This window comes from Diabrotica virgifera, chromosome 8, assembly GCF_917563875.1.
Source record: "Diabrotica virgifera virgifera chromosome 8, PGI_DIABVI_V3a".
NCBI lineage: Eukaryota > Metazoa > Arthropoda > Insecta > Coleoptera > Chrysomelidae > Diabrotica > Diabrotica virgifera.
Genome location: NC_065450.1, coordinates 79,773,503 through 79,917,681, shown reverse-complemented (window position 1 = coordinate 79,917,681; position 144,179 = coordinate 79,773,503). Strand labels below are relative to the sequence as shown.

Below are 144,179 nucleotides of genomic sequence, written 5' to 3'. Positions count from 1 at the left end.
CGATTTTAAGGGCCACATTTTTAAGCTTTGTGGACGATTTCCTTGAAAGGAAATCTTTTGTATACTTGGTACTTTAAAACTTTGAAGTATGTTCTTTCAAATACGGCTAATTTGATTTCTTAATTGTTATAAACAAAGCTGCTGTGAATTAAAAAAAGAAGGGGGCTAACTTCGTCCCTAATTATCTTAGGACAATTGTTTTTCTTTCGAAATATGTATAAGAATTCAGTCTCTCTAAATATGAAAAAATAATTTTTTACGGGTAACGGTTAAAAAGTTATTCAAATTGTTTATAGGCAAAAAATCGACATGTTTTGCAAAATAATTTTACACTATTTAAAATTATTTTTTGTAATTTTTTTTAAATCAAGTTTATAGCATAAATCTTTTTCTTTCATAAACTGTCCGAAGTATTACTGTAACCTCATCGTTTTCTGACTTATAGTGTTGCAAAAAAAAATTAATTTGGGATAAACAAATTAAATAACTTTTAAACTATTTGACCAATTATTTTGACATTTAGAATATAATTTAAGCACTAGAAGTCTCAGCATTTCGTGTAATAAGAAAGTTCTAACTTAATTTTTGCATAAGTTATGAACATTTATAAAATCTCAAAATTTATGATTTATTTTGCAATTTTTTAAGCAACAAATAAGGATAGACATATGCAGCGAAAGCCGTACTGAATTTTTTTATATGATTTATCAGTTTCTTACTCTCAAATTTGTTTAAAATGCTTCACTTTTTAGTAATAGACGAAAAAAGCGAAAATTTAGCGTTTTTTCATCTTCATTTGTTTATAACTATGTATATCATCAAAATCGGCTGCAGGAAACATATAGGTTATTAATATAGATGTCCATACTACTCAAAAAATTTGGTTTCGGCCTGGAGGGGGATGTGTCACGAGAAAAATCTTATTTCTCTGGACTATAACTTTTAAACTAATTGATAGATCGATCTGAAATTTTGAGGATTGGTAAGGACCATAATACTAACTTTGGGTAACTAACGAATACCTGGGTTGATTTTTACAATAGTAGATTTTGCCTTATTTTTCAGTTTTCGAAGTAACCAAGAAATTTTTCAACTTTTAACAATGGCGAGTGTAAAGAGTTTTTACAATAACAAATAATTATTTTTTCTGTTTTTGCATGTTGTTTTTCTAAAACAATATAAATGTAAATTGGGAAAATGCGCTATTATCCTACACAAAAGCTTTTGATACTCTCGAGTTAAATACTGTTTTCACGTATTTAAACGGTTTTAGGAAAATAGAAAATATTTCAAATAATTTAAAAAGTATTTTATGAAAAAATCAGAAGTATACAAAAACATATCGATATCCATGAATTATTCAGTGCTGTGTTGCATTGTTTAAAGTAGTACTGATTGAAACATTTCAATGTTGTGATGTGCATTATCACATGAATAGTAATGAATATATACATTAATTTCAGATAGTGAATAAATTTCGATGAAATGGCGGAGTAGCAGTATAAACAGATTCGGCAAAAATTTAACCCGTGATTGGCAGTTAATAGTGCGAAACAAAGGAGATAGAATTATACAACCTTCTCAGTGTTCTATTAAATAACCTAGAGGTCGAATTCCCTATACCTAATAATATTTAGACAAAATTAAAGCCGGCTAAAGGGTGCTATTTTTTGGCGGGAAAAAATGATAGCTCAAGAATCTTAAACTTAAACTTGACTGGATACAAGAGTAATTTAATAAATATATACACTCACACACGCAGACACATGGAGAGATGTTTCTTCTTTTCTGTCTTTAGATTTGAATGAAGAAAGTGGAACATATTATAACGTATTACTGCTGAAAAACCGGTTCTGTGGTATTATATACATTGAAAATTACACTCCCAAAGCGGGTTATGCTAATTTTTCGAAAAAAAAAATTCGTTTTATAAACATAGTTCCTTAATTTTTGGTGATAAAAAGTTTTCTCAAAAATTATTTTGTAGGGTTTTTGAAGAGAGAGTAAATAAAAAACTAAGAGAGTGTAAATTAAATTCCGTAAGATCCCCCAGTTTTTAAGTGGGGTGAGTTTATAGGGCTCGAATAAGAGGGTGTTTGCTCGTAAAAAAAGTTTTTAAATAGCTTTACCTCGCTAAATATTCACTGTAAATAAATATATGTACATGGAAATTTTAGTTACTAAAAAAGCTACCATTTAGTATTATTTAACTTTTTTGGTATCTTCAGTATTTTCGAAGATATTTTGAGCAAAATGGTGAAAAATACGAGTTTGCAAAAAATCAATTTACCTTTAAACTCCAATTTTGCTAAATTTAAGCATTTTGAATAAGTTAAACTTCTCAAATGTATTGACAATACATATATAAAAAGAATTAATTACAGAACGGTGAAGATCAATTTTAATTGGGAGGGTAGTTAAGGAGTTGTTATCACTGATTTTTTCGTAGAAAAAAGCAGGTACCGACTTGATTTTAATCATAAGTCGCTCAATTTTTATGCCAAAAACTTTTTATTTATTTTTTTTAAAGGACTAATTGTGTACTTAAAAAAGATTGGATATTGGTTATTTAGCTTTGAAAATTTCAAATTATGCATTTGACGAAAAAAGCTAACTTTTAACATGCCTTATCTTGTTTATATTGGTCGAAGTAAAATTATAAAAAATAATTTTATTTGTGTTTCTAAAATATAAAATTTTGTTATCTACAGTTTTTTTGATTAAATGCATATTTTTCGAGTTATTCTTAAAAACCCTCTAAAGAAGTAGATATTTTCGTCGAAAAACGTCAACCGCAAATAACTCACAAAATATTAGTTTTACGAAGAAAACGTAAAGAATATTTTTTTTTAGAATTACTTTAAACTATAATGAAAAATCTCCACCCCCGAGATGGGATGGCCATCACCTCCAAGGTTTTAGCGTATAGCGGTCTGATATAGAAAAATGATAATTGAAAATTTCGCACATTATGTGAAAATTTTAAGTAAATACATTAGTGCAGTCACTGAAGGTGGATATGAGCTATTACCTCTGATTTCGTTGAACTTCTATCGATTTTCATGAAAATTGGTGAGTGGTTAGATGATGTCTCAAGGAACAAAGATGACATGGTGTCAACTTGCGCTTTTACCCTGAGGGTGGATGCCACCCCGTCTCGTGGGTGAAAATTATTTTCTTAAAAATAACTCCATATTTCGACTGAGGGACAAATTAGCAAGATTTGTTACATAAAGTTATTAAAATAAATCAAAACTTCTTTAGTTAGTAAAGATAAAAATTTTAATTTTTCGTTAGAAAAATGCATGTTTTTAGCCGATTTTTTATAACTAACTCAAAAACTATAAAATTTTAGAAATAAAATAAAAATTTTATTTTTTTTTTAATTCAGTTGCAATGCGAAGGCAAAACAATCTTACTTTTCAATTAGAATACGGAGCGCAGTCCAGTCCCTTGAATCGCGATTTTCGGCTCTTATTGGAGCCTCATCGGAAAGAACGTAGGCTTGTTCTCCATAACGGAGAACAGTTGCAATAATTCAGTTGCAATGCGAAGGCAAAATAATCTTACTTTTCAATTAGAATACGGAGCGCAGTCCAGTCCCTTGAATCGCGATTTTCGGCTCTTATTGGAGCCTCATCGGAAAGAACGTAGGCTTGTTCTCCATAACGGAGAACAACAATAAGAGCCGAAAATCGCGATTCAAGGGACTGGACTGCTCTCCGTATTCTAATTGAAAAGTAAGATTGTTTTGCCTTCGCAATGCAACTGAATTAAAAATAAAAATAAAATTTTTATTTTATTTTTATATTGGTCTTTACTCCTTCGAGTAACTAGGTCCATTTTCTGTTGGAATTTACCAGCTGAACAGACGGGGTCGTGAATTGTAAGTTTTTTGAATTCCCTATTTTCTTCTTCGCTTCAGCATCCATTTGGCTTGCAAATTTTAGAAGCCTTGGAGGTGTTACCAAGGAAATGGACCAATAAGTTTTCGATTTATAAATCTTTTAGTAATATTTTAATATTTTCTAAATATTATTATTGTCCGTTCTTTAACGGTAAAATATTGCAAAACCTCTAAATTTTAAAGAACCGTTTGGATTGACATGAAATTTGGCATACACATAGCTAACAAGTCAAAGAAAAAAAGTGATATTGTGCCGATATATGCTTTTGTCCTGGGGGTGGTTTTTTAAAAATATTCTTCCAAAGTAAGTCGGGAAATGGATAAACTGGCTAATTTTAAGTAACTTTTGTTCTATAGAGTTTTTCAGTAAGTCAATACTTTTGGAGTTATTTGGGAGTGAAAATGTTCATTTTTCAACAAAATAACCACGCTTTTAGACGGTTTTTCGCAAATAACTCAAATAGTAAGCATTTTGTCGAAAAACATTCTTAGCAAAAATATAGCCTGTAAAAAATTTAAAAAAATGGTGTACATATCACGTCTCTATACGTAGTAGAAGCAGAGTTATAGCTAATGAAAAATAGGTTTATATTCGTCAAATTCCAAATGGAATACTTTAACGTGAAATAACCAAAAATGAAGCACATTTGGGGGAAAACTCATTAAAACTTATTTAAAGTGTTTAAAAAAAGTTTCATTTTTGTTTTATACAAAAAATTTCTAGCATCAAAAGTAAACAAGTTACGCTCAAAATAAAGTTAGTCCCTTTTGGTTTTGGTAAAAAAATCGAGAAAATCGCCCCCTAATTAGTATCTTAAATGAACTTAATCGTTACGACTTCACAAGTTTCTTGACGCGTGTATGTATTGTTTATATGATCTGTATGTTTCATCGGTTCAAAGTCCTTATTTTTGAAAGGGATGTAGTTTTAAAGGGGTTTAACGAGTCACTGATCACGAATGTATGCAAATTTGGAAACACCAAATCTTAATCAATTTTTGTCTAACAGAAAAACAAAAAAATACATGATATTCAGAAAAGCAATGCTGACTTTTTTTGTTTTTCGAGATTTTTTGTATCTCTAACAAAAGTTATTTTGAAAAAAAGCATATTTTTCAAAATTAAAATTTTTAAAAATTTTACTTTGAAACCAAATTTTTTCAAAAATAAGCACTTTGAATCGATAAAACTTACAGATCATATAAACACAACATAAAAGTAAAATAATTTGTGGAGCGGTAATTATTAATTTCATTTAAGTTGCTAATTAGGGGGTGGTTTTCCCGATTTCTTTTTGCCAAAACAAAAGGGACCAACTTTATTTTGAGCGTAACTCACTTAAATTGAATGCTAGAAACTTTTTGTAAAAACATACATAAAGCTTTTTTTAAACACTTTAAAAAAGTTTTAATGGGTTTTCCCCAAAAAGCGCTTAATATTTTGGATATTTCACGTCGAAATATTCTATTTGAAATTTGGTGAATATGAATCTATTTTTCATTGGCTACGAGATCCAGAGACCTAGCTCTTACACCATTTTTGTAGTTTTATATAGGCTATATTTTTGGTATGAACGTTTATTTCGACAAAATACTTACTTTTTGAGTTATTTGCGAAAAACCGTCTAAAAATGTGGTTATTTTGTTGAAAAATGAACATATTCACTAGCAAATAACTCGAAAAGTGTTGACTTGGCGAAAAAGCTCTATAGAACAAAAGTTACTTAAAATTAGTCAATTTACCCATTTCCGGACTTAATTAGGACATATATTTTTTCATCCCCAAGAGGGGGTGAAAGTCAGCCCCAGGGCAAAAGCACACATCGGCACAATATCACTTTTTTTCTTTGACATGCTGGCTACACTTATGCCAAATTTCATGTCAATCCAAGCGGTTCTTTAAAATTTAGAGCAAATACCGTGAAAGAATGGACTATTATTAATGCTATTAGGATCGAAAACTTCATCTTATAAAATTTTACAAAAAAGTTATTATTAACAAAATTGAAGCTAATGAAAAATGAAACGAACTCCTTACTAGAAAAACCTTCTAATGTTAACTAAAAGTGAGTTATTATAAATAAAATGTAAATTTTTTCGGCGTGTACCCAAATCTATGTATTCAAGCTTAAATAACGCGAAAACGATGCATTTTATAACATAAACTTATTAAACGTTTGTCAAAGTTCTTAAAAATATCTATCAAATAAGTCCCCGAACAAGATGATAGCATTAAAATATATGTTCCAAAATTTTGTCAAATTTATCTTTTAAAAATTGTTCTAAAAAATGTTATAGTTTTTGAAGTTATACTTCTTTTACGATCGAGGGTGAAATTTTATAATTTCCTGGCGCATGCGCAGACAGACAGTATGTAGTTCGTTGCTAATCTTTCAAATTATGTATGGATCAGCGCAAATAAGTCATTAAAAGGATATATTAGTGTTATTAGTAAATGTAATATTTATTATAATGTTTGTATCTTTGGATTTGTCTTCCTCTAAGATAATAAAATATCTATTTTTATACTTCACTTTGATCTATTTGCCACCGTGATGTATAATTATACCCGACACGTCAATAGCACGGGGCTTGATAGCTCGGTTGGTATAGCATTGGACCAGAGATCGAGAGATCGCGGGTTCAAATCCCGGATTATTCATATTCATTTTTTTTATTCTTGGTATTGTTAAGTTTTGGTTAATTTTTGGTATTGTAACTGTTAAGTATATTTACTTCGTTGAAATTATATAATAGAAGTGTAACTTCTTACGTGCGTACAAAATACACACACATTATTTTTTTATATATAACTCCGTTAATTTTTAAAATATCAGAATTGCCTAACAACCGTTTGAATGCTAAAATTCTAAGGGCTATTAAACCCCGTTAAAAATCTTTAAAACCCCTTACTTTTTTAAAAACAAAAGGTTAAATAGCCCCAGTTACATGGTTCTCGCAGCAAAATTTAAGCTTTAGACGTTTCTATCTCGGTTATTTTTTACCCTACAGAAATAGTAAAACAGGTAGAATATTTAATAAAGAAAAAAATAAAATTTGGTTATTTGTGATTTTTTACGTACTTTTATTAAATATTTTTGGAGTTATTATCACTTTCTTTCTTTCTCCCCTTCCTTATACCCTTTCAGGTGTCCGATTTGGGTTTAGTTTAACTACATATTCACCCATCTCTTCCATTATTTTCTGTCTTGTGCTATTAGTTTCATTTCTCCTAGCGTTTCCTGTTTAATTTTTCCTGCTTTCACTATTTGCTGTATCTATTTTTTCCTCGGTCTGCCTTTTTTCTTTTTTGTAATATTCCTTGTTTCGTGAATTTTCCTTGTTATTCTACTAGGTTTCATTCTCATCAGATGTCTATACCAGTTTAATTGTCTCTTTATTATTTTATTCATTATTGGTTCCTGTTTAGTTATCCCTCTTATTACCTCATTTCTTATTCTATCCCATTTGGTCTTTCCGGCTATAGCTTGTAGATGTCTCATCTCAATTGCATTTATCCTACTATTATGCTTTTTCTGTAAAGTGTAATTTTCGCTCGTATACAGTATCGTCGGTAACAAAATCGTATTGTATATTTTAATTTTTGTTTCGTGGGACAATTCTCTTTTCCTCAGAACTGGCGCTAGTGCGTAGTACAGTTTGTTTGATTTTTTAGTTCAGTTTGTTATTTCGAGGTCTATTTTCCCATCATTGATAATTATACTTCCAAGATAATCATATGCGGTAACTATTTCCAGTTGAGTATTTTTGCATTTTATATTTACTTCATTTTCTTCCTTTTCGCCGATGACCATTACTTTACTTTTCTCGATGTTTATTTCCATTTTTAATTTCCCTATTTCTTCTGTCCATATGTTTATAAGCTTTTGCATTTTTGTCACGGAATCTGCTATAAGGACTATGTCATCCGCATACAATAAGGCTTCTCTTTTAGAGTTATTATCACAAGAAAATTAAAATTACGCTAATTTTAAAAATTCTGATTTTTTTAAATCATATCTTTTTTTTTCAAAAATATGCATTCTAAACCGGTCAAAATTGTTGAAATCATTACTTATACTAATATAAAGAAATTCTTGTAAGGATTACTATAAATGTAAATTTTTTTAGAAGTGGCGTATGTTTAATTTTTCACTTCTTTCTAAAAAATTCGAAAGGTTTCTCTTATTTTGATCATAACTTGCTTAATTTTATTGCTATTAACTTTTGTAGCTCATTTGATAGGTATTTCGAAGTACTTTGACCAGCGCTTAGAAGGTATATTTTATAAAATGCATCATTTTCTCATTATTTAAGCTTGAATACTTAGATTTGAGTACTCATCGAATTAAATATACATTCAATCACCCATAAACCATAACTCACTTTGAATTAACATTTAGTTTAGTTCTTTAAGTGAGGAGTGTATTCAATTTTTTATTTTCTTCAATTTTATAGTTTTTGAATTATTCGTGAAAAACAACATTAAAACGTGCTTTTTTACTAAAAAAAAATCTTTGATCTTTAATAACTCAAAAATAATTATTGATTTATATTAATAACTTTATATAACAAATTTTGCTTAGAATTTGTCCGTCTATCGATTTATAAAATAATTTTGAATAAAATAATTTTCATCCCAGAGAAGGGGTGGCATTCACCTTTGTTTCTTGATATATCCTCTAACTACTCAACAATTTTCGTGAAAATCGATGGAGGTTCAACGAAATCGGAGGTGAAAACCTTCAGTGACTGCACTATATGCTGGACGAAAAAATTGCGAGCCAAAATGCTGGCCGTCATTGATGGCCTATAAGGCCTTTTACGTTAAAATGTCTAGTACATCAGAATTTGTTTAATGTGTACATAAATGAACAATTCTAAGAAATTGATTAGAGTGTGAGTGTTTTGATGACTGATAATTTGATCTAATTTGTTAAATACAGGTGAAACTAACAACAATGGAGAAAGATGGCGTATTTCGTTTGGCTAAAGAAATTTTGTTATTATGTGCGAATGAGAATGAGACGAAAACCATTTGATGACACAGAGAACCCAACAGACTCAACTTCAAACTGCCTGAAAATAAATGGATGAAAAAGGAAGAAGGGTGGAGGATCAGGGTGGTAGAATGTGGGGAACGTAGAAGATATAATGGATTTTTTAAGGTTGAAAGATATCCCTTGAAACAATATGTGTATATTTTGTACGATACTAAGTTTTTGATTAAGAGGGAGGAGTAAAATATTTACCGAGAGAAGGTGGATGACAAAGTACCTATATTGTGATGATGGACCATGAATTATGGACAGTATGTTCTGTTGTGATTTTTATGATTGAAAAGTTGTTTAATCGATAAGCTATGAGATGGATTAAAGAAGAAAAGCCAGATGGACTTAAGGAAGATCTATTCTTAGAAATGTGGTGGTATGTCTAAAGTACTGTAGAAGTGAAATAATAAGAATGCGGAAAGATGGAATCTGAATGAGATATGTTATGAGTGTGAAGTAGGATGTTGCTTATCGAAAATGTGTATTGAAATAAATACTGCCCTGTATATATAATTTAGTTCTTCGGTATAAAAAATATTGAAATAAAAATTTATGTTTGTCAATAAAGGTAAGTAATTAAGTAAATCACCCGAGCAAATGACCCAATAGAACATTTTGCTCCATGCACATCACATTCCTTTTCAACAATCGCACTCTATTCCTCCCAAATACACCTTGTTATTCATTACACATCTGACCTTTATAAATCCATCCAACAGTCAGCTTGCGAACAATTATGCAACCGCCATCGTTTAACATCATACTCGTACGAAACTAATACACTTTAGGAACCAGATCGTTATTCAAAAGCATACGGCGTATAAATTTTGATAAAGCATTTGATTGAAGTTTCATTACTGGGCTGTCAGCATACACTTCTTGTTAAAAGCTCAAAATTTGGTTTGAATTTTAATATAGAGATTTAAGGTTCATCGTTCCCCGCAAGAGATTATATTGGAAAACATCATTATATTAATCGTTTGGATATACACAATGACACATTAGTGAGATGTGGTAGAAGCAGGAGATTTTCAATTGGACCCCGTTATGCAACAGAGGACCAAAATTGACATTAATTTATTTTTGAGAAAATCAAGATAAATATTTTGTTTGTTAGAATAAATTATTTTAATACAAAAATAATAATAAACGACACAAAAATGTACACTTTTCTGATAACTTATGGGTATTAATGCTATACTAAAACAAAACAAAAAAATTAACTGCTAAGTTAGAAAAAATCACTTGTAGGCCTGGATATCACGTACCAAAAAAAAGTTGATTCATAGCAAGCTGAAAATTTGTTAATAGCTTAACGGTGTCTAGTCGGACTAACGTTGATATAGGGAACAATGGAACAGGGGAAGTTTTAATTGTATAACGTGATTTTAATTGTGGAACGTGTCATCCTGACCAGTTTATGATTGTGAAAACTAGCAGGTTGTGTTGAAGTTTATTCAATAGCAAACTTTATAATATAATAATATATGAAAAAATATTTTTCCGACAAATATTGTGGGCATTTTAATAAGTCCGACAAGTAGAACATATCAAATGACAAGAATTATATTGGTGGTAAATAGCAGTCTGATTTTTGCATGAAAGTTTAATGAAAGATTAAAAACCAATTGGAAGCAGGGGCGGCCCGTCGGGGTAGGCAAGGTAGGCGCTGCCTAACCTCTTCAAATATACAATAGAATAATAAATTATTTATTAATATAAATTACTTATTTCAAAATTGTAATTTATAAATTTTGACACAATACGTAGATATCTATTTAGATAAAAAAGCTACTTTCTAATTTCTCTTCGAAGTTGTAATTATTGTACGCTCCTCGTAGTAGTACTCACTTCTATTATCGCACTACCCTATGGTCAGGCACTTTAAAATCCGACTAACCTAAAGAACCGAACAGAATGATATGCGTCTCTCACTCTTACGCTAAGCACAGCATTGTAACTGTGGCTTGTCTAGCCGTAGTGGACGAGAATTTCCGAGAACTGTTTGGGGCTAGGTTAGGCTACATTTTTTTGCGCCTTCGGCAATGGTTGTCCCGAGCTGCATCTCGGGATAGCCAATTATATGTTTTAGGATCCTGACTACAAATACTGAAAAAACTAAAAGTCCGAATTTTGTCATGAAATTTGGTACGTGGGGTTAGAATAATATTTGGAACAACTTTTCCAAATAACTTTTTCCGATATCTCTAACGCGAAGCAAAATATCTAAAATTCGCCCTGTTTGTAGATTCGCAGTAGATAACGTTTAAAATTTAAATTTGAGTTGACTATGACTATCTTAAAAAATTAAACCATCACACTTGCTTGACTGCAAAATTTTAAATCTGTATTTATTTTGATAGCCGCAATATAGGGGTGTCTTCATTTTAAATGCGACACACTGTGTGTATAGGTATACGAGTATATAATATGTAGAGTATAGTAGAGTATAGAGTATAAATAAATGTATATGTGTCGCCTACCCGCATACTGAGGTCACGAGCCGCCACTGAATTGGAAGTCCTGTCATACAAAATACATGGGACATTTTCGTATTCTGACGTTCGAAACCTGTAACATGTTCCTCAACTAAAACTTCCCCTGTTCCAGTGTTCCCGTACATCAAAGTTTGTCAGACTAGACACCTTTAAAGTATTAACAAATTTTCAGCTTGTTATGAATCAATTTTTTTGGTGCGCGGGATCCAGGCCTATTGATTCTTTGTTATTTCATGGAATATTAACAATCCACATCTTGTATAAAATCCGTATTTCCGATAAATCCGTATATAATATTATGCTTGATTACATTATTATCTGATAAAATATTTGTATCAAAACCTGAGGCCCTTGAATGCAGATAACTTTGTATATCTAAGTTTTCTTTCAGAAACTGGCTTTCCTTTAGGTCACAAGGTTCTAAGCAAGTGACAAAGTATGACCCAGTTGACTATTTTCTTTCCACTCCCCTTTTTATGTTTACTTCTTTAAACTCGTCATTATCTCGGTATAGTTCATATCAAGATATTTAATCGACCTTGATCTTAAGACAAAAATTTGACGTACTTCATCATTCATCAATATTGTTAGGTTCACTTGTATTTTCTAAGTATCAGTTTCAATCAAAAGCCTGCTCCCATAAATTTAATAGCTTACACTAAACCAAAAAAGTACGTAAATATAATGAAAAAAACAGTGATTCAAAAAAGGGGAGCATTAATTTTCGTCCAAAGATCAGTATCATTGGTCCAATGTAAGCAGATAAATTAACTTATGCTCAAAAACATTAATTTTTATGAATTAGTACGTTCATTCAATGTACTTTCTAGTTAAGAATCAATGTATCGGTACATTGAATCAATGTATCGGTACATTGAATCAATGTATCGGTACATTGAATCAATGGAACGGTACATTGAATCAATGTATCGGTACATTAATTCTCAACTAGAAAATACATTGAATGAGCGTACTAATTCATAGAAGTTAATGTTTTTGAGCATTAGTTAATGTATCTACTTACATTGGACCAACGATACTGATCTTTGGACGAAAATTAATGCTCCCCGTTTTTGAATCAATGTTTTTTTCATTATATTTACGTACTTTTTTGGTTCAGTGAATGTCATCTTCATGTATATTTGTATATAACATACAAATACTTAATAATTAAACAAAATGACGACTTAATATAAGGCGATTTAATATGACGACTTAAGATGACGATAAATATTACAAATATAGTTTGAAGCAACGATTTTTTGCCGATTCTCAAACTAATGTTCAGTATCTATAAGTTTAAAGATAAGAAAAACATATATTTTTAATTAACACAAACAACTTTTTATAATGTAATTTGGAAAAAACTGAATAACTAAATATAACAGAAATTGATTCGTCTTATAAAATATATAAAAATATATAAATATATATATTTATATTATATAAAAAATGTATATCTATACATACAAAAAACAAATGGTTGAATGGCATTTTTCTTTGATTTCAAAAATCTAATAAATGATCTTTGACTTCTTGCTGGGTCTTCCCGATGTAAGAATGATTACTGGAAATCTCTGATGGTATATTTTATTATATATTTGGTTGTCCATTAAGATCTTTTTTTAACCATTTTATTAGTTCGTACAAAATATCGATGTAGAACTCAAAGAAGAACTGCATGTTAGCCATCTAAAATTTATATTAATAATTATTATAAAAAATAAATCTAAATAGTGAACATAGTTCTATTTTTGGGTATCACTTTTTTTATAGAAATATTTTAATTTATCCTGAAAAAAACTGCTAGATGTTGAGATGTTTATTTTTACTTTGATAGATACTACCGACTGCAAGAGTTAATAATATTTTTCAATTATTTACGGTTTAATCACCTAAAGATTTAATTTACTAATCTTTTATAAGATTATTCCATTTAGAAATATTTTCAAATGGTTCCTATTTTCTTTTACGTGTCTTTTATGTGTCTTTTACGTGTCTTTTACGTTTCTTTTATGTGTCGAATTACCTTTTGAAAAAAATTACAGAGAACAAAAATTAATTAATGCTAGATATGCAGGATTGAATAATGAAATAGGTACTTACATTCCATAATGACTTCATTGGTAATCTTTTCAAATAAAAATGTATTTGTTTTATCCTTGATATGACTTTCACACCGAAGAAAGGGTATAATTCTTTCGAAATTGCTGTCCCATCCATCAACAAGTTCATTTCCAAATGCCACTCCAAAGTCCATATCAATCTGCAAATGTGGAAATAGAAGTACAACTTTTTTTTATAGAAAACTTTAAAGCATTTTTTATTAAAATAATTTATAAATAGTTAAAAATATATGTAAATACATACCTTAGAAAAATCAACCAAATCACTAGTGCCAAACAGCGCTCCTCAGAGTCTGCAGGGTGACTGTCTGCTAGGAGGCTCCAACTGTTGTCACGTGATTTTTTACACCAATAAAAGCACTTATGGACTTTTAAGAAATGTATCGGTTTATGTACAAGATTATTGCTACAATGTATTCATCATTGATTCAGGTATATTACATTAATACAATGATAGCGTTACATCAAAACAATGTATCGAGTTGTTAATCAAAGTCGAAAACATTGATTTAATGTTACGAAAACATTAAATCTATCCCGTAAAATGGATATAAAAAGCGAAAGCGGCGAAACCCCATATGGGGTGTTAAGCCATATACTATACTATACCCTTACGTTATTTACCTTTCAATTATTGTATATCTTCCATCTTATATTATAATTTTGGGTAAAAATTACAACCCTAATTTGTTGAGGTTTGTTACTGCTGCTATACACTCACGGAACAAAATATTGCATATCTTGAAATTAACGTGTGAAATGAAATTTCAAAAAATTCACACGCATAGCTGATGCTTTTACAAAACATGTCTATTTTTATAGACCCGTAGGTTGAGAGTATACAGGTTGTTTCATTGGGAAAGTAACATACGTTAACTGTAAACCTGCTTTATGTGGGGCAAACTCATCTGTACCTGAATAGCAATCATTCAAAATAGTATTTTGGAACTGTCAAGGATTTGTCAATCTGGATGAATTTGTTAGAGTTTACGATGATTTTTCAGTTTTATGTCTTACTGAAACATGGGTACTTAATGAATGTAATAATTCGTCAATTGTTTTGTCAACCTATAATGTTATAAGTAGTCCTGCTTCAAAGGAGAAATCCGTGGGCAGAGCAAGCGGTGGCATCTGCATATTTTATAAAAATGTATACAACTGTGTAATTTTAGAAAAACACGTTTCTCCTTCGGAAGAGTCTATTATTATTTGCACAGTATATTTTAAACCGTCCTTAGATATTGTGTATATTCTAGAACTTTTTTAAGTATCTCTGTCGGAAATTCTAGAAAACAATTTCGATGTTCTGCTTCTAATCGGCGGTGACTTTAAAAGTAGAATATCAGATATTGGAGAAGTTCCGCCAGAGATGCTGGAGGGCACAAATCTATCGGGGTATCGTCTAAGCAATGACATGGTTCTAAATGCTAAGGGGCGCCATATTATTGACTTCATGAACTCCAACTGTTTCTGTCTACTTAATGGGAGGACTGAGTCTGATACACCGGCACAATTTACTCACATTAGCAAAGCTGGAAATAGTGTAATTGACTTAGCATAAAACTTAGCAGAAGAGTGGAATACCTATTATCCAAGATTTATGTGTAATGAACCATAACAGTCCTTCTGACCACTTTGGTATACTGGTAACTTGCGTTTCCGACTTTTTTCGAGAAAGTCGTTTAAAAAAGCACTTCCTACACATAAAAACTATATATCAATGGAATACTGACCTTGGCTTATTCTATAAAGTTTCTATGCAACATTCGAATAAATCGTCTCTTTCTATAAATATTGATGCGCGGGAATTATACAATAATCTATTGTCAGCAATTAAAGAGACTGCTTCGCAATTACAACTTTGTAAAGAAAAATCTTTCCCGTCGTGTATCAGGCAAAGTTCTCCATGGTTTGATCATGAATGTACCTCAGCTAAAAACAACATGAAACAAAGCCTCAAAACAGCTAAAGCAAATAACTTCCGCCACCCCTATAAAACAAATTTTTTGACATCAAAAAAGCCTGTAGACAAATAATTAAAAGGAAAAAACATATATATCTTCATAACCTGTATTCTCATCTTGCAAACAGCAGGAACTCCAAAACATTCTGTCAGTAATTAAGAAATTTCGGAAAAATCACAATACTTCTTTTATCGATGTAGACGTATGGGAACAATTTTATTCTAATATATATCCCCCAAAACTATATCATAATGCCCGTTTTCTTGATGCAAGACATCCCATTTTTGACGCTATTATAACCAGTGACGAAATATATAGAGTAATAAATAACTGTCCCGATCGTAAAGCACCTGAAACTGACCATATTTCTTATGAATTTTTTAAAAATCTTCCAAATAATTGGATACTGTATTTAACGGGCATGTTTAATAGAATACTGGAAACAACCATTACGCCGCATAACTGGAGTGAAGTCATTTTTACTAATATTTAAAAAGGGCAACAGAGATGATCCAGCAAACTATAGAGGTATTGCCTTACTTAATTGTGTTGAAAAAAATATTTACTAATATTTTATTAAAGAGACTTAGAGATTGGGTTGAAGTAAATAATGTTCTTCCCGAATGTCAGTCGGGTTTCAGGGGATCAAGGGGTTGCATTGATAATGTATTCACCCTCGCTTCTGCTGTACAACTGCAACAACGACTGAAAAAACGCAAAGTGTATGCTGCCTTTGTAGATTATAAGCGGGCTTTTGACTCCATTATCCATTATTTGCTGTGGCAAAAGCTATTTGGCCTTGGGGTGAGTTCTAAAATAATAGCCATTTTGAAAAACATTTATAGTCCAGGAACCGAAGCATTTCACCTCGCAATTTTTACAGAATGGATCGATTTCCTTGAAAATTTGAGAATAAGTAGTGGATAGTTCAAGGATCAAAATCTATATGATGCCGAAAGGCGCTTTTACCATGGGGTCGGTTGCCACCCCATCTTAGGGGTGGAAATTTTTTATTATATTTTGACTGCGAAAGTTGATAAAAACATTCATTCTAAGCAAAAAATGTTCTATACATTTTTTTGATAAAATTAATACTTTTCTATTTATTCGCTATCGAAATTGTTAGTTTTATATAGAAAAAATCAATGTTTTTCGATATATACTCATTTACCATTCACTCAATTTTTGCCGTAGAAAAAATTTTTTCAAACCAAGTTCTTGGGAATTAAATAACCAACAATTTCATATAAAAACATATTTTCTTATATCTGATGCTAATCTTTCTATTTCTTGCTAAAAAACTATATAGTTTGTTAAAAACTAATCATTCTAAACCAGTCAAACTTTTAAAATCTATTAATAATACATAAATAAAGAAGAATTAATAAGGCCAATGACTAAAAGCAAAGCTACCTTACATTATTATGCTTCCAATTGGATTTCTTTTTTTTTTTTTGAAAAAAATATATTGATTTTTTAACCGTAACCTTTTTAATTTTTATCTTAGAAAGTTTGTTAAAAAATAATTTGGTAGGTTTTTACAAGATCTATACGACTATTAATACCAAATCCTTTTAAAATACTCAGTCGCAAAAAGTGGTGACTTTGAAAGGGTTGGTAAAGGTGATTTTTGCATGTTATTACAAGTTTTAATTGTCAATAGCTCATTCAATTTTTACCGTAGAGAAAATTTTTGCAAACCATTTTCTTGAAAATTAGATAAGCTACAATTTTATATTTAAATATTTTTTTGTATCTCTGATTATAATCTTTCTATTCTGAAGAAAAGGGAATTTTTTACCAAACTTCAAAAATTCGATATTTGCTTTTGACTCCATTTTTTTTTAACTAATCATTATAAACCAGTTAAACTTCTAGAACCTATTAATAATACATAAGTGAAGAAGACGCAATAAGGTCAATGACTAATTTTAATCAGGATGGTGATTAGGGGTTTGCTTTCGATCACTTTTCCGCTGAAAAATATAGGGTCTGACATTCTTTTCATTATAAGCAACCAAATTTTTGAGCTAAAGACTTTTTTTATTTCTGAAGATAGATATTTTTAAATACTTCAAATTAGTTTAAACAACTGATCCTCGAAAAATGCATAGTTTTCTCGTCTTTTGACTTTGAAACTACAATATTTAGCATTTGCCGAAGAAGACCTAACATATAATAAAGTATAGCTCGATTACTATTGGTCTTAAAGAAAATTTAAAAAAACGGTTTTGTTGATTTTTTTAAAAAGTACATTTTTGTTAAGCAAAGTTGTTTTGATAAAACAAAAACTTTTTGAGTTATTTGCAGAAAACTGATTAAAAACATTAATTTTTTAATATAAAACTAACACTTTCGATAGCGAATAAATAGAAAACTATTCATTTTATCAAAAAAATGTATAGAACATTTTTTGCTTAGAATGAATGTTTTTACCAACTTTTGCTGTTAAAATATAATAAAAAATGTTCACCCCCGACATGGGGTGGCAACCACCCCCATGGTAAAAACGCCTTTTGGCATCATATAGATTTTGATCCTTGGACTATCCACTACTTATTCTCAAATTTTCAAGCAAATCGATCCATTCTGTAAAAATTGCGAGGTTTCGTCCTATTTTAAGCTTCATTACTTGGACTATTATGATAATGCTAGGATGTACATCAAAACTCCAAACGGCTAAACAAGACCATTTGATATTTCAACAGGAGTCTTACAGGGTGAACCTTTGAGTCCACTATTATTTAGTTTATTTATTGCGGAAATAGAACAGTTTTTTATTAGTCAAGGATCAAAAGGTATCTCCATTGATAGCCAAAATCAAATAATAATGCTACTGTATGCTGCTGATTTGGTCATTCGTTGTGACTCGGAAAATGAACTCGGTAAAAATCTAAGTTATCTAGAAAAATATAGTGACAAAAACCAGCTAACTCTAAATGTTGGCAAAACCAAAATTCTTCCATTTGCCCGAAGCGGTCAAATTGGCAATAAAGGCGTTAAGTTCCTATATAAGAACGAAAAAATAGACGTTGTTAACAAATTTGTATATCTTGGAGTCACCCTAACCACAACATCACTTTTTAAAGCAATGGCCGATACAACAGTGGAAAGAGCAAAACACGCAATTGGTAACGTGATAGGTTTAATGGCTAAAACCAAAATGAATTCTTGGACATCTCGTGTGCAACTTTTCGATTCGATAGTTCAAAGCCTTGTTATGAACTGTGTGCCCGTTTGGGGAATGAGATATGCTGACCAGTTAGAAAGAATACAAATAACTTTCTTTAAAAAACTTTTACATCTCAGTATCAATACACCTGATTATGCTGTTAGGTTGGAGACAGGAAGAGTGAAAATGTCTTTTACTATTTTCAAGCTAACTTTAAATTGGCTCATCAAGCTATCGCAAATGTATGATTTAAGACTTCCTCTTATTTGTTTTCTGCGTCAGCTTCAAAGTTCTTTAGCAAATAATTCGATAAATACGAACAGATACAACTGGGTTTCACAGCTTAAGCAATATTTTCAAATATAAGATTATGAATTTTCTTGGGATAAAAATATCTCTAATTGGCTATTAAAAAACAAGAAAAGCATGTTAAAAAAGTATATGGATATGCTTCATCAAGAAGACATTCAAGCAGTTTCCATGTCAACATTCTCAACTATTTACAAACATTTATCCGTAGATACTTCAGTACCGAAATATCTGGAATTTCAAATTCCCATAAAATACATTCGTGCCATGGCGCAACTTCGAACATCTAATCGCCATGTGTTAAAATTTACCTATAATGGTATAACATATCATATACGACCATCTGAAATCTGTACTATTTGTAATGCAAACAAGTTGGAAACTCTTGAACATTTACTGTTTGAATGTCCCATTTACAGTTTGATGAAACCAGTTAATATGGCCCCCCTTAATAATTGCACCGACCTTATTGGTTGTCTTAATAATATAACTATAATATATGTGAAAGCAATTTCAATATATACAGGGTGGGGCATTAATGTGACAAAGTCCAATTACTCGTTTCTCGTAAGAGATACGAAAAAAAGTTATTTAGGTAAAAGTTGGGGCACACATAGTACCATAATTTAAAAATATTTTCAAATATACAGGGTCGTCCGTATTGACAGGGTGACACAAAATTATGTTTTTTTTAATGGAACACCCTGTATATTTTTACATTTTTGGATTCTCCTCGATGTTTCCTTTCTTAAAATATATGGTTTTGTAATATTGTACGAGGTAGTTTAAAAGATAATTACGTTTTTTTGTTAATTTCGTATCTATCTATCTATCTATCTATCTATCTATCTATCTATCTATCTATCTATCTATCTATCTATCTATCTATCTATCTATCTATCTATCTATCTATCTATCTATCTATCTATCTATCTATCTATCTATCTATCTATCTATCTATCTATCTATCTATCTATCTATCTATCTATCTATCTATCTATCTATCTATCTATCTATCTATCTATCTATCTATCTATCTATCTATCTATCTATCTATCTATCTATCTATCTATCTATCTATCTATCTATCTATCTATCTATCTATCTATCTATCTATCTATCTATCTATCTGTCTATCTATCTATCTATCTATCTATCTATCTATCTATCTATCTATCTATCTATCTATCTATCTATCTATCTATCTATCTATATATCTATCTATATATATATCTATCTATCTATCTATCTATCTATCTATCTATCTATCTATCTATCTATCTATCTATCTATCTATCTATCTATGTATCTATCTATCTATCTATCTATCTATCTATCTATCTATCTATCTATCTATCTATCTATCTATCTATCTATCTATCTATCTATCTATCTATCTATCTATCTATCTATCTATCTATCTATCTATCTATCTATCTATCTATCTATCTATCTATCTATCTATCTATCTATCTATCTATCTATCTATCTATCTATCTATCTATCTATCTATCTATCTATCTATCTATCTATCTATCTATCTATCTATCTATCTATCTATCTATCTATCTATCTATCTATCTATCTATCTATCTATCTATCTATCTATCTATCTATCTATCTATCTATCTATCTATCTATCTATCTATCTATCTATCTATCTATCTATCTATCTATCTATCTATCTATCTATCTATCTATCTATCTATCTATCTATCTATCTATCTATCTATCTATCTATCTATCTATCTATCTATCTATCTATCTATCTATCTATCTATCTATCTATCTATCTATCTATCTATCTATCTATCTATCTATCTATCTATCTATCTATCTATCTATCTATCTATCTATCTATCTATCTATCTATCTATCTATCTATCTATCTATCTATCTATCTATCTATCTATCTATCTATCTATCTATCTATCTATCTATCTATCTATCTATCTATCTATCTATCTATCTATCTATCTATCTATCTATCTATCTATCTATCTATCTATCTATCTATCTATCTATCTATCTATCTATCTATCTATCTATCTATCTATCTATCTATCTATCTATCTATCTATCTATCTATCTATCTATCTATCTATCTATCTATCTATCTATCTATCTATCTATCTATCTATCTATCTATCTATCTATCTATCTATCTATCTATCTATCTATCTATCTATCTATCTATCTATCTATCTATCTATCTATCTATCTATCTATCTATCTATCTATCTATCTATCTACGTTAACTGTAGAAATAGGACACTTAGGCGGTCTCAAAAATACCATACTTAATGGGTCTAACTTCATTAATAACAAAGATACTTTTTTTTTTTTTTTGGACTGAGGTGGAACGCTCTTAGCAGACTAGGGAAGGTGTCCCTAGTACTGTTGGACTCGGACAGGAAAGGAGAACACGCTAGGGCGCGCCAGCCACAATATGGCCCGTGCGTCCCGCATGCCCCCCATGACCAGCCGCCTACCAACTAAAACCACCCCCTCTTCCGACCCGGAATATCCCTGGACGTGCTCCTTAGGGAGCGATGCATGGGGATATCCCGAGCTGTCTGAAAGAAAGTAACCAGAAGCATTGGTTCATTTAAGGGTCTATTTTCCAGCCTAGAAACGGTAGGACTAAATAGAGAAAAGTCTGATTCCTACACGGAGGAAGGTGGGCCAACCCCTGCCTGAAGACGGCAGGGCTTGGGTGACTGTTCTGTAGTATGGCGGATAGAATGAGCCCTAGAAGAATTAGGGTCATATTTTTCTGACGCGGATTATTTTTTTTATTATTTCTTATTTTGCTTTTTTTTATTTTTTTTTATTTTTTATATTTATTTTTTTATTTTACAACTATTGTGTTGACCCGCCTTACCCATTCTGCTCCAGTCGTTCCAACTCGGATTTTCTCTTACTATACCGGTGATAATGTCAATTATGGCCTCGAAATCCGCCTTGTTTCCGACCGCAAAATTAACAATATTGTTAGGGCCGATGTCGCCAAACCTACTACGTAGCCTGACCCGCTCGTGAGCAAAGACGCTGCACTGGAAAACGCAGTGTTCTGCGTCTTCCCTCACGCGACAGGTCCGGCACAGGTCGTCGTCCGACTTCCCGATCCTGTGGGTGAATGCCCTGAATGATCCATGACCGGTCAAAAATTGTGTAAAGTAAAAATTTACTCTCTTGAACTCGCAGGCGTACCACGACTCTACGTTCGGGATCAGCCTTTTGGTCCACTGGGCTTTGGTAGATTCCGCCTCCCATTCCAGCTGCCAGTCCGCCAGGAGTTGTTGTCGTGCGGCCGATCTTACCTCGGGTAAGTGGCCGTGGCGGTGCTCATATAGGAACTGGCGTTCCTTAGCTAGCAGATGTATGGGAGGGGCGCCCGCGATCACCTGTAGAGCCACGGTTGATGCAGTCTTGTATGAGCTTACTACATTCAACAGAGGCTTTCTTTGTGCCTTGTTTATCATATCTCTGTATTTCTTGTGACGTAGAACCTCAACCCAGACCGGAACCCCATAGAGAAGGGTAGACTGTACGACGTGTAGGTACAGTCTTCTCCGGGCACTACTTGGCCCTCCGATATTTGGTGTTATTTTCCGGAGAGCTGCAGTTTGTGCCTCGGCCTTCCTCACCACCCTTGCGAGGTGTTTGGTGAATCCCAGCCCTTTGTCGAGGTCCACGCCAAGATATTTGGCACAGAGGCTCGACTTGACCTCGCTGTTTCCAAAATGGAACAACAGGTCCGGTCTATCCCTAGGTCCCTTTAGGATAACCACCTCTGTCTTACCGCCTGCGAGTTCAAGGTCGTTCTCGTTCATCCAGGCATTCACCCGCCTGAAACACATCTCGGCCGTACTAACCACCTCCCAGTACATATCGCTGGTTACGAGAATGGCCAGGTCATCAGCGTATGCAACCGCGATGCAGTCCCGACCGTATTGTATATTTAAGACGTCGTCGTAGAGGATGTTCCAGAATAACAAAGATACTGGGTGTTTTATCTATTTTGCCATTTTTTTATTTGTTTCATAACTTTTTAACCACACTGTATATTTATTTTATATTTGGCACGCAAATATTATTTATGGTGTACAATCAATTAATTTATTTAAAATTGTAAAAAATCCAGGTACAGATTAAAAAATATTGGAAAAATATTCCGACCCAAAAACAACACCCTGTACATTGAATTTTTTTAAAATAGATTTTGCATTTAAAAAGAGGATGAAAAACTAAATTTAGTGGTATACTTTGAATTTTCGGCAACATGATTTTTCTGGCCAAATTTTGAATTTGAATTCTGAAATTATGTGAATTGCGAAAGCTTGAAGTAGAAAAAAAATTGAAACACGTTTTACAACTTGCTAACCATACTTTATTTTTATTTTATATTTATCACTGAATATTCTTTAAGGTGTCCAATTATTTAATTTATTTACAATTATAAAAAAATCCAGAACCGGTTTAAAAAATATTGGAAAAATGTTCCGACCCAAAAACAACACCCTGTACATTAAATTTTTTTCAAATAGACCTTTCACTTGAAAAGAGAATGAAAAACTAAATTTAGTGGTATACTTTTAATTTTCGGCAAAATGATTTTTCCGGCAAAATTTTGAATTTGAACTCTGAATTTATGTGACTTGCGAGAGCTCGAAGTAAAAAATTAAAATGTGACTTAATTTTAATTAATACCATTATTTAATGTAAATTGTTAAAATGTTAACATTTTAGTATTTTTTTTATTACGGCGACAAATAATTCATAACAAATATTCACCTTTAATTAATAAATAAATAATACAAAGTCCACAAAAAATACATAACCTTAATCAAAGTACTCTCTTAAACTAAAAAAAAACAGAAAAATATTGCTAAAAAATAACTTTTGGATATCTAAAATCCAAAGTTTATAACGGGGAAATAAATAATAAAGAGGAACTTCTTGAGCGGATTCGAGAAGCTTTCCAATAAATGAAGAATAACTCTGACGATATTAGGGAGTAAGTCAGACAATTAACAAAAAAACAAGACTTTGTCTTCGACAAGGTGGTTGCCATTTTGAACAATTACTATAGTTTTGATAAGTTATTTTTTTAGGAATTTTTTTTTAATTTGTAAGATAGTTCGTTGATTAAAGTTATGCATTTTTTGTGAACTCTTTATTATTTATTCATTAATTAAAGGTGAATATTTGTTATGAATTATTTGTCGCCATAATAAAAAAAAACACTAAAATGTAAAACATTTAACCAATTTAGATTAAATAATTGGTATCAATTAAAATTAAGTCACATTCTAATGTTCTTTACTTTCAGCTCTCGCAACTCACACAATTTCAGAATTCAAATTCAAAATTTTACCAGAAAAATCCATTTGCCGAACATTCAAAATTTACCACTAAATTTATTTTTTCGTCCTCTTTTTAAGTGCAAAATCCATTTAAAAAAAATTAATGTAGAGGGTGTTTTTTTGGGTCGGAATATTTTTCCAATATTTTTTAATCCGGCCCTGGATTTATTATAATTGTAAATAAATTAATTTATTGGGCACCTTAAATAATATTCTGTGTTAAATATAAAATAAATATACAGTGTGTTTAACAAGTTTTAAGTCTTACTTAAATTTTTTTCTACTTCCAGCTCTCGCAATTCGCATAATTTCAGAATTCAAATTCAAAATTTTACCAGAAAAATCAATTTGCCAAAAATTCAAAGGATACCAATAAATTTAGTTTTCATCCTCTTTTCAAATTCAAAATCTATTTTAAAAAAAGAATGTGTGTGTACTTTGTACGCACGTAAGAAGATATTCTTCTATTATATAATAGGTAATTTAAACGAAGACAATATACTTGACAGGTTATTTGTATTTTATTTAAAAATCAAACTAACTTTCTTTTCTACAACTTTCAAAAAATTTTTATTAAAACAACCAAAAATAACAAAAAAATATGAACCGCCCAGGATTTGAACCCGCGTCATTCCAATTTTAGAGCTAACGCATTACCAACTACTCCAGCGAGGTCCTTGTAATTGACATGTAAGTTTCGGATATAATTACACAACACGGCGACATATAGTGTAAAAATGTTATGCTTAGATAATATTTTATTAAAAAGACTAAGTTTTCACTCTAATGGCATATAAAACAAAATAATGCTATTCCACATCCCACCAGAATGAAAACAATGGGAACCTTCTCTGGTTACACCTCCGAGGCTTCTACAATTTGCAAGCCATACGGACGCTGAGACTAAGGAAGATGAGGGAATTCTACAATTTACAATTCACGTCCCATCTGCTCAGCGCGGTAAACTTCCAACGAGAATGGTTCCCTTCATACTCCACACAGAGTAAATTTAAATAAAAAATAAATAACCATTTTCAATTTAGTTGCAAAACGAAAATACAGCCGAACCATATTCCAGTCCAATCAGAGAGTGCTGCAAGCACCTCTACCGGTTTCGAAACTTATTAGTCTCTCATCAGGAGGCACATATGCTGCTCTCCCTGATCCAACCAAAACAAACCCCAGCGTGCAGTCCCGGATTGCAACGAACGAAATGGCATAGATGCCCTAGCGGCAACTGCTAGCAAAAAGACTAAGTTTTCACTCTAATGGCATATAAAACAACATAATGCTATTCCACATCCCACCAGAATGAAAACAATGGGAACCTTCTCTGGTTACACCTCCGAGGCTTCTACAATTTGCAAGCCATACGGATGCTGAGACTAAGGAAGATGAGGGAATTCTACAATTTACAATTCACGTCCCATCTGCTCAGCGCGGGAAAGTTCCAACGAGAATGGTTCCCTTCATACTCCACACGGAGTAAATGTAAATAAAAAATAAATAACCATTTTCCATTTCGTTGCAAAACGAAAATACAGCCGAACCATATTCCAGTCCAATCAGAGAGTGCTGCACGCACCTCTACCGGTTTCGAAACTTATTAGTCTCTCATCAGGAGGCACATATGCTGCTCTCCCTGATCCAACCAAAACAAACCCCAGCGTGCAGTCCCGGATTGCAACGAACGAAATGGCATAGATGCCCTAGCGGCAACTGCTAGCAAAAAGACTAAGTTTTCACTCTAATGGCATATAAAACAACATAATGCTATTCCACACCCCACCAGAATGAAAACAATGGGAACCCTCTCTGGTTACACCTCCGAGGCTTCTACAATTTGCAAGACATACGGATGCTGAGACTAAGGAAGATGAGGGAATTCTACAATTTACAATTCACGTCCCATCTGCTCAGCGCGGTAAAGTTCCAACGAGAATGGTTCCCTTCATACTCCACACAGAGTAAATGTAAATAAAAAATAAATAACCATTTTCAATTTCGTTGCAAAACGAAAATACAGCCGACACATATTCCAGTCCAATCAGAGAGTGCTGCAAGCACTTCTACCGGTTTCGAAACTTATTAGTCTCTCATCAGGAGGCACATATGCTGCTCTCCCTGATCCAACCAAAACAAACCCCAGTGCTTGCAGCACTCTCTGATTGGACTAGAATATGGTTCGGCTGTACTTTCGTTTTGCAACGAAATTGTAAATGGTTATTCATTTTTGATTTACATTTACTCTGATTGGAGTACGAAGGGAACCATTCTCGTTGGAACTTTACCGCGCTGAGCAGATGGGACGTGAATTGTAAACTGTAGAATTCCCTCATCTTCCTTAGTCTCAGCATCCGTATGGCTTGCAAATTGTAGAAGCCTCGGAGGTGTAACCAGAGAAGGTTCCCATTGTTTTCATTCTGGTGGGATGTGGAATAGCATTATGTTGTTTTATATGCCATTAGAATGAAAACATAGTCTTTTTGCTAGCAGTTACCGCTAGGGTATCTATGCCATTTCGTTCGTTGCAATCCGGGACTGCACGCTGGGGTTTGTTTTGGTTGGATCAGGGAGAGCAGCATATGTGCCTCTTGATGAGAGACTAATAAGTTTCGAAACCGGTAGAGGTGCTTGCAGCACTCTGATTGGACTGGAATATAGTTCGGCTGTATTTTCGTTTTGCAACGAAATTGAAAATGGTTATTTATTTTTTATTTACATTTACTCTGTATGGAGTATGAAGGGAACCTCTCGTTGGAACTTTACCGCGCTGAGCAGGTGGGACGTGAATTGTAAATTGTAGAATTTCCTTAGCTTCCTTAGTCTCAGCATCCGTATGGCTTGCAAATTGTAGAAGCCTCGGAGGTGTAACCAGAGAAGGTTCCCATTGTTTTCATTCTGGTGGGATGTGGATTAGCATTATGTTGTTTTATATGCCAAAAGAGTGAAAACTTAGTCTTTTTGTTAGCAGTTGCCGCTAGGGCATCTATGCCATTTCGTTCGTTGCAATCCGGGACTGCACGCTGGGGTTTGTTTTGGTTGGATCAGGGAGAGCAGCATATGTGCCTCCTGATCAGAGACTAATAAGTTTCGAAACCGGTAGAGGTGCTTGCAGCACTCTCTGATTGGACTGGAATATGGTTCGGCTGTATTTTTATTTTGCAACGAAATTGAAAATGGGTATTTATTTTTTTAATATTTTATTATTTTACTACAGAGAAACACAAATCCAAAAACACAAGAGTTATAATAAATAATACATTTCCTAAAAACACTAATATATTCTTTTAATGACTTATTTGCACGGTTACAGATACATACTTACCTATCTTGAAAGATTAGCAATGAACTACATACTTTCTGTGTACATACTGTCTGCGCAGGCGTGCAGATTTATGTAGAATTTTACCCTCAATCGAATCGCGCTTATCTTCGAAGAAGAATGTCTTCAAAAAATTTAATGTACAGGGTGTTTTTGGGTCGGAATATTTTTCCAATATTTTTTAATCCAGAACTGGATTTTTTACAATTTTAAATAAATTAATTGATTGTACACCTTAAATAATATTTCCGTACCAAATATAAAATAAATATGCAGTGTGGTTAAAAAGTTATGAACCAAATAAGAAAATGGCAAAATAGATAAAACACCCAGTGTCTTTGTTATTAATGAAGTAATACCCATTAAGTATGGTACTTTTGAAATTGCCTACAGTTAACGTATGTTACTTTCCCAATGAAACACCCTGTATAACCGCAAAAATTTTTTTTTTTTGAAAAAAGCGTATAACTTTTTTATTCAGGATGACTGCAACTCTATTTTTTTAATCTTATGTACTTTATCAAACAATGTACATGTTTCTAATTTTTTTTCAGATTTTTTCGTAAGGTTTGCCACGTTTAAAAATCCGAAAAACTGTTTTTTAGCAGGTTCTTACGATTTTCCCTACTTTATTGACTTCAAAATAGATCAAATCAATGTTTTTATATGCTATATGTAAATTGAAGTAACTGACTCCTATGGAACATTTAAAAATGGGAGAAATATGTTCAAACCCCCAAAAATCCCACAAAAAAAACAGTTTTCTGGTTTTTTAAAGGTTGCGAGAATTACGAAAAAACCGAAAAAAAATTAGAAATATTGAGTTTAAAAGTTTTGAAGTAAAATTACGCTGAGTCTTATTGTCTAATTACATAGAACTTAAAAAGATGAAAAAATTGAATTCTGATAGTAAGGGAGGGTACCTTTTAATTTATTTATCCCGTCCATAAGTGGACAATTTGATGCGCCACTGTCGACGCATGTGCCACTAAAAAGTGATGGCACAGTATTCATACGTTTTCTACTAGGTTTTACTATTTAAGTTATAGGCTTTTATCGTGCCTAAAATGATTAGTAAATTTCATCTATACCGGCCAAAAATAAACCTACAAAGATTTTCCTAAGCTCAAAACCTTTCTTTTGAGTTCGTCTATCATTACTGTTGATTAAAGTATAAATGTGTATTGCTCAAAGCTTAAAACACTTATAACAATATAATTTACAAATTGTTTAAGAAAATTAAAACCTCAACTGGCATAATTGTAATACAAAAAAATTTAAAGTATTTTTTTTTATTGACATCCAAGATTTTTTACAATCCGTTTTACAATGAAAACAATAAGTAAAATTGGTTTTCTTTACAATGACAGAGAGATGTAAGGTCCAGTGACCAAAGTATCATGACACACACATTAGCTTGTTTACCGGTGAGATGCGCACATAGACTGATACGCGAGCACGAAAACTAAAACTGACACAGACCACAATGGCTGGACGCTGTTGAAGGCGTAGCTTCCTCTGCTGTAGGGTCTGTCAGGATCAGTTAGGTAGGTCCAAGGGATCATATATCGCTTCAATCTCTTCGCTTGTTGGTTGTTGAGAAGATTGTGTGCCAGGGTGTTAGGATGTACCCGCAGCCTATTTTGATATTGTTCAGAAGATTTCTTGTACTCTTCAGAAACTGTTAGCACCAGAAGATCTCTATGTATTGCGTCATTCTGGATATATCAAGGGGCATCAGCCATTTTTCTTAAAGTTTTAGATTGAAATATTTGTATTTTCATAATATTAGATTTGCTAGCTGATCCGCAGAGCTGCGAACCATATGTCCAAATGGGTTTTATTATTGTTTTATATATCAGCAGCTTGTTGTTAATCGATAGGTAAGAGTTTTTTTCAACATCCAGTAAAGTTTTCTGTATAAAATTCCCAGTTGTAGTCTTTTCGTCCATATATGTTTGGTCCAAGCTAGTCGTTTGTCAAGGTGAATACCTAGATATTTTACGTCATCCTTTTGAGGCAAAGTATGTCCATCGTGGTTAACTTGTGGATATGTACCGCTTCTTATAGTAAATGTAATGTTTGTGAATTTTGAGGGGTTTACTCTAATTCTCCAGAGTTTAAGCCATTCATTTGTTTTGTTCAGATGTAGTTGCAGTCTCTCTGATGCTATTATTGGATTACCATGAGAGCCCAGGAAAGCAGTATCATCTGCAAATGTTGCAAGTGTTAGGTTGTTGCTTGTTGGCAAGTCAGCCGTATATATCAGGTATAGGATCGGTCCGAGCACACTACCCTGAGGTACACCAGATAGGATGGGGTAGAGTTTTGTATAGGCTTCACTATATCTTACCAGATATCTCCTTTCTGTAAGGTATGATTGAAGCAGTTTGAAGTAAAGGTAAGATAGGTTTTTCTTTAATGTGTACACAAGTCCTGTGTGCCACACCTTGTCAAAAGTTTGAGAGGCGTCTAAAAAGGCTGCAGTGCAATATTGCTTGTTTTCGAGACTAGTTCTAATTGTTTTGTATAGTCTGTGAACTTGTTCTATTGTACTATGTTGATTACTAAATCCAAATTGATGGTCAGGTATGAGACTCTTTTCTACTAATATTGGTTTTATTTTTCCTTAACAAAAGTTTTTAAACGCCCAAGAGATGATTGGAAGTAGACTTATCTGTCGGTATGAGTTGACATCTTTTGAATCTTTTTCAGGTTTTTGAATGAGTATAATCTGTGCAACTTTCCATTACAACGGGAAGTAGTACAGACTTAATATAGCATTAAAGGTCATAGTGCTTATTCTGTAACAATCATCAGTTAGTTCCTGAAGGACCTTACCCGTTATGAGGTCGAATCCCGGCGCCTTATTAGGTTGTATCTCATTATTTTTATCTGTTTTACTTCTTTAATTTTAAACTTGGAGATTAACAGTTCCATTTTATATGGAGCCTCAAGAAAAGAATGAAATGGTTCTTCTTGTTATAATGGTACTACTCTAGTAAATGGACTAAATACTGACGAAAGCTGTTCTGCGAATGTCTCGGATTTCTCTGTGTCTGTTCTTGCCCATTGACCTTTGGCATTTTTTAAAGGAGGTATGACGTCTTTTGACCCTTTTACTTTTCTCGTCGCCTTCCATAGCGAATATTTAGTGTCTTTGAATGTAGTTCAGATTTTCTAAATAAGTTTGAATCCCCCTGTTTTTTTTCTTCTTTTAATGTTTTTTGCACTCAAAAAACAATTTATGCTTTCATTCCATAATGTTTGTTCAGATGTAGCACTCCATCCCGCCTTTTGTATGAAGGTAGTAAGTGGTTGTACTGCATTTTCAATTTATATTTCTGTTTTAAGTGGCAAATTCGTTATTATTATTGTTCTGTTAATGCACTTCGGAATATGTTCCAATTTATTTGGTTATTGGTTAGGACTGGAGGCTTATTTCTGAGTATGACTTTGGAGTCTAGGTCAATTAAAATGGGAGAATGGTCTGACAAGAGGTCCCAGCATGATTGTATTGATAAGTAGTTAAGAGAGATAACTTTTAATCACACATAAGTCTAAGAGATCTGGTGTTTTATTTGGATCTGTAGGCCAATAAGTTGGTTCTCCTGTAGATATATGTTGTAGATTGTTTCCTGTTATCGACTTTAGCGGTTGTTTACACCTTGTTGTGATTACTCTAGAGCCCCAGTGATGATGTTTACAGTTGAAGTCTCCTCCTGCTATGAATTTGTGTCCAAGTCAACTAAAATAGGTATTAAAGTTATTTTCGTTGATGGATTTGCAGGAAGGACAGTAGATAGCAGATAAGGTAAGGTTGCCTAACCAGTCATCAATGACAATGCTAGTTGACTCATGGTGTTTTACATTAGATTTGATAATTATAGCTGTGCCACCGTGTGCTTTGTCACATAAAGTAATTGAACAAATTATATTAGGCTATTGATTACGTATTTTAGAAAGGAACTACAACGTTAACGGGGTTTTATTGTTTCATATAGTCAATGGACCTCTAATCATGAAAAAACCGTGGAGTGCTACCATTTAAAGGGGTGCGTTTTTGAGAAAGGGGTGAATTAGTCCCTAGGCACAGGGCGAATTAGGCCGAGTTCTATGCACGTTTGGTACAAACACGTCTACAGGTAAAATTTTCTAGGTTAAATTTACTATCAAAATATCATATTTTAAAGTCAAAAATTTGTTTTTTTACAAAAATATATTCAAAGGAAAAGCAAGAAAAAAAACACGAAAGGTAGCATTATTGTTTCTTACCCCATAACTTTTTTTCACGGCGATAAAGGTATAGGCATTGCTTCACAGAAAAAAAGCTACCATCCTTCTTCTTTAAAATGGCGTTTGGTATAAGTCTCTATGATTTATAGTTTCCAAAACATGATTTTTCAAATTTCGCCACTCACAGCGATTTTGGGCCATTTTCCTTGTTACTTCGCAAACATTGTTCTGTAACTTTTTTACGCAGCTTTAGGTATATGCAATGTTACATTTAGTACGAAGAAAAGTCAATTACCTTTAAAATGGTCTATCGCAGAAGGCTGTGTGACTATTTTTAAGAAAGATATGGTTTTTCAAAATTTTATACTTTTAATGATTTTTGATATATTTTACGTTTGTTTTTAAATTTCTTATTATAACTTTTTTTATTGTATATTTAGGTATATACATTGTCCAATAAAAAAGAAAGCTTATTTTCTTTAATTTAAAATGGTGTATTGAAAAAATTCTAGGTCTAATTTTAAACAAGATATGCTTTTTCCAAATTTGACATATACACATGCAATAGATCCCACTAAGTTGGAACCACATGGAAAACTTTTTATTATTAACTTTATGAAAAAAAGTATTATTTATAAAATGCTCTGCATAGTCTAAAACCTAAGATGTAATCATCAGATATGAAATTGTATTAATAATATACGAGGTATGTTAAAAAATATGAATTTCGCCCAAGAGTAAAGTACCTTTATATTTCACAATATCGAAAAGTGTAATTAAGAAAAGTTATTTCGAATTAAAAATTATGTTACAATATGCAATTATATTCTTCTAATTGAAAAAATAAAAATATTTAAAATTTTTCTCAAATTACGGATATCCTCGGATATCCTACGGATATCTTGTTTAAAAATAGTCCTAGAGGTATTTGCGATACCGTATTTTAAAGTAAAGAAAATCAGCTTTTTTTATTCCACAATGTATATACCTAAATGTACAAGAAAAAAGTCATAATGAGAAATTTAAAAAATAATCCTAAAAAATATCAAAAATCATTAGAAGTATAAAACCTTGAAAAAGCATAACTTGTTTAAAAATAGTCGTACAACCTTACACAACAGACCATGTTAAAGGCAATTGAGTTCTATTTCTACTAAATGTACCATTGCATATACCTAGAAATACGTAGAAAAAAGTAAAGTTTATACTAACAAAATAAATGGAATTGAAATCAAAACAAAATAAGTATCAAGATTAATATGATGCAGTTAAGAACACATAGGAACTCCGATAAAAGTGATGTCTTTTGTCCCAATAAAGCTAATTAGTTGTACCTACATTGAATTGAGAGAATAAAAATACGCGGATATTAATGAGCTACATAGTAATACTGATTTGGAGACATTCGTAAATAAACTTTAAGAGCTAACTTTAAAAAATCCAAAAATAAATTAAATTAAAAAAAAAATCACTAAAAAGGGGGGTCATGAGATGCAATTGCGACGTCGGTATAAGGGGGGTGTCAACTGTAAACGATGCTTTACGACGGAAAGGGGGGAGAGTATTAAAAACTCCAAAATTGTTACAACGTAATTTATGGATGTTCCCTAGGAGAATACGAGTTCATATCCCAGCCATCCTAATAATTTTTTTTTCAATATAAATCTTTGTGTCCATCGAATATACACTAGATTTTTGTGTACAATAGAAAAAAAAATATTGGAATGGCGGGCAAATGAACTCAGATTGCCCTATCAAATTTAGCGCCATATCCACTACAACTACATAAACCATTTCGGCGATAATGGTTAAAGGTATTATACTTTTGGAGCTCGATAATTTCTAAACGGCTTAACCGATTTTGATCACTAAACATGGGTTTGAAACGTACTGACAATTACTATCGGATGCATCCAAGTTTAAATATGGTAACTGAAGGTATTACAGGAATTAACGAGCTTGAAAAACCATTTTTCCCATAGGAAATAGATTTGATCATACATAATATGAAGCCTATAACTTAAAAAGTTGAATTTTCCCAGATATGAGGTATACACTGTTAGACGCGTCTAGAGTTCTCCTACAAACACTCAGTTATTGGCGCAATTCGTAGGTTGAAATTTTGAATAATTTTCGAAATCCCAAAATTTTCAAAGTTTAGTTTTTCAGTTTTTCGGCTCTACTAAGCCGTGTGTATGTCTGATCCTGACAGCTTGGATACCATTTGAAAGCTTAACTCAACGCTATTGATTTGGTGTATTTGCGGTTTCCCTGTCTCTCTTTGAACCTAAGATATTCATACCTATTCTGTAACTCATTTCGATGATAGAAGTCAGTAAAATCGAATAGAAGTGACCAAGTCGAATAGAAATAGTCCAAATCCGTATTCCGTAACTACTTCGGAATCTCTACAATCGTAATGTGAATAGAAATCACTTCGACAGCATTTACCCTGTCGAGATGAGATTCCGATTATCGGAATTGTGGTTGACGCAAGCGCATTTTGTTTTGTTTTGACGTTTATATTTTATATATAAAAATAATTAATTACATACTACTTATTTATAATTATTTATAGTATTTGTACCTTTTTTTAGCTGCTTAATTTTTAGTCTGTGGTGTTATTTGTTTAGAGAACTATATATATTTCATTTAGACATGTTGTACGAGTATGAATAATTGGACCTAACCTTATTTATTTGCTACTTGGCGTCTGAATGTTTCCCATTCACATTGTTGCCATATTTTGTTCGTATATTTCTTGTACAATTGCAATCAATGGTATAATGCACAAGAATAGCTTGATAAATAAATATTATACCAGTATACTTGTATATTTATCAGTCAACGCTCATAGCCTGAACAAATTATAGAAAAGATGCCATTTTTGGGAAAAGTTGTTTAGCAGTTATTTCAACTGAAATCGAATCTTAAAGATTGCATATTATTAGTAATATCAATTTTAAATAATTTATTAATAATAATGAATTAATAACATCAATTTAAATATCTTTGATTTAAAAGCATTTATACTTCTTATCTTCACTTATCTTTTTTATTTATCAGTTTATCTTCTTTTTTATATCAATTTTAATTAACTTTAATTTAAAACCATTTATCCTCTTTTAAGCTTTTTGCATCCAGTATTTACACGAATATTTTATTTACTTCTCAAAACTTTGAGGATAGTATGAAGAAAGTATGAAAACATTGAGGAAATGGCAACGGTGTCATATCTCAAGTAACAAAATAGGTCACAGAACACAATTTCGCTGGTTACTGCGCGGCTGCCACCTCCTCAGAACCGCGTGAAATAGAAGTCAGAGATTCCGATTACGATATGAGTTACAGAGAATACCGATCCAAACACAAAAATGACGCGATAGATATCAAACATTCCGATTTTGGGTAATTACGATTCGACTTGGTCATTTCTATTCGATTTGTTAAAAGTTACAGAATAGGGCTGATTCATACCTATTCTGTAACTCATTTCGATGATAGAAGTCAGTAAAATCGAATAGAAGTGACCAAGTCGAATAGAAATAGTCCAAATCCGTATTCCATAACTACTTCGGAATCTCTACAATCGTAATGTGAATAGAAATCACTTCGACAGCATTTACCCTGTCGAGATGAGATTCCGATTATCGGAATTGTGGTTGACGCAAGCGCATTTTGTTTTGTTTTGACGTTTATATTTTATATATAAAAATAATTAATTACATACTACTTATTTATAATTATTTATAGTATTTGTACCTTTTTTTAGCTGCTTAATTTTTAGTCTGTGGTGTTATTTGTTTAGAGAACTATATATATTTCATTTAGACATGTTGTACGAATATGAATAATTGGACCTAACCTTATTTATTTGCTACTTGGCGTCTGAATGTTTCCCATTCACATTGTTGCCATATTTTGTTCGTATATTTCTTGTACAATTGCAATCAATGGTATAATGCACAAGAATAGCTTGATAAATAAATATTATACCAGTATACTTGTATATTTATCAGTCAACGCTCATAGCCTGAACAAATTATAGAAAAGATGCCATTTTTGGGAAAAGTTGTTTAGCAGTTATTTCAACTGAAATCGAATCTTAAAGATTGCATATTATTAGTAATATCAATTTTAAATAATTTATTAATAATAATGAATTAATAACATCAATTTAAATATCTTTGATTTAAAAGCATTTATACTTCTTATCTTCACTTATCTTTTTTATTTATCAGTTTATCTTCTTTTTTATATCAATTTTAATTAACTTTAATTTAAAACCATTTATCCTCTTTTAAGCTTTTTGCATCCAGTATTTACACGAATATTTTATTTACTTCTCAAAACTTTGAGGATAGTATGAAGAAAATATGAAAACATTGAGGAAATGGCAACGGTGTCATATCTCAAGTAACAAAATAGGTCACAGAACACAATTTCGCTGGTTACTGCGCGGCTGCCACCTCCTCAGAACCGCGTGAAATAGAAGTCAGAGATTCCGATTACGATATGAGTTACAGAATACCGATCCAAACACAAAAATGACGCGATAGATATCAAACATTCCGATTTTGGGTAATTACGATTCGACTTGGTCATTTCTATTCGATTTGTTAAAAGTTACAGAATAGGGCTGATTATATACCCCCAAAACATATGCCGATTTGTACTTACCCAGTCCTATAGCTGGCTTATGGTTGGTCAGACTGCACCAGTTCTGAATCAGCCCTGACCCCCTCTTTAAACGCAGAAAAAAATCAGATCGGTGTAACTTTTTCACACACATAAATATACCCACAAACATTTTCCCTTTTTTAAATAGAAATTGAGTCATATTTCTGAGCTCAATAACTTTTGAATCGTATAATCGATTTTCAAACATGCGTTGGAAAGGTAATGATTAGTACTATAAGAACCCGCAAAGGTCGGAATTACATTTTCGAAATTTTTGGAAGTTTAGGGGAAAAGAACGAAAAACATACCCTAAATGGGAAGGACCATAAAATCCACACCCTGAGACCAAAATGGATGGTTGACATACGTATGGGCGAGTTTTTTCTTGAACCTTAAGATGGAATTTGGCCCAATTTTAAATTCAGTCAGATTTAGAAAATCGAAAATTTCGTTATAGTGTCGCATGTAGAGGGGTCTCGCCACTGGCGAGAACTGCCGTTTTCTGGGATAAAACATCAACTACCTAATTATTTACTATAAATAAATAAATATCGCTAATAAGTAGAGTAGTTAATGCAGTTATAATTTGAAAATATCGTCATCTTTAGTAGTAAACATATTTATATTTATTTCTGTCTTTTTTGCGTGTACAAGACGTCCATTTATAAAAAAAACTGACTTTCATGTCTATGTCCAACAAAGAACATAATTAACTAACCCACTGTCAAGTCTCTCGAGACTTTAATTATTTGACGACATTAACTAGAAAAGTAAATATTTTATATGGTCTTTTTATGCCTTGAATTAAGTTTTACAACCCAATAAAGCTGAATTAGAAAAATTACTTTGCCTCAGTTATTTGGATACGTCCCTTTTGAAGAAGTATTATATAGATGTTGGTTCATAGAATGTAGTATGTACAATAAATATTTTAACGGTTTTATTAGATAAGTATCTATACAAGATGGCGTTTCAGACTTTCTTTAATTCCTAATGTACATTTCCTACGCCAACACTGTTTCTGGTAAGAAATGACATGACAGAAGTTAACAAAATTCACAAACTATACGTATTTTATGTCTAATTACACATTAACCTTCCGATGACCAACCTTTTTTTGTTACACGGATGACCAAGGGGGGGGGGGGAAATGACCCCAGGTCAAAAATGTCAAAAATGACAATTAACTAAAAAATGAAGTTTTTTTTTCTTTTTTTTATGGCATGGACTTTATGTCATTCAGCCAGTCAAAACATGAGTATTCGTGTCATGTGTAGTGTGTATGTTGAGTAAGTGTCTTGTTACTTTGCAACGTCGACGTCATTCGCGTAAAACTACTTGGAATTACACATAAGAGACGGTATTTTACTAAACATCAACTTCAGAATATATTTTTTATTCGTAAAATATAGGGAATTTTTTTATTTCAAAATTTGAGGTTATCTAGAATGATATTAAAGTCAAATAAAAAGATAATGAGTTAAAAATTGAAAATACTTTTGAATTTATTAAAGAAAAACATACGCTGGGGTCACAATTTCCACCGCTTGGTCATCCGAAGGGTAACAAAAATAAGAAATTTTAAGAAAAATCTACACGGAAGACTTAAAATCACTAGGTAACAGATCTAAGGCGGTGGTCTCCAATACACCCTGTACGCAGCCTACAGCGTCTATTGGAGACCACCAGCTAAGTCAGAAGAATAGAAATATATTCATTATAGCATAAGGATATATTTCTTCTTATTATTTTCACTATTTTATTGTGAGATATTTATAATAATGGTAGGGGAGCAAAGTATGCTAAATGTGCAGTCACTCGAGCGTTATGGGGACCTATTGGGTTGTGAAGAGTGGATTCTAAAACCAAAAAAAGTTAAGAAATGTTTTCCATTTTAGTGGGGACTTTACATTTTTAATTAAATTTTCCTTTTCGAGTAATCGTCTTTTTAGATTATAGCGCCATCTATCTATAATTCGAAAAAATGTCTCGAATAAAAGTTACTTATATTTACGTAGGGAAATCAAATCTGCAATAAAAAATGGGGGCTCCTATTTAAGATTTTAAAATAACCCCCCCACCCCTCCTCCGTGCGGGGTCGTGTTTGGTGCCATTCGATAGATTTTTCAAAAATGTTGAATAAGCCGACACCCCCATCGAACAAGGTTGCAACTCATTTTTAGCGATTTTACGGGAGAGGCAAAAAACGAAAACATGAATTTTTAAAAATTTCCAGCGAAATGATTGGACTCTTTTACACTAATGTGATATGATATTTATAACATAATAAGGGATTACTGTGAGATGTATGCTTTGTAATTGTATTAGCCATTGAAGAGTTTAATTGAGATACAACCTTGAGATCAAAAGGTTGTAACTCGCCTAACAACCATTTTACACTGTCCGTGTTAATCATTTTCCCGTTTAACTATTAAAAGGTTGTATGTTTTGAATTATTTGCAATATAGCTAGGAGAAAATTAGTTTTTATGGTATATTTAAACAAAATATCAACTCACAGTTTACACAATTGTAATTGGAAATTATAAATTTTACAATAACAATAATATTATATCACTATGAAAAAAAAATGGTATAAAATATCTTAAATTTTTCACATTCTTATTGCGGATCTGTAAATATTTACTTTTAAACCATTTTACTTTATTACTTTACTCTTTTACTATTAATATCTATTTCAAAATTAACATGTGTGTCCTTAAATAGGTTAAAATTTAGAATCTGCTTCTGATTTATTTCAGTTGCGGATTTAGGCTTGCCTGATGCTTTGGCATATCGTATCATGGTTATCCATAGGTGTGGAGCATATACGACTTAATATTTTTCGGTTTTTCTATAATGCATACATTGAATCAACCTCGTTTTGTGAATGTGCTATTTCAAAAAAATACATGTGTAATATTAATACTAAACTTTTCTAATACATAGAAGTACGTAGCAAACACTATTCTATACTTATTTTGACCACCGCAACTATCAAAAAGGAAAAAAAGTCCGTAGATCCTTTTTGACTTTTATTTCGATAAATTGACTTATGAGATGCACCGCCATATGTTTGAATATTTTATAAATTAAACATACGTGCAACAAAGTTGTAACTCATTTAAAAACCTTGTTAATCGTCAACTACAAAGAAAGTAAATATTTACCATAGGGAGTATCCAGTGCTACTGCCTTTTTCACGCTAGAATGGCACACGTAAGTTAAAATACAACTTTTTTTAATGGAGTATTAGCCAAACTATTGAGAATTAAACTATGTCGTTTATATTGACGTGTGCGCCATTTTTTGCTGAATTCGCCTGTGTTGAAATCTGAAAAAAGATGTAACTTGAGTTACAACCTAGTTCGATGGGAGTGTCGAAGTGTATTTTTCAGTTTTTCGATCTGATGTTCATTTCGCGAAATATCGCGGGATTCGTATTTAAAATTTTAAATTTGCCTCCCCCTCACCGTGGGAAGTCGTGTTTAGTAATATTCGATAGATTTTTGAAAAATATTGAGAAAAATATTAATATTTCAATATTTTTTAGTTTTTCGATCTGTCATTCATTTCGTGAAATATTCGCTTTTTTCTTGTGAAACTTTGGGACTCACCCATTTCCTTACTCAAATCGTCAGATTTTTTAAATATACACTGTTTTGCATGTACTTAACTTACCTTATTTTAATCTGACGATTTCGAGTTTTTGTAAAGATCGATTTGTTTTCGGTCTCCCCTTAACAAGCTTCCCTGTGTTAAGAGCCAATTAATTTATTTATTTATTTATTTATTTAACCTCCTTTAATACACAAAATAATTGTTATTACATTAAAAGAGTGCTTACTACTGCTAAAAACTAATTCCTATATTAAGTACTAAACCTAAACAGAATAGAACAAGTAAAAAGAAGAAAAAAAACACTACAAATAAATCTAAACAAATAAATACAACTAAATAAAATTTTACGACAACAACTTTTGTAGACTAGAAATTTGTTTCAGAAGCAACTTTTATTTGTTTCACAGAAGAATTTAAAAAGTCTATATCACAGTTAATTATCATATGGTTACATTCTTCTAACATCTTATTTATGGGTGAACAATCAGTCTTATTAGTTGAGAACAGTCGTTTGTTATTAATTCTTAAATGTGTTTTTGGAACATGAAATTTAATATTATTTATAAAAAAGCATTCTTTATATTTAATGTGATTTACAACATAGTATATAAAAAGGGCTGAATGAAAATGTCTTCTATTATCCAGTCGCTGAACTTTAAAACAAGTTAGCATAGCATTATAGGAAATCATGTAGGGATAGATACCAAACTTTCTGACATAAAGATATAATATATAATGGTAGAGGTACATTTTCAGGGTACAAGGTTTCTCCCCATGTAATAATCTGACGCGCTCGAGTAACTGCAAAAATCCCCGCTTGGGCTTCCCTACCATAAACTCTGTAGTCTCCTTTGTTTTGATGCTAAATTATTTGTTCAACCAGATGATGTTCACCTATCTATGCATTCCTATGTTGTAGTTTAAATATAAATTATCTATCTTCTCTGCTATCCTTGTAAATTACTCGGTTTTTGAAAATCAAATCTTAACAGCAGCTGTAGTACGTTTTTTTTTGTAGAATTGATAACATTTGCTATATACACTGATTCAAGAAAGAGGGGGAAACTTTAAAACTGTCTATAGAGTAAGAAGAATTTGCACAGTCAAGCGGTCTTAAGGGCTTTAAAGAACCCAAGGATAATCTCAAGGCTTGTATGGGAATGCCCATAGCTGAAGCACAATAAGCTGAAAAGCTGCAGTGCAACCGGGGTACATGCACGAACGGCTTCCAGGAAAAAAAAAGAATTTGCAAGACTAAATACATTCTTCAAACTACCACCAAGACGGAACTGCCTGGAAATGTAACCTGAGTCTCTCCGCAAAATCAACGACGAAAAGTAATACAGAATTAAATTGATTACATAATGGTTAACAAGAGATTCCTTAATAGATGCCTATCAGAAAAAGTGGAGCTGGAAAAATACCCTAGTGCTTACATATCGTCAGATCCCGTTGTTCCCGTTGTTGGTAAATTTAGGTTTAGATTTAAAAAGGTTACAAAAAAAGTATAGTGAAAAAAAGTAATAGTAACGAAAAATGCCATACGAGAAGACTAAAAGGTAAGAAAGCAAAAGAGATACATAGTGTAATATGGAGCAAACACATAATAGAGAAGAACCGCTCCAGAATATGAGAAACCTTTAACGACATCAGAAAACTTGTAATAAAAAAGAAAGAAATGAGGAAATGTTGGATGACTAACAATTTACCTACAACTCATGAAAGAAAGAAGGAAATCAGAGATCAACAAAAGAATGTGCAGCAATATTCAGAGACAAGTAAGAACCGAATACGAAAGACCAAATTATATTGGTTAAAATTAGTATGTGAAAAGTGGTTGAAACAAAAATACCATATGTTTAATAGGCACAAAAGGATTAAACAAGCTGGTCTTTTGAAATCTAACACAACTAGCAAACTGCGAGATCAACCAGGAATAACATTACAAATAAAATTAAGAGATTTGAATATTATGGACCAGACACATACAAGAACTGTCTGATGATAATAGGTCCGAAAAACCTATATCCTACATATATGTAATAACCACTTACCAGCCTTATCATATGAAGTTAAAAAACCAATGCATATGCTAAACCCGTAAAACTCTTTAACACCGACAGTACTCATTCCCTAAAAGATATTTTAATGAATACAGTGATAAGCGCGCTAATAACCGGCAAAATAGCTCAAAAGATGGAAAACATAATACATTGCGAAACAAAAAGAGATGAAATTAATGGAGGTGGAAATTATCGTTATAAACGTATAGATGAAGTCTTAATATATACGTTTATAACGATAATTTCCACCTCCACTAGTCTAATCTCTTTTTGTTTCGCAATGTATTACATTAGGTACATAATGTGGCCAGCAATTCTGAAATTTGAAGTTATAAATGCAATTAATAAACTAAAAACAAATAAAAGCCCAGGTCCAGATGAAATATACCCAGAAACGTTAAAATGAATCAGCGAAGAAAATATCGAAATATTTGTCCTTTTATTCAATCGCATTTATAATACAGGTAAAATACCCAAGGACTGGCTAGAGTCAATATTCATCCCACGTGCCACTACCGAAAAAGCCAAACCCACAACACTGCAATGAGTTCCGTCTGATAAGCCTTATGAGTCATGCAGTAAAAGTCCTATTATAAATCGTACATAATCGTATCTAGAGAAAGTGCGAAACCAATCAGAATTATGAGAATTGTCACTGTCTTCAAATGAAGTGAACTGTTCAAAGACTGACAGGTATGTTTCGTCCTAAAAGACAGATACCTCGAGAGTAAGAATATAAGGTATGTTCAGTAGGACGATTTATACGTTAGAAGGAAAGAGAGATAGGAAATAGAGGATAACAAAAGGGAGTGCCAAACAAGTTTTTAACGGGGAAAACAGGTAAAACAAAAACAGAAGATTATTATGCATGAAATATTAAAAAAATACAATAAAATAAATATTTAAAAATGACCTAGCACAAATATGACGTTTGTAACGTTACAGACTCCTTCCACCCATCAGGTCTTCTTACGATTAGTAATTATAATAGATTGAAAAATGTTGTTAATAAAGGATCCCCTTGTTTTAAAGCTTTGATCACAAAGTATGCTAGGAGAGCAAAGTATGCTAAATTTGCAGTCACTCGAGCGTTATGGGGACCTATTGGGTTGTGAAGAGTAGGTCCTAAATCCAAAAAAAGTTAAGTAAAGCTTTCCATTTTAGTGGGGACTTTCCATTTTTAATTTTTTTTCGAAAATTTAATTTTTTTAATTTGAAAAAAGGTCTTGAATAAAAGTTACTTATTTTTACGTAGGGAATCCAAATCTGCAAAAAAATAGGGGCTTTCATTTAAGATTTGAAAGAAACCCCCACCCCACCTCTGTGGGGGGTCGTGTTTGTTGCCATTCGATAGATTTTTCAAAAATATTGAATAAGTGTATTTTCCATTTTTTCGGGGATTCGTATTTAAAATTTTACATTTACCCCCCACCCCTCTCCGTAGGGAGTCGTGTTTGGTACATTCGATAGATTTTTGAAAAACATTGAGCACGTATTTTTTAGTTTTTCGATCTGTCATTCATTTCGCCAAATATTCAATTTTTTCTTGTGTAACTTTGGGACTCACCCATTTCCTTACGCCCCGCTCAAATTGTTAGATTTTTGAAATATACACTGTGTTGCATGTACTTAACTTACCTTATCTTAATCTGACGATTTCGAGTTTTCCTAAGGATAGATTTTTTTCGGAACCCCTTAACGAACTCCTCTGCATTAAGAGCCAATATGTGGTAGAGGTACATTTTCATGGTACAAGGTTTCTCCCCATGTAATAATCTGACGCGATCGTGTAACTGCACAAATCCCCGCTTGGGATCCCCTACCACTATGAGCTGATATCAAAATATTTCTTCCACTCTTACCCTATTTCCGTTATTCCTCAACGTCATTATCACAAGCCTTATAATAAGTTTGTCTAGTATTTTTAATGTTCTCATGACTCCATATATTATCATCTTATGGTGGATAATGTTATGCCTGTTTAAAATCGATAAATAACATATTATATGGTTCTTTTCATGAGCATTTTTCAGTGCGTCACAAATGATAGAAAAAAAAGGTTAGTCCGTGATAAATACACATTTATGACATTTATTCTAATATTACATTTTAGTTAAATCTGACAGTTGTCACATTTTATTTGCAATTTGGTATAAAAACCAATCGATTTTGTTTATTGCTTTTATAAAATGGTATTTTCTTTGATTTGTATAGTCTTATATATTCTACAGATTAAATTTTTTTTATTTAGAATAATATAATATTACTTAATATTATAATATTAGCGCCATCTATTGACAACTAGATTAAATGTTATAAATGTCACCGACGCGACGAAATGTAATCAGAGACGTGCGTTTTTCTGTCACATACAATTTAAGGCATTAGAGAGAAATCGAAAATCTGTGACGCACTGAAAAATGCTCATGAAAATAACCATATTTATATACATAATATTATGTTGTAATCCTAAGTTTTATTCAAAGCTATTATATTAAATTAATTTCAACATATTTAGTTGATAGTATGGTATAACTAGATCCAAACCCAGACATCCAAAATGAAAGTTATCCTCCAACACCAAATTGTTCTATATGGTCCACATAATGTCCAGAGAAAAGTCACACCATTTTAAGCGTCGGATTTGGGGGGAGAGGGGGGAGAAATAGGTAAATTCGTAGTTTTTTACGTTTTTCGTCAATATTTCTAAAGCTATGCGGTTTAGCATTAAGAACGTTCTATACAAAAATGTTCTACATTAAATTTGAAATAAAAAAGGTTCTATGCATAATATAATCCTTCTAAAATGAACGGTTCCAAAGTTACGGAGGTAGTATAGTATAATTGGTCCAAAAAAGGCCTAACCTAGACATCCAAAATAAAAGTTTTCCTCCAACACCAAATTGTTCTATATGGTCCACACATTGTTCAGTAAAAAGTTACACCATTTTGACCGTCCGGTTTGGGAGGGGGGAAGGAGGGGAGAAGTCGGTAAATTAGGAGTTTTTTTACGTTTTTCATCAATATTTCTAAAACTATGCTTTAGCGTAAACTATGTTATATACAAAAATGTTCTACATAAAATTTAAAACAAAAGAGGTCCCATACATAATTGTTAAAAAATCAACGGTTTCAGAGTTACGGAGGGTGAAATCTGGAGGTTTTCGATACTTTTTATATTTTTGGGGCAATTTATAATATTATTACTGATGAAAGAAATCTTCTTTACCAGGATTTTGTTTTGTAAATAAAATTTGCTATTTAGATGGTATGTTAGTGATAAGCCTTTGAAAAAACGTCAACCTCACCACCCAAAATCATCATCAATTGCCCAAATATTATAAAAAGTATTGAAAACCTCCAATTTTCACCCTACGTAACTCTGAAACTGTTGATTTTATAACAATTATGTACAGGACCTTTTTTATTTTAAATTTTATGTAGAACATTTTTGTATGGAACATTGTTTACGCTAAAGCATAGTTTTAGAAATATTGATGAAAACGTAAAAAAACTACTAATTTACTGACTTCTCCCCCATTTCCCCCCCCCAAACCGGACGCTCAAAATGGTGTAACTTTTTACTGAACAATATGTGGACCATATAGAACAATTTGGTGTTGGAGGGAAACTTTTACTTTGGATGTCTGGGTTAGGCCTTTTTTGGACCAATTATAGTATACTACCTCCATAACTTTGATAGCGTTCATTTTAGAAGGATTATCCGTACGGCCTTTTTTATTTCAAATTTAATGTAGAACATTTTTGTATAGAAGGTTGTTCATGCTAAACCGCATAGTTTTAGAAATATTGACGAAAAATGTAAAAAACTACGAATTTACCGATTTCTCCCTCCTCTCCCCCGCAAACCCGACGCTCAAAATGGTGTAACTTTTTTCTGAACATTATGTGGACCATATAGAACAATTTGTTGTTGGAGGATAACTTTCCCTTTGGATGTCTGGGTTATGCCATTATTTGGATCAATTGTATCATACTATAAGTAGTTTGCTGTTATTCTCGTTTAAAAAACACCTTGATATTTTCCTATTACTTTTTTATATTTCATTAACATTTTCATAATAACTCGTGTAGGTATATATTATAATAATAACCATGTTTTATTAATTGACAAATTCTTTTAGATTTACTTTTGAAACCGAAGACTGTTTACTGTACCGAAGAAAATATATCACTTAATTTTAAACCTCTGGATTAATTCCCAAGCCACAGTACGTATTTGATTTGTAAGTTTTATAGTTTTTTATTTCTTTCAGTAAAAAACTTATATCCTTTATTCAATATACTTTACACTTGGCTAAAAATCTGGAAATCGTTTCAAGCTGTTACTTTAAGCCCCCGTTCAAAGATGGATACGCAAACAAAAATTATGTTTACTCATGAATATGAACCCCACAATGTATATATACATTTATGCTGGAATAATTTCCATAAGAGTTTTAGTCCTAAATATGTGATGATCTGGTTAGCATTTCATTATTGGGAATAATTGGGCATTACACAAATTATTACATTATATAGTATATTGTAAAGAACTTACTTGAAATTTAATAGACATATAATTTAATATATGTATATCTAGTGAATTTCACGAATTTGTGACTTTGAATTAGGAATGAAAACTGACTTAAATGGTACCCTGTGCTGAAAAAGTTAATAGTAAATTCCCCCAATATTTGAAGCACTGCCGAAGACAAGCAAAAATACGATTTTAACTTATAATGTATTCTACATTCATTAAGAAAAATTACCATTATTAGTGCAAAAAAACGAAGAAAATTACAAATTTTAAAAATGTGTCCCCCTTAGATAAAAAATTGGCCTGTTTTTTTATTTCCTTAAAATCTAATAAATACTGCCAAATATCGAGGTGGACTCTTTCGTTTGGCCCACTCTGTATATGAAATATTTATTGGGATGTTGCCTACCTTTACCGTATTACCTAGATACACCTCATCATCTGGAATAGAGTTCAAGTATATAAAAAAACTGGGAATAGTGAAAAACGGTAATAACGTTAGAGTATGGTCTATTTATCTTTAAATTAAACAAAAAAAAAGTTATAATTTTATCAAACCGAAAAGAATTATATTATTTTTAATTACTATGTATTATAAACTTATTTTCAGACGTGCGCCGGAAAGCTTTCTTAGCCTTCACAAATAAAAAAACTATAACATTATGTAGCAGAGTATTCTTATTTAAATAGGAAACAAAATTCTTTAGAAACTAAATAAATATGTGATATTAATTTAACAAAACACTTTTTCAAAGAAATTATTAAAACTATTATTATCGAAACGTCTAATACTCAGAAGAACACTGTATTATTTTCAATTTTCGAAAAAAAAAACAGGAAATAAGCTGGATTCTTTCATCACATTCCGAATCGAAGAAAAATATTAAATATAATTGATTACTTTAGATCTCCAAAAGGGTTAGGGTGAAAATTCTGCAGCAGGATAAGCAACTGTTGTAAAACAATCAAAATATTGTTGACTTTCCTGTAACAATTTATACCGTAAGACAAACGTTTTTTTGTCGATGGACAGCCATTATTAAACCGAAAGGAAAGGAAATATTTAATGGAAACTTACCAAAATTATTGTGTGAAGCCAGATTGTCTGCACAGATAAATTTTAAATATTTTAAATATTGAGACTAAACCATAGCAACAGAAAAATCTAAGTTTGTTCGGTGACATATTCGCAGAGACATGTAAAGAGGATAGACTTGGCTAGGGATGTGCCGCTCAATGCATCGGGGTGTAACGTCGACATAGGATTGAGTGGTCTAGCCATCTTTGTCAGTCACATGCGCGGGATCGTTTGGTTAAAAGAGATAGATAGACCACCGATCGACTATTTCCATGCTGCTTCCGCGTTACGCTTTTTTGGTGAGTATGCCGAGTCTACGCTTAATATGTCAATGCATATTCGACTGGAAACGAGACGGATAATCTTAATCATTTATTAGACAGTGGCAGATTGTCGGCGGATGATCAGAACAGATGATTTTCGTTATGGAATAGGGCTTTTCATTCACAGTCGTTTGTTTCGAGCTTCTGTCATATGTCGTATAATCCTTGTGTAATAGTTGCGTTCGCGGGTATCTGAAATTGTCAGAAAATTGGATAAATTGTCAGAACACGCATGAGCACTTTAAAATAATATAAATAATAGCGTTAATAGATAAATATACAAAGTATATTTACCTAGCATAATTTAATAATTAGTTATTAATATTAATTAAAAGTAAATATACCTTGTATATTTATCTAACAAAATAAAAAACCGCTAAACGCCTTAAAAATGAGTGGCGCATACAATATTCCAGCTACAAACACTCTGATATGAATGTTACGTGGCGCGAAAATGGATTTTCATTTGATGCAAAACAAAATTCTAGTTTTATTTTAAAAGGTTTTTCCATAATATTTGCTAAATTTGAAGTAAACGCGCCACAAAAGAGTAACTTTGATACAGTTTGAATTTTGAAACTCTTTTGTGGCGCGTTTACTTCAAATTTAGCAAATATTATGGAAAAGTCTTTTAATATAATACTAGAATTTTATTTTACATCAAAATTAAAATACATTTTCGTGCCACGTAATATTCATATCAGATCCTTTGTAGCTGGAATATTGTATGCGCCACTCATTTTTAAGGCGCTTAGCGGTTTGTATGTATGAAGTTGAATGCAATGTTCCTCTATTACTCGTTAAGCTTTATAAATGGTCACCTTTGTTGCATTATCTCCCAAATGATCCAGTGTCCATCGAATGTATACTAGATTTTTTTCTATTCTAAATAGATTGAAAAAAAATATTGAGATGACCGGTAAATGAAGTCGGATTGACCGATTCCAGATCAAATTTAGCGTCGTAATCACTATAACTACATAAATCATTTCGAGAATATTCGTTAATTGGATTATACTTTTGTAGCTTAATAACTTCTAAAAGGCTTAACCGATTTTGATCAGCAGATATGAGTTTGAAACGTATTTACCAGTAGTATCTGATGGATCTAAGGTCAAGTATGATAACTGAAGCTATTACACGAATTATTGAACTTGAGAAACCGTTTTTCCCGTAGGAAATAGATTTGATCATACTTATGAAGCCTATAACTTAAAAATTCAAATTTTCCCGGATATAACGTATACACCGTTAGATTCGTCTAGAGTCCTTCTACAAACTCTCAGTTATTGGCGCAATTCGTAGGTTGAAATTTTGCGTAATTGTCGAAAAACCGAAATTTTCAAAGTATAGTTTTTCAGTTTTTCGGCTATACTGAGCCGTGTCTATGTCTGATCCTGACGGCTTAAACATCATTTTAAAGCTTAACTCAACACTATTGATTTGGTGTATTTGCGGTTCTCCTGTCTCTTCTTTCTCCGGAGATATATACCCCCAAAAAATATGCCGTTTTGTACCTACCAAGTCCTCTAGCTGGCTTATGGGTGGTCAAAAGTCACAAACTACACCGGTTCTGAATCGGTACTGACCCCCTCTTCAAACACAGAAAAAAAAATTCAAATCGGTTTAACTTTCAAACACACATACATATCCACAAACATTTTCCCTTTTTTAAATAAAAATTGAGTCATATTTCTGAGCTCGGTAACTTTTGAATGGTACAACCGATTTTTAAAATTTGACATGCGTTGGAAAGGTAATCATCAGTACTATTAGAAGCCGCAAAGGTTGGACTTAAATTTTTAAAGTTTTTGGGAGTTTTCGGGACGAGAACGAAAAACTGGCCCTAAATAGAAAGGGCCGTAAAATCCACACCCTTGGACCAAAATGGATCGTTGACATATGAATGGGTGAGTCTTTTCCTGAACTTTAAGATGGGACTTGGCCTATCTTTCAAATCAGTCAGATTTAGAAAATCGAAAATTTCGTGTATATATAGTGTCGCGTGTAGGGGGATGTTGGTGTGCGCCACTGGCGAGAACTGCCGTTCTCTGGTAATTAACGGTATTATTTTATTTATATTAAGTGAGTTTATTAACTGTACCCGCGAACGCACCTATTACAGATTATACAAAATTATGACAGAAGCTCGAAACAAATGACAATCGATGAAAAGCCTTATTTGTTGCGTTTGAAAATTGAATTTAGGAAGTTTTCTCGCAATGACCACTTATTATTATGACTACGTCATGCATGTAATCGGTTTGAATTAAAAGGGGAATAAATATTATTAAATTAAAGATATACTTATTTCGGATCACTACAAATATTTACAGGGTTTTTACCCACCTATTTTAGTGGATCAGTATGTTATAAACCTGTTTACAGCCCTAATGATGATCTTCTTAGTCAAAAACTTACTGTGATTTTGACGTAGACCTTTAAGGGTGTGGGCGCAAAATTTATTTCGCGCCAATGTATTTTAAAAACATTCATTTTGTTCGAATCCTGAGAAAACTAATAAGAATTTTTGAAAAACTTAAACGCAGAATAAAAGATTACATTATTACCGAGGGACAAACGTCTCTTAGAATAGCCTAAAAGTTTCTTTTGAATGAGATATTTGAAATTAAAATCAAGCATAACTCTAGCGGTTGATGCGATTAAAAAAATATACAAAATAAAAACAAACGTTATATTTTAATACAAATGTAGCTTATTCTTTTACTTGCGAATTCTTAATTATTATTATTATTTAATTATCTTACCAAAGTTTTCAAAATTAATTCCAGCATACGATATAATATGCGTCATAAATTCTGTTAAATAATAAACATACATTGTCCCTTCATAAACTTCTCATAATTGAGTTCAACAACAACCAACATACCGTTTGAAAATGTGAGGTTCTTCCATATAATTACCAATTAGTAACTTTAGTCCACGTACAAATTTGGGTCATTAATCAGGTTAAGAACAACAGTTTAGTAATATTTTGACAAAACTCTTTTGATCATTTACGGCAAGCAACAACTGAGAAATAATGAATTAGTTCAGAATATAGTTACCACAATACAAATAGTGGTAGGGGAGCCCAAGCGGGGATTTTTGCAGTTACTCGAGCGCGTCAGATTATCATATGGGGAGAAACCTGGTGCCCTGCAGATGTACCTCTACCATATCATCGCCTCAAAGCAACAGTATTATATGTAAAAAAAATTACTTTTGTGATATCCATGTCAAATCATTCGAAATAAATCCTTCTGTTGAGTGTAACACTAAGATAAATAAAAAGTGAAATACTTTTTTCATAATATTACATATCCTTGTGTAGCTTAATTCCTTTTAGCCCAAATTCTATAATGCAACACTAAGACAACGTACAGTGGCGTAACAAACTCTGTCGGGGCCCCCCCGCAGAATTGGAAATGGGGCCCCCTTTAAAAAATTACTAAATGCGACATGTGTAACAAACACCTATGTATATGTGTTACAGCTCAGTAAATCAACGTAAAATATGGCGATACCCTGCAATTTTCAGTGTCACCACCAAAGTGGTCAACTCAAGACTTTTCGAGTTATTTATGAGTAAAAATGTTTATTGTTCAACAAAAAACCACGTTTTTAGCCGATTTTTCTCAAATACTTCAAAGAGTAAGTATTCGATCGAAAAGAATATTGTTAGCAAAAATGTATCTAGCTTATAAAAAAAATGAAATAAAAATTAAGTCTATCGACTAAGTAAAAGAAAAGTTGTAGCTCATGAAAAGTTTTTCTTATTCGTCAAATTCCAAATCGAATATTTCAACGTGAAATAACCAAAAACTGAAATACTTTCGGGGAAACATATTAGAACTTTTTTAAAGTGCTTAAAAGAATCTTTATTTTTTACAAAATTTTCTAGCATCAAAACTAAGCCAGTTACGCTCAAAATACAGTTAATCCCATTTTTTTGGTAAAAAAATTGTGAAAATCTCCCCCTATTTAGCACCCCAAATGAAACCAATCATTATCGCTTTACAAATTACTTAACTTTTTTATATAACCTGTAAGTTTCACCGGTTTCACAAAGTGCTTATTTTTAAAAAGGTTCTAGTTAAAAGGGCTTGCACGAGTCACTAATCACGAGATATGCAAATTTTAAACAGCCATACCTTAACCAATTTTTGTTTTACAGCAAAACAAAATAAAGCCAAAATATTTATAAAAGCAAGACCTACATTTCTTTACTCTTTGAGATTTTTCGTATCACTAATACTTTTTAAGTTATTTTAAAAAAAGGCAGTTTTCCAAAATAAAAAAAACTTTTTTTACTATGAAACCAATTTTTTTTCAAAAAACCTGTCAAACTTACAGATCATATAAACAATAAATATTTAAAGTAAATGGTAAAGCGCTAATGGTAAATTTTATTTGGGGTGCGAAATAGGAGCAGATTTTCACGTTTTTTTTTTTAACCAAAAAGGGGCCAACTTTATTTTGAGCGTAACTCGTATAGTTTTGGTGCTAGAAACTTTTATAAAAAATAAAAATAAAACTTTTTTAAACATTTAAAAAAGTTTTAATGCGATTTCCCGAAAAGTGCTTAACTTTTTGGTTATTTCAGGTTGAAATATTCGATTTGAAATTGGAAGAATAAGAATAATTTTTCATAAGCTTCAACTGTGCTTTTACTGTGTCGATAGACTTCATGAATAAGTACACCATTTTTTTGTATCTTCTAAGCTACAGTTTTGCTACAAATATTTTTTCGATATGTAATATTTAATTCGATAAATACTTATTTTTGAGTTATTTGCGAAAAACCCGTCTGAAAACGTTGTTTTTTTGTTGAAAAATAAACATTTTCACTCGCAAATGACTTGAAAAGCATTAACATAGATAAAGAAACTCTATAGAACCAAAGTTGCTTATAATTAGTCAATTTATACATTTCAGGACGTATTTTAAACGTATATTTTTGACCCCAAAGATTTGTGTCACCCCCCGAAAGTAAAAGCAACCAACGGCATAAATCCAACTTTGAAGTGGAGTGTAACTAGAACCTAAATCCAAATTGTCAAGCAAATACGTCCGTCGTGACGCTGATAATTTCACTCCAAAACTGTCATTTACTGAGCTATTGGTGTATTCATGCATTGTTTATGACGACTAACATTTTTCATCTTTATTGGTATATAATAAAATTTAATAAATGATTACATTAGATAGTATTATTCTATGAGATTAACAACTTTCTTCGTGTACTATCTACTATCAGCGAATATATCTACAATTTTATTAATTCGGATGGACAACTTCATTTTCAATACTGCACTGCTTAAAGAACGTATGTATGCAAATAATATAACAACACATTTTTACATAATATATTAGACAACAAGATGGGTCCCTTGACATATTGGGGCCCCTGTAAGCTTCACGCTGCGGGGGCCTCTATTACGCCTCTGGATAATTGTATCGAAATACTAAACCTAGGTAAAGATTAAAGAGAAAACCCATTTCTAGATTTAGAAATATTGTTCTAAAATTCGGCAAATTTCAATTCTCAAATCTTTCAATAATCACGTACAAAGCATTATAGTTTATTGTCGTTACCCATTAAAGTTCGTGAGACCGGAAAGGATTAAGTTTCTAGATATGAGATGATTCAGCTGCCGAATACGCCTATTTAGAAATTTACGTTTTTAAATTTAAACACAAAAAGGAAAATCATATAGGTACATACCTATAACAGATTTTTACATAATATCAGACGACAAAATGGGGCCCCTGCTCGATTGGGGCCCCCGCAAGCTTCACGCTGCGAAGGCCTCTGTTACGCCCCTGACAACGTACATATTATCATACTACCATTATATTTTGTCGTTTACACATTTTGGTCATCAATATTAATTCAACACTAAGTTATCTTACCTACATATTATCCTATGTTGCCATGTAGTTATTGCTGAGTTGCGATTATGTCTTTGTTTATAATATCCAGCTTGCGGTCACAATTTTATCTTCAGTAATCTTCAACAATAATAGTTCTATTACATTGATATTAAAAGGTGTATGTTAAAGAGTAAAAATTAATAATTCAGCCAATTAAATTGTACAAAAATTATGGGTCATGCATGGGTATTTAGAAGTCAGTATTTAGCAGTATTTAATGTATTTAGCGAACAAAAATAACACTGATTCTGAGTTGTTATCTGGAATTTATCAAGCACAGGAAAAAGGTAAGTTAAATTTATGATAAATTCCCCTTTAGAAATTTCGGGATGATTTAAGAAAATGCAATAAGTTTTTACTCTCACAACTTTCAGCATCCGCTATTACAAAAACTGATTCTGATGATATTTTTTATTCTATTTTGTTTATTATCTTGTCAAATTTTTAAATTTTTGGTAAACAAGTATGTTTATGTTATAATTTATGTACCTAATAACATGTTTGAACGACAAAATTGTTTTGTTTTTTGCAGGAGCGTCATTTGAAATTTTGATAGGGGGGCAAGCATTATATATACAATACATTTATATGCAAACATAATACAAAATTGATCTATTTTTTGTAAATTTCAGTAATTTTCAGGGTCGGGGGAATGCCCCCCTGCCCCCTATAAAAAGACGCCCCTGGTTTTTTGTATTGAAATGTGGAAAATTTTAAACAAAACTTTAGTGCAATATAAGTTTATATAACAGAAATTTACGAATATCGTTAAAAACAGATTATCTTTGAGGGCAGCAGTAGGACAACTAACATTTTCTCCAATTATTTTTTACTTTTTTATGAATTAATATAAATTTTTATGTGACGCGTGTAAAGTTAGGTACTCAAACAAAATTCCATGTAAATCCATTCAAATATAAAAAAGTTATTAATTAGCTACTGAAGTTTCGTAAAATTTTCAAATGCGTTTTTCTCGAAACTACATTATTTTACATATCCTACTGTTGCTTTGAGGCGACGCATATTAACTCTTAACACAGGAAAATTCGTTAACCCTTAAACGCCCAAGGGTGGGTAAAAAATGTCCACCTAATGCATATTCCCTTGTAACATATTTATTACGTGTTTAAAAATTTAAAAAAAATTATTTATTGTTAAAAAGACAGCCCTTTATCGAATGTTAATTTGGTTCTACCGATATTTTTGAAAATAAAAGTAGCATCTTGAGTAATATGGGTGGGCATAAAAGGTACACCCTTGGTAAAACTCATTACTAAAGGTTTCTGTATAATTTCTCGTTGGTAGGAAGATAATCCATATAATTATCGACGTATAATTATATAATCTACATAATTATCTGCCAATGAGCAGGTTGAAAGGAAGAATGTGGAGAAAATCGACAAATCTGAATTATACTGGCTTTTACTGGTATGTTAATTTTGATGTACATTGTAAATTTGTTGTTAGGTTTGTAAATTGTTTATATTAATATTTTAGAACATGCTGTCTTTATTAAGCATAAGATTTTTAAGTTTAATCCATTTCCAACAACTCTCAATAAATATATTAACTATTTTCGAGGTGGACATTTTTTACCCACCCTTGGGCGTACATGGAACCTACAAAAGGTTGGGCGTTAAAGGGTTAAGGGGGACACGAAAAAAAAATCTATCCTTAAAAATACTCGAAATTGTCAGATTAAGATAAGGTAAGTTAAGGACATGCAAAACAGTGTGTATTTCAAAAATCTGACGATTTGAGCGGGGCGTGAGGAAATGGGTGAGTTAAAAATTTCACAAAAAAAGCGAATAATTCGCGAAATGAACGTTAGATCGAAAAAAAAAAAGAATGTGTGTACTTTGTACGCACGTAAGAAGTTATACTTCTATTATATGATTTCAACGAAATCAATATACTTTAAACACTTTCTCTACTACTTTCCTAACATTTTTATTAAACCAATACCAAAAATTTAAAAAATAAAAGAATAAAACACAAACAAACACATTGAAAAATGCCACAAATGATTTCTGAACAATAATTATTGTTGCCAAAAATTTTAATTAAATACGTATTTTCTGAAAAACATTATATAATAATATACTTACAATCATAAAATGTATAAAAAAACTAAAAAAATAATAACTTGCATTGGTGCTCGAACCCGCTTCCCGTCTATCCCGCCGATCGAAAGTCAAAGCGAATTCCCACTGCGCCACCTTCGCGTATACGTCATGTGGGAATATACACAAACTGAACGTTTACACCATAAACTTTTTGACATTTTGTTTATTTATATGAATTTAATCAAATTATTAGTTTGATTTTTGTCGAATTAAAATGCAACAAAATATAGAGTAAGAAAACGATATATTAGATGAAGATTTGTAGAAAGTTTGTTCGTAATCAGATTATGTAAATTAAAGCATTGCCTACTAATATGTAGGTAAAAGTACATTATTTTTTTACATTTTCAAATAGGTATGAAGATAATTTTTTATTGCAATACAACTAAAACATTTAGAATTACGTACCTGTGGCTTTTCAAAACTATTTAAAAAGTCACTGCACTTATAAATTTGATTTTATTTCTGTCCTCACAACAATAAAAACTAATATAATATATAACATTTTTGTTTACGGATAACCACCATATTGAACAATTATTGACAGATCATTTCAACACCCAATCAGAGCCCGTATAACGACTAATACCACACTGTCGGTGTGCGCATGCGCCCAGTCAAATTAAAAATTCACTCCCAATCGCGCCTAAAGAAGTATAACTTCGAAAACTAAAAAATACGTGTTCAATATTTTCAAAAATTTATCGAATGTTACCAAACATGACACCCCACGGAGAGAGGTGGGGGGTAAATTTAAAATTTTAAATACATACAAATCCCGCGATATTTCGCAAAATAAACATTAGATCGAAAAACTGCAAAATACACTTAATCAATATTATAAATATATTATAAATAAATCTATCGGATCTAGATCCGATAGATTTTTCAAAAATATTGATTAAGTGTATTTTGCAGTTTTTCGATCTAATGTTTATTTTGCGAAATATCGCGGGATTTGTATGTATTTATAATTTTAAATTTACCCCCCACCCCTCTCCGTCGGGTGTCATGTTTGGTAACATTCGATAGATTTTTGAAAATATTGAACACGTATTTTTTAGCTTTCGAAGTTATACTTCTTTAGGCGCGATTGGGAGTGAATTTTTAATTTGACTGGGCGCATGCGCACACCGACAGTGTGGTGTTAGTCGTTATACGGGCTCTGATTGGGTGTTGAAATGATCTGTCAATAATTGTTCAATATGGTGGTTATCCGTAAACAAAAATGTTGTATATTATATTAGTTTTTATTGTTGTGAGGACAGAAATAAAATAAAATTTATAAGTGCAGTGACTTTTTAAATAGTTTTGAAAAGCCACAGGTACGTAATTCTAAATGTTTTAGTTGTATTGCAATAAAAAATTATCTTCATACCTATTTGAAAATGTAAAAAAATAATGTACTTTTACCTACATATTAGTAGGCAATGCTTTAATTTACATAATCTGATTACGAACAAACTTTCTACAAATCTTCATCTAATATATCGTTTTCTTACTCTATATTTTGTTGTATTTTAATTCGACAAAAATCAAACTAATAATTTGATTAAATTCATATAAATAAACAAAATGTCAAAAAGTTTATGGAGTAAACGTTCAGTTTGTGTATATTCCCACATGACGTATACGCGAAGGTGGCGCAGTGGGAATTCGCTTTGACTTTCGATCGGCGGGATAGACGGGAAGCGGGTTCGAGCCCCAATGCAAGTTATTATTTTTTTAGTTTTTTTATACATTTTATGATTGTAAGTATATTATTATATAATGTTTTTCAGAAAATACGTATTTAATTAAAATTTTTGGCAACAATAATTATTATTCAGAAATCATTTGTGGCATTTTTCAATGTGTTTGTGTGTGTTTTATTCTTTTATTTTTTAAATTTTTGGTATTGGTTTAATAAAAATGTTAGGAAAGTAGTAGAGAAACTGTTTAAAGTATATTGATTTCGTTGAAATCATATAATAGAAATATAACTTCTTACGTGCGTACAAAGTACACACATTCTTTTTTTTTCGATCTAACGTTCATTTCGCGAATTATTCGCTTTTTTTGTGAAATTTTTAACTCGCCCATTTCCTCACGCCCCGCTCAAATCGTCAGATTTTTGAAATATACACTGTTTTGCATGTCCTTAACTTACCTTATCTTAATCTGACAATTTCGAGTATTTTTAAGGATAGATTTTTTTTTCGTGTCCCCCTTAATGAATTTTCCTGTGTTAAGAGTTAATATGCGTCGCCTCAAAGCAACAGTAGAATATGTAAAATAATGTAGTTTCGAGAAAAACGCATTTGAAAATTTTACGAAACTTCAGTACCTAATTAATAACTTTTTTATATTTGAATGGATTTACATGGAATTTTGTTTGAGTACCTAACTTTACACGCGTCACATAACAATTTATATTAATTCATAAAAAAGTGAAAAATAATTGGAGAAAATGTTAGTTGTCCTACTGCTGCCCTCAAAGATAATCTGTTTTTAACGATATTCGTAAATTTCTGTTATATAAACTTATATTGCACTAAAGTTTTGTTTAAAATTTTCCACATTTCAATACAAAAAACCAGGGGCGTCATTTTATAGGGGGCAGGGGGCATTTGCCCCCCCCCCCGACCCTGAAAATTACTGAAATTTACAAAAAATAGATCAATTTTGAATTATGTTTGCATATAAATGTATTGTATATATAATGCTTGCCCCCCTATCAAAATTTCAAATGACGCTCCTGCAAAAAACAAAACAATTTTGTCGTTCAAACATGTTATTAGGTACATAAATTATAACATGAACATACTTGTTTACCAAAAATTTAAAAATTTGACAAGATAATAAACAAAATAGAATAAAAAAAATCATCAGAATCAGTTTTTGTAATAGCGGATGCTGAAAGTTGTGAGAGTAAAAACTTATTGCATTTTCTTAAATCATCCCGAAATTTCTAAAGGGGAATTTATCATAAATTTAACTTACCTTTTTCCTATGCTTGATAAATTCCAGATAACAACTCAGAATCAGTGTTATTTTTGTTCGCTAAATACACTAAATACTGCTAAATACTGACTTCTAAATACCCATGCATGACCCATAATTTTTGTACAATTTAATTGGCTGAATTAATTTTTTTAAATTATTAATTTAATTTAATTAAATTTTTACTCTTTAACATACACCTTTTAATATTAATGTAATAGAACTATTATTGTTGAAGATTACTGAAGATAAAATTGTGACCGCAAGCTGGATATTATAAACAAAGACATAATTGCAACTCAGCAATAACTACATGGCAACATAGGATAATATGTAGGTAAGATAACTTAGTGCTGAATTAATATTGATGACCAAAATGTGTAAACGACAAAATATAATGGTAGTATGATAATATGTACGTTGTCAGGGGCGTAACAGATGCCTTCGCAGCGTGAAGCTTGCGGGGGGCCCCAATCGAGCAGGGGCCCCATTTTGTCGTCTGATATTATGTAAAAATCTGTTATAGGTATGTACCTATATGATTTTCCTTTTTGTGTTTAAATTTAAAAACGTAAATTTCTAAATAGGCGTATTCGGCAGGTGAATCATCTCATATCTAGAAACTTAATCCTTTCCGGTCTCACGAACTTTAATGGGTAACGACAATAAACTATAATGCTTTGTACGTGATTATTGAAAGATTTGAGAATTGAAATTTGCCGAATTTTAGAACAATATTTCTAAATCTAGAAATGGGTTTTCTCTTTAATCTTTACCTACGTTTAGTATTTCGATACAATTATCCAGAGGCGTAATAGAGGCCCCCGCAGCGTGAAGCTTACAGGGGCCCCAATATGTCAAGGGACCCATCTTGTTGTCTAATATATTATGTAAAAATGTGTTGTTATATTATTTGCATACATACGTTCTTTAAGCAGTGCAGTATTGAAAATGAAGTTGTCCATCCGAATTAATAAAATTGTAGATATATTCGCTGATAGTAGATAGTACACGAAGAAAGTTGTTAATCTCATAGAATAATACTATGTAATGTAATCATTTATTAAGTTTTATTATATACCAATAAAGATGAAAAATGTAAGTCGTCATAAACAATGCATGAATACACCAATAGCTCAGTAAATGACAGTTTGGAGTGAAATTATCAGCGTCACGACGGACGTATTTGCTTGACAATTTGGATTTAGGTTCTAGTTACACTCCACTTCAAAGTTGGATTTATGCCGTTGGTTGCTTTTACTTTCGGGGAGTGACACAAATCTTTGGGGTCAAAAATATACGTTTAAAATACGTCCGGAAATGTATAAATTGACTAATTATAAGCAACTTTGGTTCTATAGAGTTTCTTTATCTATGTTAATGCTTTTCAAGTCATTTGCGAGTGAAAATGTTTATTTTTCAACAAAAAAACAACGTTTTCAGACGGGTTTTTCGCAAATAACTCAAAAATAAGTATTTATCGAATTAAATATTACATATCGAAAAAATATTTGTAGCAAAACTGTAGCTTAGAAGATACAAAAAAATGGTGTACTTATTCATGAAGTCTATCGACACAGTAAAAGCACAGTTGAAGCTTATGGAAAATTATTCTTATTCTTCCAATTCTAAATCGAATATTTCAACCTGAAATAACCAAAAAATTAAGCACTTTTCGGGAAATCGCATTAAAACTTTTTTAAATGTTTAAAAAAAGTTTTATTTTTATTTTTTATAAAAGTTTCTAGCACCAAAACTATACGAGTTACGCTCAAAATAAAGTTGGCCCCTTTTTTGTTAAAAAAAAAACGTGAAAATCTGCTCCTATTTCGCACCCCAAATAAAATTTACCATTAGCGCTTTACCATTTATTTTAAATATTTATTGTTTATATGATCTGTCAGTTTGACAGGTTTTTTGAAAAAAAATTGGTTTCATAGTAAAAAAAGTTTTTTTTATTTTGGAAAACTGCCTTTTTTTAAAATAACTTAAAAAGTATTAGTGATACGAAAAATCTCAAAGAGTAAAGAAATGTAGGTCTTGCTTTTATAAATATTTTGGCTTTATTTTGTTTTTCTGTAAAACAAAAATTGGTTAAGGTATGGCTGTTTAAAATTTGCATATCTCGTGATTAGTGACTCGTGCAAGCCCTTTTAACTAGAACCTTTTTAAAAATAAGCACTTTGTGAAACCGGTGAAACTTACAGGTTATATAAAAAAAGTTAAGTAATTTGTAAAGCGATAATGATTGTTTTCATTTGGGGTGCTAAATAGGGGGAGATTTTCACAATTTTTTTACCAAAAAAATGGGATTAACTGTATTTTGAGCGTAACTGGCTTAGTTTTGATGCTAGAAAATTTTGTAAAAAATAAAGATTCTTTTAAGCACTTTAAAAAAGTTCTAATAAGTTTCCCCGAAAAGTATTTCAGTTTTTGGTTATTTCACGTTGAAATATTCGATTTGGAATTTGACGAATAAGAAAAACTTTTTATGAGCTACAACTTTTCTTTTACTTAGTCGATAGACTTAGTTTTTATTTCATTTTTTTTATAAGCTAGATACATTTTTGCTAACAATATTCTTTTCGATCGAATACTTACTCTTTGAAGTATTTGAGAAAAATCGGCTAAAAACGTGGTTTTTTGTTGAACAATAAACATTTTTACTCATAAATAACTCGAAAAGTCTTGAGTTGACCACTTTGGTGGTGACACTGAAAATTGCAGGGTATCGCCATATTTTACGTTGATTTACTGAGCTGTAACACATATACATAGGTATTTGTTACACATGTCGCATTTAGTAATTTTTTAAAGGGGGCCCCATTTCCAATTCTGCGGGGGGGCCCCGACAGAGTTTGTTACGCCACTGTACGTTGTCTTAGTGTTGCATTATAGAATTTGGGCTAAAAGGAATTAAGCTACACAAGAATATGTAATATTATGAAAAAAGTATTTCACTTTTTATTTATCTTAGTGTTACACTCAACAGAAGGATTTATTTCGAATGATTTGACATGGATATCACAAAAGTAATTTTTTTTACATATAATACTGTTGCTTTGAGGCGATGATATGGTAGAGGTACATTTGCAGGGCACCAGGTTTCTCCCCATATGATAATCTGACGCGCTCGAGTAACTGCAAAAATCCCCGCTTGGGCTCCCCTACCACTATTTGTATTGTGGTAACTATATTCTGAACTAATTCATTATTTCTCAGTTGTTGCTTGCCGTAAATGATCAAAAGAGTTTTGTCAAAATATTACTAAACTGTTGTCCTTAACCTGATTAATGACCCAAATTTGTACGTGGACTAAAGTTACTAATTGGTAATTATATGGAAGAACCTCACATTTTCAAACGGTATGTTGGTTGTTGTTGAACTCAATTATGAGAAGTTTATGAAGGGAAAATGTATGTTTATTATTTAACAGAATTTATGACGCATATTATATCGTATGCTGGAATTAATTTTGAAAACTTTGGTAAGATAATTAAATAATAATAATAATTAAGAATTCGCAAGTAAAAGAATAAGCTACATTTGTATTAAAATATAACGTTTGTTTTTATTTTGTACATGTTTTTAATCGCATCAACCCCTAGAGTTATGCTTGATTTTAATTTCAAATATCTCATTCAAAAGAAACTTTTAGGCTATTCTAAGAGACGTTTGTCCCTCGGTAATAATGTAATCTTTTATTCTGCGTTTAAGTTTTTCAAAAATCCTTATTAGTTTTCTCAGGATTCGAACAAAATGAATGTATTTAAAATACATTGGCGCGAAATAAATTTTGCGCCCACACCCTTAAAGGTCTACGTCAAAATCACAGTAAGTTTTTGACTAAGAAGATCATCATTAGGGCTGTAAACAGGTTTATAACATACTGATCCACCAAAATAGGTGGGTAAAAACCCTGTAAATATTTGTAGTGATCCGAAATAAGTATATCTTTAATTTAATAATATTTATTCCCCTTTTAATTCAAACCGATTACATGCATGACGTAGTCATAATAATAAGTGGTCATTGCGAGAAAACTTCCTAAATTCAATTTTCAAACGCAACAAATAGGGCTTTTCATCGATTGTCATCTGTTTCGAGCTTCTGCCATAATGTTGTATAATCTGTAATAGGTGCGTTCGCGGGTACAGTTAATAAACTCACTTAATATAAATAAAATAATACCGTTAATTACCAGAGAACGGCAGTTCTCGCCAGTGGCGCACACCAACATCCCCCTACACGCGACACTATACACGAAATTTTCGATTTTCTAAATCTGACTGATTTGAAAGATAGGCCAAGTCCCATCTTAAAGTTCAGGAAAAGACTCACCCATTCATATGTCAACGATCCATTTTGGTCCAAGGGTGTGGATTTTACGGCCCTTTCTATTTAGGGCCAGTTTTTCGTTCTCGTCCCCAAAACTCCCAAAAACTTTAAAAATTTAAGTCCAACCTTTGCGGCTTCTAATAGTACTGATCATTACCTTTCCAACGCATGTCCAATTTTAAAAATCGGTTATACCATTCAAAAGTTACCGAGCTCAGAAATATGACTCAATTTTTATTTAAAAAAGGGAAAATATTTGTGGATATGTATGTGTGTTTGAAAGTTAAACCGATTTGAATTTTTTTTTCTGTGTTTGAAGAGGGGGTCAGTACCGATTCAGAACCGGTGTAGTTTGTGACTTTGACCACCCATAAGCCAGCTAGAGGACTTGGTAGGTACAAAACGGCATATTTTTTGGGGGTATATATCTCCGGAGAAAGAAGAGACAGGAGATCCGCAAATGCACCAAATCAATAGTGTTGAGTTAAGCTTTAAAATGATGTTTAAGCCGTCAGGATCAGACATAGACACGGCTCAGTATAGCCGAAAAACTGAAAAACTATACTTTGAAAATTTTGGTTTTTCGACAATTACGCAAAATTTCAACCTACGAATTGCGCCAATAACTGAGAGTTTGTAGAAGGACTCAAGACGAATCTAACGGTGTATACCTCATATCCGGGAAAATTCGAATTTTTAAGTTATAGGCTTCATAATTATGATCAAATCTATTTCCTACGGGAAAAACGGTTTCTCAAGTTCAATAATTCCTGTAATAGCTTCAGTTATCATACTTGACCTTAGATCCATCAGATACTACTGGTAAATACGTTTCAAACTCATATCTGCTGATCAAAATCGGTTAAGCCTTTTAGAAGTTATTAAGCTACAAAAGTATAATCCAATTAACGAATATTCCCGAAATGGTTTATGTAGTTATAGTGATTACGACGCTAAATTTGATCTGGAACCGGTCAATCCGACTTCATTTACCGGTCATCTCAATATTTTTTTTTTCAATCTATTTAGAATAGAAAAAAATCTAGTATACATTCGATGGACACTAGATCATTTGGGAGATAATGCAACAAAGGTGACCATTTATAAAGCTTAACGAGTAATAGAGGAACATTGCATTCAACTTCATACATACAAACCGCTAAGCGCCTTAAAAATGAGTGGCGCATACAATATTCCAGCTACAAAAGATCTGATATGAATATTACGTGGCACGAAAATGTATTTTAATTTTGATGTAAAATAAAATTCTAGTATTATATTAAAAGACTTTTCCATAATATTTGCTAAATTTGAAGTAAACGCGCCACAAAAGAGTTTCAAAATTCAAACTGTATCAAAGTTACTCTTTTGTGGCGCGTTTACTTCAAATTTAGCAAATATTATGGAAAAACATTTTAAAATAAAACTAGAATTTTGTTTTGCATCAAATGAAAATCCATTTTCGCGCCACGTAACATTCATATCAGAACGTTTGTAGCTGGAATATTGTATGCGCCACTCATTTTTAAGGCGTTTAGCGGTTTTTTATTTTGTTAGATAAATATACAAGGTATATTTACTTTTAATTAATATTAATAACTAATTATTAAATTATGCTAGGTAAATATACCTTGTATATTTATCTATTAACGCTATTATTTATATTATTTTAAAGTGCTCATGCGTGTTCTGACAATTTATCCAATTTTCTGACAATTTCAGATACCCGCGAACGCAACTATTATACAAGGATTATACGACATATGACAGAAGCTCGAAACAAACGACTGTGAATGAAAAGCCCTATTCCATAACGAAAATCATCTGTTCTGATCATCCGCCGACAATCTGCCACTGTCTAATAAATGATTAAGATTATCCGTCTCGTTTCCAGTCGAATATGCATTGACATATTAAGCGTAGACTCGGCATACTCACCAAAAAAGCGTAACGCGGAAGCAGCATGGAAATAGTCGATCGGTGGTCTATCTATCTCTTTTAACCAAACGATCCCGCGCATGTGACTGACAAAGATGGCTAGACCACTCAATCCTATGTCGACGTTACACCCCGATGCATTGAGCGGCACATCCCTAGCCAAGTCTATCCTCTTTACATGTCTCTGCGAATATGTCACCGAACAAACTTAGATTTTTCTGTTGCTATGGTTTAGTCTCAATATTTAAAATATTTAAAATTTATCTGTGCAGACAATCTGGCTTCACACAATAATTTTGGTAAGTTTCCATTAAATATTTCCTTTCCTTTCGGTTTAATAATGGCTGTCCATCGACAAAAAAACGTTTGTCTTACGGTATAAATTGTTACAGGAAAGTCAACAATATTTTGATTGTTTTACAACAGTTGCTTATCCTGCTGCAGAATTTTTACCCTAACCCTTTTGGAGATCTAAAGTAATCAATTATATTTAATATTTTTCTTCGATTCGGAATGTGATGAAAGAATCCAGCTTATTTCCTGTTTTTTTTTCGAAAATTGAAAATAATACAGTGTTCTTCTGAGTATTAGACGTTTCGATAATAATAGTTTTAATAATTTCTTTGAAAAAGTGTTTTGTTAAATTAATATCACATATTTATTTAGTTTCTGAAGAATTTTGTTTCCTATTTAAATAAGAATACTCTGCTACATAATGTTATAGTTTTTTTATTTGTGAAGGCTAAGAAAGCTTTCCGGCGCACGTCTGAAAATAAGTTTATAATACATAGTAATTAAAAATAATATAATTCTTTTCGGTTTGATAAAATTATAACTTTTTTTTTGTTTAATTTAAAGATAAATAGACCATACTCTAACGTTATTACCGTTTTTCACTATTCCCAGTTTTTTTATATACTTGAACTCTATTCCAGATGATGAGGTGTATCTAGGTAATACGGTAAAGGTAGGCAACATCCCAATAAATATTTCATATACAGAGTGGGCCCAACGAAAGAGTCCACCTCGATATTTGGCAGTATTTATTAGATTTTAAGGAAATAAAAAAACAGGCCAATTTTTTATCTAAGGGGGACACATTTTTAAAATTTGTAATTTTCTTCGTTTTTTGCACTAATAATGGTAATTTTTCTTAATGAATGTAGAATACATTATAAGTTAAAATCGTATTTTTGCTTGTCTTCGGCAGTGTTTCAAATATTGGGGGAATTTACTATTAACTTTTTCAGCACAGGGTACCATTTAAGTCAGTTTTCATTCCTAATTCAAAGTCACAAATTCGTGAAATTCACTAGATATACATATATTAAATTATATGTCTATTAAATTTCAAGTAAGTTCTTTACAATATACTATATAATGTAATAAATTGTGTAATGCCCAATTATTCCCAATAATGAAATGCTAACCAGATCATCACATATTTAGGACTAAAACTCTTACGGAAATTATTCCAGCATAAATGTATACATTGTGGGGTTCATATTCATGAGTAAACATAATTTTTGTTTGCGTATCCATCTTTGAACGGGGGCTTAAAGTAACAGCTTGAAACGATTTCCAGATTTTTAGCCAAGTGTAAAGTATATTGAATAAAGGATATAAATTTTTTACTGAAAGAAATAAAAAACTATAAAACTTACAAATCAAATACGTACTGTGGCTTGGGAATTAATCCAGAGGTTTAAAATTAAGTGATATATTTTCTTCGGTATAGTAAACAGTCTTCGGTTTCAAAAGTAAATCTAAAAGAATTTGTCAATTAATAAAACATGGTTATTATTATAATATATACCTACACGAGTTATTATGAAAATGTTAATGAAATATAAAAAAGTAATAGGAAAATATCAAGGTGTTTTTTAAACGAGAATAACAGCAAACTACTTATAGTATGATACAATTGATCCAAATAATGGCATAACCCAGACATCCAAAGGGAAAGTTATCGTCCAACAACAAATTGTTCTATATGGTCCACATAATGTTCAGAAAAAAGTTACACCATTTTGAGCGTCGGGTTTGCGGGGGAGAGGGGGGAGAAATCGGTAAATTCGTAGTTTTTTACATTTTTCGTCAATATTTCTAAAACTATGCGGTTTAGCATGAACAACCTTCTATACAAAAATGTTTTACATTAAATTTGAAATAAAAAAGGCCGTACAGATAATCCTTCTAAAATGAACGCTATCAAAGTTATGGAGGTAGTATACTATAATTGGTCCAAAAAAGGCCTAACCCAGACATCCAAAATAAAAGTTTCCCTCCAACACCAAATTGTTCTATATGGTCCACATATTGTTCAGTAAAAAGTTACACCATTTTGAGCGTCCGGTTTGGGGGGGAAATGGGGGAGAAGTCAGTAAATTAGTAGTTTTTTTACGTTTTCATCAATATTTCTAAAACTATGCTTTAGCGTAAACAATGTTCCATACAAAAATGTTCTACATAAAATTTAAAATAAAAAAGGTCCTGTACATAATTGTTATAAAATCAACAGTTTCAGAGTTACGTAGGGTGAAAATTGGAGGTTTTCGATACTTTTTATAATATTTGGGCAATTGATGATGATTTTGGATGGTGAGGTTGACGTTTTGTCAAAGGCTTATCACTAACATACCATCTAAATAGCAAATTTTATTTACAAAACAAAATCCTGGTAAAGAAGATTTCTTTCATCAGTAATAATATTATAAATTGCCCCAAAAATATAAAAAGTATCGAAAACCTTCAGATTTCACCCTCCGTAACTCTGGAACCGTTGATTTTTTAACAATTATGTATGGGACCTTTTTTGTTTTAAATTTTATGTAGAACATTTTTGTATATAACATAGTTTACGCTAAAGCATAGTTTTAGAAATATTGATGAAAAACGTAAAAAACTACTAATTTACCGACTTCTCCCCTCCTTCCCCCCTCCCAAACCGGACGCTCAAAATGGTGTAACTTTTTACTGAACAATGTGTGGACCATATAGAACAATTTGGTGTTGGAGGAAAACTTTTATTTTGGATGTCTAGGTTAGGCCTTTTTTGGACCAATTATACTATACTACCTCCGTAACTTTGGAACCGTTCATTTTAGAAGGATTATATTATGCATAGAACCTTTTTTATTTCAAATTTAATGTAGAACGTTTTTGGATAGAACGTTCTTCATGCTAAACCGCATAGCTTTAGAAATATTGACGAAAAACGTAAAAAACTACGAATTTACCTATTTCTCCCCCCTCGCTTAAAATGGTGTGACTTTTCTCTGGACATTATGTGGACCATACAGAACAATTTGGTGTTGGAGGATAACTTTCATTTTGGATGTCTGGGTTTGGATCTAGTTATACCATACTATCAACTAAATATGTTGAAATGAATTTAATATAATAGCTTTGAATAAAACTTAGGATTACAACATAATATTATGTATATAAATATGGTTTTTTTCATGAGCATTTTTCAGTGCGTCACAGTTTTTCGATTTCTCTCTAATGCCTTAAATTGTATGTGACAGAAAAACGCACGTCTCTGATTACATTTCGTCGCGTCGGTGACATTTATAACATTTAATCTAGTTGTCAATAGATGGCGCTAATAATATAATATTAAATAATATTATTCTAAATAAAAAAAATTTAATCTGTACAATATATAAGACTATATAAATCAAAGAAAATACCATTTTATAAAAGCAATAAACAAAATCGATTGGTTTTTATACCAAATTGCAAATAAAATGTGACAACTGTCAGATTTAACTAAAATGTAATATTAGAATAAATGTCATAAATGTGTATTTATCACGGACTAACCTTTTTTTTTCTATTATTTGTGACGCACTGAAAAATGCTCATGAAAAGAACCATATAATATGTTATTTATCGATTTTAAACAGGCATAACATTATCCACCATAAGATGATAATATATGGAGTCATGAGAACATTAAAAATACTAGACAAACTTATTATAAGGCTTGTGATAATGACGTTGAGGAATAACGGAAATAGGGTAAGAGTGGAAGAAATATTTTGATATCAGCTCATAGTGGTAGGGGATCCCAAGCGGGGATTTGTGCAGTTACTCGATCGCGTCAGATTATTACATGGGGAGAAACCTTGTACCATGAAAATGTACCTCTACCACATATTGGCTCTTAATGCAGAGGAGTTCGTTAAGGGGCTCCGAAAAAAATCTATCCTTAGGAAAACTCGAAATCGTCAGATTAAGATAAGGTAAGTTAAGTACATGCAACACAGTGTATATTTCAAAAATCTAACAATTTGAGCGGGGCGTAAGGAAATGGGTGAGTCCCAAAGTTACACAAGAAAAAATTGAATATTTGGCGAAATGAATGAGACATCGAAAAACTAAAAAATAGGTGCTCAATGTTTTTCAAAAATCTATCGAATGATACCAAACACGACTCCCTACAGAGAGGGGTGGGGGGTAAATGTAAAATTTTAAATACGAATCCCGCGAGATTTCGCGAAATTAACATCAGATCGAAAAAATGAAAAATACACTTATTCAATATTTTTGAAAAATCTATCGAATGGCAACAAACACGACCCCCCACAGAGGTGGGGTGGGGGTTTCTTTCAAATCTTAAATGAAAGCCCCTATTTTTTTGCAGATTTGGATTCCCTACGTAAAAATAAGTAACTTTTATTCAAGACCTTTTTTCAAATTAAAAAAATTAAATTTTCGAAAAAAAATTAAAAATGGAAAGTCCCCACTAAAATGGAAAGCTTTACTTAACTTTTTTTGGTTTTAGGACCTACTCTTCACAACCCAATAGGTCCCCATAACGCTCGAGTGACTGCAAATTTAGCATACTTTGCTATCCTAGCATACTTTGTGATCAAAGCTTTAAAACAAGGGGATCCTTTATTAACAACATTTTTCAATCTATTATAATTACTAATCGTAAGAAGACCTAAGTTTGAGCTCAAACTGGACAGTTTTGAATAGTAAAGAGCGCACGCTGATGATGTGGTAATACTAGCGAGAACGAAAAATATATCTAGAAAAAGTTTTCCAGAAAGAAGAAGAAACAAAAAGATACGGACAAACAATAAACCAAACAAAAACGCAATATATGGAAATGAGAGGAGGTATATAGTCTGTTCGCTAAACTCAGACTCAACTGGCTAGATATTTTAGTCGGTAATTTTGCCAAATTTAGTAAAATTGGCAAAAAATAATTACTAAATTGTTAATAATTACTAAATAGTCAGTAATTTTGATAATTTTTGCAAAATTGGCAAAAAACAAAAAAATTACCGACTAAAATATCTAGCCAGTTGTGTCTGAGTTTAGCGAACGGACTATAACAAATTGTAGCGTTTCTTCTTTCCTTTGAGCAAAATTTCTCAGCTATAGTCGAAATTTTTCTGATGGGTGGAAGGAGTCTGTAACGTTACAAACGTCATATTTGTGCTAGGTCATTTTTAAATATTTATTTTATTGTATTTTTTTAATATTTCATGCATAATAATCTTCTGTTTTTGTTTTACCTGTTTTCCCCGTTAAAAACTTGTTTGGCACCCCCTTTTGTTATCCTCTATTTCCTATCTCTCTTTCCTTCTAACGTATAAATCGTCCTACTGAACATACCTTATATTCTTACTCTCGAGGTATCTGTCTTTTAGGACGAAACATACCTGTCAGTCTTTGAACAGTTCACTTCATTTGAAGACAGTGACAATTCTCATAATAGTGGTGACAGTAAATTAAATTATAAAAGCTAAAGGAGCTTGAAAATGGATTGATTTTATTTATCAATCTATCAACTTCTCTTGGGTTTTTGGGAAATAAATTAAAGCTTTCTCCTTTCGGGAGAATGAAGCCCCATCGCCGGCAATGCCACTGTAAGGGTTACTACAAGATGCATCTCATCTAGACAGGCAGCAGCACCCAACATCTACAACAGCAACCAACCAATCAACTAGAGCTGCAGTGACCTGCATCACCAATAATCCAAAAATTGTTAGTATTTGGCAAGAATTTGAATATATATGTTATTGCATTTAATAAGTAATATTTTATTATATTTTTTTTAACAATATACATTATTAGTTAAAGTATTGTAGGGTAAGCGATAACTATCATGGGTGATTGAAATATTATCTTTCGATGGTATTTCGATTGTCTGGAGTAGTTTATCGCTTCACAAAATGGCGCCTATGGTGGCTCCTGGCTTCTGAGCCACCTTAGATAATTAGGGGTTGGTTACCCCCGACCATAAGGGTTGATGTAGTAAATAACTCTCACAGTTAATACATTTATTTATACGTGGAGTATTTAACGGTAAGTAGCTGGTGGTATATTATTTGCTTAATGTGATGTTACTCGCTGGAATCTCAACTGCTAATTAATGTATCTGTTCCCCGTGAAAGTATAATTAAAGGTCGATTGTTTTGTTTTATGTTTTGGTAAGCAAAAGTGAGAGTGACTCAAAACTGTTGACTGCTAACAAACACACTTTGATTATTATTGCAACTTGACCTTGTATCAAATACTAGCATGTATCGATGTGGTAATCTAGGTTAATCGTATTTATTAAAAACAAACATATTTGTTTTTACCACGGGCATTTAATTATTAAAGAGTTTGCCTTAAGAAGATGTTTACTGAGATGCTGTGTATCCCAACACATCTTCCTTTCCTTCCGAAAATTTTCTGACTACGGAAAAGGAAGAAAATTTTTCTACTAGTACCACCACCTGCTTACTGCGTTTTAATAAATACAATATATACATTTTTTATTTCCTATAAATAATAATTAAATACAAAAAAAATAAAAGTGAAAATGTTCGTTATCAACATTGTTCCCGTTTCACTTGTCACTCACTGTGTTCTCGGATTCTAAGCATATAATCTATTCTTGTGTATTTCCCTGATTTTATTGTTTTCCAATCTGATCTTACAATTAACATTATTTACCTCTGTTATTGTGAAGGGGCCTACATAAAGGCTATCAAACTTACCATTCTCTTCCCTTTTTACCAGGACTAGGTCTCCTATTTTAAAGTGTTGTGATGTTGTTTTGGGCTTATTTTCTTCTTGCCGCTCTTTTTTGTCTTCCTTGCTTTCATTGCTTCTAGTGAATTGACCTATCGTATCTATGTACTCTGTGTCCTCTGGTTTCGAAGAAGTGTCCGATATCACGTCTTCTTTGACATGTGTTCTATTCGGTTTGTTAATTTGACATTCATGGCATTGTTTAACGTATTTTCTTACGTCGTTTTCCAAATTTTTCCATCTGAATCTTGCTTTTAGCTTCTTTACTAGTCTATTTTTCTTTAAGTGTCCTCCAAACATCGGGTGATTATGATATTCTTCTATTAACCTGTGTTTTTCTTTGTCATCTTCTATTGTTTCTGGTACTTCACATATGTATATTTCTACATTCTTCAATGTTTCGTTTCCTTGTTTAATAAATTCCTCAGTTGTGCACATTTTAAAAATAATATCGTTTACGTATATTTTTACTTTACGTACTGCATTCTCTACCGCCAGCTTATCAAGCTGTGCCAACATTTGGTTTAAATCAGAATGATTGAATCCTGTGGCTATGCTCTTGCTGCACTTTATTTTGTTTTTGACCCTAATGCTCAGTCTTGGTGAGATTAGTTCTGCTCCAAAAGACAAAATTGGTAGTCTATGCGCCTCTAAATTATTTAGTACCTTTCTTACTGTTTGTTTGTGGGCTTCTGGCTGTAGTGCGAGTTCACTTTCTGCCTTCGTTTGCCTTGCTTCCTTCTTCCTTTCTCTTGCTTGAGCTCGTGTTATAGCTAATATATGGGTATTGTCTATGTATAGGTTCTTTAGTTGATGTAATGTTATTCTTGAAAGACTATCTGCATAGTTATTTTTCCCTGTTATACATATACTCTATTTCGAAATCGTATTCTTCTAAATCTAATCTGATTCTTGTAAGTTTCGAAGTTGGTTCTTCCATTGCGAATAAATGTGTTAGTGGTTTATGATCCGTTTTGACTAAAAATGTTGGTGCTCCATATAAATAACATTTGAAATAATTAATTCCCCAATGAATCGCTAGTAATTCCTTAACGGTTATAGGTTTATTACTTTCTCCTTTATTGAAACTTCTTGATGCGTATGCTATTGGTAGGTCTATTCCGTTATAATCCTGACTTAAAATTGCTGAACAACTCTCGTTGGATGCGTCTGTTGTTAGTATGAATTGTTTATTGAAATCTGGATATTTTAGGATCGGTGGCTTCATCAGAGATGATTTAAGCTTATTGAATGCTTTTTCACATTCTTCTGACCAAAAAAATTCTACTCCTTTTCTTGATAATCTGTTGAGTGGTCTGCATATTTCAGCAAAATTTTGAATAAAACGTATATAATAGTTACAAAATGCTACGAATCTGTTTGTTTCTTCCGCTGTCTTAGGTGTCGGGTATTGTTCAATCGTTGCATATTTCGCTTTGTCTGGTGATACTCCTTCCTGAGAAAGATCATGTCCTAAATATGTTATTTCTCTTCTAAAAAATTGACATTTTCCTGGGTTAAGTTTCAAATTAAATTTTCGACATGTCTCGAATGTCTTTTTCAGGTTGTCTAGGTGATGTTTTTCGGATATTCCTATTACTACTATATCGTCCATGTAAAGAAATGCTTTGTCCGGTGTTAATCACGAAAATGCTATTGACATCATCCTTGAAAAGCTATTTGGGCTTACATTTAATCCAAAAGGTAATCTGGTAAATTGAAATGCTCCATTTTCTGTGCTAAACGATGTGTATTTTCTCGATGATTTTTCTAATGGTATCTGATGAAAACCTGACATTAAGTCTATAACAGAAAACCATTTTGCTCTTCCTAGTTGATCTAGTATCGAGTCTATCCTTGGTAAAAGAAATTTGTCTGTGACTATTTTCTTGTTCAGTTGTCTAAAATCTATGCATAATCTCCATGCTTTATTTCCATCTATCGCCTTTTTCGGTACCAGCACTACTGGGCTGTTGTATTCTGATGTAGACGGTTCTATTATTCCTTGGTCTTTCAGTTTTTGTACTTGCCGGTTTAATTCCTCTGTTTGTGCATGAGGTGTCCTATACTTTTTAATATATATATCGGAGTTTGGTCTTTAACTCTCAGTTTCTGCTCGTAGAAGTTGTTACATGTTAGCATGTCATGCCTTAGGGCGAATATATCTGAATAATATATCTTCACATAAAGATACTAACTTATCGCGTATGTATTCTGGAATGTCTAAATTCAATGATTCCCGTAATTCCTTTTTCCTATCCTTGCTGTCGTTGATCAGTCTATATATTTGAATAATTTAATGTCTAATGTTTTGATTGCGTTTGTCTGTACTTTTACTGTTATGTTTCGTAGGTTGTGTTCAAAATTTTGTTGTACGGATTATTACTTGAAATAATTGCTCTCGCTATGAATATTCCTGGTTGTATTTCCCATTGTTCCACTATCCTGTCATTTTTCAGCGTTTGAATAGCTATTTGTATAACAAGGGAGGAAAGTGCTACTTTTCCTCCCGAGAATGAAGTTTACTGAGTAATCATTCAAGGGAGGAAAAGACACTTTACTCCCATGTTATACATATGGTTTTTCCACCTTCCTCAAATAACAAGTCATTTTTTCATTTCTACTTCATTTATTTACGTAATTAACCAACAAAATTTATTAGAACTAAAACAAAAAAGTAGGTACAATATAATTGTCAACTGTCAAATATAAGTCAAAATATTAATGTAAACATTGTTAAATCAAAATAACAATTTACTGTTTTTTACCATTCTACAAAATACAGGGTGTTTTATAAATAAACGTTAAAATGTATAGATACTTACGTAATAGAAAATAGATATTGTACAGGACGTCCATAAGTTGTATTTCATGAATGAAATACCATGACGTCACTTTTGCTTTTCCTCCCTAGGGAGGAAAAAATTTTTCCTCCCTAGGGAGGAAAAGTACAACTTTGCTCCCTAAAATCAGGTGCGGAAAAGTATACTTTCGGTAGAGGTAGGTGGAAAAAATTTTTTCCACCTACCTCTACCGAAAGTATACTTTTCCGGACCTGATTGTAGGGAGCAAAGTTGTACTTTTCCTCCCTAGGGAGGAAAATATTTTTCCTCCCTAGGGAGGAAAAGTAAAAGTGACGTCATTCATGAAATATAACTTATTGACGCCCTGTACAATATCTATTTTCTATTACGTAAGTATCTATACATTTAACGTTTATTTATAAAACAGAATTATTTTGCAGAATGGTAAAAAACAGTAAATTGTTATTTTGATTTAACAATGTTTACATTAATAATTTGACTTATATTTGACAGTTGACAGTTATATTGTACCTACTTGCTAGTTTTAGTTCTAATAAATTTTGTTGGTTAGTTACATAAATAAATTAAGTAAAAATAAAAAAATGACTTGTTATTTGAGGAAGGTGGAAAAACCATATGTATAACATGGGAGTAAAGTGCCTTTTCCTCCCTTGAATGATTACTGCCCTCCGCTACGCGTCGGGCAGTAAACTTCATTCTCGGGAGGAAAAGTAGCACTTTCCTCCCTTGTTATACAAATAGCTATTACGACTCTGTAAATTTCACATCTAGGCGGTATTACTATCGTGTCATTATCTATATTATCCAAAATGTTTGTACTAATGTAACAATCGTTGTCCTCTTTAATGTGCATTTTAAGGTTAGCATAGTCTAGTATGCATTGAAAGTTTGAAATAAAGTCTCTCCCAATGATTCCGTCGGTTGGAATAGGAAAGCTAGGTTCCACTAACTGAAAGATATGCTCAAATCGAGATCGTTTTACTTCTAACGTTGTTTCAACTTCTCCCATTGTTTGTAATTCTCCTTTAGTTGCTCCTTTTATTTTCGCTTTTATGTTTGGTTTCACATGTTCCTTCATAAAATCTTGTGAGCATTTCAGTATTGAAATATCAGCTCCTGTGTCTATGATAAAGGTATTTGTGTTTTCTAGGATTCCTGTTTTCATTCGTACAAAATTCGTTAGGTTTAAATCGAAGTTGTAAATATTATATTCCACTTCTGACTGTGTACTTTCCTTGTTTCGTTCATTCAAAACCCCAACTGCTGGTTTTCTGGTTCCTCTTGGCTGTCTTCTAACTCAAGTAGCCTTACGTTTCTGTTAAGTCCTCCTCTCTGGTTCCCTCTGTACGTTTGGTTGTTGAATTGTCTATATCCTCTGTTGGAATAATTCCGTTGGTTTCCTGTTTATTCTCCTTCGTTCCGTTGTCCGAAGTTATTTCTTCTTCCTCTGTCGTATTTGTTATGGTATCCTCTTCGGTATTGCTGTTGTCCTCTCCTATTTTCATAATTCGTCCTATAATTGAACACTCTTCCCTGTGTGTTCTCCTCTGTCGTATCAATCGATAAAAATTTAGATACTACTTCCTGCGGTGTTGTGAAATTACCTGCCTCCAGTATTAACTTAGTTCTATCCGTATTAACGTTTCGTTTCATTGTTGCTACGACTGTTTCCGTTGTGTATTTTTTCGCTAGCTCCAATGGCATTCCTTCCGCTATGTATGCTACCTTCAACTGTTCCGCTAATTCCTCTACTTCGGATGCGTACACTGCTGCATCTTTGTTTCCTTGCCTTTTCTTTGCTAACTTGTCTATTATCGTTTTCGGATTGTCGCCTCTTAATTCCTTCTTCAGTGCCGCTGCTATAAGTGGGATCGTGTCCTCTGTGGTTATCAGGTTTCTAGCCTTATTAGTCAATCTTGTTTTTATTAATGTTATCGCTGTCTCTTCATGCCCTTCTGCTATTTTTCCAAGTAACTCTAATGCGTCTAAAAATGATTGTAATTTCCCTGCGCTTCCATCAAACTCGTTGGGCAATACCTTGCTTGCAATATTCAAAAATTCATTGATTGTCAGAGCCATGTTTAATATTTTTATCTCTTGTTTTATGTCGCTTTTTCCCTCTCTTATTTCCTCGTCAATTTTTTCCTCTATCTCCTCGTCACTTTTTTCCTCTTCTACTTCTTCGTCGCTTTGTTCTTCCTCTATTTCCTTGTCGATTGGTTGGTGTATTGAACTTGGAACTACTGTCCTTAAGTTTACAGCTTGAAATGAGCGTATAACTTTGTCTCTTATTTTTCCGAAATATTTGTCGCACGCTTCTCTTTGTTTGTCCGATAGCGCTTCCCAATTTTTCTTCGTTAAATGTGTGAATTTGTTATACAATTTAATTAGCTGTGTCGTTACTTCTTCTTGTATATCCTTAGATTTAGGTACTTTCTTCTTCAAGACCCTTCTATTTTGTCTTGTTACTTCTTGCATAATCTCCTCAACTATTTTGATGAAGTCTTCCCAAGTAACTTTGTTGCTACTCATTTATTCATAATTTTCCTTATTCCTGTAACCGTAACGAACGCATAAATTTGACAGTCTTACGAGGTATAGTAAATATATATGTATGTAAAATAATATGTCAAAAATAGTAAAGATATAGTAAATTGCCATAAAAATCATTATATCAAGCAATATAAATCACCATTAAAAATCGGTAGACCAATAAAAATGTAATAAAAATCAGTAGGTCAAATAATAAATGGATAAAAGTCAATAAAGATAAAATATATGTTGGTAAATACATAAAAATCATATAAAAATTGTATCATTGCGTCCTATAATAACTAATATCAGGGTTAAAAAAAATTCCTTATAATACCAATAAGGTAATTAAAAATAGAATAGTTAAATAAAAATAGGTAAAACTTAAAAGGTTATGTGCATCTTAAATTACAATTACGTTAATATTACTTTATACTTTATACTTTATATTATACGAATCAGGACTAATATCATAAAATACTTAATTATTATACGAATCAGGAAATACCATATAGCTAATATGGACTTACCACTTTTACACGTCTGTGTTCGTATCACCTCGTTGCACGATCCATAGCATTGTCCATTGTCCCATTGTCCACACGAAGCTCCATCTCCATACCATTCCATTCAGCTCCATGGCAGGCCTGATGTCTCCATCCTTTTCTGCATACCACACTGTTTTCTAGGGTGGTCGAGGTGCAAGATCCCCCTCCATAGACGTTTTGTCCATACTCGTCCCAGTTTACCAGTCCTGAGTTCTTCCCTGGTCTTGGATCGCCATATGGTGGCTCCTGGCTTCTGAGCCACCTTAGATAATTAGGGGTTGGTTACCCCCGACCATAAGGGTTGATGTAGTAAATAACTCTCACAGTTAATACATTTATTTATACGTGGAGTATTTAACGGTAAGCAGCTGGTGGTATATTATTTGCTTAATGTCTGGAATCTCAACTGCTAATTAATTTATTACTCGCTGGAATCTCAACTGCTAATTAATTTATCTGTTCCCCGTGAAAGTATAATTAAAGGTCGATTGTTTTGTTTTATGTTTTGGTAAGCAAAAGTGAGAGTGATTCAAAACTGCTGACTGCTAACAAACACACATTGATTATTATTGCAACTTGACCTTGTATCAAATACTAGCATGTATCGATGTGGTAATCTAGGTTAATCGTATTTATTAAAAACAAACATATTTGTTTTTACCACGGGCATTTAATTATTAAAGAGTTTGCCTTAAGAAGATGTTTACTGAGATGCTGTGTATCCCAACACACGCTCAACGTGGGGTTTGGCGCTAAGAAAATACAATAAAATAATTATTTAAACATAAACTAGCAAAGATGTGACGTTTGTAACGTTACAAAATAATAGAAAATATATCAAAATGAAAGGAGCATCAGCTGTCTCTAGTTTTGAAAAAATATCAACATATGAAAACAACGTTAATGGCAACAAGTTAAACCACCTGTTAAACCAAACACAGATGACACCAGCGACCTCGGAAGTATAACAATAAATGATAATAAAGCAGAACAAGTATAAGGATATATTTACACAAGCCAACTGAAACTCAATCTGAAACTTGACAAAGAGAAACAGGGTGTGGAAATCCCTAGAAGAGTAAGAATGGCATGGTTAGGTTTATTTTGAAAGCTCAGTTGAATACTTTAGAACCGCAAAATACCTTAATACTTGAGAAGCACAGTGTTCAACCAGGGCATCCTTCCTATCATGACTATGGATGTCAAATCTAGACCAAGGAAACATGAATAAACTAGCCACAACAGAAAGGGAAATCGAAAGGGCAGTGTTAGGTATACGACTAGCAGATAGAAAGAGAAACGACTGGGTAGGATTAAAAACAAAAGTCGGGGTCTAGGATCTTTCATCGCCGCCAGTTCATCGCCGCCGTTTCGATGCCGCCAGTTCATCGCCGGCCGATTCATCGCCAGTCAGTTAATCGCTATCTGATATATTTCCGAATTTTCGACAGTTACATTTATTATTTATTTTTAGTATTAATTAGGAATTCTAGTAAATGACCATTCCCGTTGCCATACTTAATATTTTAATAGACTTTTACACTGTTACTAATAAAACACTCGTATTCTAAGGTTATTCCGTATTTATATCTAGAATAGTTATCCTAAGTATAAGGTAGATATAGTACGAAAATAATTCGTTACTAATAAACTAGGTATAAGTTAGATATAAGTATTCCTACTTTATTCCGAAATAATAGTTTGGCAACGTTGCAATCTTCTGCACAAATACATAGAACAACGATATATTGTGTCAAATATGTCAATTTTGATTTTTCTCTGTAACTGACAAACCAAATTAACACAGGCGAAAAGTTTTCGGAATGCTAAAAATGAGTGTTTATTGATTTTTTTTAAATACGTTTAAAATACCAGTATTCTTCTTTCATATGGTTTCCACAGAATTTCTGTATCATTATTATTTTCTGAACAATAACATTGCAAAAATAGTTCTTATGGGTAAACAAATTGAATAAAATTTAAACTAATTAACGAATCATCTTGAAATTTTTTGTGCATTATATGGACTGTTTGAATCAACTTTTCATGCAATATCGAATTTAAATAAGTTAATTACCTATTAAGTTTTCTAAAAACCTTACACCATCTTTAGAAAACCGATATTTAGTTTTGAATTCCTTATCAGTGTCCTGTGAAAAGGGATTTATTCTATCTTTGAGAAGTTTCCTTTTTCGTGTATTTTCTATCATGTTAATTAAATTAACAACTTCTTCGAAAGCCCCAACACCAATTAAACACATTTTTTTTATTATTTAATTACTCACAAAACAAATCAAAAGATAATATTTATATTTTTGCCTCTGATGACACTGACAGTCATAAAATAGGTTATACCAGACTTAAACAAGGGTGTGGGTCGGTATAAACTTGGACTAAATTCTTTTACCAAGTATAACCTATATCTAAGTTATTCCATGTTTATTGGTAGTGATTTTGCCTATACCTGATTTATTCTCAGTATAACTTTTATACTTGGTTTATTAGTAACAGTGTAAACTTTTATATTATAAAATATATTATAATGATAATCTTTTAAATTCCACGGTCAACATTTCCAACCAAAAGAAACTGTTTCTTAAATTCGAAAAGAACCCAAAATTTCTGTACAAAAATTTAGGGGAAGTAAAACAGTAAATAATAATATTGTTTATCTTTTTAATTGTCAAAAGTTTTTAACTGAATTTAGCGTCCTGTCGTGTCATCTCCCATAATACAAAATCAACTGACTAACTGGCGATGAAACGGACGGTGATGAAACGGACGGCAATGAAATGGACTGGCGATGAACCGGCGGCATCGAAACGGCGGCGATGAACCGGCGGCGATGAAACGTCCCATTCCGCAAAAGTCGAGGATATCACAATAAAAATTGTAAAACTCAAATGGAGCTTAGCGGGCCAAACTTCGACAAACTTTACAAAGAAAAAGACTAACGTTGGACCGTCAGAATAAAACATTGGAGACCTTATAAGCGTAGATGACCAAGAGAAAAAGCACAGATGAGATGGGTAGATAGCATAAAAACAATAGCCGGAACAAATTGGAAGTATGTTTCTCAACGTAGGGATCCATAGACGGGGTTGAGAGAGGTCTATATCCAGCAATTGACTATAGAAGGCTAAAAAGAAGAAGAAGGAGAAGAAGAAGAAGAAGAAGAAGAAAAAGAATAAGCACTAATTATATTTTTAAAGAAGTTTTCAATAGGAAAAAGTAATTCTGCTGAAGGTTGCCGCGTTTGCTGACCATTGACCAAAACATAATCGTGTGACCATTTCTCAGCAGTGTTTGGACGTTATGAAGCGCAATTTCTTGGACTTTTGACGTTGACTGGTAACCGTTCAATACATAAGAGAATTGTTTGAGGACAACAGAAATAACATTGTCCAGGTAAATGGTGAAACGGGACCTGAAATCATAAAATGTGAAGTAGAAATGGCACTTAGAAATTCCAAAACTGGAAAGGCAAATGGACCCGATGAGGTTCCTACTGAATTACTAAAGCTCTTGAATGATGAATCAATAGGTATAATATTGCACTTATTTAACACAGTATAAAATACTGGTATTATACCTCAAGAGTGGCTGCTGTCTACATTCGTTACACTGTCAAAGAAATCCAATGCAAAAGAATGTTCAGAACATCGAACAATATCTTTAATGAGCCATCTACTAAAGATATTTCTAAAAATCATCCACAACCAAGTTTATCAAAAGTTGGAGTCAGATATTAGTAATACGCAGATGGGGTTCAGAAAAGGACTAGGTACTCGAGAAGCTCTCTTCGGTTTGAATGTTCTTACACAAAGATTCTTAGACGTTAATCAAGAAGTACATGCATGTTTTATCGATTTTGAAAAAGCGTTTGACAGAGTACGCCACGATAGGCTAAGAGACATTCTTGAAAGGAAAGACATGGATAATAAGGATCTGCGAATAATTCTCAACTTATATTGGAATCAGAAAGCTAACATCAAAATAGAAAATGAGATATCAAAAGCAATAAAAATACGTAAAGGAGTAAGACAGGGATGCATTTTGTCACCACTGCTTTTTAATGTATATAGTGAAAGCATCTGTCAGGAAGCCCTTTTGCAAGCAAATGAAGGAATCGTAATCAATGGAGAGGTTGTAAATAATATTCGATACGCAGACGACACTGTACTAGTTGCAAGAACAGTAGAAGAATTACAACGATCACTTACAAACATAAATATTGCTTGCAAAAATTATGGCATAAACATTGATATAAAAAAAAACAAGTATATGGTCTTCAGTAAAATCATGACACAATCAGCACATATTAGTATAAACGGCATTCAAATTGAAAAAGTATCAAGTTACAAATACTTGGGAACTTTAATAAACGAAACTGGAGACCAAAACAATGAAATAAAAAGACGTATCGAAATTGCCAGGGCCACCTTCATAAAGATGAGAAAATTCTTCTGCAACAGAGATATAAGCATCCCTCTACGATTAAGAATGCTAAGAGGCTACGTATTTAACACGCTATTATACGGTGTAGAGGCCTGGACTCTCAAACAGAACAACATAAAAAATATTGAAAGTTTCGAGATGTGGTGCTACCGTCGAATGCTGAAGATAAGTTGGGTTGAAAAAATCACAAATCTTGAAGTAATCCGAAGGATAGGAAGAGACCCAGAAATTTTGTTAACGATAAAACGAAGAAAACTCGAGTATTTGGGTCACCTGATGAGAGGTCATAAATACGCATTACTTCAAAATATAATGCAAGGAAAAATAGAAGGAAAACGGAATCCAGGACGTAGAAGAATGTCATGGTTGCGGAATTTGAGAGAGTGGTTTCGCTGCACCACTAATGAATTTTTAGGTCAGCTGTAAACAAAGTCAGGGTAGCCTTGATGATTTCCAATCTCCGATAGGAGTAGCACAAGAAGAAGAAGAAGGTAACCGTTGATGGATCCTGTGTCGACTACTATACAACAGAGAACAGGATGAATAAGAGTTGATGAATTAGTTGGAAATATCACGGACTCTGTATTTTGGAATTACATACTAAGCACAATTTTAATAATTTACTATATTGGAAAAGGTAAAATATAAATACCCAATATTATTGTGCATAAGTGGACAAATTGAAGTAGGCACTCAGTAAGACTGAGAACAGATGCAAAAGAAAAAGTGTTGTTTCTTTGAGACAGTGCACCGATTCACAAGAGCGTTAGAACCGTGGCAAAAAAATTTATAAGATAGGCTTCGAATTGCTTTCTTATCTTTGAATTGGTTATTCTCCTAATTTGTCTTCATCCGATTCCATGTGTTTCCGAATAACAGAAGATGGTGGCTCGTTAGGAAAAATTCAGCTCAAAGAAAAACATAATTTATGAAACAAACTTAATTTGAAGAACTTAGAAAATCATATTATTTTGCAGAAATAGGTCCACAAACGCCGATTTTGCATAAAAAGTTTTCTGAAAAAACTTATTTTTTTTTATTTCAAAGGAGAATACTTATTATAACATCTAGTACTTTTGGTAAAATATCCCTAAATAAATTTATGAGCAACGATAGCGTCCGACATTTCTTTTTGAACATTTAATCAACTAACCGTTGCGTTGTTAAGTACCTACGTTATTGAATACTGATAGTAATTCTTTGACATTCATATATATAAAGCCGTTATTTGAATAGTTTCGGATCAATGTTGATTTAAAGCAATTGAAAAGTTTAAAAAATTGAATCAAGCAGCCAGAATGGAATCCGTATCAAATCCTCTTTGGTAAATAGAACTAAATTAATCAAGTTGCAAGCTGCACTCTGCCGACAATCATTTGTTTCTAAGTTAAGTGAATTTCAACACAAAATTTTTTACAGTTTTAAAATACTTAACATTATTCGATATCGTTTGTACTATGATACCTATTCAAAAAACATAGTGCGAATCCATGGTCGTTCACAATATAATTTGAAGGGTTCGTTACACTGAGAAAAATAATTACAATAAGTTAAATGCAGAAGTCATCATTTAACTATAAACGAAAAATTAACAAGACTGGACAAAATTAAGAATAAATAGGAACAAGCCAAAAAACTATTCGAAATAATTTTAGCCGCCATCTTAAGCAGAAAGAGACAAATTCAAAGAATCTATTAGTACCTATTAACAATTATTTATGTACCAAGTCAGTAAAGTAACTCTATCAAACGAGTCTGATATTACGAGCAGAGGGAACAAAGCGAGCGAGGCGAGTAACAGACGAGTTCGATAAAGAGTCTTTACTGACGTGGTCCATACAAAATTTTATCGCCAATCATAAAAACATTAACACTTACTTAATTACATCCTTCTAATGAAAATAGATTGTGTGTACTTTGTACGCACGTAAAAAGTTATACTTATATTATTATGATTTCTACGAAATAAATATATTTTAAACAGTTAAATCGTATTTTTAGTTAAATATTAAACTATTTTTTTTATTTGACTAATGCCTCGACAACTAATGGCCATTGGCATGTAGGTACGGTAATTTGGAACAGTTAGGTACTTAGTGTCATGTGTAGTGTGTGTGTTGAGTAAGTGTCTTGTTACTTTGGAAAGTCGACGTCATTGTCTTTGCAAAGAGACGCTAATTGTATCCGAACGTCTGCGGTCCCTCCGGTGAGTACCGATCCCACAAGGACAGAAACTATATTCATTTATTAATTTATAATAAATGAAAAATTTCTGACCCTGGTGAGATTCGAACCCACAACCTTTCGGATTTTTTCGATCCAAAGGCAGGCGCTCTTACCACTGAGCCACGGAGGGGGTAAACTAATTTTAATACTTAAAATAATACCTAAAATTAAAAATAACGTTAATGTCCGACTGGTATATTATTTGACAAATAATGACATGATTTCGAAGTCAGTTAAGTATAATATAATGGCCTAGGGCGTTATTTTGAAAAACAGTTAAATACTTTCTATTAAATTAAATAACTAGTTAAATACTATCAAGTTGACAAATAACAACCTAATAGGTCTGGATCCCGCGTATGAAAAAAAAGTTGATTAATAGCAAGCTGAAAATTTGTTAGTAGCTTAAGGGTGTCTAGTCGGATAAACTTTGATATATGGGAACACTGGAACAGGGGCAGTTTTAATTGTGGAACAGGTTAAAAATTTGGAACGGTCACACCACGAAAACGGCAAATTTATTTTGTTCGACAGAACAGACTTAAACTCTTCGAACAGAGATTAAACTCTCATGCAAAAATCAGATTGCTATTTATCACCAAATGGGCGTTTTAATGAGTGGAACATGTAGAATATGTCAAATGACAGAAATTATGACAGGTGATAAATAGCAGTCTGATTTTTGCATGAGAGTTTAATCTCTGTTCGGAGAGTTTAAGTCTATTCTGTCGGACAAAATAAATGTGCCGTTTCCGTGGTGTGACCGTTCCAAATTTTTAACCTGTTCCACAATTAAAACTGCCCTTGTTCCAGTGTTCCCATATATAAAAGTTTATCCGACTAGACACCCTTAAGCTATTAACAAATTTCCAGCTTGCTATTAATCAACTTTTTTTTCATACGCGGGATCCAGACCTATAAGTAAAACTATGGTTAGCACAATTACGTTACGACTATTGCTGGTAAATGTACTTATTTAAAAACTAACTAATTCAAAATTCATTCAAATTTTTTGCATATAAAGAATAATTTAGTCTGACATTAAACGTTGAAGGACCAGGGGTATTATAGATAATAACGCTTTTGGTGAACGTATATACCTCGTGCCAAAGATCCTCGGTATATACATCATTGACCTCAAACGTTATTATCCCTTGGTACCTTAATAACTATAATATTTAGTTACGTAATTGTTTATGAACTGTGGCCTTCCGCAGTTGCTTTTCCCTTGATGAATAATTGTAGAAAATCTAAATAGATAGTCATTTCGATTTTTAATCGATAGGTATCAATATTGAATAATTACTAAATCGATAAAGATTTGATTTATTTTATATGAATATAATTAAAAAATGGGTATTACGGAATTTCACTATTTGAAATAAATTTAATTAAGTAAATAAAGTAAATTTTTTATAATATTTTTAATAATTAAAGTAAATAAATTTAAGTCCACTCAAATAAATAATACATGACTGCCATCGACCACTTACATTCAATCTCGGTTAATTTGGTTAATAATCGCGGCAGCTAACGTAAAAAATCTAAGTACAAAAAAGTGTTACTTTACTGCCGCAAATGAGGGCAAATGAGTACAAAAATGAATGACTTTAGTGACGGTTGGCGATAATATTTATTTATGTACCAAGTCAGTAAAGTGACTCTTTATCGAGCGGGTCTGATATTACGAGCAGAGGGAGCGAAGCGAGCGAGGCGAGTAACAGACGAGTTCGATAAAGAGTATTTACTGACGTGGTGCATACAAAATTTTATCGCCAATCATAAAAAACATTAACACTTACTTAATTACATCCTAATGAAAAAAGAGTGTGCGTACTTGGTACGCACTTAAGACGCTATACTTCTATTATTATGATTTCAACGAAATAAATACATTTTAAACAGTTTAATCGTATTTTTATTTAAATATTAAACCAATTTTAACACTTAAAATAAAATACCAAAAATTAAAAATTCCGTTAATATTTACGTTATTGTTTATGAAGTGTAGCCTTCCGCAACGCAGCTGCTTTTCCCTTGATGAATAGTATAAAATCTAAATAAATATATTTGCTAACAAATTATCATTAATATCTGTCACCGTCCTATATATTTATAATCGAATTAACAAAAACACCATTTCATAATATATTTGCATTAATACAAAACATAAAAGATTTAAGAATTTTATTAATTTTGGACGAAATAAAAATTTCGTATGACAATAATGACCATGACAGAATGCTTTTGCATGATGGCCGATTTCGATGTTTAATCGATAGTTGTTCAAGTAATCAATATTGAATAAGTACTTAATTACTAAATCTGTAAAGTTTTGATTTAAGTTTTATGAATATAATTGCAAAATACTACAGAATTTCACCTTCTGACATAAATTTAATTAATAATGTAAATTTTATGCAAATAATGAAAATGGCGTCAAATGAGTACAATAATGAATGACTTTAGTGACGGTTGGCGATAATAGTTATTTATGTACCAAGTCAGTAAAGTTACTCTTTATCGAACGAGTCTGATATTATGAGCAGAGCGAGCCTAGCGAGAGAGGCGAAAATAACAGACGAGTTCGATAAACTGTTACAATATCTACAGCCTTTGAAAAATGGAGTTTTGAGGAAAACGCGCTTAAAGTATTGTCAACTTTTATTTTCAATTTCTTTTTTGTCTTTCGAATCGTAAAATGATGCACACCGGAATATCTTTTTGAATCGCGGAGTAATTTAAAAAAGAAAATAAAAACAGCTGTTGACCGTTGTTCACTACGTTCAAGCGTGCTGGCGCGAACCTGCTGCAAATCGAGTCGAAGCTAGGGCTATTTAACACTTTCTCCCTACCTCCCTACCTTCGACTCGTTTTATAGCAAGTTCGTGCCAACGCGCTTGAGCTTAGTGAGAAACGGTCAACAGCTGTTCTTATTTTCTTTTGAAAATTACTCCGCGATTTAAAAACATATTTCGGTGTGCATCACTTTACCATTTGACAGACTAAAAAGAAATTGAAAATAAAAGTTGACAATACTTTAAACGCGTTTTCTCAAAACTGCTTTTTTCAAGCTGTAGATATTGTAACTCAAAAACTACTTGACCAACTCACCTGAAATTTTGTATATATTTTCCTTAGACATTCCTTCAGGTAGCGCTGTCAAGATACTTTTGTTTTATGCTTATTTTTTGTTTAACGATAATAAATATGTTGAATTTCACCCTTTTTTGCAAAAAAAATTGTTTAGATTTCTGAGTGAGTGATATCAAAAAGTCAAAATTAGATAAAACTAAAAAAACTTGACAGCATTACCTCGAGAAACTCATAAGCTTATAAAATCTTTTTAAATTTTTTGTTTATCATGATTCAATGATGAGTTCTGATGTCCACAGCAAAATTCATTATATTTTGAGATGTCTTTTAAAAATTTGCCACCGTTAGCTTTTTTTTCAGTATTTTTCCTTGAAGTTTTTCTTGAGTAATCTATGAATTGTATTGAATATGCCTATTTAATTTAAAAATAAAATAATTCAACCATACTTTCAAAACAATTTTTGTGTTTTGATTTCAACCCATTAGCCCCCCCCCTTAAGGATGGCTATGACACGATTTTGATAGGCAACCCATGCTAGAAACATTTGTCTATGTATGAAATTTAATAAAACAAATGTTTCACCCGGCAAGCAGATGGGTACATTTTGACCTCCTATTCGGATCTCGTAGTGTCCTTGTCCTTTGCTGCCAAATATGTTCGTTTAATCAACCAATAGTAATTTTTGTGGTTAGCTATGATTTTTTGAAATATTTATCAATAAGCTTGCCTTTCTAGATGAAATGTTTGAAAATTTCAGTGGAATCCAAATCAAATCATTTAATTTGTCGACAGAAATAGGCTAATTACTAAAAGCCAGCAATTGCTTTGGTTGCAAGGTCTTTTAGGAATGCCACTTTTAGCAATGCACAATGCACTTGCTTGTGGTTAGTTAGTTTTGCTAACTTATCGTGCACTTCCCTCTATTGTGGATTTAACATTGGTAAATCTATTCGAACAAATTTGTTCAATGTATTAGTCTAGTAAAATAAAATTACACTACATGTAAATCAAAATGTAAATTCGTACAGGTTGAAACAAATTTTATAGCAAAGTTTAGGTGGGTACAAAAGATATTTTGAAGAAAGCATCCAAATCATACAGGGGATCATTGTTTAAATAATTAAAAAGGGGCCATTTTTGCAAAAAAAAAATACTTTTTTAACTGCTGAGGTCACTCAAATACCAATGAAGGTCTATAGGATTATTTTCTACAAAGCTGAAGAGTAAATCTTTCACATAAGACTTACTAAATTAAATTTGACCTCCTATTTATTTAAATAATTATACATAAAACTTTAAAAACAAATTTAAAAAATATTATTTTTAGCGTTTTAAATAAGCACTATAAAATATTTTATTTTATAGACTAAGTTGTGATATGTTACCAGCATTAAGCAAAAAAAAATTGGTCAAAAAATATTTAATATTTTTTGAGATATTAAATTTGTTTATTAAATGTTACTATATTTTCAATTGCAAAAACGCGGTTGTTGTCAAAGACTTATTCACCTGTATTAAATCTTATTATTTTTATTTTTATGTATATTTTCGATAAATGTATTGATAAATTCAAATTTCAATTAAACTTCCCCCTAAAATGGCATTTGAAAATTATTCAAATTTGTTTATAAATTGTTTTTTTTTTAATAACGTCGCGGGGATTAAATATTTTGAAATTTTTTTTCGATAATTGGGTTTCTGGGTATTTTTCACTAATTAACAAATTTTTTTGTATTTTTTTCCTCTTCTTTTTTTTTTCTTGGAGTTATATTACTACGGGCCCTTTTAGGGTTAAGTTTCATTAAGAATGTCCACTCTCTAAGTTGTAGATTCTAGATCTAAAAATATTAAGATTTAACTAAAATTTTTTAAACAAAATGTGGCTACTTACTAAGTTACAGGTGTTTCATTTAAAAATTTAAAAATTATTGGTACCAAGTACTTTAAAACTATTTAACGTATCTCTATCATACTTGGCAGAAAGTGTGGGTACTATACAGTCTACTAAATTGTGATAAATAGAAGTTTCTAGCTACTACCAGAGGCGTACGACAGGGGATAGTGAATGATTGACCCTTCCCAAATTCTACGCCACTGAGGCAATTACTATTTTAGCGAAATTTTTTGGTTCTCCAATACTTTCTATGTAAATAATGTACTCTTTAATGGTAACGATTAAGTCATTAGTTTTCGAAATATTGGACGTTAAAAATGAAATGGCATAGTTATTTTGATTTATCCATTCATTCATTATAAACTTCCAATATCTCTCAAACTGATTACTTTATCGATACCAATAAAGTTATTTACATACATATTTAAATATATATTTAAAGTATTGGGGAATCGAAAAATTTCGCTAAAATAGTAATTTACTCAGTGGCGTAGAATTTGGGAAGGGTCAATCATTCACTATCCCCTCTCGTACGCCTCTGGCACTAGCTAGAAATGTTTATTAATCACAATTTAGTAGGGTGTATAATAGCCACACTTTCTGCCAGGTATGATAAGAATACGTCAAATAGTTTTAAATTACTTGATAACAATAATTTTTAAATTTTTAAATATAACACCCTGTAACTCAGTAAGTAGCCACATTTTATTTGAGAGATTTTAGTTAAATCCTAATATTTTTAGGTCTAGAATCTACAACCCAGAGATGCGACATTCTAAATAAAATTTAACCCTAAAAGGGCCCGTAGTAATATAACTCCAAGAAAAAAAGAAGAAGAAAAAAACGACAAAAAAATTTTGTTAAGTAGTGAAAAATTCCCAGGAACGCAATTATCGAAACGGCATTTCAAAATACTTAATCCCCGCGACGTTATTAAAAAAACAAATTATAAACAAATTTGAATAATTTTTAAATACCATTTTAGGGGGGAGTTTAATTCAAATTTGAATTTATCAAAAAAATATACATAGAAATAAAAATAATGAGATCTTAAGCAGGTGAATATTTCTTTGGCAACAACCGCATTTTTGCAATTGAAAATAAAGTAACATTTAAAAAAACAAATTCAATATCTCAAAAAATATTAAATATTTTTGACCAATTTTTTTTTTACTTAATACTAGAACATAGTTAACTCAGTCTGTACAATAAGATATTTATAGTGCTTATTTAAAACGCTAAAAATAATTTTCTGCAAATTTGTTTTTAAAGTTTTATATACAATTATTTTAATAAATAGGGGGTAAAATTTAAATCAGTAAGTCTTATGTAAAATATTTACCCTTAAACTTTGCAGGAAAAATTCCCGTAGACCTTCATTAATAAGTGAATTAGCTCAGCAGTTTAAAAAGTTTTTTTTTGCAAAAATGACCCCCTTTTAATTATTTAAACAATGATCCCCTTGTATGATTTGGATATTTTCTTGAAAATATTTTTTGTACCCACCTAAACTTTGATATAAAATTTGTTTTAACCTATACGAATTTACATTTTGACTTTTTTTATTTTATTAGGCTATATCCCGACTATATTCATTCTCCAGTTCCAGCTTTCTATTGAGGGCCTCGGTCAATTCAGATGAGTATGATTGTATAAGGATGTGAAACGTGGCGAATATCAGAAAGAAATCGAAGAAAGATAGAAGTCACGGAAATGGATGTAATAAGCGAACGCTAACTCCAACAAAATATACATCACAACTCCTCGTCAAACGTTCACATCGACTTGAATTAATGTTTTTTTTTCTTTTTAAGAGTACTTAACTGTTTATATTTTTAGTGAAATTTAATAAAAAATTTTCCTCTTGGTAAAAGGTATATTAGTTTAAAAAGCCCTAAAGGTATACAGCCAACTACAGGAAGTTCTTCCTTGTAGATCTTTATATTTTATCATCAAATACCTTTAAGCGGTCTTGTCGAGTATAATAGCCTAAGAGCTAGTGAACCCTCCGACTAACGGTCTTCCTGTAAGGCTAGAAATTTGTATAGTGATAATTCATAGCACACCAAGGCTAAAAACCATGACCTGGCAGGCATCAGCGCTGCACGTGTATCTACCAGGTGAATCGAAAATGCATAGTTTAGGGGTAAAATAAACTTTCTCCTGTAAGGTTTAAATTTAAGTATGTGTTTGAGGTGTGTTTGAGTAAGTCATTTAGAAGAAATATGTACAATAGAGGCATTGGCGATTCTGAAGAGCATAATAACTTGCCAGGCGATTACAAAGATTAGGGGTTTGTCTTAAAATTATTTTTTTGCATCAAACAATTTTTTTTAGGTTTTTTGAATCATTCCAAACAGAAAAGGTCTTTAGTGATTTCTCTCTTAGGTTAATAGTTGTTGTTATATAAGCGATTGAAAATTTTGAAAATTGCGAAATCGGCCATTTTTAACCCTAAATCGGACATTTATCTAAAAATTTCAATGTTGCCAAGGTACGTAGATATTCTTTAAACATTGATTGATGAAATCCCGAAGAGCTTTTTGCAATAAAATATCGAAAACCCCTTTGTTTTTTTAATTGCTAATCAAGCGGGCGCGACACTGTAGTATAAGTGAGGACGTTTAAGTTTGCATAAATTCATTATCTAGAGAATGAGCAAATTTCAAAAAAAATCCTCAGAGAGGTCGATTTTTATTTTTGAATTAGGACTTTTTGGCATATATATATATATATATATATATATATATATATATATATATATATATAATACTAGTGACGTCATCCTTATGGGCGTGATCACGTAATCGATGATTTTTTAAACTAAGAGTAGGGGTTATGTGATAGCTCATTTCAAAGGTTATTTAATTCTCTATTCAGTAATATAAACATTAACATAATTATTTATACAGGGTGTACAAAAAAAAATCTTCTATTTGTCAAATTTAATCAAAGTTAATTTAATAAAAAAAAATTTTGGTACACCCTGTATAAATAATTATGTTAATATTTATATTACTGAATAGAGAATTAAATAACTTTTCAAATGAGCTATCACACAACCCCTACTCTCATTTAAAAAAAATCATTGATTACGTCATCACGCTCAGATGGATGACGTCACTAGTATTATATATGTACCAAAAAGTCCTAGTTTAAAAATAAAAATCGACCTGTCTGAGGATTTCTCTTCAAATTTGATCATTTTCGAGATAATGAATTTATGCCAACTCAAACGTCCTCACTTATACTACAGTGTCGCGCCCGCTTGATTAGCAATTAAAAAACAAAGGGGTTTCCGATATTGTATTGCAAAAAACCCTTTGGGATTTCATCAATCAATGTTTAAAGAATATCTACCTACCTTGGCAACATTGAGATTTTTAGTTAAATGTCCGATTTAGGGTTAAAAATGGCCGATTTCGCAATTTTCAAAATTGTTAATCGCTTATATAACAAAAACTATTAACCTAAGAGAAAAATCACTAACGACCTTTTCTGTTTGTAATGATTCAAATAACAAAATTTTCTTTGATGCAAAAAAAATAATTTTAGGAAAAACCCCTAATTTTTCCCCTCGCCTGGCAAGGTCTTATGCTCTTCAGAATCGCCTGTCATTGTACATATTTCTTCTAAATGACTTACTCAAACACATACTTAAATTTAAACTTTACAGGAGAAAGTTTATTTTTTTCCTAAACTATGTACTTTTCGGTTCACCTGGTAGATACACGTGCAAGGCTGATGCCTGCCAGGTCATGGTTTTTAGCCTTGGTGTGCTATGAATTATCACTATACAAATTTCTAGCCTTACAGGAAGACCGTTAGTCGGAGGGTTCACTAGCTCTTAGGCTATAACGGATATGTCATTCGTCACATTTTCAATAGTAGATATGCCTATTTATTATCTAATTGTATAACCTACTGTTTCTCTAGTTATAAATTCTAGATTTTCCATCACCTACCAAAATTAATATGGGACAGCAACAGGCGTAACAAAAACAGTAAATTTGTAGCCAAACAAAACGGTAATGAAGTTAAATTGGAGGTTTGTTACAAATTAATAGCATTTCGAGCGGTTTCTATTGAGCAATAATCGCGTTTGGTATTGGATTGTGCAAAATAGTAAGCTTTGATTTTAACTCCTAATAGCCAACTCGACGAACTTCGATCCTCCTTAGAATTAAATAACATGTCAAAGTTTAATAATCAAAAATGGACAACAGTTGACAAAATAAAAGGAAACAGTAGCAATCAACAGGTCGCGTAGCCAAAACGCGTTCCAAGATTGCGGCTGTAATTTTGAATATTTTTTCGAGATATTTGGCACACGTATTCGTAATATAATAAAGAATGGCGGTACAGAGCCCAATTTGAAAAATATATTAATATGAGGAAATTACTCTGTAATTAAATACAATATTAAAAAAACGAGCCTGTACCGCCATTAAGAAGAACAAAAAAATACACTTTCTTCAAATAAACTTTTTTATCCGATGCCTAGATTTTGTGTCATTTTGGAACTACTAAAATTTTTTATTTCATTAATAGTTCCAAAATGACACAAAATCTAGGCATCGAAACAAATGTTTATTTAAAGAAAGTGTATTTTTTTGTTCTTCTTAATGGCGGTACATGCTCGTTTTTTTAATATTGTATTTAATTACAGAGTAATTTCCACATATTAATATATTTTTCAAATTGGGCGCTCCACCGCCATTCTTTATTATATTACGAATAAGTGTGCCAAAAATCTCGAAAAAATATTCAAAATTACAGCCGCAATCTTGGAACGCGTTTTGGCTACCTGTTGATCGCTACTGTATCACCTTTTGGTCTTTTTTGTATGAGCGTAAATACACAATGATGACTTGATGACGGTTGTCTGATGTGCGAAATCGCGATGTTTATAATGTAACACTCACCGGCAAAATTAACCGTCCACCGGCGGTGGCCCATAAAAATGGGTCATTTTGATGTCTAGAATTTCCTAAACCTGTTGTTTGATTTAAGTGATTTTTAATATGTTATAGCCTTATTCTCTAACAATACCGCTATAATAATATTGTTGCTAAACAGGTAAATTTTCATTGTATACCTTGTGCAAACCGCTTAACCAATGGAACTGGTGAATATGTCTTGTCCTTCACACAAGACGGGAACCAGCTTCTGTAGCGGTTGATAACGTAGACTCTGATAATCTTTGTCGAGTCGAAGCAAGGGTAAATCGGTGTTTAAATAACTGATAAACGTGTGGGATAATTATTTTATTATTTAACACAATCACAGTATCACTGTACAATATAATTAAGTATTACTTGGTTTACTACAAAACATACATACATTTGCTATGTAGAATTGAGAGTAACGTGAACCGCGATTATGAGAGTCAAGCGTGTGAGTAATAAGGAGTGAGATAAATAATTCGCGTGAATAACCGTATAATGGTAATAAGAAATGCGAGCCGTGAATTGAGAATGTAGTCATTCGAGAGAATACATTCTGAGTTGAGCTAAAAAAGTGAGCGACTAGCTCTAAGGGTGGCTAATAACTCACTGGAAAAACTGAACCTACTGAGAGCACAAGAATTCTTCTTTCTTTGGGATTTTGCAATAAAAGGGGAAACCAATTTATCAAGCTCCTATGCGTATCTAATTTAAGTTTTAGAGTAAACAAAAATTTCTTATGCGGTCCGGTACCACAAAAGGCTTTTATTAATTTTGGGGGACATAATGATGCAACAGCGAGACAATTTTAATTTCCAATTCCAGCCATAGCGTTCCACACATGGTGAAATTAGGGTAAAAAACTGTTTTTATGTCAGCTGAAACTATGAGATATAAGATATATCTTAGAATCGACTGTTTTTATAGCGCAACAATCCTTGTATCAAAGACTCCAAAAGGACCAACGGAAATGCAATATTTCCTCGGATTTTAGTTACTTGGAATCTACCAAAGGAACAGATGTGTGTTCATTTTGAAATGGTCAAGGATACGATAAATTGTATATTGAGATTCTATAAGCAGAAAGTTGTAATTCATTCTCGGTATTAGAGGTTTCTATCAACCGGATGTATCAATCAAACTGTGTTTTCTCTCAAAGTACGCATCACCCTGTGGAATATTCTAGCATTCTGTTTTTAGTTCATTGCTATGTTGGACATTAAAAAAGTTAGGTACTTTAACATCTAGTCATGTTTTTCATCAATACAGGGTATTTTTGAATAACTACGACAAACTTTAAAAGGTAATTCTGCACGAAAAAATAATGACAGTTTACTTTATAAACATATGTCCGCAAATGCTTTTTTTCAAAGATAGGAGGTGTTGAAATTTTTCTTACAAAATGACGATTTATTTATTGCTTTAAAACCAGTTAAGATATCCAAATGAAATTTGGTGGGTTTTGAGACGTAGTTATTGCGCATTTTTGACATACAATTAAGAATTTTATATATACCATTGGCGCGCATACGGGTTATATTACCCGTAAGTGATTCATTAACAAATTAAATGATTTACTTACATAAACTTCACACAAGTGTTGGTTTTCGTGGATCGTGCTGAATTTACGATGAGTTCGCTCTAAATATATTTTCAACGAACGGTACGCGAGCAGTTCGCAAACAGTTCGGCTCACATACCTATGTGTAACCAGCTTAAGCTGCAGACCACTGTTCACCTTCATTTAGCAGATCACATGCGCAGACACGAATTTGTAACATCTCTATAGAATTGTAGAAACCTCGAAAATATTTTTCAAATTTTGAAGAAAATTTGTCTTTTTCTTCTTATACTTGTTGTAGATATGTCGATCTGCTAATTCCGACGTTGAAGTATTTCTTGAGAGGTAGACTGCCAGCTATCTCTTCATCCTTTTGGTGGTCTCCCCGGTGGACGCTTGCCAGCTGGTTCTCCTTCTAGAACAATTCTTGGTAGTCTGTGCTCCTCCATTCTTTTTACATGACTGAACCATTCTCTTCGTCTTTGTCTGCCCCATCTGACTACATCTTGCACACCACATTGTTCCCTGATGATGTTGTTTCGTATTCTATCTCTCCTTGTCTTCCCTGCTATTGCTCTTAGTGTCTTCATTTCGGCTGTTCGTAGCATGCTTTTGGTTTTATTGGTGTCTTCTCTTGATTCAATGCCATAGGTCATACCAGGTTTGATGCAAGTTTTATAAATTCTAACTTTGCTGTCCATTCTCATATATGGGTTATTCCAGACCACATCTCTCAAACATCCGGACAAGACAGCGGCCTTATTAATTTGTCCTCTCAGGTCTCTGGCTGGGTCATGATAACTTGATATCTCTACACCTAGATATTTGAAATGGTTTAGCTCTTCTATGGGCTTCCTCTCTACCACTAGCCTGCATCTACTTGGGTCTTTCGCAATGGTAATGCATTTTGTTTGCTGCGTGGATATGTTTATGTTGAGTCGTCGACATGCTTGATAGAATCGATAAAGTTGCCTTTGTAGGTCATCCTCGTCCTCTGCAATCAGGGCTGCATCATCCGCATAGCACACTATACTGATTCTACTGTGGCCGAGTCTGTAGCCTAGTTGTAGCGGTTCCACATCTTCTATTACTTCGTCCATTAGCATATTGAATAGAAATGGACTGAGGCTGTCTCCCTGCCTGATTCCTCCTGGTGTTGGTATGTTGGCCGTAGTGGTGTCGTTTGTTTTAATTTTTGTCGTGTTGTTATTGTTCATTTGTTTTATGACTTCAACAATGTTTGTCGGTATCCTTTTTTGCTTAATTTTCTTTATTATATCGCTAAGTCTGACTCTGTCAAATGCTTTCGTTAGGTCTACGAAGCAAATATATGTAGGTTTGTTATATTCTATCGACTTTTCTTTCACTTGTTTCATGACAAATATTGCGTCCGTCGTCGACCTGTCTTTTCTGAATCCTTGCTGTTCTTCTCTGATCTTTATCTGTGATTCCAATTTATCCTTGAATATGCCTGTAAATAACTTCATTGTCGTATTTAAGAGAGTTATCTCTGCTCTGTCTAAGATTTTGTTAAACAATGTTGTGAGACAATTAGTGAGTTTCTGACAGCCGTATTTCAACAGTTCGTTCGGTATTCCATCAGTACCTGGCGATCGTCTATTTCTTACGATCCTCATTCTCGCTTCTACTTCAGTGTCTTTATTGATATACCTGTCATGATACAATAAATTTAGGAGATATGACACCAAAGTGTTTCAAATTCGTTCGGTTCTGCACATGACGTCAATACGTGACTAGTTAGCGGCGCCAATTTGAAATAACCTATGGATAACATGAAGAGTGGAAGCATTCTGGTAAAAAAATTACGGATTATTTATGTTAAATTACTTTTTACGAAACGCAGTGATAAAGTAATGGATATAAACTTTTGTGAATTATGGATTTATTGAAGATAAAATAGGCAAATGTGCACTTAAAATAGTGATATTTTCATTAAAATTATTATCAAACTAATATGACATTCACTGAATACAATGAGAAAAACCATATTAATACCTAGTAAATTTTAACACTTTCTGTTATTAAAAAGGTTTTTCGCATCTACACAGTCCCGTCTTTGAGAGGATGTGGAATCTTATTTTCGTTAGAGGTTTGGTCATCACATCTGTAACTTGTTCTGCAGTGGAAATTTGTGTGAATACTATTTAGTTTGATCACAATTTCTTAGGTTATATCTTCCTGTTTCCATATCTACCGATTCTTTTATGGTCATCTTCACCATTCTGTGAGATTTCATTATCGATCTCATTTTGTTCTAATTGAGAAATAGCTATATAATCATGGTCATTTTTAGAATTATTTTCTATAAGGAGGTATTGTAGAGGCAATTGAACCCGTTTCTAACAACCAGTTTTTCCAAATGTTTAACATCTCTTGCCAATGTGACCTTATTCTCATCCTCAACAAAAATTCTGTATCTTCTTCGTCTAAACCAATCAAATAACGTTTGATTGCCTTTTTGTCAATTTTCTTTCTTGTTTGAACTGGAAGTTGTGCATAACAGATTGTAGTTATGATTCTTAGATGACTTATTCTATGTGTCTTCTCCAGAGCTCTTGTTAATACTAAATTTCAACATAAACTTAACCTTTTCAAGCTTTAGTAGGTTTTTGGGTGAAATAAAAAATAGAATACATTTAACAAAACACTTTTTATTAACTTTAATAAACAAAAATGTGTTAATTATGTTGTATTTGCAAACCCGATGACATATTAAATACTAATAACAATCGTTGAAAGCTTACAACCTGTATATATAAATAGCAGAAACAAACCATGGAAATAAACAACAACAAATGACAAAATGTCGGAATCGTCACGTATTGACGTCACCAGGAGCTGCGTGGTGTCATATCTTCGTTTTCATTATATCATGTATACCTGTCTTCTGTATTGTAATAGTGTTCGTCATTGGCGTCTTCACCTTTGTAGGGTTCTCTGAAATATTTTTCCCATGTCTCAGTTGGTATCCCCTTTGTCTGTACAAATTCAGTTACTGTTTTTTATTCTGTTTTTTAGCATTTTTAAGACTTTCCTCTGTGCTCCATAGATGTCGTGAAAGAAGAAAATTTGTGTATTGGATAATTTTTGATATATTTTACCTAATAGCGCGTCTGTTTGTGGAAAAATTAATTTATTCCATACTTTTTCATTATACTTCTACTATCGGTTTACAAGGTTCTCCGACGCCTTCCGACCCCTAACCTCAATTCTTCTCTGTTTAACCATAGACCTGTAAGGATTTCTCTTTCCTCTAGTTCTTTTTTAATTCCTTCCCTCCAGCTTCTTCTCGGCCTTCCTCTTTTTCTTTTCCTTGTGGTGTCCATGCCAAAATCTGTTTAGGGATCCTATCATCTGACATTCTCTGTACATGGCCGTACTATACTATTTGTTTTGTTTTGTTTTGACGATGAAATTAATGACATAAAAACAAAACTAAAAAACAAAACAAAAATTTGCATCATACTATATAATATACAAGAATATAAAACCGCTAAACGCCGTAAAAATAAGTGGCGCATACAATATTCCAGCTACAGAAGAGCTGAAATGAATATTACGTGGCGCGAAAAGGTAGTTTCATTTGGTTGGAAAATAAAATTCTAGTTTTATTTTAAAAGATGTTTCCATAATATTTGCTAAATTTGAAGCAAAACGCACCACAAAAGAGTAACATTGATAGAGTTTGTATTTTGAAGCTCTTTTATCGCTCGTTTTACTTCAAATTTAACAAATATTATAGAATCATATTTTAAAATAAAACTAGAATTTAATTTTCAAACAAAATGAAAATACATTTTCGTGCCACGTTATATTCATATCAGCTCTTTTGTAGCTGGAATATTGTATGCGCAACTCATTTTTACGGCGTTTAGCGGTTTTTTATTCTTGTATCAGGAGTTTTTGAAAGTTATTTATGAATTAAACCTATAAAGTTGAATCTAATGTTTTTCGATTCCACGTTAAGCGTTATAAATGGTCGTCTTTCTAGCATTATCTCTCAAATGATCTAGTGCCCATCGAATGTACACTAGATTTTTTTCTATTCGAAATAGATTAAAAAAAATATTGGGATGGCCGGTAAATGAACTCGGATTTTCCTATCAAATTTAGCGTCGTAACCACTACAACTACATAAACTTTTTCGGCGATAATGGTCAAATGGATTATACTTTAGAGCTTTGATAACTTCGAAGCGGCTTAACCAATTTTAATCACTAAACATGAGATTGAAACGTATTGACAAGTAGAATCTGATGCATTCAAGGTGAAGTATGATAACTGAACGTATTACAGGAATTATTGAGCTTGAAAACCCGCTCTTTCCATAGGAAATAGATTTGATCACACTTATGAAGCATATAACTTAAAAATTCGAATCTTCCCAGATATGAGGTATACACCGTTAGACGCATCTAGAGTCCTCCTACAAACTCTCAGTTATTGGCACAATTCGTGTGTTGAAATTTTCAGTAATTGTCGAAAAACCAAAATTTTCAAAGGTTAGTTTTTCAGTTTTTTGGCTATACTGAGCCGTATGTATGTCTGATCCTAACAGCTTAGGCACCACTTGAAAGCTTAACTCAACGCTATTGATTTGGTATATTTACAGTTTTTCTGCCTCTCCTAGAACCTAAGATATATACGCCCAAAAATATGCCGTTTTGTACCTACAAAGTCCTATAGCTGGCTTATGGGTGGTCGAAGGTCACAAACTGCGCCGGTTCTGAATCGGCACTGACCCCCTTTTGAAACTCAGAAAAAAAAATTTAGATCGGAGAAACTTTTCCACAAACATACACACATACATACATACATACATACATACATACATACATACATATATACATACATACATACAAACATTTTCCCCTTTTTAAATAGAAATTGAAAAAAATTCTTAGCTCGGTAACTTTTGAATGGTATAACCGATTTTAAAAATTAAACATTAGTTGGAATGGTAATGATCAGTACCTACTATCAGAAGCCGCAAAGGGCGAACTTAAATTTTCGAAATTTTTGTGAGTTTTGGGGACGAGAACGAAATACACACCCTAAATGGGAAGCGCCGTAAAATCCACACCCATGAACCAAAACGGATGGTTGACATATGGATGGGCGAGTCCTTTCATATACTTTAGGATGGGATTTGATCCAATTTTCATTTCAGTCAGATTTAGAAAATCGAAAATTTCGTGTATATTATGTAGTGTCGCATGTACGGGGGTTGTGCGCCACTGGTGGGATACAATAATTTTTAAATAAATTTATTTTTACATTGTTTCTTATTTTACCTGATATTTTATTTTTATTTCAGGTAACCGCTATATGAGAGATCCAAAGCAGCAAGAGGACGACGGACTGGAGCAGGCTATCCGAGTTTTAAGCAAGCTATTGATTCTTCCCTGGCCAAGTGGTGAAAGTCCATTCATTTATATAGAAGCTCCTCGAAAACCAGTAACTTATAACTTTCCTGAAATAAACACAAGTGACGAAGAGCAAACCGAAGAAAACAATGACGTAGGTCCAGCTCCATCTAAACGAATGAGGTACTATAGAAAATATCCCTGGAAAAGAGAGAACTTGGGGTAAAGTTAATTTGTTTGTCAAACAATTTTAAAATAAACAAGAATTGTATTGTTCATATTTTTTAGACTTATGTTCTACTGTGACTTAAAAACAATTCAATACAATTTATCTAGGTCTATCTATCTACTTCTACATACAGAAACCAATATTCCTATATACCTTCCTTTCTCTTTGTTATATTGATAGCTCACAATTCCCTTTATGCGGAGTCAAACGTTCCTAGTTATATTTTTCAAACTTTATATCTTGGGTAATATCGATATTTACCCCCTTGACAGGCAGAAACTGCCATCAATACATCACTATTTATTTTTTTGTTCCACTTCTTAGGTATCCATTTAACTGTTCACATTTCCGTCACATATAGGTATTAATTTTTCTTCTTGCTTTTTGACTGTCAAAATTTCGGTTCTATACAACAGATATAGCCTTTTTCGGTTATATACAATTTTCTTTTCAGAAATTTACTTCCCACAATACAGTATCGGCCTTCTCCCATTTCTTCCGTTGCTCCATATGTTTACTTTATGCTTCCTATCCTCTTTCAATATTACTCAGTAACACTGATCCTAAATAACACTACTATTACTTTTCACAACCATTTTACCACATAAAGTTATCAACGATTTGTAGTAGGTAGTAGCTCCATCTTTAAACCATCTAAAGCGACATTGTAGATACCACGTTGTTTCCAAATAAGTTTAAACCATTTTCTTTAAGAGCTTGTCTCCACTGTTCCAGTTTTAAGAGTTACCAGTTACCTAACTGGTAACTCTTTTTCTTCTGCTTCTTTAGCCTGTTTGCATCCACTCCTGGACAAAGGCCTCCCCATAGTTTTCCATTCTTCTCTGTTGTGTGCTATTTGGTGCCCATCTCCATTTTTGCTTTGATGTCGTCTAGCCATCGTTTTGTGGTCTTCTTCTACTACGACTGCGCTCGCGTGGTCTCCAATGTACAATGTTACTCATTCACCTTTCGATGTTTTGTCGTGCCACGTGTCCTACCATTCCATTTGCCCAATTCTTTCAATTACATCTTTCACCTTTGTCCTGCTTCGCACGTCCTCATTTCGTATATATATATATATATATATATATATATATATATATATATATATATATATATTCCCTCAGAGATACTCCTAACATAGTTGGTTTGATCGCGCTCTGTGTCTTCTCAATCTGTTGGTTGATACCTCTGTAACTGATAACTGGTAGAATACAACTGTTAAATAACCTTTTCTTAGATTTATTGGTATCCTTTTGTTTTTCTCCACTGTCCTGTTTTTATTCTACACATATCGCTTTCAGTATTTCCTACTAACACTACATTATTAGCCTATAATAATATTATATGTAGACTAGCGCACCTGACAGTTTCTGTTTTATCTAATACAATACTAATGATCATAAAAAAATAAGAAATAACTTTGATGCTGTCCTACTTTTACATGAAAATTGTCAGTCTCTTTCACACCTAATTCTAGGTGTTACTTTCTCATACATGTCTGTCATAATAATTTTGATATAGGTATTATACTCTCTCATGGAGGAGAGCCCAAGTGAGGATTTATGCAGTTACTCCAGCGCGTAAGAAAATCACATGGGGAGAAACCTTGTACCCTCTAAATGTACCCCTACCATATGTAGGCTCTTAATACAGGGAAGTTCGTTAAGGAGGGTCAGAAAAAAATCTGTCCTTAGAAATACTCGAAATCGTCAGATTAAGGTAAGCTAAGTACATGCAGAACAGTGTATAGATTTCAGCGAAGCGTAAGGAAATAATCGAGTCACAAAGTTTCACAAAAAAAGCGAAAACTTCAGATCGAAAAACTAAAAAATACGTTCAATATTTTTTAAAAATCTATCGAATGACATCAAACACGATCCCCCCACGGAGAGAGGGGGGTAAATTTAAAATCTTAAATAGGAGCCCCAATTTATTATTGCAGATTTGGATTCCTTGCGTAAAATTAAGTAAGTGTTCTCTCTCTCTTCAATCCTGACCCCCCGGAGGGAGTGTAGTGGTCGACGTGATGTCGTGTTTTGGCCGTCTCCAAATATCTCTGTCTCTGCCCATTTCTTTTAATTCATGCATAGGTCTTTTGCATATTCCTGTAATTTAATCGATCCATCTTGTTGGGGATCTTCCTCGTGATCTTCGGCGGCCTTCCACCTTTCCTTGTATAATGAGTCTTTTCATGTTTTCTGTGTTTGCTCTCATAACATGTCCAAAGTATTTTAATTGTTGGAGATTGACTTTACTGAAGAGTCGTTGGCTAACTTTTAGCTCTCTTAAAATTGAATTATTTGTCCTATGGTCGGTCCAGGTAATTCGTAGCATTCGTCTCCAACAGAACATTTCAGTGGCGTCTATCTTTCTTCTTTCCGAATTTCTCAGGGTCCAAGATTCATATCTGTAGGTCAGTATTGGGAATATTAAGCAGTTGATCAACCTTATTTTTAACGCTCTTTAAATTTGACAGTCCTTCCATATTGTGGTCGTTTATGCTGTGGCGACTTTTGCTAGATCACATCTAAGTTGTATTTCTGCCTGTAGTGACCCTGTGTTTGTGATTAATGATCCTAGATATATAAGTATGAGTTCACAACTTCAAACTGATCAGTTGTGGATATGTGTGAATGATTGTTATGTGGTCTATCCACTATCATGATCTTTGTCTTTGATAATATGTTTAATTGCAGACCAAATATTTGACTTTCGTTTTCAACCAGTTGTATAACATCAGTCAGCTCTGCTTGACTATTTTGTATCATCTGCGAAACGTAGGTGGTTTATTTTATGGCCGTTTATTGAGATGCCTTTTTCCCAAGTAACTGTTATTCGAGACATTTCATCGAACTATGGATAGATGGCGCTCTAATCGTAAAAATGATTGTTGAAAATGAAAATTTACATTAAAAAATGGAAAGTCTCCACTAAAATAGGAAACAACTTAACGTTTTTTGGTTTTAGGACCTAATCTTCACAACCCAATAGGTCCCCATAACGCTTTAATAACTGCAAATTTAGCATCCTTGCCCCCCTACTATTTTCATAATTTAACAAAGTACTTTTATGGTTTTCTAATGTCTGCATTATTGCATACCTCTATCCCTTTTTAGACAAGTACTAATATACTGTTTTCCCTTTGTCTGGCATTTGTCCACCTCCATATGTCTGTTAAAGAAACCTCTTTGTCAATATGTTTTTATCTCCCTTACGGCCGGTTTCACAAAGTAAAGTTAACTTGTGGTTAAGAGATAACCAGAAGTTCCCCCATTATAATATATTAGGGTGACCTCTGGGTATCTCTTAACTTGACTTTGTGAAACCGGCCGTTAAAGCTGTTCACACAATTACAGTGATATTTTTTTATCTTTTTTATCTTTCTTTATTTTTTGAAGTAATTTAGTAACTTCCGCGTTTTGTTATTATCATCTTCATTAGTTAAGTAATCTGGCAAAGTAATTTTTCATCATTTCTTCGTTTACATATTGATATCTGACCCAAGTAAACTGCATCTAATTTTTGTATCTCGTATGTAATTTTTTTTATATTCTAAAAGCATAATAATTTAACCCTTAACCGAAAAGGCCACAATTTTGGACACAAATGGGAAGGTCATATCTCACAAATGATTTAATGGCCAATATGTATTTTTGCAGGGCGCATTCTATGCTCTTCAATTTAATCATGAGAAAATGGATACATAATGGGAAAAAAAGAAGGAAAATACTTTGTTAGCCAGACGAAGCAATATTGCTAGCCCAAGATAAAGATTGCATAAATATTAGTCTACAAATTGAACATAAGATCAAAATACGGTATGCGCCAAAACAAAGGACACTGAAATCAGGAAGCCTGTGAAATATAATCGCGTCATATGAAACAAGTTACAGTAGTTGTCGTGGTATTTTTAAATATTGTTTTTTCTAACAAACTGTTAAAAAGATTCGAAATGGTGCTTACAACACAAGAAAAAATATTTATTATTGAGTATTATTTCCGCTCATAAGGGAATGGACGATCAAATCGACCTAGTTTGATGCTAAATTTTTATCAAACTTTGATACAAATCTAACAACTCTTGATGCTCGCGTATGGGGTATGCTGAAACAAGCCGTTTTTACAGAAAACCCACCGGCAACTATTGATGAACTAAGTGAAAACATTTTGACCTTTTTCAGAAGAATGCAGCAGCCTATTTTTAATAACATGCTAAGCAATCTTGTTAAGCGTTATGAGTACTGCTTGGAACGCAATGGCGAGCACTTTGAACACATTTTGTAAAGAAGTAAAACTTAAAATTCGCATTATTTGAAATGTTGTTATTTAATTTTTCATGTTTAATAAAGCTTTAGTTTTTCAGTGTCGTTTGTTTTGGCGCATACTGTAATTCAATATGACAATTTCATCTCAGAAAACCAAAACAATAGTAATCAGTAAAAATCCAATCAGATGTAAAGTTGAAATTGATGGTATTAGTATTGAACAAGTAATGAAGATAAAATACCTTGGAATTATATTGTCAAGCTACGGAGACCTCGACAAAGAAGTGAGAAATCAAGTACAAAAACCAAATAGACTGTCAGAATGTCTTAACACTATATAATGGTGAAACCGACATATTAACACTGAGATGAAGTTAAGAACTTATAAAGACCAATAATGACAGATGCATCAGAAACAAGACCCGGCACAGCCACAACATAAAGAATACTGAAATCGGCAGAAGACATTAGAAGACAATGTAACGTACATTGTATAAACTAACAGACGCTAAATAGAAAAAAAGAATGGAATAACCATATAAGCAGAATCGGAGAAACACATGTGCTCAAAATAACAAAAGATAAGTCAACAATCGCAATCGGTAGAAGTATCGCCCGACCGCGAAAAAGATAGAATGAAAGAAACTAATGAAAAACTAAGAAGAATTACTTTTGTAATTTGATATTAATCTTTAAAAAAAACTTATTTAACGTTATAAATGTGATCAAGAACATAGTCATTGTTAAGATATCTTTAACGTATCTAAAAATACAGTAAACTGTAATGTTATTGTCAAAACTCTATCAAAAGCTAAAAGTTAAACTATATTTTTATAAAAAGTATAGTAGGGGAGCGAAGTATGCTAAATGTGCAGTCACTCGAGCGCTTTGGGGACCTATTGGGTTATGACGAGTAGGTCCTAAAACCAAAAAAACTTATGTAAAGTTTTTCATTTTAGTGGGGACTTTCCATTTTTAATTTAATTTTCCATTTCCAACAATCGTTTTTTTAGATTATAGCGCCACCTATCGATAATTTGAAAAAATGTTTGAAAAAAGTTGCTTATTTTTACGTAAAGGATCCAAATCTGGAATAAAAATTTGGGGATCCTATTTAAGATTTAAAAGTAACCCCCCACACCACCTCCGTGGGGGGTCGTGTTTGGTACCATTCGAAAAATTTTTCAAAAATAGTGATTAAGTGTATTTTGCAGTTTTTCGATTTAATGTTTATTTTGCGAAATATCACGGAGTTTGTATTTAAAATTTTAAATTAACCTCCACCCCTCTCCGTGGGGGTCATGTTTGGTATCATTCGATAGATTTTTGAAAAATATTGAACACGTATTTTTTTAGTTTTTCGATCTAACGTTCATTTCGCGAATTATTCGCTTATTTTTTGTGAAACTTTTTAACTCACCCATTTCCAAAATATTTATGACTCTACCCCAAAGCGAGAGGGCGTACTTATATCGTTGTCGATATCTATCTGTCGGCTAGATATCGAAAAGGAGAGCCTGTGCCGGATCGACAGAGACAATTTTTACCAGCAGTGTTGGATTTTTTAAAAAGTTTAAACAAAATAGTTGTTTTGTGTTACACTTTATTTAAAAAATAAAAACAGATTCGGAAAGTGCGAAAAATTCTATGGCGCCGTATTTATTTTACTCTTTTTTTATGTTAATTTTAAACAAAAATATTTTTAAAAAGTGTATTGTTTAAACAATTTCATAACTCATACAGAAATAGTGCGCTAGAATTTTTTAGGACCTTTCATATAAAAATAAGAATTATCTCAATATCTGCCATAGTTTTTGCGTCATTTTGTTTAAACTTTAACATTGGAATTTCTTATGCCCAGAATCGCGAAGAACGGCCTTAAGCCCCGCTCAAATCGTCAGATTTTTAAAATATACACTGTTTTGCATGTCCTTAACTTACCTAATTTTAATCTGACAATTTCGAGTATTTTTAAGGATAGATTTTTTTGGGCTCCCCTTAACGAACTCCCCTGTGTTAAGAGCTAATATATGGTAGAGGTACATATTCAGGACACCAGGTTTCTCCCCATATGATAATCTGACGCGCTCGAGTAACTGCAACAATCCCCGCTTCGGCTCCCACCAGTAGATAAATGTTGAACTAAAAACTGAAAGTGTAGTTAAAAATAAAAAAAGTAAGATTATGGTCTGCAGCATGCACCCAATTTAGAGGCATTTGGCATTAAATCGTCCGAATAAATCGATGTTTAAATACAGCATATAGAGACTTATAACTTTTTGCATTGTGTTCAGGATGATGTCAGGAAAACATTATACTGTAGAAAATGCGTAGAAATGCATAATTTAATTTTAAAGTGCATAAAAGGCTTCCAAAAGTGCATACACATGGCAAAATAATCATATTAAAAGCCAGATTTTATTACTCGGGGGGTTTTTGGGGTCGCTTAATAGGACTACGCCATCAGAATCGATCCCCGGAGCACTTGGTGTCCAGGGTCACTACTAAGGCACGTCATCTGGAGGTTCAAGGGTTATCAGTACTAAATTGATGCAAACAGATTACTTGGAGTTTTTGGAGTCGGTGAATACGTATACGCCATTAGAACCTTACTGCGGAGCACCTGGTGCTCAGTGTCACTTCAAAGGTACGTCTTCAGCGACGTATTCGACTTCAGCGGCCACAAAACCCCTCGAGTAACAAAATCTGACACTTAGTACATTTCTTTTGACATGTTTATGCTTATTAGATATATTTTATGCACTTTAAAATGCAACTCTATTTGCTAAAGGCAACGATAATGAACCACCAACACCTGAAGTTACAACAAACGAAGAAATAAACATCAAGGAGGGAGAGGTAAAGGAAGCATTAAGAAAATTAAAAAATAGAAAATCTCCAGGTGAGGAACAAAACAGAATACCACAAGAATGGAGATGAAGCACCCTGATACCTCTTTTCAAAAAAGGAGACAAATCGGACCCGGAGAGTTACAAAGGAATTAACTTATTAAACACAACATTAAAATTAACAAACAAATTGAATGAAATTATAACATTAGCAGAAGAACAACCAGGTTTTAGATCGGGAAGGTCATGCACTGACGCTATATTTATAATGAGGCAAGTTCAAGAGAAATCGTTGGAATAAAACAAACCGGCATATTTATGTTTCGTGGACCTTAAGAAAGCATCTGACAGGGTCACATTAAAGGACGTTATCCATTTGTTATACTCGAGAGAGGTTCCTACTAATCTTTCAAAGTAAAGCTGATTTACAACGTATGCTACACCAATTCAACATAATCGCCAGAAAATTTAACATGTTAATTTCCTCACAAAAGACAAAATGCATGGCTACAACAGCAGATCCAATAAGATGTAAATTGGAGCTGGACGATCAGATATAGAACAAGTGATGGAGTTTAAATACCTAGGCATCACACTATCTAGCTACGGAAGGCTCGAAACAGAAGTGGAAGAACAAGTGAATAGAGCAAACAGATCCGCAGGTTGCCTGAATGGCACAATATGAAGAAATAAAAATATCGGAAAAGCAATGAAAGGCAGAATTTACAAAACAGTCATCAGACCAATAATGACATATACGGCAGAAACACGACCCAACACAAAGAGGACAAAAAGATTGCTCGAAACAGCGGAGATGAAAACCCTTCGAAAAATCGATGGTAAGACTCTATGGAACAGAGCTAGAAGTACAGATATACGACGGAGATGCAAGGTATATAACATTAATAACTGGGTAGGAAACAGAAGAATAGAATTGAATGACCACATAAGCCGAATGACAATAAATAGGATAGTCAGGACAGCGAGAGACGGTTCCCCAATAGTAAGACGATCAGTGGGAATACCACGAAAACGATGGAACGACAACTTACTAGAGGCACATTGAAAAAACAGACAGAGTCATGTCTATACGAAAAGAAGGAGAAAAAGAAGAAAAAAGAAGAAATTCAACTATTTCCACTTATTTTTCTACAGTACCTAGACTTTTTTATTGACATCATCCTGATCAGAATGCAAAAAGTTGCAAATTTCTTGGTGCTATATTTAAACATCGATTTATTTTGTGCTAAATTCCCTGGTCTAAGCCTACATTTAGGAGTTTAATGTGAACACAAATGTATATGTCACTTTTAAATGTTCTTTAGAAATAAACAAGTGTATCTATCTTTCAGTTGATAGCTATTTTTTGGTCCAAATTCAAAGTACCAAGATTGGAAAATACTTTTGAATAAATAACTAATTTCTTTATAGAATTGAAATTGTACTTATATAATAAGTTTTGCTATACCAGCTGGAGACCCAAATATTTTTTCGATTTAACCATGAGTGGTTACACTCGCTAGGAAGGTCAAGTAGTCTGAAGATGTCTTACGTGAAAAGTTGGAGAAGCTGAGTAGAAATGAGATTTCCGATTATGAATTTATTATTTTGTGTAATATATATTATACTGATGGCCAAAAAAATTCAATACGTAGAAGGACAAATACTTTTTTAAATACCTATACAGGGTATTAGTAAGTAAGTATGCAAAATTTTAAAGGCTAATTCTACATGAAAAAATAATGCCGGTGTGCTTTATAAACATATGTCCGCAAATGCTTCGTTTGCGAAATACGGGGTGTTGAAATTTTTATTTCAAACTGTCAATTTATGTATTTCTTTAAAACCAGTTGAGGTATGAAAATAAAATTTGGTGATTTTTAGGAGGTAGCTATTGCGCATTTTTTGACATACAACTAAGAATTTTGTATTCATCATTGACGCGCATATGGGTAATAGTCTGAATTTTTTAAAGAAAAAAATAGTACGCCGCTGAGATATTTTAAATTAAAAATTATTTTTAAATTTCACGTTTAATTTTTGATAAAAAATCTTTTTTGCCTTTTTTTCATATAATGCACCGTTTTTATGCAGAAAAATAAAACATCTTGGCGCGTATTTTTCATTTCTTAATACATCATCAAGAACTATCCAATATAATAATACTAAATAATTGATGGATTCGACCGTTACTTGATGGAAGTTAATTTTATCTCACAATAAAACACTGAAAATAAAAAGTTTATAGAAAACAAAAGTTTTCAGTGTTTTATTGTGAAATAATACTAAACTACATGATTCAGTGAATTTGTACTCTCCGAGCTCTTGGGTGGGAAAGTTTTGGAGTAGTTCTGATTTCTTTCATTATATATGAATTTTGGGCTACTGAATTCGAATATGAGGTTTGCGGACAAAATTTCTTGCCGGAATATTGAAAAAATCGCGAGAAAATCGAAGAATTTCATCTTTTTCCCGCTTTTTTGCTCAAATCTCGAAAACTATTAACTTTTGGTAAATGGTCTGTTAAAAGAAATTAAAGTACTTAAAATTATCTACAAACATCACTATTTACTTTTTTTCTCAGACGAACCGTTCGGTCTAAAGTGCAAGTTGAAAATTGCCAATTTTTAACGGTCTCGGCAAAACCCACTTTTTACATTCCAAAACTTTAGTTTTTATTAAAATGCTGTCATTTGATAAATTTCTCCTAGTTTTCTGTACAAATAATAAATGTTAGTTCATAATATGAATATGGTATGTCTCTTCTGACAGCTTCCATGAGTCCATTCCATCCTAAAATACCGAGAATGTCTCTGCTTTTCCCTTAGAGCTACAGAAGATGAGGCACAGATGGAGTCACAGTTTTAGTTGGTGTGAACATTCCCTTCGGATCTTGATTTATGATAAATCTTGAGATTTTGTCCTTTCAAAATTTATTAGTTGAACAGCTCTCTGACTTCCATAAACCTCAGGTGCGGTTTTAGTTTTTAGCCGAGGAATGGATTGGCTAGGAGCTATGGCATGTTTTGGTGCAATACAAGAAATGCCACCCATGGCGTAAAAAGTGTGGTATCCGTCGATTGTATGTACGTTCACCCTTTCTGTCCCAACGCACGCTGCATATACATGTTTTTGAAAAAGTGGGTCTGTATTCCCAGTCGCCGTATATATACGTTCAAGGTGTTATGGTCTCAAGTTACCAAAGCCGAAAATATGCGTTGCTTATAAAATTTTAAACTCATTGGTGTCCCAATGCCGTAGAAATATGTCCGAAAATGTTAGATTATTGTCCCCAAAGCCTCAAAATGTTGCCACCTAAGACAGGTCATGCGGACCCATTGCCGTATATATTTGTTCACATATTTTAGATATATGCTATATTGTAGCACTGGTGGCAATGCTTATAGGTAGCTGCTAGGAGGTGAAGCGTGTGTAGCCACACAAAAGACCAGAAAAAAAAAGAAGCGAATCGAGATACATGTGTGCAAGTTGCGGAGTCGGCATTTGTGTAGTGTCATGTTTTGAGGAGTACCACACAAAAGAAAACTTTTAATCTAAAAGGGAAGTTCCCTAGGTTGGCTGTATACCATATAGTTAAAAAACTCTAACAAGAAGTAAAACCACTTCTATGTAAATTGGTATATTTATTAAAACTTAAAAAATCCCAATGGATTGAATAAAATATGTCCAATTCAGAACGTTTTCAGACCTATCGGTCCATCATCAGTGAATGTGCATACTTGCTAAATAGCCCCAGAACCAAACAATGGTTGAATTTAAAATTCAATTTACATTATTTAAAAATAATATTAAACAGGCTAAACGCCGATGTTAAAGGATATCGCCTATGGGAACATGGTGAAACCCTACCAAAACCTCAATCAACCATCTTAGGCGATATCCTTTAACATCGGCGTTTAGCCTGTTTAATATTATTTTTAAATAATGTAAATTGAATTTTAAATTCAACCATTGTTTGGTTCTGGGGCTATTTAGCAAGTATGCACATTCACTGATGATGGACCGATAGGTCTGAAAACGTTCTGAATTGGACATATTTTATTCAATCCATTGGGATTTTTTAAGTTTTAATAAATATACCAATTTACATAGAAGTGGTTTTACTTCTTGTTAGAGTTTTTTAAAACTTTTAATGTTAATTTACATTACATTATTTTTTTTAGTTAGCTACATTTTTTCAAGTTTAAGTTGGTTAAAAAAATTCATTAAAAAACATGTTTTGGTCATTTATTTGTTTATTTATATGCGACGTATATATAAGGCAATGGGACTCTAAGCATGAAAATACCTTTGGGATTGAGGGACCAACATGCAAATTAAGGCCTGTCATAGAAAGAGTTAAAATCAGCGTTTTCGTACACCTGTTGTGTAAAGCACGGCTGGTCAATTTTCTGCGGATCGCCTGCGATTGATACACTTCCAGATAAGCAACGCGCTTGCTCAAAGTCTTGTAGCGGCAGTAAGGCCCAGATAGTTGGTCTCACCATTTCTTGCAGGGTTGGCCGTTTTCTCTACAAAAAGTACGGCTCAAGAAAATAGGTTGATGTAGTTTCCTCTTTGGGGTTTTGTTCATCCTATAGAGAAGCTGTTCGCCTGGAAGTGTCAGCATTCACAGGCGATCCGCAGAATATTGACCAGCCGTGCTTTACACAGCAGGTGCACGATAACGCTGATTTTAAGGTAAATACAATCAACGAATACCACACTTTTCACGTCATATGTGGCATTTCTTGTATTGCACCAAAACATGCAGTAGCTCCTAAGCAATCCATTCCTCGGGTAAAAAAGAAATCCGCGCCTGAGATTTATGGAAGGGAGCTGTTCAACTAATTTATTTTAAAAGGACAAAACCTCAAGGTTTATCAGCAATCAAGATAACAAATCCGAAGGAAATGTTCACACCAACTGAAACTGTGACTCCATCTGTGCCTGATCTTCTGTGGCTCTATGGGAAAAGCAGAAACATTCCCGGCCACTTAGGACGGAATGGACTCGTGAAAGCTGTCACAAGAGACATACCATACCTATGAACTAACATTTATTATTTGTACAGAAAACTAGGAGAAATTTATCAAGTGACAGCATTCTAATAAAAAATAAAGTTTTGGAATGTAAAAAGTGGGTTTTGCCGAGACCGTTAAAAATTGACAATTTTCAACTTGTACTTTAGACCGAACGGTTTATCTGAAAAAAAAAGTAAATAGTGATATTTGTAGATAATCTCAAGTAATTTAATTTCTGTTAGCAGACCATTTACTAAAAGTTAATAGTTTTCGAGATTTGAGCAAAAAAGCGGAAAAAAGCTGAAATTTTTCGCTTTTTTCGCGATTTTTTCAATGTTCCGGCAAGAAATTTTTTCCGCAAACCTCATATTCGGATTCAGCAGCCCAAAATCCATATATAATGAAAAAAATCAGAACTACCCCAAAACTTTCCTTGTCAAAACACAATTTTATTGAATCAACAACGATAACAGAAAATATTACTATTAAGATTTCAACTAGGTCCAAAGCTGCAAAAAATGTTTAAAATGATCTCCTTTACAGGTAACAGAAGAATTTTATATTCATCATTGGCGCGCGTCTGGGTAATGGTCTGAATTTTTTGAAGAAAAAAAATAGTACGCCACTGAGATATGTCAAACTAAAAATTATTTTTAAAGTTCTCGTTCAATTTACGACAAAAAATCTTTCTTATATTTTTTTCATACGAGGCGCCGTTTTTATACAAAAAAAAATAAAACATCTTAACGCTTAAAAAATATTTGAGGTAGTTTCCATGTAGTTTCCATAATATATGCTTGGTTCAAATACTTTGTAAACGTTAAGATGTTTTATATTTTTACATAAAAACGGCGCCGCTTATGTTAAAAAGGCAAGAAAGATTTTTTGTCGTAAATTGAACCAGCAATTCAAAAATGATTTTTAATTTGACATATCCCAGTGGCGTACTATTTTCTCTTAAAAATATTCAGACCATTACCCGTACGCGCGCCAATGATGAATATAAAATTCTTCTATAACCTCTAAATGAGGTCTTTTTTAACATTTGTTGTAGCTCTGCACCTAGTTAAAATATTATTAGTAATATTTTCTGTTATTGTTCCAGTTTAGTATTATGTATTCAAAAAATGAAAATACGCGTCAATATGTTTTATTTTTCTGCATAAAAACGGTGCACCATATGAAAAAAAGGCAAGAAAGTTTTTTTGTCATAAATTAGAGGTGGAATTTAAAAATAATTTTTAAGTTGAAATATTCTCAGTGGCGTACAATTTTTTTCTTTAAAAAAATTCAGACCATTATCCGTAGGCGCGCCAATGATGAATACAAAATACTTAATTGTATGTCAAAAATTGCGTAATAACTACCTCTTAAAACTCACCAAATTTCATTTTCACAGCTCAACTGGTCTTAGAGCAATAAATAAATTGGCAGTTTGAAATAAAAATTTCAACATCCTGTATCTCGGAAACTAAGCATTTGCAGACATATGTTTATAAAGCAAGCCGGCATTGATTTTGCATGTAGAATAAGCCCTTAAAATTTTTCATACTTATTTACTAACACCCTGTATAGGAAAGTATACATTATAATATTCGTGTTATTTGATATTATAAACAAATTTGCAACGTTATTTTCGTCAAAACATTAAGAAGGACTGGCTCCTCCTTGATTTTTATACACTCAATTACTCTACGGGGCATTGATCGAATTCAGTTGTCTAAATTACCCGTGTTGAGCTGCCCCCCCCCCACTTCCAAAAATTAAAAAACAAATAGCCCTGATTTATGAGCTTTCATATTCCGCAAACTGAAAATTTTGAGCTCGTTCCACTAAGCAGGAATTTAATACTTTAGTGGGGGGCAGCCCCCCCCCCACTACTTAAAAATAGGAATATTGAATCGGTTTTTGCGGCAGAATTACGAGCTATTTATGAGCTCTTGAAATTATATAGTTTCGATTTTTGAGCTCATTCCCTTCACCCCCAAACAACCCTCTAATTGATTTAACTTAAGAGAAAAATGCTGAGAAAACTTAAAATATATCGTATTGCGGATATAATTCCTATAGCTTATATACTCTAAGTATAAACTATTTAATCACGTGCATTTAGATTATTGAGCTACAACCCCTTCGCAAGAAAACCACCCTATCTTCCCGGCTTAAGAGAAAGTTGTAATTAAAATGCATTAAATTAATTATTTGGCGACTACATATCATTTAATAATTTATAAGCTCCCAAATTATGCGCATTTAGATCAGTAAATTGCAATTTATTTTGTATAGTGCAGTCACTGAAGGTAAAAATTAACGATTACCTTCAATTTCGGTGAACCTTCATCGATTTTCAGGAAAATTGGTCAGTGGTTAGAGGATACCTCAAGAAACAAAGATGACATGGTACCAACTTGCGCCTTTACCCTGAGGGTGGATACCGCCCCTTCTCGGGGGTGAAAATTATTTTAGAATAAATAATTGCACAAATCTATAAAAGAACAAATTAAAAGCAAAATTTATTATATAAAGTTATTAAAATAATTCAATACTTTTTAAGTTATTAAAGATCAAAGATTTTAATTATTCGTGAAAAAAATGCATGGTTTGAAGCGGTTTTTCGTAAATCACTGAAAAACTGTAAGCTTTTACAAAAAAGTTAATAGTAGTTTAATTCGTATAGCTTATATTCTAAGAATAAACTCTTAAATCACGCGCCTTTCGATTATAGAGCTACAACCCCTTCGCAAGAAAACCATCCCATATTCCCGGCTTAAGAGAGAGTTGTATTTAAAATAATTTAACTTAATTATTTGGCGACTACATATCGTTTAATAATTTATGAGCTCCCAAAATATACGCATCTCAATTATTGAATTGCCATTTTCTTTCTATAGTGCAGTCACTGAAGGTAAAAATCAACTATGACCTTCGATTTCGGTAAATCTCCATTCATTTTCACGAATTGACAATAACAACTTGCGGTTTTAGCCTGGGGTATATGTCACCTCTTCTCGGGGGTGAACATTACTTTATTAAAAATAACCCCACAAATCGAGAGAGGGACAAATTCTAAGCAAAATTTGTTATATAATGTTATTAAAATAAATCAATACTTTTTGAGTTATTAAAGATCAAATATTTTAATTTTTGTGAAAGAAAATGCATGCTTTAAAGCGATTTTTCATAAATAACTCAAACACTGTAAGTTTTTACAAAAAAGTTTTCATCACTAAAATTGAAGCTAATAAAAAATATAATAAATTGTTTACTTGAAAAACCCTTTAATGTTAATTTAAAGTAAGTTATTGGTAATTAAATATATATTTTTTTCTGCGGCTGTTCAAATCTAAGAATTCAACCTTAAATAACGGGAAAGAGATGCATTTTATAACACTTAGGTACTAAATACTTGTCAAAGTACTTAGAAATACCTATCAAAAATGAGCTCCAGAAAACGTTGATAGCATCAAAATTTATACTTTTAAAGTATGCAGATATAAAACTATATTACATTTAATTTTTCAAATACCTTATTTTTTTAGATCATATTTAAAATAATAACTCCAACAATACTCGATTGACGTAAAAAATTATAGATAACGAAATTTGAGTTTTTTTTATTAGAAAAGATTTTACTTGTCTTTTGATTTATGTATGAATCAAAATAACAAAGATAGAAATGTTTAAGCCTAAATTTTACTACGAGAACAATGTAACTGGTGCCCTTTAACCTATTATCCTAAAAAATAAAGTATTTGAAAGATTAAGCCGGTACTTTATGTCTCGGTTGACAGCCGGTTAGTTAACCGGAGTTTAATCGGGACCTTAATTATAAATAAGAATAATAATAATACTTATAATTGCATTTATTACATTGCAAGAGACCCAAAAGGGGTCACGATTAAACCCCGGTGAACTAACCGGCTGTTAATCGAGACATAAAGTATCGGGCCTAAATGTAATACAGTTTTATAGCTCTTGAAATTACCTTTCAAATAGTTGGATGTGCCTGATATCATAAAAATTAACAGAGTGATTAAAAAAAATTCATTTTTTTTGTAAAAATTTTTGCAGTATAAATTTTGATGCTATCAATTTTTTTGTGGAGCTCATTTGATAGGTATTTCTAAGTACTTTGACAAGTATTTAGTAAGTGTTATAAAATGCATCTCTTTCCCGTTATTTACGCTTGAAACCTTAGATTTGAATAGTCGCAGAAAAAACTATACATTTAATTACCTATAACTTACTTTAAATTTACATTAAAGGGTTTTTCAAGTCAGCAATTTATTATACTTTTTATTAGCTTCAATTTTAGTAATGAAAACTTTTTTGTAAAAACTTACAGTTTTGAAGTTATTTATGAAAAATAGCTTTAAAGCATGCATTTTCTTTCACAAAAATTAAAATATTTGATCTTTAATAACTAAAAAAGTATTGATTTAGTTTAATAACATTATATAACAAATTTTGCTTAGAATTTGTCCCTCGCTTGATTTGTGGGGTTATTTTTAATAAAGTAATTTTCACCCCGATAAGCTGTGACATATACTCCCGGCTAAGTTGTTATTGTTAATTTTGTTTCTTGAGGTATCCTCTATCCGCTCACCAATTTTCGTGAAAGTGAATGGAGATTTACCGAAATCGAAGGCCATAGTTGATTTTTACCTTCAGTGACTGCACTATAGAAAGAAAATGGCAATTCAATAATTGAGATGCGTATATCTTGCGAGCTCATAAATTATTAAACGATATGTAGTCGCCAAATAATTAATTTAAATTATTTTAAGTACAACTCTCTCTTAAGCCGGGAATATGGGATGGTTTTCTTGCGAAGGGGTGCTATAATGCGAAGGGGATGGTTTTCTTGCTATAATCGAAAGGCGCGTGATTTAAGAGTTTATTCTTAGAATATAAGCTATACGAATTAAACTACTATTAACTTTTTTGTAAAAATTTAGTTTTTCAGTGATTTACGAAAAACCACTTCAAAACATGTATTTTTTTCACGAATAATTAAAATCTTTGATCTTTAATAACTTAAAAGTATTGACTTATTTTAGTAACTTTATACAGCGTGTCTACTTAAGTTGGAAACATATGGAAAACTTTTTTATTATTAATTTTACGAAAAAAAGTTATTCTTTATAAAAAGTTATGCATGCCCCAAAACCTAAGATTCAATCATCAGATATCAAATTTTCTCAATATTATACGAGGTATGTAAAAAAATATGAATTTCGGTCAAGGGTAAAGTACTTTTATTTCTCTCAATATCGAAAATTCTTATGATAAAAAGTTGTTTGGAATTAAAAACTAAGATCAAATATGCAATTACATGCTTCTAATTGAAAAAAAATGTTTTTCTCAAATTTATGGATACCCAACATCGTTTTTAATTATTACAAATATGATAACTCGTTTATTATTCATTTTACGAAAAAAAGTTATTATTCATAAAAAGCTTTGCATAGTCTAAAAGCTAAGACACAACCATGATATATCAACTTTTATTAATTTTATACGAGGTGTGTCCAAAAATATGAAATTCGCTCATGATCATAGTACCTTTATATTTCACAATATTTCAATTAGAAAGATGTAATTGCATATTGAAACATAGCTTTTAATTCTAAACAATTTTCTTAATAACCCTTTTCAATATTGTGAAAAATAAAGGTACTTTACTCTTGAGTGAAATTCATATTTTTTGACATACCTCGTATAAAATTAATAAAATGTGATATCTGATGGTTGCATCTTCGGTCTTAGGACATACAGAGCTTTTTATAAGGAATACCTTTTTTTCGTAAAAGTAATAATAAAAGAGTTATCGTATGTGTAATAATAGGCTATTGATTATATTCAAAATAAGATAACTAAAAGGAACTACAACGTTAACGGGGTTTTATTATTTCATATGGTTAATGAACATCTATATATGAAAAAACCGCGGAGTGCTACCATTTAGAGGGGTGCGTTTTTGAGAAATGGGTGAATTAGTCCCTGGGCACAGGTTACATTAGGGTGAGTTCTATGCACTTTTGGTACAAACATACCTACATAAAAATTGTTCCTGGTTAAATTTCCTATCTACATAACACTTTTTAAAGTCAATGATACTTTTTTTACAAAAATATATTCAAGAGAAAAAGCACAAAGAAACCCAAAAGAAAGAAATTTTGTTTTTTGTCCCATAACTTTTGTCCACGAGGATATAGGTATAGACATTGCTTTATAGAAAAAAAACCTACATATTTCTTCTTTAAAATGTTGTTTAGTAAAGGTAATTAGGATTTATAGTTTTCGAAATATAATTTTTCAAAATTCGTCACTCACAGCAATTTTGGGCAATTTTCCTCGTTATTTCGCAAATATTGTTCTGTAACTTTTTTCTACGTAACTTTAGGTATATGCAATGGTACAGGTAATAGGAATAGAAATAAATTACCTTTAAAATGGTCTATTGTATAAAGTTGTACGACTTTTTCTTTTCGAAAGAAATTATGGTTTTTCAACGATTTTTTATAATATAATATAAAAATAAAATAATATTATTATATAATATATTATATATTATATAATATTATATTATATATACTATATACAGTATGTCCCTGTAAGTTGTATCCATATGGAAAACATTTTTATTATTAATTTTACGAAAAAAAGTTATTCTTTATAAAAAGCTCTGCATGGTCCAAAACCTAAGATTTAACCATCAAATATCAAATTTTTTGAATATTATACGAGGTATGTCAAAAAGTTTGAATTTCACTCAAGAGTAAAGTAGCTTTATTTTTCACAATATTGAAAATTGCTATTATGAAAAGTTGTTTGGAATTAAAAACTGTATTATAGTATGCAATTACATCCTTCTAATTGAAAAAAAATTTTTTTTTGGAAAATTATGGATAACTAACATTAATTTCAGTTATTTTAATTCAGATAACCCTTTTATTATTAATTTTACGAAAAAAAGTGATTCTTAATAAAAAGTTATGCATGGTCTAAAATCTAAAATACAACCATCTTTTGTCAAATTTGATCAATTTTATACGAGGTATGTCAAAAAATATGAATGTCGCCCAAGAGTAAAATACGTTTATTTTTCACAATATCGAAAATTGTTATTATGAAAAGTTATTTAGAATTAAAAACTATGTTTCAGTATGTATTTACATCCTTCTTATTGAAAAATTCTGAACTATAAAGGTACTTTACTTTTGATGTAAATTTATCTTTTTTGACATACTTCGTATAAAATTGATAAAATTTGATATAAGATGGTTGTATTTTAAGTTTTAGACCATCCAGAACTTTTTATTAAGAATCACTTTTTTTCGTAAAATTAATAATAAAAGAGTTATCAGAATTAAAATAACTGAAAAAATAATGAGTTATCCATAATTTAAAAAAATTCAATTAGAAGGATGTAATTGCATATTAGAATATAGTTTTTAATTCCAAACAACTTTTCATAATAGCAATTTCCAATATTACGAAAAATAAAGCTACTTTACTCTTGAGTGAAATTCAAACTTTTTGACATACCTCGTATAATATTCAAAAAATTTGATATTTGATGGTTAAATCTTAGGTTTTGGCTCATGCAGAGCTTTTTATAAAGAATAACTTTTTTTCGTAAAATTAATAATAAAAAAGTTTTCCATATGGATACAACTTACAGGGACATACTGTATAATATAATATTATATTTTATATTATATAATACCTAATATAAAAAAATATTATTTTTTACATTTTTTACGATTATTTTTGAAATTTCTCAATATAACATTTTTTCTTCTACATTTAGGTATATATTATATTATATAATAAAAAAAAAGCTTATTTTGTTTACTTTAAGTGTATTAAAAAAAATTCTAGGATTATTTTTGAATAAGATATTATTTTTCAAAATGTAATAAGTACTTGCAAGGATTTTTGATTTTAGGATTATTTTTTAAATTTCTCATTATAACTTTTTTTTTCTTGTACATGAATATACTATATATTGCTTAATAAAGAGGGCTTATTTTCTCTTCTTTAAAATGGTGTATCATCTATATTTAAATAATGGAAACCGAGTGATTCTTTGATATTTTTTTACCTGTAATATTTAAAATTATTTCTTTTACAAAAATTACATAAACATTAGTCTTAGAAAACATCACTTTAGTTAAAATTATTTAAATGTTCACATTTAAAAATTTTTTAAAATCAAAGTCCGTCTCTTTGTTAGCATTACCTTCAATATCTTCCTCTGACACCTCAGTTATCTTAGAGTTCCCACAATTAGTACCCATGCACATGCACCCTTTGCAGAATATTGAACAACTTATTCCTATCTTCCTACAACCGCAGTTTTTTGTACATTCTTTGGTACATTTACATGCTATTTTTTCAAGCAAAGCTTGTGGTGCAGGAGCTTTGACAGTAAATATTGGAATTAATCCATATTTTGAAGTTTGCCCTGCCGAGTCAAGTGGATCCAAAGTATTAAATATAAAAAAAAAGATTCAATCATAACACACAATCACATAAAAAAGTTGTAATGAGAAATTTAAAAAATAATCCTAAAATCAAAAATCGATGCAAGTACTTATTACATTTTGAAAGACCATATCTTATTCAAAAATAATCCTAGAATTTTTTTATAATACACCATTTTAAAGTAAACCGAATAAGCTTTCTTTTTTATTATATAATATACACCTAAATGTAGAAAAAAAAAGTTATAATAGGAAATTTAAAAAATAATCGTAAAAAATATAAAAACTCGTTAAAAGTATAAAATTTTGAAAAAGATAACCTCTTTAAAAGAAGTCGTACAACATTATAGAGTAGAACATTTTAAAGGTAATTGATTTCTATTTATTTTACATGTACCATTACATATGCCTAAAGTTGCGTAGAAAAAAGTTACAGAACAATATTTGCGAAATAACAAGGAAAATTGCCAAAAATTGTTGTGAGTGGCAAATTTTGAAAAATCATATTTCGAAAACTGTAAATCCTAATGACCTCTACCAAACATAATTTTAATGAGAAAATATGTAAGTTTTTTTTCTATGAAGCAATGTCTATACCTATATCCCCGTGGACAAAAGTTATGGGACAAAAAACAAAATTTCTTTCTTTTGGGTTTCTTTGTGCTTTTTCTTTTGAATATATTTTTGTAAAAAGAAGTTTCTTTGACTTTAAAAAGTTATATTTAGGTAGGAAATTTAACCAGGAACAATTTTTATGTAGACGTGTTTGTACCAAAAGTTCATAAAACTCACCCTAATGTAACCTGTGCCCAGGGACTAATTCACCCATATCTCAAAAACGCACCCCGTTAAATGGTAGCACTCCGCGGTTTTTTCAAATATAGAGATTCATTGACCATATGAAATAATAAAACCCCGTTAACGTTGTAGTTCCTTTCTATAGTACATAATCAATAGCCTATAAATAAAAACGAAGTTAGTATCAATAAATTTGGGAAAAATTTGTAAAATATTTTTTTCCAATTAGAAGCATGTAAGTGCATATTTGATCTTAGTTTTTATTTCCAAACAACTTTTCATAATAAGAATTTTCGATATTGAGAGAAATAAAGGTACTTTACTCTTGTACGAAGTTCATATTTTTTGATATACCTCGTATAATATTGACAAAATTTGATATCTGACGATTGAATCTTAGGTTTTAGAGCATGCAGAACTTTTTATAAAGAATAACTTTTTTTCGTAAAATGAATAACAAAAAAGTTTCCCATATGTTTCCAACTTAAGTAGACACGCTGTATAATAAATTTTGCTTTTAATTTGTTCTTTTATAGATTTGTGCAATTATTTTTTATAAAATAATTTTCACCCCCGAGAAGGGGCGGTATCCACCCTCAGGGTAAAGGCGCAAGGTGGTACCATGTCATCTTTGTTTCTTGAGGTATCCTCTAACCACTGACCAATTTTCCTGAAAATCGATGAAGGTTCACCGAAATTGAAGGTAATCGTTGATTTTTACCTTCAGTGACTGCACTATACAAAATAAATTGCAATTTACTTATCTAAATGCGCGTAATTTGGGAGCTTATAAATTACTAAATGATATGTAGTCGCCAAATAATTAATTTAATGCATTTTAATTACAACTTTCTCTTAAGTCGGGAAGATAGGGTGGTTTTCTTGCGAAGGGGTTGTAGCTCAATAATCGAAATGCATGTGATTTAATAGTTTATGCTTAGAGTATATAAGCTATAGGAATTATATCCGCAATACGATATATTTTAAGTTTTCTCAGCATTTTTCTCTTAAGTTAAATCAATTAAAGGGTTGTTTGGGGGTGAAGGGGATGAGCTCATAAATAGCTCGTAATTCTACCGCAAAAACCGATTCAATATTCCTATTTTTAAGCAGTGGGGGGGCTGACTCAGCCCCCCACTAAAGTATTAAATTCCTGCTCAGTGGAGCGAGCTCAAAATTTTTAGTTTGCGGAATATGAAAGCTCATAAATAGCTCATAAATCAGGGCTATTTGTTTTTTAATTTTTGGAAGTGAGGGGGGCAGCTCAACACGGGTGTCTAAATTGTATTCCGGAACACTCATTCAGATTCTTCTTATGGCATGCCACAGGTTTTTTAAGTTCGCCGAAGAACGTGGCAATCCATTTAGGTTTCGACCTACCATATCCCACACATATTCGATGTAGGTAGGGATGTAAAACCGGTTGCAGTACTTCACCAATATATCGTCGAGCTGTTAGAGTGCAGATAATAAGAACTATTACCACAGCTGCCCATACATAATGCTTGGTAGCCTTGCTGTATGACGTTTAACAACAGCCAAGTCTATTATTCGTCTCTCACCTCGAAAACGACTTACTCTTATGCAGACATTAGAGCTGCTCAAACAAAAACTAGATTCATCAATGAAGCAGACAAAATTTAATTGAGCATTCCAATTTTGTAGTTCTGCACCATTCTAAGCGAAGAGCCTTAGGCCCGGCGCAAATTGTACCAAAGCGAGACACAACCTGCACTGGCTAACTGCGTAGACAGTTTTGTGCCTCCTACTATCAGTGCATTCGTTCGCAGGTCTCGCTTGGTAACGTTTGTCATCGGCGTACAGTTTTCTTGGGCCGTGGGACGCGTGACTCACCACCAGATGTATATTTTTACTTGTTTTTGTTTGCGAGATGGACTTATCTGAAATGAATACGGATGATACCTAAGTACAATTTATTATGATAAATAAAAATATTAGCATAGTCAACACCCCGAGTTGTCTTAGTCATTAAATTCTGATAACTTTTGGTAGACTAAATAAGCGGCGATACGAAATTAATAATCAAAACTATAGCGATACGCTTTAGTTAATATTTTTGCTAAAATTTTAATAACTTTTCTCAAAACGAAATAACATTTAATATACAAACCATATGCTAACAAGGGCCGTTAAGTTAAGAAACGAAAATGTATCCCTAAGCAGATTGTATAAAATTAATGTTTTTTTTTTCAAGGAAACCTAATAGATTCGAGGCCAGATTGCCACACTCTTTATGTTAACTTCTTAAAATACAGAAAGTTTCTCATCTTTTAAAACGCAGATGTTAGTAATTTATTGCCTTTCTAGCCATAGTGTAACACCGAAAGCATTATGACAGAATAGAGTGTTGTGGTCTGGCAGAATCGACACAGTGGGCGAACGATTCAGACACACCCTCGCTAAAAACCCTTAGGAGATAATAAACGAAGCACGCTTGTTTACCCAAAATAAATAAATGTATTACTAAATTGAAGAGTCTCAAATGCAGAATTCACCACTCAATAAAATTAAAATGGTAAATAGTTATTTAAATCTGAGACTCTTCGTGTTGAAAGTTCTTTCTGGTACATTCTTAATCTGCGACTTTTACAATTTATAAAACCGCAAATGACGACTATAGAAAATAAAAAGGACTTCTTGCAATCACACTCCGTTTTCATTCGTCTAGGAAAAGACAGAAGAGGAACTTTCTAGTACTCAAATCTCAGTAAAAATAGATAAGTAAATAGATGGTTTTGCTTGTTTCGATTCAGAGGGTTGCACAATCGCTGGACAGCTGTTTCCACCATTTTAGGCTTCATCAACAGCGCTAGCATGCACTCCTCTGAATCGAAAAAGAGCTCAACCATCAATTTAAGGGGAATTTCAAAAATCATTGAATTTACCATTGGGACGGGATACAGTAAATATATTACTGTTCATTGTTTACACTTATTTTTAATTGATTCCGTAATCTACCATCGAAACAAAGCTATGCCTTTACAAAAACACATTATTAGAAAAATAAGTTGAAAAATTATTCCTGTTAAACCGTGATCGATAAAAATATCGTATTACCCTCAAATTCAACTTGTCGGCATATTACATTTTTGTTTATTACATATTACATTTTTTTGCTTAAAAAATTAAAAACGAAATATGCAGATAGTGTTATTTTTATGACCGATTAGTAGCGGAGGGATTATGAATTATTATGACCTGCAGTAATTGTTAATGATTGCGATCCTGCAGTAATTGTAAATGATTGTGATCCCAGCAGTAAATTGAGGAATATAAGTTATGAGCGAGCAGTAGGTAAGAGCTTATTTTAAATATGTAGGTATTATGTGCAGAAATAAAATACTCAGTGTAAAATATATTTTTATGCACCCGCTTATGATCAAATTCGATGTTTTCGAAAGTCATACCGCTACGACTACTAGGGACGTGTAAGAAATTTTTAAAACGTTACTAGTTACAGGTACGGAAATACCGATTTTAAGGTGCATACTCAATTCAGTACAAGGATCAGATACATCAGTATTTTGTAATCAGTATTTGTAGTCAGTACCACTGAGAACCGGTATCAAAAGTAACCGTTACATGTCCGCACTGATTTTGCCCGTCTCTATTCGCCACGTCGATAGCCAATGGTTGGGTTGGGTTGTGTTCAATATGCGGCACGCTAGAAAAATAAATGCACGGGTCACCCGTCCAGCCGGCGCAGGTTGTGTCTGGCTTAGGTTCAATTTGCGCTGGGCCTTATACTGTGATATCAAAGTTAACACAAAAACGGACCGTAAGAGCTCAGTCCCTCATAACTTCTTGAGACTATCGTTTCAGTAGCTGTAACTAAATCAGCTCTTATGTAGTATACACTGCCCGCACTCAAAAACATTTAGTTCGTAATATCGATTAACAGTTATTATTGAATAGTATTTCGTTGTGACAATAATCTAGTTTGTTATTTAAACCAACTTTTAGACATTGATGAATGTATTTGGTTATTGTCACAATGATTTGTGAAAATAACTAAAGTTTATTAATTAATAACATTCAATTTATTCAGCCAATAAGTTAGTTTCGTATATTTATATATAAAATGCCAATAAGCTAGTAATTTCAGTATGTTAGTTACTTCATAGACTGATAAAAATTATATCACAACGGCGTTAGACAACAAAATTACTACGGCACTGACCATACCAGCCGCTAGCCGAGTTGGAACGGTCTTTTTTAGCTTCTGACTTTCTTTGAACTGTGCTCATTTACCGACAAATGATGGAAGACGTCGAGCCGATTCAAACAAGCCATAGATAGAGGGTTCAATCAGCCATTATTCTTCTTTATGTGCCATCACCTCTAAGAAGGTTGGCAACCATCACGGCAATTCGCACTTTCGATACCGCTGCTCTAAAGAGATCAGCAGAAGTGCAATTAAAATAAGTTCTCAAATTGTTTAACCAGGAGATGCGTCTTCTTCCGCGACTCCTTCTACCCTGTATTCTTCCTTTTATTATTAATTGTAACAAGTTATAACGCTCACCCCTCATAACATGTCCCAGATATTGCAGTTTTCTGACTTTAATTGTATTTAAAACCTCTTTACCTTTTCCCATTCTTCTCAACACCTCGATATTCGTGACTCTATCCACCCAACTTATTCTTAACATTCTTCTGTAGGCCCATAACTCGAAGGCTTATAATCTGTCCGAAACATCCTCCTTTAATGTCCAAGCCTCCAACCCATAGAATAATACGGAGAACACGTAGCATCTCAGAAGTCTTATCTTTAAAGAAATTGCAATATCCCTGCTACAGAGTACTTTTTTCAGTTTGTTGAAAGCATTTCTTGCCTGTCCTATCCTAGCTTTAATCTCTTCTGTGTACTCATTAGTTTCATTAATTATTGTACCCAAATATTTATATTTTTCAACATTTTTAATTTGTTCTCCATGTATTGTTATGCTTTCTTGGCGCTGTTGAGCTTTTTTGATTACCATAAACTGTGTCCTGTTTTGTGTTTAGGGACAGTCCGTTTTCTTGGCTGACTTCTACCACTCTGTCAACCATTTGTTGTAAATCCTCAAGACATTCGGCTAATAAAATAGTGTCGTCGGCAAACCAAATAGTGTCGTCGGCAAACCGTATATTATTGATTGGTCGGCCATTTACTTTTATTCCCGTAGTTAGGTCTTCTAGTGCTTCCTGGATTATTTCCTCTGAATACAAATTGAACAAAGTAGGAGAGAGGACACAGCCCTGTCTGACGCCCCTCTCAATCTGTATTTCATTTGAAAAGGCGTTGTTCTCTTTTACCATTAATCAGCCATTCATCATATACAAATTCTGAGGAAAATAACGTTATTTCACGTAGCGTTGAATCCCATCTTTAGTTTTTATCTTTTTCTGTTACATATTTTCTATTTCTCAAAGCGTGTAACGCCACGTTCTGTTGGATCCCACCTTTAGAATATTTGAACACTTGTTCCGTTTTAACATATAGGGTGGGGCATGAGTGTGACAAAGTCCAATTAGTCGTTTGTCGTAAGAGATACGACAAAACTTGTTTAGGTAAAAGTTGGGGCATAGATAGAACCATGATTTAAAAATATTATCAAATATACAGAGTCACCCGTATACAGAGGGTTACACAAAGTTATGTTTTATATACAGGTTTAATATATAGGGCAACACCCTATATATTTTTACATTTTTGGATTCTCCTCGATGTCTTCTTTCTTATAATATAGGGTTTTGTAATAGTATACGATGTAGTTTAAAAGATAATTACGTTTTTTGTTAATTTCGTAGCAAAATTCACACCCTGTAGAACTGTAGTGATTTGACATTAAAATTTATATTTCTGTTTAAACGAATTTTAATATATTCTACTATTGTTAAACATTACTAATATAGCGAAATGTTTAATTTTAGTATACAGGGTTGGTCGAAACTCGGAATAAGTATTTGCTGAGTTTTCTTAAATAGAACACCCTGTATTTTAGTATTGTAATGAAATGATATTTTATAATACTTTTTCATTTCTTAAGCATTCCCTATACCGAAGTGCTTTCATTTGTGAGTTATTCGTGATTCTTTAAGCCAAACATTAATTGCAACAAAAATAACGTTAAATTTTACGTAGGTGGCCGTGAAAATATTCATAAAAATCATTTTCAAAAAAAAATACAGATTAATCTAGACTGATCCTTAATTTATTAATATTGGATGAGATATCCAAATACCTACGTATACTATATTTACAAAATTAAGATGCACTAGAAGTAAACAAACCAAACCACATTAACTGTTAAGTAAGGACCACTGCTGAATCATGATTTACAATTTATATACATTGTAAATGCCCAACGATGATTTAAAAAGTTTATACAATGTAAATCATGATTCAGGAATGCTCCTTGTATCAGTTAATGAGGCTTGGTTTATTTACTTCTAGTGCATCTTGATTGTAAATGTAGAATAGTTAAGATTGTTGGTGCGTAAAATATTAATAAAAACATACAATATTCTACCTAGTTGGCTATGACACTAAATTTGCTTAAACATTCGACATTATACTATTTTTATAGTTCCAGTTAGATAACTGATAGACGCCAACCAAGAAGAGAAAATTTTGAAAGTATACTAGAACGGTTTCAACGGACAGGACACTTAGATTACGATAAATCTGATCGATCAGAAACCATTGTAAGTGAAAAAAGGAATTAAATGTAATGCTTAGTGTCACTAAGGATGTTCATATTATAATCTCTGTTTCTTTTCTTAGTTGTCGTCTATCAGGGAATTATTGATGATAAATTCTTATTGACAGTAGCATATTTTTTTATATTCTCCTAGCACAAAAACCATTTTAATCAGTTTCTCATTAGAAAATTTTATATTAGTAATGGTAACAACTCGTATAGAAATTGCAAGAGGGGTATATATGAAACTTAGAACTATTTTGAGCAATTCTCAGCTGAATTTACAACTAAGAATTAAGTTCCAAAATGTTACGTGTATCCTGAATTACTATATGGATGTGATACATGGATCATGAAGGTTAACATTAAATTAGAAGCCTTCGAGATGTGGTCATATCGTAGAATGCTGAGAATATCTTGGGTTCAACGCTTTTCAAACAGAGAAGTCTTAAACAAAGTAGGACAAGGCGAAGGTTACTTAATGAAGATGATACAAAAAAGAGAAAACTTGAATCATCATCATTCTCTTTGCCTTATCCCTATGCGGAGTCGGCTTCCCTAATTGCATTTCTCCACACAATTCTATCTTGGGTTATATCAATGTTAATCCCCTTTACCAACATGGCCTGCCTTATCGTCTCCCCCAGGTCTTCTTTGGTCTTCCTCTCCTACTCCTTCCAGGAATCTGCACTTCAGCTATTCTTCGTATTGTGTGATTAACGTATGGACGTTGAACATGGCCAAACCATCTTATTTAAATTTTAGGTGAGGGAATATTGTCAAAATCGCAATTTTACTATAAAAATAAAAAAAAGTGAAATCACGTTTTTTTGCGTTTAACTCGCTACAACTCTGGTCGATTTTAATATTTTTGTCTAAGGTTTGTACACTATATGTTGCTTCCTTTTTTTTAAGACAACGGCATCTGTTTTAAGATTTTAGTCTTATTCTAGTAAAACTTATGCATTTTTTTAAGTACAAGTTACAGATTCTTGAATTGCAAGTTTAATCGCAAAAGTTAAGAGGCAAAATTTTAAATTTATCTTATTAATCACGTTTATGTTAAAACATAGAGTAAAAAAGTTTTCCGGTAAGTTTTAATTACAAATGTTTAATAGAAAAAAAAATTACGCAACTTTTAATATAGACTTTATACATCCCCAAAATATCCCCTTATTTTTCGAGATACTGACCATGGGAGGTGAATGGCTAATTTTGGTCTTATTTTATGTTTTCGATAGTGCTGAAAATGAAAAAGAGGTTTATTTTGAATTTTATGTGACGGAACATTGTCAAAATCGCAATTTTAACCTAAAGATGAGAAAAAAAGTGAAGTCACGACTTTTTACGTTTAACACGCTACAAATTTTAAAAAAATTTTCTAAAATTTCTACGGCATATATTTCTTACCTTTGTGAAGACTATAAAAGTAACTGTAGTCTTTCAGTCTTTTTTTTTATAAAAGTTACGAATTTTAAAAAAATAAAAGGTGCAGATTCGTGAATTGCAGAGTTAAATCGCAAAATTTAAGTGACAAAATTTAAAATTTATCTAGGTATTTGATTACGTTTATGTTAAACCATAGAGTTCAAAGACGTTTTATGGGGAGCTTTAGGTCTAGGTGTATTACAGAAAAAATATGGTTCAACTTTTAATTTTAAGAAAAACGTGGTTTAACTTTTTTTTATTTTTAGGGCAAAATTGCGATTTTGACAATTTTCTCCCACCCAGAAACTCAAAATAAACTTGATTTTCGTTTTCAGCACCATCAAAAACATAAATTAAGTCCAAAATTAGCCATTCACCACCAACGATCAGTATCTCGAAAAATTAGCGTTACTTTGGGGATTTATAACGTAGATGTTAAACGTTGCACCATTTGTTTTCTATAAAACATTTTGATCCAAAACTGTCCAGAAAACTTCTTTGTACTCATGTTTTATTTTTGAATTTAAAATCTATATTTCAAATTTTGTCAGTCAAATTTTGCGATTAAACTTTGCAATTCACGAATCTGCACCTTGTACTTTAAAAGAATCATAACTTTTACTAGAATAACACTAAAAGCTTAAAGCAGAAATCGTTGTCTTCAAAAAGTGAGCGATATATAGTGTACAAACTTTAGAAAAAAATATTAAAACGGACCAGAGTTGTAGCGAGCTAAAGGCAAAAAAAGTGATTTAATTTTTTTTTATTTTTCGGGTACAATTGCAATTTTGACAATATTCCCCCACCTAAAATTTAAAATAAATTTCATTTTCGTTTTCATCACGGTCAAAACATAATCTAAGACCAAAATTACCCATTCTCCACCCATGGTCACTCATCTCGAAAAATAAGCGTTATATTGGGGATGTATAATGTCGACATAAATAGTTGCACTATTTTTTTTTTTCTATAAAACATTTTAATCTAAATCTTCCCATAAAATATCTTTGTACTCTTTGCTTTAACGTAAACGTGATTAAGAAGCTAAATTTTAAACTTCGTCACACAACTTTTGCGGTTAAACTTTGCAATGCACAAATCCTCACCTTTTCCTTTGAAAAATTCGTAACCTTTATCAGGGTAAGAATAAAAGCTTGAAACAGGTACCGTTGTCTTCATAAATGTTAGAGCTATATACTGTAAAAATTTCAGAAAAAAAATGTTAAAACCGAACAGAGTTGTAGCGAGGCAAACGCAAAAAACGTGATTTCATTTTTTTTTATTTTTAGGATATAATTGCGATTTTGACAATGTTCCCCCACATAAAATTCAAAATAAACTTCATTTTCGCTTTCATCACCCTCGAAAATATAAAGTATGAATAGAATTAGCCATTCACCCCTCCGTGGTCAGTATCTCGAAAACTAAGCGCTTTTTTGAGGGTGTGCCGCTCGTGTATAATACTTTTTCACATCGTGAATTTTTGATGTCAAATCGCTGCAATTCTACAGGGTGTGAATATTGCTACGAAATTAACAAAAAAAGTAATTATCTTTTAAACCACCTCGTATACTATTAGAAAACTCTATATTTTAAGAAAGAAGACATTGAGGAGAATCCAAAAATGTAAAAATATATAGGGTGTTCCATTAAAAAAACATAAGTTTGTGTCACCGTCAATACGGGTGGCCCTGTATATTTGAAAATATTTTTAAATTATGGTTCTATCCGTGCCCCAACTTTTACATAGGTACCTAAACAACTTTTCTTCGGATCTCTTCCGACAAACGAGTAATTTGACTTTTTCACACTAATGCCCCCCCCCCTGTATAATTAGGAGGATACCCAGTCCAGCTGCTTATAACAAAAATTCTTTTTTTTTTCAGATACGATCCAGAAAACCCCTTCGTTTGCTACCCTTCTAAATCAGAAATTCACCGTCTATTGGTAGCTCTTCGTGAGGACCGCTACACCGACTACAAAAACGCTCCAGTAGATTTTTGTAACCGAAAACGACCGGCGCACACTATTTTAACCAATATTCATTTTGGTGGTTAATACGATTGGCTAACGTACATATCAAATCTAATAAATTTTTTAGTAGTTTAAGAGAAATTTATTGTAAGATATTAAAAGACTTATAAGAATAAAAGGGCACTAGTGGTTCAATTTTGTTTGTTTATTATCACTCTTTTGACAACAGCTTACCTTTTGGATGTCAAAAACTTGAATAGTCTAACCTAGAGCTAGGATTATTGAAAAGCAGTGCAAATCCTTTAACACGGGAGCAGTCGCGCCGTTAAAGAAAATAAAAAACATTGTATTCTTTTCCGTGATAACTTGATGAACAATTTTGCAACATAACTTTCCACTCGTAAGTGCCTCGGGGAAGATCGTAGTAATGCGTAGGTACAGTTTTTTTATTTTTTTTTATTTTTTTTTTATTTTTTTTTATTTTTTTATTTTTTTTTGAGTTTATGACTTTGGTGAGAAACAATTAGCTTTAAAATTGGTAGAAATAGATATTTTTAACACAACAAGTAAATAAAAATATTATAAAATAAAACATTAAGAATTTGTTTTAAATTCGTATTTAAATTCGTATTTTTAGATAAAATCTAACGCGCGACTGTGCCCGGGTTAAAATTAGAGTTTTTGAAATTATTTTTGTTAATTTGTTATTTAATTATTGTAAAAATAGCTTTAAAAGTCGATGTTTTGAAAATTAATAATAACTTTTCTAAAAATGAGCAAAAATCTTTAATTTTTTCTGAGAATGGAAGCACAAATTTTTCTCTATAGAAATCACAAATTTTTCTCTATAAAAATTTCCAGAAATTTTATTGTAAAATTAGAATTTTTTATTCCAGAAAACTTTTATCTACAACATTATTGGGTATGCATAAACTATGAACCTACATGAATTCTGAAAGCACAAAATTAAAAAAACAGGCTTATATTATCAAATTAAATAACTTACCGATTACAAAGTTTATGGTAAATAGATAATATAAATACTATGATAACATAGGAATATGGTAACATTATAATATAGGAAGTTAATTTTAATTATTTAAAATTTTGACATTTTTGAATTAAGAAAAGTAATTGTGAAAATAATGTCTTATATTTATACCTAATTGTGACTTTCAAATATTTTTTTTTCAAATTTAATGTCAAGTTTAAGTTGCCGATAATTTCATCTTTTCGACTAATAGGAGAAAAATAAAAATTTTGCAAAATAAATATTTATTTTAAATATTTGAAACAAAATACTGGGTTAAATAAACAATTCACAAATTATGTAATTGCGTGTTTTAATATAGGCAACAGTATACCACAAATGAAAAAAAAACATCAATTTTCGCTGATTAAAACCAGAGATATTGTGACTTTCATTTTGTAGTTTTTTTGTCAAAACTGAACTTGTAATCTTTCAAATCGGGCTGTTTAAATTTCTTATAAAAATGTTTTGTAAACAAAACCCAAGTGAATTTATGAAAACATTTCAGTTTGTAAAGGTCGAATAACATTGTATTTTTTTTTTCTTCTTTTTCTTCTTCAGATGCAAATCCAATGTCAGTGATCACATTTTCCATTAACTCTCTGTTTCTTGCCATGTGTATCAGATATTGAGTGTCGTTTATCTCTGTCCATCGCCTTATGTTTCGGAGCCAGGACATTTTCTTGCGTCCTATTCCTCTCTTGCCTTCAATTTTACCCTCGATTATGAGTTGAAGGAACTGGTATTCTTCGTTTCGCATGATGTGACCCAGATACGTCGTTTTCCTTTTCTTGATGGCAGGGTTGGGCTGTTTTAAAACAATCTTTTTAAAACAATGTTTTAAAACATGTTTAAAAACACTGGAAACAGTTGTGTTTTAAAACACTGTTTTAAAACATAGTTTTTTTTTTTCGTTATTGTTTACTTAAACAACATTGTTATAAGACATTTGTGTTTGCAAAATTGCAAACATAGATTATAGAGTAAGTAGGTGCAAAAACAATATTAATGCGAAGTAAAAAGTAAAACTGAAAAAAAGTAACTGACTAAACTTTATTTATGTTCTGGTAGCAAGCATCCTAGTACTGGTAGACAGTGCTGAGTGCTGTAGTAACATTAACTAAACCAATACTCCTAATAAAGTTGAAAGAAAAAGAAAAAAAATTAAGTAAATAATTATTGAATTACAACAGCTTCTATTACACAGTCCTACATCCTGCAACTGATATGTGATACAAAAAATAAAAATAACAATGCATGTTCCTTAAAAAAAATAAAAACTATAAATAATGAGCTTTTACGGTTAATAATGTAACCTTCAATATTTTTATTTAATGTTGAAATATTGTTACTAGCTTAGCAGCTTTGTCACTTCCTAACCTATTCCTCAATTTCGAGTGAACTAGACCATATGAAGAAAATAGCCTCTCCAGTCCAGCACTGGATACAACTGCTGAAAATAATTGAGTTGTCAACTGCAACAACTCCGATGAAATAAACTGTTTTTGAGATAGCCACCATGTTAAAGAACTTAAATTGTTTACTGTATTTTTTGCAAACAAATATTGTTTATTAAATGGCGGTGCTAAGGCACGAAATGAGAGTATTTCGGGCATCACATTTGGGCGAAAATCCTAAATAAATAACAATGCTCTATCAACTTCCACCTGACCCAAACTAGTGAGTTTCTGACCTAAGTACTGAGGGTCTAATAAATAAGCTAAATAATGCGCATCTTTTATAGCCATTTGAAAACCTGCTTCTGCTTCTGAAGTTCTAACACGTTGCTACAACCGTTAGGTTGAGCTTCACTTTCACTTTGAAAATAACCCAGTAGGTCCTTCCAAATGTCTGTTGCATCTGCTATGGTGCAGGTATTTCTCTGTAATTTATCCAAAGCTGTTGCAACAACTTTAAGCTTTGCGAGATAGTCCTGAGCATTATTTTTTATATTTAAATTTTCAACTTTTGAAATTATTGTTGTATCAAAAGTTACCAAAAGATACCAATATGAAATTATATTATAATAAAGCAGAACTTAAAGCTTCCGACCTATCCTGAAAAACTGAATAGCGAATGTGAATGTGATTTACATAATATCACGTGGTATAAGGAAACGAAACAGTTAAACACTCGTTGCATGTGCGCGCAGGTCGCGTCTTCGCAGGAATCCCATAGGTGTGCCAGTTGAGGTTTATGGGAACCCCTTTTAGAAATCCAGTGAAGTACGTAATTATTTTAAAACGTTTTTTTTTTGTTTTAAAACAGTGTTTTTTTGTTTTAAAACAGTGGTTTTTTAGATGAAAAAACTGTTTTAAAACAAAAAACATTGTTTTTAAACAAAAAAAACATGTTTTTTTAAACCAATTTCTGTCCAACCCTGCATGATGGTTTCGAAAAGTTAGCGTTCTTGGCTGATTCTCTTAAGGACATCTACATTTGTGACTTTCGCCGTCCATGGTATCTTTAGGATACGGCGATAAAGCCACATTTTGAAGGCTTCTAATTTGTTTATATCCCTCGTTTTGAATATCCAGCCCTCTACGCCATAAGCAGCACCGAACATACGTAACACTTAGTAAGCCTTAGTCTTAGTTGAATATCGAACTCTAAAGAGGTCAATACCTTCCTGAATTTTACGAAAACTTGTTAAGCTGGCTCAATGCGACATTTTACTTCCCGTCCGATATCCAGTCTTCAAAAAGCCACGTTCCCAGGTATTTAAATTTGCTCACTCTTTCAATAGACTTGGTATTCAGTGTTATGGTGGAATTTTCAAGTGCATCCAAGTTTCTGGAGATGATCATGAATTTGGTCTTTTTGGTATTAATCTCTAATCTCATTCGCTTATTGTATTCTCCGATTATAGTGACAAGTTGTTGAAGATCGTATAAGTTGTCACAAATTAAGACATCATCATCAGCATATTCTATATTGTTGATAAATATTCCATTTACTTTAATTTCCATCTCTGCATCTTTCAAAGACTCTTGAAATATGGCTTCCGAATAAATGCACACCTCCCTATCGAGAGTCCCTTCTTATATGTATGTGTTTGGATATAGAATTGTCTATTTTTAATGGTGCCGTTTGATACCAGTACAAGTTTTCAATGCATCTTATTTTTTTTCGTCTATATCAAGTTTTTTGAGGATCTGCATTAACTTGTGGGGTTGGAGACGATCAAACACTTTTTCGTAATCTAAAAAGCATAGTAACACGTCCTTCCTCTGGTCGTAACAATGTTGAACCAGCACCTGTGTTGCTACTAATGCTTCTCTTGTTTCTAAGCGTTGCCTAATCCCGAACTGAGAATCATTACGCTGAAAGTGTGACTCATTAGGCTGATCAGTCTGTGATCCTCACATTTCTTTGCAAGGATTTTCTTGGGTAAGGGAATAAAGGTAGAGCGTAACCACTGTTGAGGATAGCAACCAGTTTCATAAATAAAATTAAATATTATGTGTATTGCTGAAATTCCGCTTTGATCCAGTAGTTTAAGTATCTCTGAAGGGATATCATCCAGTGACGGTTTAAGGCATAATGAGGCCCTAGGCGACCATAATAAGTAGGTCCCTTTATAGCGACCATTTACTTAATTTATCTCACAATAAACACTGAAAACTTTTGTTTTCTATACTTCCACAAAATTTATTATTTACAACTATGTGACTATAGCTGTTTCGGCAGAGTGCCTTTCTCAAGTGATATAATTTACAATGTGTTTGCCTTTTTAAGTCTCTAACTGAAGAGGTTGAAGAGTGGGGAGCTGTTTGTCTCGAGTTGGTCATTCAGAATTATATCTGTATTTTTCAGTTTATTAATTTCCATAGATTCTAAAAAAGATAGATTAAGGCCTTTATTTTGGATATGCAGAATTTTAAACTCTTTATTGAAAGAATGATTATGATCTAGAAGGTGAAGTGCGTATGTAGAAGTGTCTGTTTTTCTATTGTTGAAAGCCCTTTTGTGTTCTGCTATCCGTTTGTCAAAAGTTCTGCCAGTTTGACCGATGTACGTTTTCGGACAGTCACCACAAGTTAGTTTGTACACACCACTCTGTAGTTGCTTTCTCTTTCGGCTTTTATTGTTCTTAATATATTTGCTTAAGTTGTTGTACATCGTACATCGGTCAAACTGGCAGAACTTTTGACAAACGGATAGCAGAACACAAAAGGGCTTTCAACAATAGAAAAACAGACACTTCTACATACGCACTTCACCTTCTAGATCATAATCATTCTTTCAATGAAAAGTTTCAAATTCTGCATATCCAAAATAAAGGCCTTAAGCTATCTTTTTTAGAATCTATGGAAATTAATAAACTGAAAAATACAGATATAATTCTGAATGACCAACTCGAGACAAACAGCTCCCCACTCCTCAACCTCTTCAGTTAGAGACTTAAAAAGGCAAACACATTGTAAATTATATCACTTGAGAAAGGCACTCTGCCGAAACAGCTGTAGTCACATAGTTGTAAATAACAAATTTTGTGGAAGTATAGAAAACAAAAGTTTTCAGTGTTTTATTGTGAGATAAAATGAACTTCCATCAAGTAACGGTCGATTCCATCAATTACTTAATTTATGTTGTTTTGGGAAGTAGTTACTCCAAAATTAATTACGACAATGTCCAAAAGATTATTTTTCTTTTGCTAATATGCAAAAAAGGGATAGTTTTGTGTCGATATTGTGCCTATTGTGTCCTGTATATGTGATTTTGTCCTGGGTATCAGTGCCACCCCTTCGGGGGTGGAAAAACATACAACCAAAATAAGTACGGAAATGGATAAACTGATTAATTCTAAGTAACTTGTGTTCTATAGAGTTTTTTCACTAAATCAATACTTTTTGAGTTTTTGCGAGCGAATATGTTCATTTTTCAACAAAAAGAAACACGTTTTAGACGGTTTTTCGCAAATAACTCCAAAATTAAGTATTTTATCGAAAAAAATATTCTTAACAAAAATATAACGCTACAAAAGTAAAAAAAATGGTGTATGTATGAAGTATGTAGACCCAGCAGAGCTGGAGCTAATGAAAAGTAGATTCTTATTCGACAAATACCAAATATCAAATATGTACTTCAACGTAAATAACCTAAAAATGAAGCACTTTTCGGTGAAAACTCATCACAACTTTTTAGAGTGTTAAAAAAGCTTTATGTTTGTAACAAGTTTCTAGTATCAAAATTAACAATAATGTTGATTCTTTTTTTTTTTGACAAAAAAATCTTGAAAATCACCCTCTAGTTTGTACTTATATACTATGTACTTATATGATCTGTAGGTTTCACCGGTTCACAGTGCATATATTTCAAAACAATGGGATTTAAAGTAAAACAATTTTTTTGAAATTTTGTAAAAAATATTAGGTCTGGATCCAGCGTATGAAAAAAAAGTTGATTAATAGCAAGCTGAAAATTTGTTAATAGCTTAAGGGTGTCTAGTCGGATAAACTTTGATATATGGGAACACTGTAAGAGGGGGCAGTTTTAATTGTGGAACAGGTTAAAAATTTGGAACGGTCAGAACACGAAAATGGCACATTTATTTTGTCCGACAGAACAGACATAAACTCTCCGAACAGATATTAAACTCTCATGCAAAAATCAGACTGCTATTTATCACCTGTCATAATTCCTGTCATTTGACATATTCTACATGTTCCACTCATTAAAACGCCAATTTTAGTGATAAATAGCAGTCTGATTTTTGCATGAGAGTTTAATCTCTGTTCGGAGAGTTTAAGTCTGTTCTGTCGGACAAAATACATGTGCCGTTTTCGTGGTCTGACCGTTCCAAATTTTTAACCTGTTCCACAGTTAAAACTTCCCCTGTTCCAGTGTTCCCATCTATTAATGTTTGTCCAACTAGACACCCTTAAGCTAATAACAAATTTTTAGCTTGCTATTAATCAATTTTTTTTTCATACGCGGGATCCATACCTACTATGTTTCTTTTCAAACTAACTTATTAGTGGTACTAATAAAAATTACTAGTGATACCAAAAATCTTAAAGAGTAAAAAAATATAAGTTTTGCTTTTTTGAATATTTCAGATTTTTTCTTGTTTGGAAGATACAAATTGGTTAAAATATGACTATAAAAAATTTGCATACACTGGGTAGAGAATTTTTCATTTATTAAAAATTAATAAATGAAAATAGTTTCTATCCTTGTGGGATCGGTACTAACCAGAGGGACCGCAGACATTCGGATACAATTAGCGTCTCTTTGCAAAAACAATGACGTCGACTTTGCTAAGTAACAAGACATTTAATCAACACACACATTACAAATTACACTAGGTACTTGATTGGAAAAATCCACTATACCATGCCACTTATGATTAGTGACTTGTTCAAGCCGTTTCTACTACAGCCCTTTTATAAATAATCACTTCATACCGATAAAACTTACAGAGCATATAAACAATACATAAGTAAAGTAGCTTGTGAAGCGGTAAGGATTAATTTCATTTGGGATGCTAATTTAGGGGTTATTGTCACCAGTTTTTTTACCCAAAAAAGGGATCAACTTTATTCTGAGCGTATCTTGCTTACATTTTATGCTAGAATTTTTTTTAACAAGAATAATGTTTTTTTAACATGTAATAAATGAGTTTTTCATGAAAAGTGTTTCATTTTTTTATTATTTCACGTTGAATAGACTATAAGGCCCATCGGTGGGTAGAAAAAAAATCGTACCATACCAAAATAATTACCAGTTTTTAAGTAAAATTTGCTTGCAATATTGATTACCAAATTGAGGGAATGATTAGAACATGGAATATAAAAATGTATTTGAAGATAACTGCTTAATTTGTCTTGAAGTCGGTTGTATTTTCCTGATATTTGACAGAAGACAAAGCAAAAAACTGAGTTTGATTGGAAATCATAAATTAACCATTCTCTTTTTTTTTGTCTCAGTTAGCCCTATTTGATTTATTTAAGAGTTTACATTTTTTTTAATTACTGCTTAAATAATTAAATATTAATTAATGCATTTGAGCGGGATGCGGGCCCCATCAAGTGCCCGGACTTAGGCGGCCACCTAGTCCGCCTAATGGTTAATCCGGCGCTGATTTCATCTGGTCCAGGTATATACCTTTTTGTTATTGAATTCAATATTGCCTTTTCTACCTCCTCTTTAGTGATTGAAGGGCCAGTCAGCTTGTCGTCTGTATAAACTTCACTCATGGATGTTTCGGCATGGAAGACCTCATTTCGTCATTTTTTTTTTCAGTTCGTGTAAAAATGTCAACAGTTCGAATGAAAAAAAAAATAATTTCCTACAAATGTTGATGCGTATGAGTTATTTTGCATGTTTATTAAGATTAAAAGCAGAGTACTGTGCAAACTTATTTTACAGCATATAACATAAACTTTTTAGTCGTTAAATGATTTAATTTGACAATCTAACTTTCGCCTCCATGTAGTGCTTTCAGAATTTATGTTTTACGTCCGATAGTTTTAGGACAATAAAATTTTAAAGCAGAATATTTGCAATATTGTCTATAAAGGTTTTTGCGAATTTTTAGAATTTTCCCTGGTTTACTGTAATAAACTTATATCCATTTTTATGGCAATTTTCGGTTCTGTTTTTCTCTTACTTCCTCTAAATAAAAGAAAAACCTACAAGAGCAGAAAAATATAATGCTAATAAAAATATTATTGAATCAGATATTTAATGGCATTTAAAAAATATTTTTTGTAAATAATACGGTAATGAAAGCTTTTAGACTATGATAAAAATTCCAGTAACATTTTTAATAATTTGATTTATTTGTAAAAGCTTTTACAGATATACCATTATGTTACATGTTTTTCTACAAAGGTATGTTATGTATAAGAAATGACCTTGTAGTGCCCTTTTATTTCAAAAATTCCTTCCTTATTTTTTCATTTATAAAATTCATGAAATTCTTGTTTGTAAAAGCTCTTTAACAATCGACTATTTAACAATACTTTGATGATTATAACATTATTGAGACTAAAACTATAAATTGTAAATTATAAATTGAAATGTAACAATATTTAACGCGTCGAGTCTGGTAGGGTCATGGCTTGATTGACCATTCGTCTACACCCCTTCCCATGTGAACCCCAGGATTTCAGAGATATAAAATGCTTTGCAATGCTGCTAAAAACAGAATTATTTTAATTTTGATTATCTAACATCTAAACTGATAAAACAATGTACGGTGGACGCTTACGCAGAAATGCACGACACATTAAAGAGAAGAAGACGAATTAAATGAGGATAGAAATCAGACTAAACTCGGAATAAACAATTTTTATTAATAATAGTCCTGTCGCCAGGGTGGTACAAAGGTCTCGTTCAGGCAGATGGACTTACCCAAGTGTTTTTATGTATTTTGACCCGTAGAACACGAATTTTTTTGGTAACAGTTGATCCGGATGTCGATAAGATTGTTATAAACAAAGAACTTGAGGAATTACATAACAGCGATTTCTCGCAAAACCAAAAATTTTTTTGGGTCATTCTAAGCAAAAAATGTTCTTACAAGTTTTTTCGAAGGATGCATAGTTTTCGAGATAAACGCAGTTGAACTTTTAAAAAATCGAAAAATTGCAATTTTTGAACCCAAATTCTATCGGTTTTGATTATTTGCATTGCAAAAATTATTTTTTTATTGTTAAACAAAGCTATGTGTATATAAATTGAGGTACACCAATCAGATGGCCAGTTTCCTGAATTCCAAACAGCGACACATATAGAATAGATGATATGTAATCCTTTGTCACCTAGTAACTGTAATATTTCACATTTTATTGAATCAATGCCTGGGGATTTATTTCTCTTTAGCGATTTAATTGCATCTTTGACTTCAGCGAGTAAGACAGTAGTCAGAGGGACATTGATTTTCTGCTGATACTCTGATACCTCGTTATCTTTATATAGCTCGCCACAGTAGTTTCACCATGTTTACAATATTTCGTCAGTATCGGTCTTTAGATTACCTTCCTTATCTATTACAGACCACGTTTGTCGTTTAAATTCTCTGGTAAGGAGTTTGGTCTTCTAAAATAAATCCATCGGTTCATTTTGACAGCCATGTTCCTCTATCTCTCTGCATATTTGAGAGATATAATCAGCTTTGTCTTTGGACACTGTTTTCTGATTTCTTTTGATAACGCACTGTATTCATCGTTTGTTCCGTATCTAGTTTAATGTTTTCTCTGCATTGGATCACAGTCCACGTATTAGCAGATATCCATGGCTTACGGCCAGTGGAAACCGCTGCCTCACAGTCTGTT

The 144,179-nt window shown here is 32.1% G+C and overlaps 1 protein-coding gene across 1 annotated transcript; it reads left to right on the top strand.

The window, feature by feature from the left end:
* Window positions 1-41,620: 41,620 nt before the first annotated feature.
* Window positions 41,621-133,949, top strand: LOC126890187 (uncharacterized). Its single transcript, XM_050659042.1, has 3 exons — window positions 41,621-41,723; window positions 102,048-102,318; window positions 133,778-133,949. Exons 1-3 carry the CDS (start codon window positions 41,621-41,623, stop codon window positions 133,947-133,949), a joined length of 546 nt encoding a protein of 181 aa, XP_050514999.1.
* The last annotated feature ends 10,230 nt before the right edge of the window (window positions 133,950-144,179 follow it).

Coding starts and splice junctions, on each gene's coding strand:
- LOC126890187 (XM_050659042.1), top strand. CDS start 41,621: ATGGTTAACAAGAGATTCCTTAATAGATGCCTATCAGAAAAAGTGGAG. Junction 41,724..102,047: donor TCCCGTTGTTCCCGTTGTTG/GTAAATTTAGGT, acceptor TTTTTATTTCAG/GTAACCGCTATATGAGAGAT. Junction 102,319..133,777: donor TGGAAAAGAGAGAACTTGGG/GTAAAGTTAATT, acceptor TTTTTTTTTCAG/ATACGATCCAGAAAACCCCT.